At 46.5% G+C, this 141,798-nt stretch overlaps 6 protein-coding genes across 7 annotated transcripts; 2 read left to right on the top strand and 4 right to left on the bottom strand.

Annotated features, from left to right (window-relative positions):
- Positions 1-35,714: 35,714 nt before the first annotated feature.
- On the bottom strand, positions 35,715-45,800 carry RGR (retinal G protein coupled receptor). 2 transcript variants are annotated; one of them, XM_047072605.1, is made up of 7 exons: positions 45,722-45,800; positions 43,976-44,132; positions 42,726-42,859; positions 39,895-40,048; positions 38,366-38,483; positions 36,296-36,409; positions 35,715-35,846 (listed from the first exon to the last, which is right to left on the bottom strand). In XM_047072605.1, exons 1-7 carry the CDS (start codon positions 45,798-45,800, stop codon positions 35,715-35,717), a joined length of 888 nt encoding a protein of 295 aa, XP_046928561.1. The 2 variants fall into 2 exon arrangements, with proteins under 2 accessions (XP_046928561.1, XP_046928562.1); XM_047072606.1 differs by having other exon boundaries at positions 42,726-42,847.
- Positions 45,801-48,329: 2,529 nt separating this feature from the next.
- LRIT1 (leucine rich repeat, Ig-like and transmembrane domains 1) lies at positions 48,330-59,210 on the top strand. Its single transcript, XM_047072604.1, has 4 exons — positions 48,330-48,451; positions 51,913-52,379; positions 56,722-57,027; positions 58,246-59,210. Exons 1-4 carry the CDS (start codon positions 48,330-48,332, stop codon positions 59,208-59,210), a joined length of 1,860 nt encoding a protein of 619 aa, XP_046928560.1.
- A 6,163-nt stretch (positions 59,211-65,373) lies between these two features.
- On the top strand, positions 65,374-69,011 carry LRIT2 (leucine rich repeat, Ig-like and transmembrane domains 2). The gene is made up of 3 exons (XM_047072778.1): positions 65,374-65,483; positions 65,760-66,541; positions 68,251-69,011. The coding sequence occupies exons 1-3, from the start codon at positions 65,374-65,376 to the stop codon at positions 69,009-69,011; spliced, it is 1,653 nt and encodes a 550-aa protein (XP_046928734.1).
- A 4,619-nt stretch (positions 69,012-73,630) lies between these two features.
- On the bottom strand, positions 73,631-95,414 carry CDHR1 (cadherin related family member 1). Its single transcript, XM_047072076.1, has 17 exons — positions 95,273-95,414; positions 95,112-95,207; positions 94,007-94,152; positions 92,969-93,019; positions 91,690-91,779; positions 90,407-90,493; positions 89,059-89,175; positions 87,829-87,972; positions 85,926-86,004; positions 84,494-84,594; positions 81,708-81,911; positions 81,058-81,210; positions 79,388-79,552; positions 78,827-78,894; positions 78,118-78,346; positions 76,734-76,991; positions 73,631-76,048 (listed from the first exon to the last, which is right to left on the bottom strand). Exons 1-17 carry the CDS (start codon positions 95,412-95,414, stop codon positions 75,512-75,514), a joined length of 2,667 nt encoding a protein of 888 aa, XP_046928032.1. The 3' UTR covers positions 73,631-75,511.
- A 9,187-nt stretch (positions 95,415-104,601) lies between these two features.
- GPR15LG (G protein-coupled receptor 15 ligand) lies at positions 104,602-112,172 on the bottom strand. Its single transcript, XM_047072781.1, has 3 exons — positions 112,103-112,172; positions 110,161-110,250; positions 104,602-104,687 (listed from the first exon to the last, which is right to left on the bottom strand). The coding sequence occupies exons 1-3, from the start codon at positions 112,170-112,172 to the stop codon at positions 104,602-104,604; spliced, it is 246 nt and encodes an 81-aa protein (XP_046928737.1).
- A 9,152-nt stretch (positions 112,173-121,324) lies between these two features.
- GHITM (growth hormone inducible transmembrane protein) lies at positions 121,325-140,030 on the bottom strand. The gene is made up of 9 exons (XM_047073062.1): positions 139,920-140,030; positions 138,354-138,518; positions 137,035-137,134; positions 135,673-135,784; positions 134,891-135,032; positions 131,600-131,708; positions 125,118-125,306; positions 124,043-124,214; positions 121,325-122,763 (listed from the first exon to the last, which is right to left on the bottom strand). Exons 2-9 carry the CDS (start codon positions 138,480-138,482, stop codon positions 122,679-122,681), a joined length of 1,038 nt encoding a protein of 345 aa, XP_046929018.1. The 5' UTR covers positions 138,483-138,518; positions 139,920-140,030; the 3' UTR covers positions 121,325-122,678.
- Positions 140,031-141,798: the final 1,768 nt, after the last annotated feature.

The following is a 141,798-nucleotide window of genomic DNA, read 5'->3' as shown; positions in this document are numbered from 1 at the left end:
AGGCAAAGCTTCTCAAAAAGGAGTTCTGTTAGCAATGCAGAAGTGTCTGCTAAATTAAGGAGAGCCTATCAAGCCTTAGAAACACAATGGTCCCTCTGCTCCTGCAGTGGGGAGAGGAAATGACTTAATTCTTTCTGGATGAATCATTGTTCCAGACAGTGGGTACAAAGCTACCTATGCTTAAGTACCAAAGATCACAATACAGGTTTAATTTTTATACCCTGGAATAAAACACAGAAATCCACAGGGCGCTAAAAACAAATGAGGTAAGTATATATGTACTGATACAGAAAACTACTGGGAAATAAGTTTAAGTGAAAAACCAAGTTTCCCTGTGCTGATGGAGTGTGTGTCTCCAGAGCCTGAACACCTGGCTCTGAATTCTGACTTTGTCACTTGTCATTTATGCTTTGTGAGGCTTTGGGCGAGTTACTTTCTCTGTCCCTCAGTGTTCATACCGGTAAGTGGGGATTAAATGAGATTGTTATAAAAATAAAATGAGTTGACACATGTAAGCCCTAAGAACAATGCCTGGCATATAGGAAGTGTTAAATAACTAGATATTATAATAATATCTAGATGTTATAATAATAACATGCCCCAATGTATGTAGAAGAAGATGGAAATGAAGATGAAAGAGAAGAGGAAAGGGAGAGGAAGAGGAGGAGAGGAAGAAGGACAAGAAGAACAAGAAGAAAAACAAGAAGGAGTAATGAAGTTGTAAATTTATTTAAACCATTATTCAGGTATGCAGATATATTAGTTTGCTATGGCTGCCATAAGCACCACAGACTGTGCAGCTTATACAACAGAATGTGTTTTCCCACAGTTCTGGGGGCCGAAAGCCCAACATCAAGGTGTCGGCAGTGTTGGTTTCTTCCGAAACCTCTCTCCTTGGCTTGTACAGGGCGGTCTTCTCCCTGTGTCTTCACATGGTCATCCTCTGTGTCTGTGTCCTAATTTCCTCTTTTTATAAGCACCCACATTATATTGGATTAGGGCCCACAGTAATGGTTCCATGTTAACTTAATCACCACTTGAAATACCCTGTCTCCAAATACAGTCACGTTCTGAGGTCTTGAGGGTTAGGAATTCGACATATGAATTTTAAGGGGACACAATTCGGCCCATAATAGAAGAGAAATTTAAATTCCTTTATTTGACTATAACTACACTGCCTTTTTTTCCTGAGTCCTTACCTGATGATTTTGGGGGGGGGGGGGTGGAGTGCTAAAATATCAATCTGTTTAAAACATAGACAAGGCTGATCTCTTAAACAATACCTTTGAAGAAGTCTGATAATTTCTGGGTAAAAAGTCCTAATATCTCTCAATCGCTTTCTCCATTCCCTGCTTGTCTCTCTAAGAAGATACCTTAGAAGGTATGGGGAGCAGGGAGAGGGCTATAGCTTTCAAGACTTCTTGGTGGTAGGGGAGAGTTGGAGTCCTCAAACATGATGTCTCCTGCCTATTCTGCCCCCTGTCTATTCTTCCCCACAGAAGACTCTAGGGGAGGTAGCAGGATAGAATGTTCTCTTGACTTATATAGGGCTCCCTAGTTCTCTCTGAATGACTTAGCCTCACTTTAGCTCCTGCAAACACAGTAGACCCTCTGAAGTCTGTCTGTGATCCTGGGCAGTTGGTTAAACAATGGGCCAGGGAAAAAAAGGATGGTGGGTGATTCGTGTCACTGAAGACATTGTAGAGAGGACTTCTAATAGAAGAGGCAAGGATTCTAAATTAGCATGCAGATCACATAGCAAATATGAGTTACATAATGAGCAGGCTTGCACTTTAGTCTGGTGTGGTGGATGGAGCCCAGTAGCAGCTTCTCCAAGCAATATGGACACTCCAAGTCAGTTGGCAGCAGCTGAGCACTTCCAAGTGACCCATCCAATTGAGAGATGGGCGAGATGCAGGCAGCCAGGCATCAGCAACCCAGAGAGGCTTCTCTCAGAAACTACGCACGTTGCCCTAGACTTCTAAGCTGGATAAATACGTCCATGCACCACCAGCCAACGGTGTTGTCAGTGATAGGAAACCATCTGCTTAATGATCCACAGGATGCTTTTCTCACTTTTTCCCAACTGGCTCCCATGCCAGATCTTTGCTTCCAGTTTCCCTGGTTCTCGAGATCAGTTAGGGAGAGGATATCCATCCCAGACCATTGACCAGTAGCCAGTTCTTCTGACAAAGGATGTGTGCCCTTGAGAAGAAAGTGACCCACTCATGTCAGAGAGGCAAGAAGTCTGTTTCTGACACTATGGGTCAGGCAGGTGTTGAGCTGATGGTCTATGGGTAGGTAGGTGTCCAGGGTGTCACCTCAGTAAAAGCAGGCATGTTGGAATCCAACCTCCCAAAAGAATAATTTGAAGCTGCTCTGTAACCCTCTGCCCTGCTCCACATACACACTACATGAGCGTAGTTGGCTTACCCACCGACTACGGCTGAGATTTCAAGCTAGGATTTACTATATAGGCAGGAAAGGCAGGGGCTAAGAATGGCTGATAGCTTTTAAATCAACATCCACAAATTAACCGTTGCCATTATGAGCAGCAAAAATTTAAAAACAAACACTGAAATCTATTTCTTGAAAATTCTTTTGCTTGAAATTTTTTTGAGAGAGAGTGAGTGAGCACAAGTAAGGGAGGGGTAGAAAGAGAGGGAGAAGGAGAATCCCAAGCAGGCTCTGGCTGTCAGCCTCAGCACAGAGCCAGATGCAGGGCTCTAACTTACAAACCGTGGGATCACGACCTGAGCTGAAATCAAGAGTCAGATGCATAAATAACTGAGCCTCCCAGTGTCCCCTCTTGACAATGCTGAGAGGATGGTAGTTTATTAGTGAGGGTAGAGATGAAAAAAATAAATGTCCACAAAATCCAACCTGAAGAGGTTACAAGTGGACTAAAACATATTCCTTCCTCATGGAAAAGTCCCAGGTGTATGTAGTCCCAGGTATATGGGGGTGGGGTGGGGGTGTGGCTCCATCAGGTCTCTTGGAAGTCTCTCTACCATCCCTACATCCCTAGGGTATGGCCTTCATCGCCAAGATCTAAGTCAGCACCTCTGTTCTAGAGAGCAGGATGAAGAAAGAAATGAAGAAAGGGCACAAAGCATAGTCCAGCAGGCTCTTAAGGAGGGTTCCTGAAGGTGGCCAAGGGACACTTCCTTTTTCCTCAGCCAAACTTTAGATCACAATCACAACTAGTTATAGGGAGGCTGGCAAACGTGCTCTTTCTTCTCTGCAGCTCTGTGCTCAGATACAAAATCTACAGCTACTGAAGGAAAGGAGTGTGTACTGGGGACAGTTTCTGCTACAGATGACTTCAGTCCAGTGTCTGGTTCCTTTCCCCCTCATTTTCCTCCTTTGCATTATCTTGAGCACGAGGGCACAAAGTCAGGGGAGACAGGAGACTCTGTTTCCCCTGTTCTATGGAAATCACTAGCGGAAGGAACAGGAACCGAAAGCAAGCAGGAAAATTGAACACTTTCCCATCTTTCCGATCAAGTTTCTTTCCAATGGAAACATTATACAAGGCAGGTTTTAGAGCATATAGGAAGAAAGATTAGAGAAGGTAAAACCATAAGCTAGATTGAGGACCGGGACCACGCTTTCCTGTATAATTTTATTCTTGGTGCCTAGAATACAGCTTGTAATGAATGCAGTAAGCATTCAGAAATATTAGTTGAATTAGGGAGGGAAAAGCTCACTTTTTAGGAAGTGACGATGCAAAAAACATGCATGATCAAGGAGTAGGGAAATTGAGATATCTTGCAGCCTGGCCCAGCCCTGAGAAGGATGTTGTTTCTCGTGGAAAGTGACCCCTTGTTTATCTTACAGGATAAACACTCCGATAAAGCAGAAAGGATTGCTGATTTGATATTGCTGAGCCTTGCCCTCACTGTATAAATGCCATTTGTCTGCTATGGCTGGGGAGGTTTTGTGTCTCTGGGCTCCTTGCCAGGCGTCAGCATGTCATTGTTGAAGGTCCACAGACTCCCTTCCAGAAAAAGCCATTTCCCTTTTCAGCTCAGCTGATCTGGGAGAAATTAAAGTGCTGCGGCTAGAACTGCTTCATTCCTGTCCACCACTGGCAGGGAAGCAGGGAGAGCTACAGGGAGGATGCCAGCTGCTGAGTGGGGGTATGGCAGGTTTGTGGGGGTGGGGGGGTGGAGCAACTGCAGCGGGTACCTCTTACTAGAAGCTACAATGTGGGGAGCAGAGGGCAGGGTGGTGGGGGGTTCCTCAGGATGACCACAGATATTTTTCCAGAAGTCAAAGTCAAAGAAATGTAATGGCATGAACAGGAATGAGCAGCTCTCTATGTGCTAAAACAGAGCTCTCTCCAAGTCATGAACTAAGGAGGGAGAAGCCAGGCATAGAATAGTATGTATAGTATGCTACAACTTGCATAGGGAAAAAGAAATACATGTATATACACAAATATGTGTAAATTCAAAGGCCATCTCTCAGAAGATACTAAAGAAACTGTTAACAGTGGTTGCTTTCATAAAGGGGGATTCCATTACTAAGAGATGTGGAATGAAAGATTTTATTTCTCCTATACCCTTATGTAGTTTTTCAAAGTTGTATCATGTACCCAAAAAAATCACACAAAATAGTAAATAAATAAAAATTATATAATAATAATAATAATAATAATAATAATACACAATGGAAAAAGAAATGATGAGAATCACTTGTCGAAGCAAGGAAGATTGAAGGAGGAAATGGCAGACAGGATTAGGAGTCAGAGCTATGAAATGCAGAAAAGCCAGGAGCCAGGATAGTGTGATGTGAGCAACCCAGCCAGAAGGAGAGCAGGAGCAGGAGAACATCAGAGATGGGGAGCCACTCTCAGGGGCTGGGCATTCATGGTGTAGGGGGGTAGGAGCAGACTCAGGTATATTATATCCCACAGTAAAACCACCATAATTCACTTAGAAGGGTCCAAAATATTCGATTTGATAAAATGCACAGGGGTATGTTACTGCAAGTTTAATGAGAGGACAGGAAGAGGGACAAGTCTTTTTAGCTGGTGCTTTATCATGTCTCTACCCAGGTCCTGGCTGCATTTGGTGCTACTTGCTAACAGATGGTGTCCCAACCTATATACTCACAGGAGTGATTTTGGGTTCTGTGGCTTATTCAGACATCCAAGAAAGAAGGGGCAACCCCAGGAACTCTTAGCTGGTTGGTATCCAGTTGACCTGGGGTGAACGAGCCAGGGAAATTCCAGGAAGTTGGAGGCCATATTCTCTTAACTTCACTGCCCAATCTGATATTTTCTTTTTTTTTTTTTAATGTTTATTTATTTTTGACAGAGAGAGAGAGAGACAGAGCATGAGCAGGGGAGGGGCAGAGAGAGAGGGAGACACAGAGAGAGGGAGAGGGAGACACAGGCTCCAGGCTTCAAGCTGTCAGCACAGAGCCCGACATGGGGCTCGAACTCACAGACCGCGAGATCATGACCTAAGCCAAAGTCAGACACTCAACCAACTGAGCCACCCAGGGGCCCCACCAATCTGACATTTTCTAACATCCCCCTTCCCTTGAGGAAGATCAGAATTTTAGCTTGTCCCTTTGAAAAGGAAGAGGAGGGCTGAGAGAAGGTAGAAAGGAAGTACCAATCTCCATAGATCAAAACAGGCATTATGTCCAAATTTACATCATCTATGGCAGAATTTTAATGTCTATAGAAATTAAAGACAGTGAGAATACTCCATGTTGAACCAATGGAATCCAGCCAAATGATATAAAAAGATAAACTGCTCAGGTGCCTAGGTGGGCCAGTCAGTTGAGCATCTCTTGATTTTGGCTCAGGTTATGATCTCATGGTTGTAAGATCAAGCCCTGTGTCAGCCGCGGGCTTGCAAAGGTGTCTGCAATAAAAACAGTACATATGACGCGATTCCATTTATGTAAAGTTACAGACTTATATGTGATTGTGAAATATACCTTTAATGTTGATGAAAACAAACTAAGCTTTCTGTCTGAGATGTTAGGAAAAAATAACAAAGAAATCTAAAAATGAAGAGCATCATAAAGGTAACAAAATTATTCAATCTGAAAATAGGAAAGAGTAGAATTAATACATAAACCCAAATCAAGAAGCATAAACAAATAGAAAACTGTCCAGCAAATGTAATAAAGAAAAAAGATAACATAATTACTACATGTTCTGGGGACAATATTTTGAAAACATTGAACTATGTATTTTTTTTCAGTTTTTTCATTTATTTTAAGAGAGAGAGAGAGAGGAAAAGCAGGGGAGGGGCAGAGAGAAAGGGAGAAAGAATCCCAAGCAGGCTCCACACTGTCAGCACAGAGTTCAACGTGGGGAGTTCAAACTGTGAGATCATGACCTGAGCCGAAATCAAGAGTCAGACACTTAACCAACTGAGCCACCCAGGTGCCCCTGAACTATGTATTTCTTAACATTCTCTAAATCATGTTCCCCAGAAGACACCCTGCCATTATGGCCCAGGGGAAGGTGGCCAAATGTTCACCACAGGAAGAAGGAGGCATTAAATGGAGAAGCAACGTTCAGACAAAAGAGGATATCAAAGAAAGCCTTTCTGGTTCTGGGGGGAGAAAAGAGAGGACATAAAGAGATACATATAATATCATATGCCACTGTCCTTGTGTTTTACCAGTCTCCACATTTGGATTCCAATGTCAAAGTGGGGGAAGTTGGTAGGGTAAAATTACCCCTTCACCCAGAAAGCCTAAAGCAAAGGGAGCTTGTATTTCTCTTCCCCTGGGTACTTTACAAGGATACCTCTCACAGGAAGCTCCCACGTCCTTTTAGGGGACAGGAGGAGGCATGGAATGCTCACCAGAGGGACAGCTAGAGTAAGTGCTCCCCCGCCCTGACCCTTGTTTCTCTTGTGGAATACAAGGATTCCAGAAGTTCTCTTGAGCTCCCTGTAATGTGTGAGGTAGGCAATTGAGTTGAGAACCAGTGAGCCAGCCATAGGACCACCACAGTGACAACAAAGTGACCCCAAAGTAGAGGCAGCAGGAGAGATGTGGACTAGGGCTCCACAAAGTACAGCCTTTGGACCTGCCTCACCTGGTAGTCTGTTAGAATTGCAAAGTCTCAGCTCCACCCCAGAACCTACTAATCAGAGCCTACTAATCAGAGTCTCTGGGTGTGGTGCGCAGGAATCTGTTTTGATGAGCTTTCCAGGTCATTCGTCTGCACGCAGAAATTTGAAAAGCGCTGGTGAGGACATCCTGGCCAGGAGGTTGATGGAGAAAGGTCTAGACGAGTTGGAGGTAGGAGAGAGACTCAGTTGGCAGAGAGGGGCTCGCAGAGACTTCAAGTGCCTGCTAGACCCCACGGCCAGATGTGACAAAGTACGCAGACAGACCTGTCTGAGGACCCGCCCCTCCACATCCCTAGTGCAGGCTGTGCTCTGTCAATCCGCATACCTAATCAGGGGTAGAAGGCCGACTATTGATGGATATTTTATCTCCAATAAGAAACATAAGCCAGGGGCCACCTGGTTGGCTCAGTCGGTTAAGCGTCCGACTTCGGCTCAGGTCATGATCTCACCGTTCTCATGGTTCGTGAATTCGAGCCAAACATAGGGCACTGTGCTGGTAGCTTGGAGCCTGGAGCCTGCTTCAGATTCTGTGTCTCCCTCTCTCTGTCTCTCCCCGGCTTGCGCTCTGTCTCTCTCTCTCTCTCAAAAATAAATAAACATTTAAAAATTAAAAAAAGAAAGAAAAAGAAAAAGAAAAAGGAGAAAGAAAAAGAAACATAAGCCAGAAGAGATAGCTAAACCTTTAAATGGCAGGTCTAACTTGCTGCCAGGTCACCTGGGTCCTGGCTGCTGCTTGTCATCCAGGACAGCACAGAGATGGTGGGGTCTTTTGGAGGCCCCTCTCCTACACACCTAGAGTCCCCAGGACCTCCTGTCCCAACACCAGCCATACAAGCAGACACACTTCCATTTTCTAAATAACTTCCTAGATTTAACAGCTTTTATACAAGTCATCCACAAACATGGCTAAGAATGCTAAGAGGATGATAATGATAGTAATAAAGCAACACGTTCTTCGGACCATGCCCCAGCTCTCCCCGGACAGCCACTTCTAATAACAACATTAGTTTTAGACATTCTCTCTTTACTTCCTATAGATTTTAGCTCTTACGTCACTTTCTCTTCCCTCCATTCTCCCAATATAGCTCTGCTACTATTTTTGGTTAAATCAATACACAGAGGCTACATTATTATATCTACGTTGACAATGTCCTTTGTAGAGCTAGGGAGTGTGTTACAACTACATATCCTTTCTTGTATAGCTTTGTGTCTTTCTCTCCTGGAGTCCTAACATGATTTCTTTCATTAAATAATAACCACAAAAACAAGGCCTCGTGGTACCAGGTATGGAGTTATCTCCTTTTATTCCAGGAGACAGAGCCCCCTGCCAGTGCATCTGTCTGCCTACTCTGACCTAGGCGTGCTGTCCTGGTGTTGTTCAGAGGCTTTGATTAGGCAGTGGAGGAAGAAAATTTGTCTTGTAGAAGGTGGTAATTAGCACTTCTCCCCAGAATCCATTTATTACCCCTCAGGGCACAACCCATGTGCTAATCTTGCTGTGGGCCAACTGCCTGCACCTGCCTCACGGTGCCTTTCTTGAAACCTCTACCCACCTTTTGAGCAACAAGATCTGAGGAACAAGATCTCATTTCCCACACCCATCATTTTATACTCCTTTTACATGGCTCTAGTACCTTTCCCCAAGCCTGGGTCTTTCAACCCAAACAGTCCCTTGGGCTTCGGGAAGATGATGGAGAACTCCTACCCCATAACTGAGTCCCCTAGTCCTGAGCAGGGAAGGGCTTTGGCCTTCAGACACCAGTGGTGGAGCTGCGTGCTGCCACCAGGTCAGCTTTCCTTTGCTGTGTTCCCACTGATGTGACCTTGGGCTCCTTGCTTCCTCAAATGATGCACCTATTAAATCCAGCACCAACACCCACACGTTCCATGGACAAACACCAATGCTAATTGTCAGGGACAGTGCCCAAAACCTACAATGAGGAAAGAGCTCTTCCCTGACTGGTCTTGTAATTAGTAGCACACCTATCTTTTTCCTGGATGTCAGTACGCTGCCTTATTATGGGATGTTCTATTTGGTTCATTTCCTGCCTCTCCTTGGGTCTAGCCTAAAAAAATAAAGAAGCCATGGTAAGCATTGGAGGAGGCCTCCTTGGTCACCCCTAGAGGGGCAGTGAAATGACCCTTCCAACTATGCCTTCATTTCATTCTCAGCCAAGAGCCTTTGGTTCCCCCAAGTCCTTCTGAAGGAAAGGGACATAATGGTCAGTTCTTCCCATTACAGGGATGTGTACTATGTTTCCAATTTTACATATCCTGGGAGAAAAGAAAGTGGAAGGAAATGTACCTGTATGTTAGCAACTGTTATCTCTGGGTATGGACATAGAAGAGACTATTTTTCTTTTCTATACTTTTCCGCATTTTCTTATTTTAAAAACAATATCTGCCATGAGATGCTATTTAACAAATGCTTATAAAATATTACAAATTATCTATCTACCTGCCTATCTACAAAGTAGCAGGGGTAAAAGAGCCTATCTTGAGTCTGAATTGGGAGTAGGTCTATTTGAACACATCTGACCATTGGGTTGATGGAAGCAGAGGTCACTTTGCAAGAATGGGCACTCCAGGTGTCCTGGGTGGCTCAGTCGGTTAAGCGTCCGACTTCGGCTCAGGTCATGATCTCACGGTTCGAGCCCCTGCATTGGGCTCTATGCTGAGAGCTCAGAGCCAGGAGTCTGATTCAGATTCTGTGTCTCCCTGTCTCTCTCCCCCTCCCCTGCTCATGCTCTGTCTCTCTCTCTCTCTCTCTCAAAAGTAAATAAACATTAAAAAAAAAAAAAAAAAAAGAATGAGCACTCCAGGATGGCAGATAGTGTGGTTACTGTAGAACCCCCGGCACCTAAAGCAGTGCCTGGTGCATAATGGGCACTCAAAATATGTTTTCAAAATGCACTGGTGAGTGAATGAGAGGGGAGGGATTCCCACAGGTGGAGGCTGATCCAATCAGGAACTTGGTCATCAGGGAGGAGGCCAAACTGGGCATCTCTCAGCTTTGTCTCTCAGCCTAGTTTTTATGTCCAAGTGCCAGGAGAACAGGATGTTGTAAGTAAAACTAAGAGACTTCTAGAGACAAACACCTTGCCTTAAGACTCCAGCAAGAGAATGCATTACAGAAGGTAGGAAAAGGATATTCCTCCCCTGCTTCTCCAAAGACCACATACAATCTCTGGCAAGAGGGAGTTTCCTGTGAAACCCAGGCAAAGCCCTTGCCAGTGGAGCTGGGTGCTTGGTGAAGCAGCCAGAGGTATGAATGATTCTGAGCTGCATAGCTTTCACTGCATGGGATACTGTTATGCAAATTCAGCAGAATAGCAGGATGCTCTCTTAAAATTTCCTATGTGGGGGCAGGATAGTGGCAGTTTTTATCCACCTTGCTGAGTCCTATGTGGGGGCAGGATAGTGGCAGTTTTCTCCACCTTGCTGAGTCTAATAGTGCATTCTTGAGGGTCAGAAGACACAAACATAATGATAAGTGGAATTTCCCACTTCAGGCATCCCTGATTATTAGGTATGTGGCCTAATTTGTCCTTGTTCTTACCTCCAAATAGCTTCGTGATACCTCTACAGGTATTCTTATCATTTTTGCCAAACATCATTTCTCAATAGTCAGTGTGATGGCTGCAGATGTTCCTGGACCAGTGGGTCTCTGGATAAGATGTTCATTTGAGGTCAAGAAGAAAATACTTTCTACCTCATTTTTATCTCTAGGTTATAAAAAGAGGTGTTATAGAGGGAAGGAGCCCTCTGAATTGTTTTCTCTTAAAAATGGGATCCGGAGGGGACACCTGGGTGGCTCGGTCAGTAAAGTGTCTGACTTCAGCTCAGGTCATGATCTCCCACTTCTTGAGTTCAAGCCCCACGTCGGGCTCTGTGATGACAGCTCAGAACCTGGAGCCTGCTTTGGGTTCTGTGTCTCCCTCTCTCTCTGTCCCTCCCCCATTCATAGTCTGTCTCTCTCTCAAAAATGAACATTAAACATTTTTTTTAAAATGGGATCAGGAGACTGGTGAGCACCCCTCAGAAGTCAAAGTGGACTGAACATGTCAGCTGGGCTTCCACATACTTTCTTGGGGCCCTGTGATGGTTAATTTTATGTCAACATGGCTAAGCAATGGTTCCAGTTGTCTGGTTGAATGTTAGTCTAGATGTGAAGGTATTTGGTCGGTGTGATTGACATTTACAGACAGTTGACTTCAAGTAAAGTAGATTACCCTCCAAAATGTGAGTAGGCCTCATCCCATCCATTGAAGGCCTTAAGATATCAAATATCTGAGGTTTCCAGAGAAGACATTCTGCCTTGGGACTGTAACATAGAAATTCAGCCGGGTTTCCAGCCAGCTGGCCTGCCCTATGGATTTATGACTGGCCAGACTTCACAATTATATGAGTTGATTCCTTAAAATAAATCTTTCTCTCTCTTTCTTTCCTTCTTCCTTCCCACCTTTCCTTTCTCTTTCTACCCCCTCCACATCCATCCTCCTTTCTCTCTCTCCACATACATACATCCTATTGGTCTGTTTCTCTGGAGAGTTCTGATACTGGCAAAGACTCCCTCCTTCACCAACTGTAGTCAATCTTCTTTGAGTCCTCTCCTTGACTAGCTCTCATCCTTCACCTGCTGAGCCCAGTTTTGCCAAAGAATCCACGCACCACCCCCATATCCAATTGCATTCTTCTTCCTCCACCCTTGATATCTAATCAACCTCCTCTTCCTCCACTCTTGATACCTAACCAAGTTTCTCTTAGTAAGTTTCTTAGTAAATCCTCACTTGTTCCTGTTTGTATTTGGAATTGAGTTTAGTCTCTCGTATTGCAATGGTCTCTCTCCTGTTCCCATAGTCTTGAATAAACTCTGTCTTTCATTAAAATTTTATTTATTTATTTATTTATTTATTTATTTATTTATTTATTGAGAGAGAGAGACAGAGAGAGACAGAGAGACAGAGAGAACAAGTGGGGAAAAGGCAGAGACAGAGAGGGAGAGAGAGAATCTCAAGCAGGTTCTGTTGTTGCCAGTGCAGAGCCCAAGGCAGGACTTAAACTCACAAACTGTGAGATCATGACCTGAGCCAAAACTAAGAGTTAGGCACTTAACCAGCTGAGCCACCCAGGCTCTCCTCTGCACGGTCATTTTTTTTTTTTAATTTTTTTTTTAACGTTTATTTACTTTTGAGACACAGAGAGACAGAGCATGAACGGGGGAGGGTCAGAGAGAGGGAGACACAGAATCGGAAGCAGGCTCCAGGCTCTGAGCAGTCAGCACAGAGCCCGACGCGGGGCTCGAACCCACGGACCATGAGATCGTGACCTGAGCCGAAGTCGGCCACTTAACCGACTGAGCCACCCAGGCGCCCTGCATGGTCATTTTTAACAAGCATCCACTGAGTAATTTCTCTGTAATAGTACAGACCCCCAAATCTAATGCTGGTTATAGAAATTTTATAATATTGGAAAATCAAACTTAGTTTCTCATATGGCTGCTATTTCCTGTGTTCCTACAGCAATCAGAAGTGCTAAAATCAAGAACAGCACATAGGCTTGCCTGAGGTGCAGCAAGCAGGGGGAGGGGAGAGACTACATTTTACTGCCTCCACTCTGGTATGGTACAGAATGGAAGGTGGTAGCTCTAACAGATGGGAACACTTCTGAATCCTTCTGGCTCATGTGGGTAAATCAGACAGCTGGCTGTGATCTGGTGTGAGGTAGGGCCCAGGAACTGAAGAGCAGTACTGTCTACTTACAACAAGCTTCTTTTGTGTCTAGATGTCCTTTGTGAGGACATATACAAGACCCACAGGGACTTCAGCAATATCAAATTGTGAGGAAGATTAGGAAGCCAGATTAGGTTATCACAAGACTGGAGAGCCTCTCTAGAAAGCAGCTGCTGATCCACAGTGGTGGGTAGCAAGTGCTCATCTGGCTGAGAGAGGCACAGTGACAGCTGACACATTAAACAGATAATGCCATCCTTCTGACAGTCAGTACCCACATAGGAGTGAGCTCAGCTGTCATCTCAGGGTATAAGAGCCTCTTCCCCTAACCGATAGACAAAGACCACAAGATCCAGGTGGGGATCCAGCCCCAGACAACTGCCAGCAGAAAAAGTGAGTTGGGAACCAGGTCAGATAGACAAGGACAAGAGGAGGGGTGGCCTGGGATTCGGTGGGCACCTGACAAGAGGCTCAACTGTGGCACAGCTGGTGGTTGAGGACATGATGTCCTTCTGTGCTAGCTGGAAATATTGCAGGATGTGGGTGGGGCTGCCTCTGCAGAGGAGTGTCACTGACACTTCAACGGGGAGGATGTGGGGCAGGGAAGCCCAATCCATCCTGTCTTTCCAGCTCTACTTTGGGGAATATGGAGACATGCTCGGGAGTGTCTCCTTTTTATTATCAAAACTTTGCAACTTTGCCTTCAGTGACCTGCATCACTGCACAGTAATGATAATAATAATGCTACTAATAGCCAGATTTTATTGAATACTTTCCATAGGCCAAGCATATAACATTCATGATTGTATACAATCAGCCCTATTATTCCCATTTTACAGATGGGAAAGGTGAGGCTTATAAAATTAAGTAAATGCCCCCAAATTACACAGCTCGTGGAAACAATGTGAACGCAAACAATCTAAGCTGACACTTAACCACCATGCTATTATCTTATCACAAAAGGATCTTCTCTAAGTCTGTGTATTGCTGAACGACCGTATCTCAGGCTTCAAGGTGAGCTCCTATTCTTAGTTTGTGAAGCCCATTCTATTCACTAGGGACCTAACCACATGCCAGAAGATCGATAGGTTGCTGTTAAGCACTGGCACTCTTAGGTCACTGTCCTTGGGGTGCCTACGTCGGTTATGCGTTCAACTTGGCTCAGATCATGATCTCATGGGTCGTGGGTTCAAGCCCCGCGTTGGGCTCTGTGCTGACAGCTCAGAGCCTGGAGCCTGCTTCCGATTCTGTATCTCCCTCTCTCTCTACTCCTCCCCCCTCTCTCCCTCTCTCTCTCTCTCTCAAAAAATAATAAACATTTAAAAAAAAAAGATGTTTAGGTCACTGTCCTAGGACATTGTCAATCCACGTCTTCAGGGATGACGTTTCTCCCACTGAATAGGCACGTAGTTACTTGCTGGCTCCCTCTAGCATGAAGAGGAGCTCCCCTGAAGGCTGAGGAAGTGCGTATGGGGGGACCAGCATCCCCTGGCTTCAATCAGAGCACTATAATAATAAATAATCATTGAAAAAAAAATTAAAAAAAAATAATCAAAACTATGACCTAATCAAATACTCTTTAGTTCTTCACAGGTAGACCAAGGGTCTGCAGTACTACTGAATTTTTGGAATAGCAGCATCCACACCATAAGGAGCTGGAGCTTTGGACTGAAAGAGACCTGGAAATAAATTCTTTCTCTACTGCTGGAGCTGACTCACAGGGGCTTGAGAGAGCCAACTGTGTACAACCGTTCCCAACGGTGGTGGTAGCATGAGCTTAACCATGATGGGAATATTTACCCCATAGAACTAGGTAAATACTAAAAATCAGGGCTTTCAAAATTGTTCTCGAAATAAGGCTTATGAGCACACCACCTGCCCAGGCTGTCAGAACAAGACATAGGCAATGTCAAAGGCTCTCATTTCCGTGTCTGGTTTTTAGTCTGTGGTTCTCTGGCTACCTCTATACCATCCAGGGGAAATGGGAATTAACATGATTGGTATGTCAGTTATCTATGACTGCATAACCAATTGCCCTGAAATTTATTGGCTTAATGCAATAGTATCTCTCATAGTTTCTTTGGGCCAGCAATTTGGGAGAGACTTGTCTGCATGGTGCTGGCTTGGGGTCTCTAATAAAAGTGCAGGCAAGACGTCAGCTGGACTTCCAGCTGTCTGCAGCCAGAGCTGGAGGATCTGGGCAAAGTTTATTCACTCACATGGCCAGTAATTTCATTCTGGCTATTGGCGGGAGGACTCAGTTCCTCGTCCCATGGACTTTATCATAGGATTGCTTGAATGTTTTCACTGTATGAGAGCTGGATTCCTTCTGAATGAATCCAAGAAGGCAAGATAAAAGCTACGATGTGTTTTAATAACTTAGTTTTGAAAGACTCAAATTCTGCACTTCCACAATATCCCGTTGGTCACACCGCAGCCCTATTCAGTGCAAAAGAGGACTACGCTCTTTTGGGTGTAAATATCAGTAGGCAAGAATCATTTAAGGATCTTGAAGGCTGCCTCCCAAAATTTGTATAGAGAAATTGCAATTTTCTCATGCAGGAGGACTGATAGCACATAATGTTCTCCTAAATCTCACAGCCACCTGTCTGATATCTGCAGCAAATAGGGTTTTATTCTGCACAATAAAAAAGGGCGAGGGCCGTTGGATGGGCAAACAAATGACAGTGTCTGCCACACTATACACTCTCCAGACAAGAAACCCTTCTTGTGCCCACCATACAATTGGCCTCTGCATGTTTTCTCTCAGCTTATTAACCAGAATAAATTGCTCTTCTGTCTTTTACACTTGGTTTGCACAAGCCAACTTTGTGTCTCTCTGATCAAATAGACAGCCTTTTCATGGGGTGGGGCTGGACCTCTGAACAGAGAGCAAAGGAAAAAAAAAAGGCTGATGTGCAAAACAGAGTTTCTTTGCCTCTGAGGAGACAAGGGTAAATGCTTCTGCCACATTTGGCCTGATCACAGGTGTATAATTCCAAAGCTGCTGCTTGCTCGGTTAATATCCAGGTTGAAGGAAAATGTTCTGTGACTGATCCCTAGACAGTTGTCTTTGGAAGTATTGGAAACATTTTCAGGGCAGTGTACAAGGAAGGCAGGAGAGGTATTTTCTATAGCAAAGTATCTGTGATTATTAACATTTGATTCCTTTATAGTATAAATGGCATAAATGAGTTCCAAGGTAAGAAGGTATTGTACCCTTCACATCACATCTGTGCTTTTCACTCAAAACTTTAATATGAAGAGCTCAAAACAATATGTGTTTAATAAATCTTCACCTTGTAGAAAGATTTGGATAAAGCAGGTGCCACGATTCCTCTCCTTATTCCCTCCAACGCCCAAACTGAAGACTTAGATCCCAAGATTCTCAAATAGAAAATGTGATGTGTTTTCCCCCTAACAGAGATATAGCTGGGTCTGGGACAGAATGTGTTGAAAGTAGCTGTCTTTGTTAATTAGATCATTTGTCCTATCCACCTATAATGAGTGTACTGTGTAGAAAATCACACCATCCACAAGATGTGCCAGACTCCATTGAGCCATTTGTGATGGGATCACTAGATAGGCAGATTAAAGGACTGCTTTGTCTGGACTTCAGCAAGGCATGAGGTGAGTACCTCCTAATTACCACGAAGACAGAAGTGAGGGATGGGGGTCGGATGGCAATGTCATAGAGATAGTCATAATTGGTTGTTTTGAAAGGGTCCCAAATGACAATCTCTATTGACTTGAACGTGAAGCTCCCTTTCTCTTCGTAGAAACTGTTAAATATGTTCTTGTCAAAATCCCTTTTAACAGGGGCTTTTGCAGAGCAAATGCTTTTATTTTGATGTAGTCAAACTTATAAGATTTTCCTTTTATAAATTGCCCTTTTTATGTCGAGTCTAAGAACATTTTGCCTGGCTCTACATCCTATAGACTTTTTCCTAAGTTTTTTTTTTCCCTAAGATATTTACAGTTTTACATTGTATCTTCATGTCCATGATCCATTTTAGGCTAATTTTTGTATGAAAGTGACACTTAGGTTAAGCGTTATTTTTTTTTTTTTTTTTAATTTTTTTTTTCAACGTTTATTTATTTTTGGGACAGAGAGAGACAGAGCATGAACGGGGGAGGGGCAGAGAGAGAGGGAGACACAGGACCGGAAACAGGCTCCAGGCTCTGAGCCATCAGCCCAGAGCCCGACGCGGGGCTCGAACTCACGGACCGCGAGATCGTGACCTGGCTGAAGTCGGACGCTTAACCGACTGCGCCACCCAGGCGCCCCATGCGTTATTTTTATTTATTGTTTGTTTGTGCCTAGGGCGTCTGATTGCACCATTAATTTATGCTTCTGCATCCTCATCAAAAATCAGCTGGGCAGGGGCGCCTGGGTGGCTCAGTGGGTTAGCATCCAACTTTGGCTCAGGTCATGCTCTCACGGTTCTTGAGTTCAAGCTTTCTGCTGTCAGCGCCTAGCCTGCTTCAGATCCTCCGTCCCCCTCTCGGTCTGCCTCTCCTCCGCTTTCTTTCTCACTCTCTCTCAAAAATAAATAAACATTTAAAATAAAAGTCAGTTGGGCATATCAGCGTGGGTATTTTCTTGGGTTCTCTGTTCCGTTCCACTGGTCTATGTGACTATACTTTGGCCAATACTACACAGACTTGATTTCCATAGCTCTATAATAAGCCTTGAAATTGGGTAAATGGATTTCTTCCAGTTTATTCTTTCCTTTCAAAAATGTTAAGGCCTTTCCACATAAAATTTTAAAAAAAAAATTTTTTTTTTTAATGTTTATTTATTTTGGGGACAGAGAGAGACACAGCATGAATGGGGGAGGGGCAGAGAGAGAGGGAGACACAGAATCGGAAGCAGGCTCCAGGCTCTGAGCCATCAGCCCAGAGCCTGACGCGGGGCTCGAACTCACGGACCGCGAGATCGTGACCTGGCTGAAGTCGGACGCTTAACTGACTGCGCCACCCAGGCGCCCCTCCACATAAAATTTTTAAAAATCTATATCTAGAAGCAATTTTGCTAGGATTTTAATAAGAATTGCATTATACCTATGTATCAGTTTGGGGAGAATGAACATCTTTACTGTGTTGAGTCTTCCAATTCATGAACAAGATGTGTTTCTCCTTTTAGATCTTTTTTTTTTTTCCATTTCTTTCATCATCATTGCACAATTTTCAGCATGTAAGTCCTATATATGTTTTGTTAGATTTACACCTAGGTATTTCATTGTCTTTGAGCAATTGTAAATGGTATTGTATTTTAATTTCACAGGCTAGTTGTTGATATATAGAAATAAAATTTATTTTTGTATGTTTTCCTTTTATCCTCTAGTCTTGCTTGAACTTACTTGTTAGTTCTAAGAGTATATTCGTACATTTGCTGGAATTTTCTATGTAGAAAATTTATCATCTGCAAATAGAGGCCGTTTTACTTCTTCCTTTCCAACCTGTATGCTGTTTATTTCCTTCTCTTGCCCTTATTATACTGGCTAGAACTTCTTTTTTTTTCTGGCTAGAACTTCTAGCATTATATTGAATAAGGGTTATGAAAGCAGACATCCTTGCTTTGCTCATGATCTTGAGGAGAAAGCATTTGTGTTTTTGCCTTTAAGTACGTTAGCTGTAAGTTTTTTAGATGCTCTTTATCAAGTTAAGGAAGATCTCCTTTATTCTTATTTTTCTGAGAGTTTTTATTATGAATGGGGGCTGAATTTTATCAAATGTTTTTTGTCTACATCTGCTAATAAGATTGCATGATATTTATCCTTTAATAGTCTAATCTGGTGGATTACAATGACAGATTTCCCCATATTTTTTTTTTAATTTTTTTTTTCAACGTTTATTTATTTTTGGGACAGAGAGAGACAGAGCATGAACGGGGGAGGGGCAGAGAGAGAGGGAGACACAGAATCAGAAACAGGCTCCAGGCTCTGAGCCATCAGCCCAGAGCCCGACGCGGGGCTCGAACTCACGGACCACGAGATCGTGACCTGGCTGAAGTCGGACGCTTAACCGACTGCGCCACCCAGGCGCCCCTAGATTTCCCCATATTGAACAAGCCTTGTATCTCTGGATCCCTCTTGGATCATGATGTAAAATTGTTTTCATGTATAGTTGATTTCTATTTGCTGATATTCTAAGGGCTTTCACATCTGTATTAATGAGATACATTGGTCTACAGTTTTCTTGTTTTTTCTTTCTCTGGTTTTGGTATCACGGTAATGATAGTTTCATAAAATGAACAGAGAAGTCTTCCCTTCTCTTCTATTGTCTAAAATAGATTGCATAGAATTGGTGTTAATTCTTCTTTAAACATTTGGTAGAATTCTCTGGGTCTGAAGATGTTGTTTCTGGGAGACTTTAAATTCTAAATTCAATTCCCTTAATAGTTGTAGGGCTATTATCTGTCTCATATTTGATGAGTTGTGGTAGTTGGCGTGCTTTTTAAGGAATTGGTCCATTCCATCTATGTTGTGAAATTTATGTTTATATAGAGTTGTGTGTAGTGTTCACATATTACTGCTGCTATCTGCAGTCTGTAGGGATATCCTTGTTTCATCCCTGATATTGATAATTTGTGCCTTATTTTTTTTATTCTTGTCACTCTTATTAGAGTTTTGTTAATTTTATTGATATAAAAAATCTGTTTTAGGGGCACCTGGGTGGCACAGTCGGCTAAGCGACTGACTTCGGCTCAGGTCATGATCTCACTGTTCATGAGTTTGAGCCCTGTGTTGGGCTCTGTGCTGACTGCTCAGAGTCTGGAGCCTGCTTCAGATTCTGTGTCTCCCTCTCTCTCTGCCCCTCCCACACTCATGCTCTGTCTGTCTCTCTCTCAAAATTAAACATTAAAAATTTTTAAAACTGTTCTATTGATTTTTTATATTATTTTTCTCTTTCAGTTCATTGATTTGGTTCTTATCTTTATTATTTCCTTCCTTCTGCTTATTTGGGGATTATTTTGCTCTTCTATTTGTAGATTCTTGAAGTGAGAGCTTAGATAAGTGAGCTAACACCTTTCCTCTCTCTTTAAATTGAGATATAATTGACATGTAATATTACACTCATTTCAGATATACAACGTAATGACTTGATATATGTATATACAATGAAATGATCACCACAATAAATCTAGTTAACATCCATCACCACACACAATTACAGACCTTTTTCTTCTGCCTAGAACTTTTAAAATCTATTCTCTTAGCAACTTTCAAATATACAATACAATACTTTTAACTATAGTCACCATGCTGTACATTAATTTCCTGTAACTTACTCATTTTATAACTGGAAGTTTGTACCTTTTGACCACCTTCACTCATTTTGCCCACCCCTCTCCCCTGCCTCTGGTACACCCCAGTCTGTTTTCAGTATCTGCAAGCTTGGTTTGTTTTCTTTTAGAATTTGTTTTTTAAGATTCCACATATAAGGGGAGGCATCTGAGTGGCTCAGTTAGTTGAGCATTTGTCTTTTGATTTTGGCTCAGGTCATGATCCCAGGGTTGTGGGATAGAGCCCTGCATGGGACTCTACACTGAGCTTGGAGCCTCTTTAAGATTCTCTATCTCTCCCTCTGCTCCCCTCCTCCAATGGTATGCTCTCTCGCTCACACGCTCTCTCTCTCTCTAAAAAAAAAAAAAAAAAAAGTTAAGATTCCACATATAAATGAGATTGAGATTGGTACTTCTCTTTATGTCTGACTTGTTTTGCTTAGCATAATACCCTCAAGATTTCTCCATGGAGTTGCAAATGGCGAGATTTCCTTCTTTTTGTGGTTAGGTAATATTCCATTGTACATATACCACATTTTCTTCATGCATCCATGATGGACACCTAGATTGTTTCCATGCTTTGGCTATTGTAAATAATGCTACAATGAACATAGGGGTGCAGATATGTTTTTGAGTTAGTGTTTTAGTGCCCTTTAAATAAATACTCAGAAGTAGAATTTCTGGATGATATGCTAGTTCTATTTTTAATTTTTTGAGGAATCTCCATACTTCTTCTTTTCTAATAAATGCATTTAATATTCTCAATTCCACTCTCAGCACTGCTTTAGCTGTGTCTCACACATTTTCATATGTTGTATTGGGTTACATGCCTTTTTAAAATTTCCCGTAAGACTGGGTGTTGTATGGAAACCAATTTGACAATAAATTTCATATTTAAAAAATAATTAATTAATTAATTAAAAATTAAAAAATTAAAAAAGACTTCCTTTTTGGTTCATGGATCATTTAGAAGTGTTCTGTTTAGTTTCGAAGTGTTTGGAGATTTTCCTGTTATCTTTCTGTTACTGATTTTTAATTTGATTCCATTGTAGTCAGAGGACATACTGTATATGATTTTAATTACTTTAAATTTGTTAAGGCTTCCTTTATGGCCCAAGATATGGTCTACTTTGGTATATGTTCTGTGGACACTTGAAAAGAATATGTATTCTGCCATTGGTGGATGGGATATTCTATACGTGTTGACCAGATACGTTGTTTGACGGTGGTCTTGAGTTCTTCTATATACTGGCTAATACTCTATTTCATTGTTTTCTCAATTATTGACAGGGAGGCATTGACGTTTCCAGCTGTAATTGTGTATTTTTTTAGCTTTCTTGTCAGTTTAATCAGTTTTTGTTTGCCATATTTTATAGCTCTGTTGTTTGGTGCACAAGTGTAGGAATGCTGTGTCTTCTTGGGGAATTTATACTTTTCTTATGAAATAAAATTCTTTTAACTCTGGTAATTTTCTTTGCTCTGAAATCTATATTATCTGACATTAATGTAGCCACTCCTGAACTCCTTTGATTAATTTTTCCTCTGTTCCCTCCACTCTGCTGTTGAGCCGATCCACTGAACTTTTCATTTTAGTTATTGTATTTTTCAGTTCTAAAATTTCCATTTGGTTTTTCTTTATATCTTCTGTTTCTTTGATGAAGTTTCCTAATTTTTTATTGTTTCAAGCATGTTCATCATTGCTTCTTGAAACATTTTTATCATTGGTGCTTTAAAATCTTTGTCTAATAGTCCCAACTTCCTTCTCGTCTTAGTATCAGCATCTATTGATTATCTTTTTAAATTCAATTTGAGATCTTCCCAGTTCTTTGTATGATGAGCAATTTTCAACTGAAACTTGGACGTTTTTATATTATGTTTTATATTATATTTTATATTATGTTAGGAGTCTCTGGATCTTACTTAAATCTGTTTTATCTGGCTTTCTTTAGCAGAGGATGGTGACACCTCCTCATTATTCATAGGTTGGAGTACAGGTTTTCTTTTTGGTCTCTGTTGATGTCCAAAGTGAGGAGAAGGCTCTACATTGCTGCTGTGTAGAGACTGGCGTTTAGTCTCCTAACATGTTCTCCACTGATACTCTGGGGTTGATTTATTTGAGGAAGAAAGTCCTCGTTCCCTACCCAATCTTCCCTGACACCATCTTGGCGGGGGGTAATAAAGTACATTGTTACAGCCTCACAAGAGTGAAAGTATAGCCTCACTTCTCAGTTTTTCCTGGTGTGGGTGGGGAAGGGGCCCATAAATTTTTCCATGGTGTTTGACTGAAGGGGTGCAGTTTGTCTAAAGGTTTTCTGTTTTGCTAGGCTATGCCTTTCCTATAAATTTGGCTAGAAAGTATTGCAATAATTTTGGCAACTAGACTTATAATGGTGATCATTCATAACGTATGTAAATGTCAAATCACTGTGTCGTACACCTGAAACCAACATAATATTGTATGTCAACTATACTTCAACTAAAAAAAAAGACACTGAAAGGTCAAAAAATAAAAATGACTGTGAAAAAAATGTGTTCACTTGTAGAACAAACTTGCACTGAAAAATGGATGGACGAATGGGGCTTGGATTGTGTGAACATGATGTGAAGCCTTTGTAGAGGAAAGGAAGACACTAGGAAGGAGTATAAGAGTATAAAGTGGCACGTCCCTGCTCTGGAGAGGCATTGCTTTGGGACATGATTGTGAACCAGTTATGTTCAGGGACTGGAGAGCTAGGAAAAGGACAACTTGTGTCCCTTCCCCAGGGAAGCCTTCCTGGATCCCCCCTTTAACTTGTAACTCTCCTTTAAGCTCCCAACCACTTTGAATTCACATACCATAAAACTAGGATGTATGGTAAGATATATATTGAGATATAATTCACACACCATAAAATTCACCCTTTTAAAGTGTAGGAGTCAGTGGGTTTTAGCATATTCACACAGCTGTGCAATCAATAACACTATCTAATTCCAGAGCAGTTACAATATCCCCAGAAGAGCCCTGTATCCATTAGCAGTCACCCACCATTCCATGCTTCCCCCCAGGTCAGGCAACCACTAATCTACTTTCTGTGTCTCTGTGTTCGCCTATTCGGGACATTTCCTATATGTGAAGTAATACATAACATGGTCTTTTGTGTCTGGCTTTTTCTACTTAGCATAATGTTCTCAAGATTCATCCATGTTGTAGCATATATCAGTACTTCATTCCTTTTTATGGCTGAAGCATATTTCATTGTATGAATACACTACATTATTCATTCATCAATTGATTGACATTTGGGTTGTTTTCACATTTTGGCTATTATGAATAATGTTGCTGTGAACATTAACGTACAAGATTTTATGTAGAAATATGTTTAAATTCTCTTGGGTATACACTTAGGAGTAGAATTGCTGGGTCACATGATAACTATATGTTTAATATTTTAAGGAACTTCTAAACTACTTGTCAACATGCTGCACCATTTAGCATTCTCACCAGGAATGTATGAAAGTTCCAATTTCTGCACATCTCTGTCAACACTTGCTATAGTCAGTCTTTTTTATTATAGTCATCCTAGTAGGTGTGGAATGATATTTCATTATGGTTTTGGTTTTAACTTATCTAATAATTAAGAGGTGGAGCATTTTTTTCATGGAATAATTTGCCACTTGTATATCTTCTTTGGAGAAATGTCTATAAAAATTCTTTGCTGTTTTAAAAAATTGGGTTTTTCTGTCCTTCTATTGTTGAATTCTGAGAGTTCTTTATATATTCTGGATACCAATCTCTTATAAGATATATGGTTTGCAGATGTTTATCCTAGTCTGCAAGACGACTTTACTTTCTTGAGAGTATACTTTGAAGCACAAAAGTTCTTAATTATGAAGTCCAATTTGTCAATTTTTTGTCGTTTTTGCTTATGCTTTTGGTATCCTATCTAAAAAAACAGTACTTAATCCAAGGTCACAAAGATTTATGTCTATGTTTTCTTCTAGGATTTTAATAGTTTTAGCTATTACATTAGGTCAATGGCCTCTTTTGAGTTGATTTTTGTAGATGGAGTATGGTAGAAGTCCATCTTCATTCTTTTGCACATCCTGTTGTCCCAGAACCATTTATTGACTATTCTTTCCTTTTTGAATTACCCTGACATCATTATTGAAAATTAGTTGATCAAAAATGTAGATTCAAATGGCCACTTGACACTGACAGCGGAATTCATGACCTTTGCAGAAGTCATTAGGTGCACCAACCTTTGCCCAAGGGCCCATGACCATGCTCACTTGGCTTCAGACTCGGTGCCCAGGACTACCTGTGGTGGCTGCATGACCAAATGAACACCTTAATCTGCTCAGGTTTTTCAACCTAGAGGTTTTCTAAGCTGAGGTCGACCTATCACTAAACAGGACAGCATACTTCAATCACATGACCTAAGTTCGACACTTCCCAGATGTAAAAATATAAATAAATAAAAGCTAGTTGATCATACATAAATGTAAAAATCTCTTTCTGGACTTGATCGTATTTATTGATCTATATGTCTGCCCTTATGATAGTAGCACACTGTTTTGATTGCTGTCACTTTAGAGTAAGGTTTTTTTTTCAATGTTTTATTTATTTTTGAGAGAGAGAGAGAAAGAGAGAGAGAGGTTGAGTGGGAGAGGGGCAGAGGGGGAAGGGGGACAGGGGATCCAAATGGGGACTTAGTGCTGACAGAAGCAAGCCTGATGAGGGGCTCAAATTCATGAGCCATGAGATCATGACCTGAGTCACCTAGGCACCCTAGAGTAAGTTTTGAAGTCAGGTAATGTGAGTCCTCCAACATTGTTTTTTGTTTGTTTTTTTTTCTTAAGTTTATTTATTTACTTTGAAAGACAGAGAGAGTGGCAGAGGGGCAGAAAGGGGGAAAGAGAGAATCCCAAGCAGGCTCTGTGCTGTCAGAGCAGAGCTTGATGCAGGGCTCAGTCTCACAAACCCTGAGATCATGACCTGAGACCAAACCAAGAGTCAGTCATTTAACCGAATGAGTCTTTCTATTGTTTACAGGGGCTCTTTGCCCCTCCCCTGCTCCCCTGCTCCTCTGCTCCCCTGCTCCCCTGCTCGTGCTCTGTTTCTCTCTCTCTCAAAAAAAGAAAACTAAAAAAAATTAAAAAAAAAATAAAGTCTGTCTAGTAAGTCCAACATACGAACTTTCTCAGTTTCTATTGATCACTTGCTTGCCTAGGTATGGGACATACTTTCTTGTTTCTTTGCATGCCTTATAATTTCCCACTGAAAATGAGATTCAGGGAAGTTTCCTTAATAAACACTTTGTGGATTGTTGGACGATTTTAGTTAATCCAGGGTTATGAAAACACTGATTTTCTAATTTTTTGCCAGTGTTCTCATTGCTTTTGTGGAGGAGAAGATTTTCAGTGGCCCTTAATTCCATCATTCCTGCTGACACACCATGGCATTTTGAATTAACCTCTATTGTAGCACTTGTAACAAGTGGTGTGTATGAACTACTTTGTTTCCCTGCTAGGCTGTGAGCATCTAGAGGGAAAGGACTGTGTCTTATTCACCTCCTTAGCTTTCCCTTCCAGAGTAAATCTGGATGCTTGATAAATAGCAGGCTATTGTTGAAGGACGAGTGATTGAACCCCCAAAGAAGGTAGCCACTGAGAAAAACTTTATGTTGACTTGCGATGCTATGGCTTTATTTCTTAATCCTAGAGTATCCTGGAAAAACCATTTTGCGTTTGTATTTAGACAGTTCTGGGAATTTCTATCCAAATTGTGTCACATTCTAATAGTGCCCTGAAGCAGTTTTCATAATCATTTAGAGCCTTAGTTTTCATATATGCAATGAGGATAATAATACTTAAGATCATAACATTGTGATCCTAGTATGGTTCAGGGGATTAGATGGGATGACACACGTAAAGCCCATAGTATAGTATAGTATCGTATAGTATCAGGCAGTGCTGCTCATGATTATGAGCGTTTATGATTCTTGCTTGTCCCAACTCCAGGAAACTTTAATCATTTCCTGTTTAACTTGAGCAAGGGTTTGGCAAATCCACCTGCTATCAACAACTGATGAACAATGCTTTCTTCAGCTCCCTCATGCCGGAGCTTCCACAAAAGCCTCTTTTGAAACACAGGCAGGCAGAACAACCAGGACGCTTCTTCCATGGAGCTCAAGCACTAACAGAGCTATGAACAGAAAACATCTGCTGCTTATAGTGCTGGCCAGTTGTGGAGACAGACTGTGACGCAGCTTTCTTGGGGGACTGGAGGCTTTAAAGCTGGGGAAGGTAGGAAAACCCAGGACTTACCTAGAAAGGGAGGCAACCCACAGATTCCTGAAAACCAAAACAGAGCGGTCGCTAGAACTTTCAGGATGACGGTCCTGGGGGAAGCGGTTAGGGGACGAGTTATGCTAGGATCTCTCTAATTTACTTACACTTCCTAGTATGGCTTTTCTTTAAAAAGAATAAAAAAGACACTATTTTTAAAGTTTGAAAACAACTAACCTAACTCAAACCAGTTATTAGACAGATAAAAATGCAGACCAGTAAAATTCAATGACTCACCCAAGGTCAGACAAGAGGGAGCAGCAGAGCTCCAAGGTGAATGTTGGTCTGACTGGGAGCCCAGGGTTCTTTCCATCTTATCTGCTGTGACCCTGTTAAGTCACCTTACAGAGAACTCATTGAAAAAGACACCTAAGCATGTGCTGTCTGAAGTCATGTACATCTCTTATCTCCAAGAATAATTTATCTGATCATAGATACTTGGATCTATAGAGTTTAGAGGCTAAATTTAGAATCAAGAGGGTGGGATTCAAACATAAGATCTGGTGTCATCAGTTAACCTGTGTGAATGTCATTGTTTTCATCTAAAAATTGGGCTCCAATCCCCTTCCTATCTCCCTCCTCTGGCTGTTTGAAGTATTACAGAAATAAAAGATGTGAAAAAGATTTTTCATTCTAAATTTTTTCATTCACCTGTTCACTGAGGTCCTCCATCTATCCCCTTAGTAGCAGAATACTGGTGTTCCATGGCTTTATTTGGTTTGGAGAATCACTAGCCCTAAACCTCTCATCAGAATCGTAGGCCACCCATCTCTTCATGCTAATCTTTGGACTAGGAGTTAGGGAGAGACTATAACACTGACTTGAAGTTTGTCACTCTGTCCCACACCTAGGGGATGTCATGTGATGTGAGTGACTCCACCCAGGACAACTCCCTTTAGTTCCTGCTCATGTTTACAAATGTTCACCGGACTCAGATACTTGAGTATCTAAGAGGCATCTGGTTTTTTTTCCCCCTCCAAGTCTGTTGGTTTTCCCCATCTTAGCATGACACATCCAAAAACTTGGGTGTCATCCGCATGTTCTTCCATGCCTTCAAACCCAATATGGTTTACAATAACAGAAGTTATAAATTGCTCCTCAAAATCCATGTGGTTCTTCCTTACTATGTAGCACCTACGCCATTTGGGTAGGATTGATCACACCCATACCTTCATTGGTCCAAGACAACTAAGATAATTTCATCCCTTATCCATGCTGATTGTTTCCAGTAACTCCCATCTAAGCTAATCAGTCCACTGGCAGTGGAGGTACAGTGGGGGTATTAAGCTGACGCTCTGATCTCCCAATCAGTCAATCCCAAGATCAAGATTTTTGTTTTACAGTTGTTGGAAATGATGCCTGCCCCTGCTCCATGCAAATAAAACCATCTTACAACCATGTATGTGACTTGCTCTTGCAAACATGTATGGAGTCAGCATAAGGATAAATGGACACACAAAGGGTGGGGGACAGATGAAACAGGACTGAGAATCCGAAAAATAAGGCTAGAGCCCTGATCAAAGCTTGCCTTAAGCCCACCTGCATCATAGTTTTCATTTTTATAAGTCTGTAAATTGGTCCTATTTTCTGAAGAAAATTAAGATTGGGTTTGATTGTTACCTAAAATCAAAAGAATTCAAACTAATAGACTTATTCAAGCCACTAGCAAATTGTTATATTTGCTTCCAAAACCATACATCATATCTGTTCACTTCTTAACATTACCACCATCACTTTCCTACTTTTCAAGGATTAAAACCTTTCAAAGACTTTAAATTGTTCTTAAACAAAACCCTAAGCCATCCTTTCTATCAACCACCTTCCACCCATCCTACCTTGGGCCCCTCCCTGCATTCCTATGCACGGTCCCTGCATTCCTATTGCTTCTCCTTGATTCCATCTGCTTTAGCCTCACAAATCTTTCTGTTTCTTGAACAGCCAAGCCCTATCCCACTTGCTGTTCCCTTTGCCTGGAATGCTCCCCCCCCACCCCCTCCACCTGAGTGCCTTATTCTCATCCTTTAAGTCTTTGTTCAAATACCCCTCCTCAGAGGTGTCTTTCCTGACCACTCCCCCAGTACCTTCCTATCTTATCCCTTGTTTATTTCCTACAGAGTGCCTATCACAATTTGTAATGATCTATCTTACACACTTACTTGTTTATTGTTGCTAGAATGTAAGCTGCTCATGAGGACCCTGTCTTGTTTAAACTGTGTCCCGGCTTATAATTAGGCTCAATAAACATTTGTCAATCAACACCCAAGAGCTGCTCAGCAACCTGAAACCCTTAGGAAGGTATTGCCAGAGCGCCACCCAGTGGTGGGCTGAGGTCTGGCATGGAGGTCAGTGGATCTCCACAGTCACTGGCATGCCTTTCAACATGGGTCTCAATCATCCACCCCAGTCAGCTGCTGGGAAGGGAAGGCCAGGCAGTTGGGATCACGTTATCATGCTCTGCTCTGGCCGAACACAGCACAGCTTCAGTAGCAACAGCTTCACTTGAGAGCTTGTTAGAAATGCAGAATCTTGGCCCCACCCCAGACCTCCTCAACCAGTCTTCACTTAACAAGATCCCAGGTGGTGGTTTGCACCTTATGGTTTCAGAAACCAGGCTCTCTACCACCTTGACATGCACTGCCAGCACTGAAATCTGAAAGTCTCTGATCCAGGAAGCTTCCTCATGCACTGTATGAACTGAAGCAGTTTGTTTAACCTTTTTATGCCTTAGTTTCTCAATTACTTATAAGACCTGACCCTATTATCTTATAAACGATATCATGGTAATAAAACAAAAAGCCTTGGGCTGAGGATCTCCTGCTGAGGTCTATGATCTTTGGCATTTGGGGAATTAGTAACAGAAAGATGAGAGCAAGCTATAGGACAAGATGGAGGTGAATGAAAAAAAATGTGTGTGAATGTGTGTATATATTAATATACATATGTGCACATATATCAATATGCATGTGTATATATTACATATGCACAAGCGTGGTAATGTGCATATGTCATGTACATGTGTGTATATATTATATGCATATTTGTATATATATTACGTGTGTATATATACTAATATGCCTATGTGTGTGGTATGTTATATGTGCACATAAAACAGGAGAGAATGGCCTCAGAGATGACTCAGAGTAAATCTCAGCTAAATCACTCTTTGTAAAATGGGATATCCATAACACCCTCCCCCCATCAGTGGTTCTTAATCCTGGTTGCACATTAGGATCACCTGGGAGCTTTTAAAAGTCTCAAGACCAGCCAGTTCTTCAGACCGATTACATCATTGTCTCTGTGGGAGAGACCCAGACATCCGCAGTCTGTAAAGCTCCACCATGCTTCCCAAGCTCTAAGTGCACACCAATTACACTTGGTGGGGGGGTTGTTGAAAAGCATATTTGGATTCAGGAGGTCTGGGGTGGGGCCTGAGAGTCTACATTTCTAACAAGCACTTGGGTAAAACTGATGTCTCTGTTCCAGGGACCACACTTTGATGAATCACCAAGCCCCAGATGATTCAGATGTGCAGACAAGTGTGAGACCTATGTTTCTGAGGATGTGTGGGAAATTAAATGAGGTAGTAGGTTTGATTCATGTTGCATATAATCGTCACACAGTCATCATAATTTTCCTGAGTGTACCCCTTTGTTGAGTGACTAATAAGAAAAATCAGGGGCTAGCAGGGAATAGCTGAAAGGTCCCTGACAGAGGGAATCTAATATTTGTTGACCATCCACTGCGTGCCATGTGCTTTAAATTATGCCACCCTGGTGAGTCCATTTTGGTGGAAGTGGAACAATTTAGCGATAAGAACCTTGCTCCAACTTGGTCACACACTGAATAAAAGGCAAATCCTGGATTCATGCCTAGGTCTCTCCAATACTCAAACTTCACTGCTTTTCAAGCTGCCTTGCTGCCTCGCACCTAGAAGAGCAAAGGACTTGCATGCGTTTCAACAGCTGCAGAGGGAAGGGCAGCTGGGCTGAGAAGCCCTTGCAGGGAGACAATGGAGGCCATTGTAGGAGCAGCTGGATGGAGGAGGAAAGAACAGGTGGACAGTGTTGGGGCCAGGGAACAGCTTAAGGGGGAAGCAGCAAATTACCTCAACCCAGAGGAGAGAGAACATTTAGGGATTGTGGTTTTGGCCTTCACGCAAGGCTTTTCCAGCACTCGTTACCTTAGAAACATTACCATCACCAATTGCCATTTACAGCACATTTGCTGAGGCTTGAGCTGCTTCTCTGGGCATAGAAATTGTGAGTTATTGTGAGAAATTATGATAAGACAGAGGCAAAACCTCGAGCCAGACCTCTTAACCAAATCCTATGTGCAGGAAGACTTTGGAGGTCTACATTTGCTAGACTCCCAGTCACTGCTCTGTAAGCAAAGAAAAGGGGATTTCTGCTAGGGCCATCTGGGCGCGCGCGCTCTGGCCAACGGGCATGAAATTTCTTTTCCTTCAAGGAGAGATGTGGAATCATATCATCATTTGAGGTAGAAAACAGCTACACATTAGGCTTCTGTACCAAGAGCAGAAAAGGAAGCTTGCCTGAGATCCTGCAGGAATCAAGAATTCACCCACGTGGCCTCACCAGGAAACTCCCAGGCTCTTCAGAAAGGCACCTCCAGGGCTGCGCGCAGGATCAATTTATCATTGAGTTAGCACTGCCACCTTGTGGTAGAAGCTAAGCACTGCGCTGTCCTAACCTGCCCAGGATTTATGCATATCAGATCTTTGCTTTTTTCCCGCCCTCCTTTTCCTTTCATTTAGCTTATATGACAGGACAGATAGTAATGATATTTACAGAGATAGGGAAAATAATACTGGAGGCAGTTTGGTGGGAGGGAGAGTAAGCTTGTATTTGAGCAAATTGAACCAGGAGTGTCTCTAACAGGGAAAACAACAGAAATCCTATCGATTCCATGGCAAGGAGAAAGATACACATAAATTAGGCCTGTTACCTTGCTATTGAATTTATTTCTCTTTGTAGAAAATTTGCAAAAATCCCCTTACTTTTGAGCAAAAATATAGACCATAGTTTAGGCTATAGTCATATTTCCTTTTTTGTAATCAAATCGGGCACACAGTCCCTCTCCTCCCCAGAAAAAAAAAATGGTCCCAGTGGGGACTTTGAGGGAGGAGACCAGAGACTGTACATTCCTATGCCTCAGAGATAACTGGCTATTTTGTTTGTGACTTTAATGTAAGTCCATTTGTCAGGAGGCAGAGCCATCTTTCCCAGATGGGGTGGGTTGGGGGATATTATTCTACTGTACTTATATTCCTTTGCAAAAATCAACTCTGAAATAAAGGGATCTGAGAATGGTAGATGGTCTTAGAAAACAAATTTTGTGCCTTATAAATTGAGTTTCATACAATTCCAGGTTCTGCAGAAGTGAGACTGGGTGAGTACTCTGGGTGTTAGGGAGCAGTGGCACCAGCCAGGCACTCCATCCCCTCTGCTGTCATCTGTTTCCAACAATGAGCTTTGGTGCAACATTGTATTAGTCTGCTATGGCTGCTGTAACAAAATACCACTGGCCGAGAGGCTTAAGCAACAGCAATTTATTGTCTCATAGTTCTGGAGGTAGAGGTCCAAGGTCAAAGTGTCATCAGGGCTGGTGTCTGGTGAGAGCTCCCCCCTAGCCATGCGGACATCCATCTTCTCACTGTGTCCTCACACGGCCTCTCCTTGATGCATATGCTCAGGGGAGAGAGGAGAGAGAAAAATCTCTGGTATCTCTTCTTACAAAGACACTAGTCCTGTTAGATCAGGGCCCCACCCTTATGACCTCAGTTAATCATGTCTGTGAAGACTATCTCCAGATATAGTCACGTTGGGGGCAAGGGGGGGCTTCAACATATGAATTTTAGGGAGGACCAAAAACATAGGATCCATAACACGATCTTGTTTGAAAAAGAGACTTTGGATAGTGTCTGAAAATCTTCTGCCCTTGTCAGAGCCTGCTCAAATTGAGAAGATTGGAACGGATAGGCCCGAGAGGGCTCGTGATTGACCCAGGGCCACCCAGGGAGGGGATGGCAGGGCTGGAGCCTTGTCACCACACACGAGGGCATGCATGTGGCTCTCCTCCCCTGTAGGTTACATTTTAAAAATAATGGTGGCACGTGGGTTACCAAGTCAAGCCACAGAAACTTGGAAAATACGGAATGGGGCTGAAATGCTCCCCGTTTCAATTCTGTTGAAACACATGATTAAACCACGTGTACAGTGACACTCAGAGGACATGTTTGATTTGTCTAGAATGAGGGAAAAGAGTTTAGTTTTGACATAGAGACTTGCAGAGATTCTGAGAAAAACTTCTGGGTGTTGTTGGGAATGCTTATTACTGTGTCTGATTCCACTTACTTGGACACAGCGGGGCCCTAATCTCTGCTTTTGACATCTTAGCCACATTAGCACAGGTTTTACTCACAAAGGCCAGGAAGAGATATGAGGGCTGAGGTGACTGGAAAGGATCTCAGGCCCAAATCACTCCATCAGCACAGTGACTCAGACACAATGTCTCCTTGCCCTTGGTTCCCTGCCACCATGGGGTCCGGTTCCCCTGGCATGCAGGAACTTGGGGACAGCATGATGGCACCAGTGGTGGATGGTGTGGGTTGGGGGACCAGGCTGGCATGTCCCGCAAAGCCCATGGTGTCTGTGTGGGGGGAGCAGGGCACTGTCCCTACTAGTGGCAACAGGGGCCACATAAGTGACAGAGGAAAGAGACCTGGGGCAGACACTGCTCAACGGGAGCCTGAGGGGGCAGGAGAGCGAAGGGGGTGGGGAAGGACTCTCACCAAAATCAACGACAGGAAGGGGCCAGGAAACAAACACTTCAAGGAGACAAAAGTAACTGCTTTCTTCCTATGTTTTCCTGATAGTAAAAGTGACACATGGTCACCCTAGAAAATCAGCAGACAGTCTGGGGGCTGTGAATGGGCCTGGGTGGGGGCCAGGCAGAGTGAAAGGAGCCTCAGGAGGTTCCAGGGCGTTAGGGGCTGTGCTCTAACATTTTTAAGGCGCTGACCACCTTCTGGGCCTGGCTCTGATTCCTCCCCCAGTGACAGTGCCACAGGCTTGCAGGGAAATGGGTGTGAGGCAGGACTCACCTCCCCTGTCCTTCTGGTCCCTGAGGGCAGGATGCTGGAGGGTGGTGGCAAGGAGGGCAGAGGACAGCCTCTGCACACAGGGTCCACCAGGACTCGAGACCCTGAAAGTGCTCTGGGACATGGGCAAAAAAGCTCAAAGGTGACAAAGCTCCCTAAACCCATTCCGTGAGTGAGAGGCTGGGGTGTGGGTGGACTTGGGACTTTGGTCATTCCCCATGGGGTGCTGCTTCAGCCCTGCCATCTCCCACCAGCCCAGTGCAGGGTGGAGAGGCCCTGAGCCCACGTTCCCCCCTCTACACAGGCTCGGGATGCAGGGTTTGAGCTACAGGTGTCCTTGACTGTGCCCATCCAACCTGCATTCCTCCCCTGCTCTTTGAGCACAGGTGGGACAGGATCTGTTTGTGGCGACACTGGCCAGTCTTGCTGGGCACCCTCAGCCTCTTTGTCTTCCTTCTCTCTCTGAGTCTGGGAGTCACCTCCCTTTTCTTCTGTGCTCCCCTGTCCCACCTTACAAGGTTAGAGTCTATAATTGTGGAGTGAAGAGGGGGTCCCCAGTAAAGACAATTTAAGGATCTATGGGCTGTGGGGGCAGGGTCAGAATCTCTGGGCTCTGGACACGATCACTTTTGCGGCCACCCGCTCAGCCTGTGTGTGAGCACAGCTCAGGCCCCAGGATTTCCCCTGTCAGTCCCCACTCCGGGGCCGATGACAGGGACCCCGACTGGTCGCTGGAATGAGGCTGAGTGGCATCTTGTCTCTACAGCACTGGGCACAGGGCGTGGTCTAGGAAACAGTGCTGTGGGCGGGCTGCTTCCCTCCCCACTCCACCTGGTTTCACAACAGACCGAACTGGCCTCTGTTTGGAGCAGACTTCTTGTGAGTTATGTTTATGTGGTCTGATCTCCTGCATCTGCAGAGCTGAGAGGCACGTCCTGGTGCACAGGGACCCCAGATGTTGTTCTCATGACCACTCTATCCCCCACCCCTCCACCCCCACCCCGGGAACCTGTCCCTTCCCTGCTCAGCATCCGGAGGTGGAGCTTTCGTCCTTCCTGCATCTGAGGCGCCTGGGGCAGCTGGCTCTCCATCATCAGACCTTCTGTAGAGCCCACCGTCTCCCTGCCAACCTTCTCTACTTCCCTCTAAGACAACGGGTTCCACCCGGGTCTGCGCACCTGCCACACCTTGTCCCTGAAATGCTGACTCTGCTAGAGGTGCAGATGTACATCCACGGAGGGGGCCCCGGCATCACTGTCACAGGCCCAGATGCCTGCAGGCTCTGCAGGGAATATAAAGCTACAGTTGGTGGAAGGGAACGAACCCTGGGCACCGGGACAGAGCTGCCCTGAGCTCTACAAACTGTCACCATGGAGCCTCCTCCAGGTTGGTGGGGCCTCATCTTCGGACATCTGGACTTTTAAATGGATTGTCTTGAATTGTAATGTTGGCAACTAAGTAACCTGCAGCTAGCTGTCTCTGACTGGCAGGTGCTGGTGGCTAACTCTCAGCGAGCCCTGAATGTGCCAGGTAACGTTCCGGTGCTTTCTGCATGGTGAAGTCACCATTTCTGTCATCACATCTTACAAGTTGGGAAGCAGATGCACAGACAGACTCAGTCACTGGCACCAGATCTCAATTTAATAAGCGGCATTTGAACGCGGACAGCCTGGGTTGCCCTCCCACAAGCGACTTGGCACTCTCACCCCTTTCTATGTAACACTCTGAGCCCCGACAGCTGTTTCAATGAGCTTCTGTGTGCATGGTGCGTATACATTATCTTGCTTAAGCCTCACAGCAGCCCCATGGAGGCCTTATGTTCTAGGTCAGGAAGCTCGGTTCAGAGGGAGTGACTTTCCCAAGGTCTCTCGGCCTCTGTCTCAAGGGCTGTGACGGAAACTCGGGTCTGGCTGGCTCCGAAGTCCCAGCTCCTCCCACGCGGCCTGGTTGCTCTCTGAATCCCTCGTGTCCGACCTAGGGCCAGGCCCAACAGAGCCGTGGGGGCAGTCAGCGGGCAAGTGTGTGGAGCTTAGCTTCTGAGGCTGCCGGGCAGGATCCCAGGGCAGCCTCGTCACACCAGGCTCAGTCCGGGGTGTCAGGGGTGGGCCTGGGTCTGAGCAGCTCCACGGAGAACCTCACCGGGCTCGGTCCAGCCCGCTTCCCTGAGGTGAGAGGCACTGCCAAATCCCCCTGTGGACCATCTCGCCGCCCAGGGCATAGTTGATAGCATTGATCGTGGGCACCGTTTTGGCAACAAGGGCCGGCACCTGCGTGACAGAAAAGTTCAGGGAAGAAGCTTCACAGCCTCGGCTCCTCTCCCTGGTCCCACGTGGCGACCCTGGCCCTGCCCCGCCCTTCCCCCCACCCCCACTCCACTGCAGCCACCAGTCCTCTGTCCATGGCTTGATTCTGCAACTCCTAAGGCTTCCTTGACCAGAGGGCGGGTGGTGCATGCAAACGCCCTCCTTCCCGAGCACCGGTCTCAGCCTTGGTCCCAGAGTCTGGCTGCCCCCGTCATCTCACATGAGGCCTAAGCAATGTCAAGCAGCAGCCCCGTGTGACCCAGGAGACAAGCAAATTCCCGATGCATTATGAGTGTTCAAAGGAAGAGAGAAAGAGACTAGCGGAAGGCCATAAAGCAGGAGGGAGAGATCGGGCATGACAGAGACACAGACATGGAGAGAGTTCTAACTTGGGGTGCGGGAGGTGTCTGTACCATTTGCAGCTTGGGGGAGACGGAGCTCACATCCGCGATGGTGGCATATAGGTACAGGAGGGCATAGGGGCCCCAACCGAACAGCAGTGTCCTGGCGGGCAGAGTGGTGTTCACCTGGGGAGAGAGTGTCATGGGAGGGAGGCATTGACTTGCTTCAGGCGACTGCAGCCCCACATGCCTAGGGACCAGGCGGGCACTCAGCAGGGCGGGGCCGTGTGATCGTGCAAGCTGTGGGACCCTAAGCCTGTCATCTAAGCTTACTTGACCTCATTTGCCTTGTCTGTAAAATGGCTTGATCATGCTTGACTTACCTGGAGGCAGGGGACTAGGGGACAGATAATGAGTTTCCTTTCTGGTCTGCACTGCTTCTGAGGAACCCCGGGCTCTGGGAGTGTGGATGTGTGAAGGAGGCTCCCCATATGAGCTGCCCTCATACCTCAGTCCCAGAACCAGCTCCCATCAGCCATCAGCAGCTGCAGCCACCTGGTGTGCCAACCTGTCCTGGGTTCAAAGCGGCTTTCCAAGGTGTGAGACACAACCAGGGAGCAGGGCCTGTGTTGCCACCTCTGGCCACAGGGAGGCGCACGACTTGCGATCGAACTTCAGGAGGAAAGTTGCCTGCTTCCCACATACACTCAGATGTTAAAAAGCTGAAGCTCAAAATCAGTGCCTATTTTCTTTTTGACCGCGTCTCCCTTTAAGAAAGGAGGTGACTTCAGTTGAAAGAGGACACTTTTTTTCATGGAATAAAAATATGTTAGTTGGGAGACATTTTTTCTCTTGAATTGCCCCCCCCATTAAAAAAAGGGGGGGGGGAAGGGAAGGAAAGGAAACGAAAGGAAACGAAAGGAAAGGAAAGGAACGAAAGGAAAGGAAAGGAACGAAAGGAAAGGAAAGGAAAGGAAAAAAGAAAAGAGAAACAGTCCTCCTGGGGCGGGGCCGAGGCGGAGACAGTGTCACTTGGAAACCGCTCTGCTCTTGGCTGAAGTCCCTGGGCCCATGCACAGAGACCTCTGCTGATGCTTCCTGAACTGATGGTTTCAAGTCAAGCCAGAAAAAAGAAAATCGGTGTGGCAGCCCTGTCTCTTGGCCCATTGAACCTCGGATAAACGTGGCAACTTTGAGCACCCAGGCAGGGCTTGGGCGGGCAGTGTGAAGGACAGCCTGGAGGAGGTGAGGGCAGGGGAGCAACAGCCCAGAGCCAGAATCCTGGTCCCCCCCTCAGTCCTCCTCCTCCTCCTGCTGACTGGGGGCAACTTAGATCTCTGGCTAAAATCGATTTGTACAGTCCTTTTCCAATTCACAGGGGAAAAAAAAAAATCAGGGCAGATTGAGTGTCTCAACAAAGATTGAGTGTTTCTTGTGCACTCTATGACCACTTGGGTCATGGAGTCCCAGACCCGGGTTTGATCCAACTCTGTTATTACTAGTTACGGAGCTTGTGGCTACTTACTTAACAGACTCTCACAGCCTCAATTTTCCACCCTGTGACATAGTGATAACAAAACCTTCCTTTGAGAGGAATCAGATTTTTTTTCTGAAATTTCAGTGCTTGTTAAGGCTCATCTCTAGAGGTTGTCCAGGTGACAAAAGAAAATTGTGGAAAGGGAATATTAATGCAGAGATTCAGAAATGGCCAGGAGAGCTTATTTTGAAGAATTATTTTTCTTGGAAAAATGTGCTTGCGGGTGTGATTTTATGTTGTGGGTAAATTAGACATCTTGGGAGCAATTTAAAAGAAGCTTTTGAAAAACATGTAACTTTGTGCCAACCCTCAAATCCTTGGAAAGAACGAAAGGTGACAGCATGGATGGTGTCCAACAGGGTGACCCGGTTCAAGGTTATGGGGTCTGGTGAGTCCAAGCAGTTCTGACCCTTCCTCCCAGGTTTTGACGATGCCCAGCAATGGGGAGGATGCATTCCTGCTCTAACCCCCGCAAAGCTCTGAGAAAGCTGGATTTTCTCCTGATCACTGAAAACACAGAAAACCCCTCACTACTGTCTCTCACATCACTCATGTTCCCTGAGAGAGACAAAGAGATTTCTTTTGCTCTGGGAATTGGTCCTTACCTGGAGGTGGCCAGTCTTCCTGAGTTTCTGTTCCATGAGCCGATAGGATATGAATGTGATGAAGAGAGGCATGAAGAAGTTGAAAAAGGCCATGGTAAAGAGGAAGCTGGTGAAGTTTCTGCAGGCAGAGTAGGTAGAGGAGTCAGGACCATCTCTCAGGGAAGGCTCATCAGTGGTTGTGCTAGACAGTCACAGGTAGGGAACTGTTCTCATCAGACAAGTGCTCAGAGTATGGTTGTTCCCGGGTCCCAGGTTGACTCCCCTTAGAGACAGGGAGCCACTGGGCCCTCCTTGAACTTGCCTCTAGGAGCCAGAGAGCTGAAATGAGGGAGAGTCCTCCTTCAACTTGCTGTTGGGCAGTTCAAGTGCTCAGTCTTGTTCACATTATGTGCCCCAAGCATGGAAAATGGAAAATGTGTTTACCAAATGGAAGATACGTCAATGGACCAAGAGGAAGGATCATTCAAAGAGTGTTCCTGGCAGAGGGATTTGAAAGGGGTCTACAAATAAGAAAGAGACTGGATGCTGTGTCATTGAAGAAAACATTGAAGGATTGCCAGGAGAGCCTGGTGTCCTATGTAGGGTCATGGGGAGGTGGGAGGGCTGACCAGGAACAGGTGGGAGTCACAAGGAGGTAGATTCCCATTCTGTGAAGGGGAGAAATGTTACCCATTCTGGGTGCTGCCCACTAAGGAGGGGTAGGAGGAAAGGCTGCCAGAGGACTGGACCCTGGCTGGGGAGATATCTGTAGGGAGCACCCTGGAGAGACACTTGGGCCAGACCTAGGGTCCTCAAGTACATTTCACCTGGAAAGACTGTCATCAGGGGCAGATGCTTCATGAGTAAACATAGTAAACATGGAAAGCAGATGAATGCGACATGACCCTAGTAGAAGCAAGAGGGGGGCTGGAGCCCATTGGACCCTTCCCCAAGGTGTCCCCTAAAGGGTGTAAGCCCTGGTGTCCCCAGAGCCTTGTGGATGGGGCAGTACTAGACATATGCTCCATGATGGTGGAGGCCATCGTGCATCAATTTTGTCGACTAGGACTAGGTCCAAGGGTTGGTTCACAGTAGATGCTCAGGAAATTCCGAGAACTGAACTCTATGCCAAGGAGGTCCCTCCCAATGCAAAGACATTTTTGAATCTATTGAACAAAGGACATGGCTCACCCTAGAAACTGATCAGGTCAGAGCTGGGACAACTAACCATGAAGAAGATGGCAAAGAGGTCACGGGCTCAGTTGCTGTTGTAACTGACACAGGTCAACAGCTCACTGGGTAATGCCCCTTCTTGGGACAACTCTACACCCCAGCTTGTATAACATGCCCATCACTTGGTCAGTCTTCAGAATGCACTTTCCCCAGTCCCATTGTCCACTTGCAAGTGGATGTCATAACTAAGGAGTTGAGATTGACTGGCAAATGTTGACATTTCCCCACTTGGATTTTCAGCTGTGACACTGTTGTTGAAAGGACTCACAGAAAGGTTCCCAAGGAAGGGAGATTTGTAGCTGCTCCTCCCACCTCACCTGTCCCCCCTGGAGTAGTCCAGGGTGCAGCACGTCCCCAGCGGCTCATAGTCATAGTGGCCCCAGCCCAGGAGGGGCAGTGCTGCCCAGAAGGCAGAAGACAGCCACACACAGATCACCAAGGAGATGGCCGTATTCCAGGCCAGTTGGCTGCCTGAATGGGAGAGAGGAGGAGGGTTGAGAGGAGGTAATAGCTAGGCAAAATGAAAAACAATGGACTTCATGATCACACAGAATATTCCTAAATCCTGGCTCTGAAGGTCGATAGCTTAGTGCCTCGGGCAAGTTAAAAGTTTCTCTGAGCCTCCATTTGCTCCTCCACAAAATGGGAATGATAATCCCTACCTCAGAGGATTGTTATGGAGAATAAAAGAGATAATGGGTGGTGAAGATCTCCTGGCAGACTCTCTTTTCCATCTTTTTTGGGGACAGAAAAGGAGGGAGTAGCAAAGAAATAGGTGTGTTTTCCAAAACCAACTTAGTAAAGAAGCATAGGTAGTGGTTCAGATGAGGGTTATGAGGGAGGGAGGCAGAAGGCTGGATGTATCACCATGCTTAGCTGTTACTCAGAAGCAGGCCACTCTCTCTGCTTCCAAGATACCCTAAGAGGGCTCTTGACCTGGGGCTTAGGGTCCTATCTCAGTGCCAATAACTGCACTTGGTCCTGGCAGCATATTTTGCCATGACCAGTCCCACTGACCTGACCTCCTCCATGTCCCTTCTCTGTGGCAGCCTGATCCAGCCCTTCCCGTCCAGTGCTTCCTCCTGGACCTAGCTTCAGAATGCCTTCCCCAGGTGCCTCCTTATATGGCTTATTTGTCATGTTCTTTTGTAGACAAGACCCCAGGGCAGAAGGCAGGACTCCAGGTGGGGTTTGATCAGCAAAGAACAGATCTACAACCACCCTCATCTTGACACTTCACTTCCATTGATACAGCCCCAGATGCAATTTGCTTGAGTGTCATCCCCTGCTGTGGACTGAATGTTCCCACCAAATTCATATGGGGAAGCCCTCATCCCCGAGAGATGGTATTTGGAGGTGGAGCCTTTGGAAGGTAATTAGGTCATGAGGGTGGAGCCCCCATGATAGGATTATTTCCCTTAAGAGAGAAGACAAAGAGAGATGATCTCTCTTCTCCATGTGATGACTCAGCAAGAAGGCAACTGTCTGCAAGCCAGGAAGATGGCTCTCACTGGAACCCAACTGTGCTGGTGCCCTGATCTCTGACTCCCAGCATCCAGAAATGGGAGAAATATACTTCTGTTGTTTAAGCATCCAGTATATGGTATTTTGTCATGGCAGCCTGAGCTAAGACGCCCCTCCCCCTAACTGTGGACATAATAATTCATATCTACCATGTCCCATGTGTCGCTTTTTTGGCTTTGGAAACAGATGACCAAGGTGACATGCCCAGGGTCACCCAGTATGGAGTAGGTAAGTTCCAACACCCTCCTTTCGCCTTCCCTGTTTCCATAGTGCTCCAGGGTGCCTTCCAGCACAGGAAAGGCTTTGCTCTAGGGACCCCTGGATAGGGACTAACTGCTCTATGTTGAGGTGGAGAAGCCTGTTGCTGTCTGAGAAGGTACGCATTGTGTATGTGCACATGTGTGAGTGCATGTATGTGTATGCATGTGCACACACGATGGCCCGAGGGAGCTTTGGGGGCTGGGCTGGGATAGGAGTGGCCTGGGAGGAGCTCCATGGTCAGCTGGGGCAGGTGGGGCTAACCTGCCACTAGAAATGATAAGAACAAAGGCAGTTTTTTGGCCTGGAGAGAGGTGTGTGACTTTGCCAAGGGCAGGGGGCTATGTGTGTGTGGCGAGAGCAGATCTGCAGATTCCAAAGGGGCCATGCCCCATGCTTCAGGCCATGCTGGCCATGGACACCACAGTAGCCCCCATGCCAGGCAGAGCTACAGCTCAGAACTTGGGGCCCAGGAGACAAAGGGAGTTACCCCCCATGGGAGGCATCCAGGCCATACCCAATCCCAGCTCGGCCTCTACTAGCTGTGTGACTTTGAGAAAGCTACTTAACTTCCCTGAGCCTCCGCTTCCCAGTCTGCAAGTTGGGGGTTTACAATGAGGGTTAGCTGAGTCACAGCTCCCCAAAGTATGTTCACATATCCCTGGAGGTGAGTGGGATTCTAGATGGACTGTGGGTGAACATGTTTTTTGTGTGCTAAAATTATAAGAACATCAAAGTTGTCATTTCACAGATATTGTTGAGGATGAAACTAAAGCAGGTGTTTAAATTTTTCAAAGGGAATCACTTTTAAGAAAAAAAAAATTGAGCAAATAACAGAGCAGGTGGTACATGGATGTGGCCAATTATGAAGGTGATATTTGACAATACAGCTTGGGAAATCCAGAGCCAGACTAGGCTTCATGACGCCCTGGCATGGCAGAGGCCCTAGGGAAGTGTGAGGTGCAGGGACACATGCCCAGCTACACACACACACACACACACACTGCCTCTCTGCCCCCCAACAGGGCCTGTCTGCAAGAGTATTTTCTGTATCCATGATCTCATCTGATGTTCAAAAACTGGGAGGTTGGTTACAAAAATCTGCTCTTAGAGGAGACTAAGGTTCAGAGAGGACTCCTGACTTGCCTGAGGCTGCATTGAGGGCACAGGCAGCTTTTCCGGCAGGTGCCTCAGCTCCTTTCAAGTCCACTCTCCCAGCCTCCCTCCTTTCCTGAATGCCCACACCACACACTCACAGACAGACACCCACCCACACTCCCCTGGACTGGGTAACACAGTGTAGACCTTTGTCCTGACCACCCTCACTGTGTAGATGTCCCTTCAGTCCAGGAACCCAAAGACTTACGTGAGCAGTAGTGGTGATAGCGCCCCCAGGCGATGGCTGCGCTGCTGCAGATGCTGGCCAACGCCGTCACGAAGCCCTGGAAGCCATGAGCCTGGCAGCCGTTGGAGCCATAGGGCCAGCGCCTGTGGGAGACACTGGGACCAGTGACCCCTTCCCTCTGTCCCTGCCCTTCTCCCACACCTGCCCCTCAGAAGCTTGGAGGGCACCTTCCTGAATGTTGGCTCAGCTCCCCAGAAGAGGGCTTCATGATCTGTTTTTCCTAGAGGAAACAGCAGCCTCAGAGGTCAAGTCCCCAAGGTGAATGGGTGGAGCCCAGTGCAAATACCCTGGGCTCAGTGTCTTTTGCTGCACCTCAGTAGGACCCAAGGGTCTCTCTGTGTGGCCAGAAGCCTCCAGCATGGGAAATGGAACATCGTAGTCAGGAGGAAAGCCCATGCCTTTATTCTATAGATAGGAAAACTGAGGCTCAGAGAGGAAAAGGTACTGAACCAAGGTCAGACAGCAGATGAAGACTAAGCCAGAGGGTAGAGCTGAGGGCTCCAGCTCTTAGCTCCATGGGCCAACCAACCAAAACAGCTTCTGTTGCTCTCCTCCCTAAGCCTGGGAAGGAGCAGGCAGAGATCAGGATAAGGAATTGTCACTGATTCAGACCCCACAGACTGGTCAGCCCTGAGCGTCACACTCAGGTGTGCTCCAGCCTCTATTTGAATGCCTGAAACCAGAGCAGGAATGTTCAGTTCGCTTAAGAAAACAATCTTGGAAACACCTGACACCATACTGAAAGATCATGGTTTGAACATAAGGTTTTAGACACTTGTCAAAATCCTGTTTGCTTTTACGAACACTTAGGTAGGGCTTCCTAGGTGCCATGCATCATTTAAGTTACTTCCACATAATAACAAGTTAATACTTCCAGCTGCTGTACGAGTTAGGCAATAATATTCAGCTTCTAGAAGAAGCCAAGAGATAGAAATACTGAAGCCAGGACTCAAATCTGGGCAGCCTGGTTATAGGGTCCATGCTCTTAATCCCTACAGTCATCCAGCTCTGTTGGTGGGGTTTGAGCAACTCTAGAAATCAGCCCTGGTTCTTCAGGGATAGTCTAGAACTCGGATTTAGCCTTATGCTGCCTGCCCACCCTTTCCCCTGCAGTGTTCTATAGGTGGGAAGAATGCCTCTGTCCTGGCTGTCCGACACCCAGCTCAGGCTGGGCCCCCGAACTCAGGGACTGGGGCAGGGGGGGCTGGTACCGGAGGAGGCTGGATGTGGCTGCCACGAGAGCATTCAGGCTGATCCCACTGTCCGCCAGAGCCAGGCTCAGCACCAGCAGGTGGGTTGGGGTCCGCAGCTCCGGGGTCTTGCAGAAAGAGAGGATGGTGAGGCTATTGAGGCAGAGGCCGGTGAGAGCTGAAAAGAAGGGATGGCTGACGTCAGGGCTGGAGAGGCTGCCTGGGGTCAGAACAGGGGGCCTGGGGTGGATGGAGCCTCAGCAACCTTACTGGTGCAGCTCGTCAGACATCGCTGGCTCTCGGACCCTAAAGGCCATAAGATGTACATCCTGCCCCACCCCAACTCAAAGATAAGGAAGAAACCAATAAGGTACAGCATGATTCATGCTGGAACAGTCACAGTTACCAACAGCTGCTGACACTTGTAGGCTGGGCATGAGGCCGAGCACTTTCTGTGGATCCTCCCATTCAGTCTTCACCTGGATGCTGTCCTCCCCGTGTACAGCTGGGAAGCAGGCTTGGGGACACTAACTAACCTGCCCTAAGCACACAGCTGGTGAGTGGCAGAGCCGGACTCAGACTCAGGTCTGTTTAATTCCAAAATGCCACTCTGAGGCTGTTCAAACAGCAATGTCAGGGAGAGCCTGGGAAAGGTGGGTTGAGGGGAGATCTGGGAGCTTCCTGGAGGAGCAGGCAATGAGGTAAGTCTGAGAGGGTGACCTCAGGCAGACCAGATCTCTAGTTTTAGCCTGGTCACCCACTTGCTGCTCTCTGAACCCTGCCTCCCCACTGAAAGGGAGGAGTTGGGAGAATCCTGTCTTCAAAATTGCGAGTGTTTACTAGGAGAGCAGGGTGTGGAAGAACATTCTAGAAAAAGGGAACAGCATGTGCAAAGATTTAATGTGGTAAAATTTCCAGGTCCATTTAAGGACTGAGAGGGATGCTAGATTGTAGGGTTCCCAGAAGAGAGGAAAAAGGGCAGGGTCCCCAGCCAATGGTGTCCCAAACTTCCAGGACCAGCCTGGTGGCTGCCCCTCCCTCTCCATCATCAGCTCTCAGAGGAAATGGGCTGATTATTTCTCTGGATCTGCTGTGAAAAGGGCCGCATTCCCTAATAACTTAGTCGTGGACTGACCCAGCACTATGATCTCCAGTCCTAACTCTGGCCTCAGGGAGCATCTCAGGGATTCTGGGCTGAGGCAGGCACCTTGTGGCCCCTGGAATGGAAATGCGTAGGGCTGGGAACAGAGATGGTGGGAGTAATGTGGAGCTGGAGAGGATGGGGGCAAATGAACTTAAATCCTGAGTGTCTATCTAGGCCAGCGCTTCACACCCATGACCCCATCTAACCTTCACCACCACCCACTTGGGGTCAGAGAACCCAGCTGAACTGGGTTATAGTCACACAAAGAGGAGGTGACAGAGCTGTTTGCCTCCAGAGCCTACCAGAGGCCTGAGCTTATACGAGATTCTTAGCAGGATTTCTGGGGAGTGGATTAAATTTTTTCCCGGCCGGTGGGACATGAAAGGGCCTGAATTCTGGTTCTTGGTCATGTTCTGGGCAGATGTCCCTCACTCCCTGGGCCTTGCTCTCGCTCGTCTCCCAGACCGCGGCCTGCATCCTACAGGTGCACCCATCAGAAACCCCATGGATGGAGGCACAGAGGAGCAGGGTTTGGGGACCTCTCCTTGTCAGCTCCATGGCTGTGACCTGAGTTCTGGGAGCCCACTGGGTGCCCGCTCCACCCCAGGTCCGTCCTGGCTCACCTTCTACCAGCAGCACCATCCCCACAGCCAGCACCTCCAGCTCCCCGAAGCCGGTGGGCAAGGACCCAGATTCTGCCATGCTCGGCCCTTCTCCCTGCCAGCCTGGCTCTTCTCTGGCGCACCAAAACCAAGCTCCACCTTTTAAAGGGCCATTTCACGTGCTGGCACAAGCAGGTGATTATGCTAGACCTCGGGCTCCTTCTTGCTGCCCCCTGCTCTAAACTGTGCTTTTGGCCCCAAAAGAAGGAACCCATTCACCAGTTGGACAGTGCAGCCTTTGTGAAGTGGGAATGGAAGCCTGTCTCATTCATTTCAGCCCAATCAGGCAGGATTAAAGTCCCGGAATCCAAATGGTGTGTGGCTGAGAGCCAAATTAGAAAAGAGTTGCATAACCAAGGGAAGGGTGGGGAGCAGAAAAAGGGATTTGAGTGGCAGCTGTGCTTGAGACTGGGTCAGGAGCCAGGTCCTTCCATGCGTGTGCTCACAAGCGACTGGGAAAAGGATGATGCTTGGCAGGTCAGCCGTTGTCACAGAAAGAATCCCAACTGGGACTAGAGACTGAGGTCGTGTTTCAGAACCTGACATTAACCAGCTATCAGGACTGGGGTGGGACCATTGGGGTCTTCTCAGTTTCCTTCTTTGCAATGGAAATATCCTTTCTAAGTCTCAGAAAAATACATCATGGATATGGCCTCCAGGCTGCACTGCCCAACTCCCACAGGGCATTTAACCTATAGGAGCATACAAATCTCCCAAAGACATTAGCTTGGGACAGAGGGACTGCTCTCTTAGTGGCCCAGGACCCCGCTAAGAGCTTTGGCTTCTACAATGAGGTCCTGTTATCAAGTTACACTGGCCAATGGTGTAACATTTGGAAACACTAGTCTAGAGTGATTTAACTCCTTTTCTGATAAAGAAACCAAGGCCCAGAGCTCTATCAGCAATATAGTTAATGTTGAGACCCCACTAAGAGCCAGGCACCATGCTAACTGACCTTATGATGACTCCTACAGCAATTCCATGAACTAGATACCATCATCCTTTGCATTTCATGTGAGGGAACAGGCTCAAAGCAGTTTAGAACTGACCTGAGGTCATGTAGTAATTTGTGAGTTCAGCTGAAACAGAAGCCTAGTCTCCTGTCCCCTGGGATCCGGGTCAAGCGGCTCATTCTATTCCCATGCCTTTCCTCCGTTGGACCCCACCCCCATCTAATCAAGCCTAACCACCTCACAGTGCTTGCCCACATCCTCTTGGAAAACTTTCTTGATAAATGGTTACCCCTTTTCCTAATTTCTACCTTGCATTACTGGTTCATACATGTGTCAAGTTTTTTTTCATGCCTGCAAGACTGCAGAAGACTTCAAGGGAGACGGGAAAGCAGGATAGGGCCAGGAATCAAGACCAGAGCTCGGTTAGGCCAAACAGAGATGAGAAGCCATCTCCAACAGAAGGAGGAAAAGGCAGAGATGTGGGAATGGTCCCCCTTTTTGGCTTGGGGAGGAGGAGGGACAGGTGGCAAGCATTGAGAAAACCAATGGATTGGAAGAGAGGAAGAGATGGGAACCAAGATTTCCTAGAAGCCAAGATTGTCAAAACTGGCCTGGCACAGAGCTAGGCATTTCATGTGTGCGCTGGGGTCCTAGGTATCTGCCTTGGTCACACCTCACTGGTCTAGGTCTGCCTACATCTATATGCACCAGGCACTAGGGAACCTTCTGGAAAAGCTGAAGGAGCTAGGTAGGGCATGCTGGACCAGAGAGCAGAGCCTGGAGGTCAAACGTATCAAGTATCCGAATCTTTCCAATTCCTTTAAGAGCATGTGACTTTAAGTGCCAGTGAAATTGTGGGCTTACTACTTAGGAGGGAGCTTCTATTACCACAGGCCATCAAAATCTGGGAAACTTGGGTGGTTTAATTTTCATAAACACCCTGATTAGAGTAACATTACTTCCCTTTTTCAAATGAGGAGGATACACAGTCCAAGAGAGACCGTGTAACTTATCCAGGGTCACGGCCTATAAATGGAAGAGCTGGGATTTGAACCCAGGCTGGCCTGGTCCTTGAGCTTGGTCTCTTTCTAGTGTCTTTATCACCTTCATCTCATTGATTTCCCCCTATAAAACAGTGTCACAGGAGACAATTTCCAATGACTTTCATCAGAGGCCAGGTCTGTCTTCATCCTCTCTGAGCCCAGGCACCCCGGCAGGGTCCATGTAGCCCACAGCCTAGCTGGCATGAGGCGACTTCGCAGGTGGACAGCCAAGCTGGCCAGTACAGGAGCCACTTGCCCTTGGGTGGCTGCCCACTTGCCTCACCTTGCCACACCCTGGCCTCTGTGGGTCTGGGGCTGTTGCCACGGAAGAGGATCCTCCACCTTCTCCCTTAGGACTGGTGATTCCAGGAGTAATAAGCGGCTGAGTGCTGTGGCCAGGGCTCCCCTCCCTAATCCCCAGTCTGTCTGTGTTTATCCCATGGCCTCAGGCGGGGGCAGGGGGGGGGGTTGGGTAGCTGATGAGCCAGTGGGCAGCTGCTGGGCTTCCTGGGCTGGGACGACAGAGCAGTCCAGGGACAGGCCCCTGCCTGGGCTACAGAGGAGCCAGGAGCCATGAGGGTGGCAGTGGGCATGCTCTGGCTCCTGGCCCTCTGGGGGCACCCCCCAGCCCACGGCTCCTGCCCCTCTCAATGCAGCTGCAGCCTCCACGTCCTGGGTGATGGCAGCAAGGCCAGGTATGTCACCAGGTGTGTGGGATGGGTAGCCCGCCGCTTCCCTCTATCAGCTTGGCTGGGTTGGGAGGGCTGTATGCAGGGCCCTCAGAACATGGCTGGGTGAGACCTCTATCTTCCAGGCCCTTGAGGCCCAAGTGTCCTAGGGGGCTGGTCTGCTTTGCATTGTCTTCCAGCCAGCAGGGCATGGGAAGTACCAAGTCCCTTTCTTTACACGTGGGGGCAGGGGTGGGACAGTGTGCCCACTCCAGGAGATCCATCCTGAGTCCTCCTCCAGGATCCTGGTGGAGGGAAACCCTCCAAAGGGCATGAGAAGTCTCTCTGTTACCTCTTTCTTTTCCTCTCCTTCTTTCCTTCCTTGCTTCCTTTCTTCCTTCCATTCTATTCCACCATTCTCTCTATATCTCCCTAGCCCCTTTTCTCCCAGGCCTCTTCCATTCTCTTGCCTTAGCTTCTGGGGTTACCCAGTACAGCCCAGGTATTTCTTACCACCCCACCCAGAATGTGACCACCTGCCTCCTCATGTTTTTCCCACTTTGGGGCACCTCTGGCCCATCCCCCAGGAGCCTCGGCCTCAACATATTTCTACGGGCTTTCCAAAAGCCCAGGAGTGCCCATTCCATTGCAAGCAAGCACCCCTATATCCTCAGCCTTTTCTTTGACTTTCCCCAAGCCCTACCTGAGCTCTGAGAGCACCTCCATCCTCTCCTCCTCCCTTCCATGGGATGTTCCAAAGCCACTGTGATTTGTGGACCCTTGCTCTCCCACCATGGCCCCCTCTCCTTTTCTCTTTGGCAGTCTTTAGACTATCTTTTCTCTGACATCTTCAACTTATCCACTAGTGACCATCGCATTTCCCAACTTGCTTAGGAATTTCAGTCCTTGGCTCAGGGCCTTTCCTACCATCTTTTTAACATTTTAGAATTCCATTCTCCCTTTCTCTCTTGTCTTAGATGGGTGCTGGGAGCCACTGATGATTTCTGATCAGGGCAGCAGTGTTATCAGTGTGACACTTACAATGATCCTGGCAATGGGTGTTGGGTTGATCGGGTGTGAGGGGATGGAAAGAATGGAGAGTCACCCCCCCCCCCATGAAAGGATACCCTGTGTGGTCTGAAAAACAAGAACTCAGTTTTTGACCCAAGTCTCTGATGGTCCAATTCATATGGATCATCAGAGGTAAGGATTCTCTCCTCAAAAAAAGCCAGGGCTAAGCCCTGAGCCAGCCAGGAAATAGCCTCTGGCCAAGGACAGTGTGACTAGGGTGATGAAGAGCCTCTCCTGCTACTTACAGAAAGCACAGGGCTGAGAATCACACAGCATCAGTGACAGACCTGGTCCCAGAACCCACGGCTTTGGTTCCATTTCCAGATCTCTTCTCAACTGGTAATTCTGTCATGGGCAGGGACCAGGGGAGGGCTTGTGATACCAGGTTAGCCTTAAGATAGAAAATAAAATTCCAAGGTCAGTTTCCAGGGCTCTAATGTCAGCCAGTAGCCATCTTTCCTCTGAAGCCAGAGCTCTTACCATCAGTTCCACCTGCCTGACAGTCCCATGACTGATAGGCACCAGCCCATCTGCATGGAGCGTCCTATGAGGGCAACGATGCCAGGAAAGGCTATAGGAGGCCCTGAGGTCCCCAATGGCCACAAGCACAGATAGCAAAGTCAGACGGAGGCTTCCTCCTCGTCCCAGATGCCTTCCTCAGCCCACCTCCAACCAGGGACTGTCAGAGGGTTCCATCCTTACATCAGGATAGCCTGGGTGACCTGCCTATGCTCCACGCTCCCACGATCATGAACTTGTGGGTACTTGTGGATACTGGGGTTTCCTTGGGGGGCCCAGTCTGGGCCCCTGGACAGAAGTGTTCCCATGTTCTTTATGCCCAGTTTGCCCCACCAGATGTGCTGTTGGCTCCTGCTGGCTTCTTAGTGGTTTCTTTGATCCCTCCCTTGATAAATTTCAGGGCATGTTTCCGGTCAACTGCCTTCCTCCCTCCTACATCCAGACCTTCCTCTTTGCAACAGTCAAACTTCCATTATCATTGAAATTATCACTGCCGCCAGTGATATCTTCCTTAGCTGGATTCTAAGCTATTGTATAGGGACAAGGGCTATGAGTCTGATATTCTTCTGAATCTCCACAGCACCCATCCCTCAGTAGGGGCGTCCATGTATACCTGAAGAATGTGAGTGGGTGGGAGCCCCTGTGCCACTGACAAGGAAAAGCAAGTCAAGTTCAGCCAGTCAACTCCGAGTAGAGTATTCAGGCTGAACTGATGGATGCTGGCAGAGTGTGTGTTACATCAGGAAGGCCTGATGTGAGCAGTACAAAAAGAACAAGGTCCCCTAGCAAAGCAAAACGTGACCACTGCCCCCACCTGCTCCAGTGTGAGCGGAGAAGCCCTCTAGATGAAATAGGCTGCACAAGGGCTGGGTCCCTCTGGTCTAGCCTCCAAGTTTTATCTCCTTGAGAATCTTTTCCTTTTTACCTTATGTGAGTGTGCTGCTCTCTCCGAGATGGCACGTAACACAGCCTTGAACTGTAGGTTCTTGGACAGCAAGGCCTGCTTCTTTTTATCTCTCTATCCTCTATTTTAGTGCCAAACTTAATAGAACAAAGTTTAGGAGGTCACTGTCTGGGCAGAGGGATCACTGCAAGGAGCTTTGCAGTGCTGGGATGCAGGAATTTTTGATAGTGGTCAATAAATAGCATTGCACTCCTCCAGATGACAGGTCTGCAGAACTGGTACACAGCAGGACCTCACTTAAACCCTGAAACCACCCCGGGGAGGTGGAGTCTGTTGTGGGAAACTGAGGAAAATAGAAGTTATATAATATACTCAAGGACACACAGCCAGCAAGCAGAGAGCCCAGATATGAATCCAACTGCAGGGGCCAAGTCCTAGCTCTTAAACACCTTAATCACCTCGTGGTCCCTCCGGGTCAGGGGAGGCTTGAGGCACCCAGTGAGTGTATGGCTTCGTTTCTGATGCCCAAGTTATATATATAATTGTATGATATGATATTACATATATTATATGTCATATAAATAATATCACAAAAACTGAGGTATAATTTAACAAAGGAACACTTTTAACACATATATGCAGTGCTGCATTGCTCAAAATGATCTCAAGATTTATGAATACCATTCATTCTTAATGCACTGTAGGTGGTGTGAGTTGTAAGGGGACACAGAGGTCCTTCAGCCAGGGACAGGACCAAATGGCCCTCTGGGACCCCTGCGAAAGGCTCTCAAAGCAAGAACCCCTCAAAGGGAAATCTGGAGTCTGCTCGTCCGCGGCGCCACTCCAGGGCCCACCTCAGCCTGGAGCCTGGGTTTGGCGGTCCAGGTTCCCGTGCAGACCGGGAGGCCTCCTGAAGGAAGGTCCGGGAGGGAGCGGGGTAGGATCGCGGACCCGACAGGACCCTCGCTCAAATGTCCCCCATTTCTGTGACCAGGACGGTGGTGTGCAGCGACCCCGACATGACCCTGCCCCCCGCGTCCGTCCCTCCGGACACCTCCAGACTGCGCCTGGAGCGGACGGCCATTCGCAAGGTGCCCGGAGAGGCCTTCAGGCCGCTGGGCCGCCTGGAGCAGCTGTGGCTGCCCTACAACGCCCTCAGCGAGCTCAGCGGCCTCATGCTGAGGGGCCTGCGCCGCCTGCGCGAGCTGCGCCTGCCCGGGAACCGCTTGGCCGCCTTCCCCTGGGCGGCGCTCAGGGACGCCCCCCAGCTGCGGCTGCTGGACCTGCAGGCCAACCGCCTTTCGGCCGTGCCGCCCGAGGCCGCGCGCTTCCTGGGGAACCTCACCTTCCTCGACCTCTCCAGCAACCAGCTGCTGAGGCTCCCGCAGGAGCTGCTGGCCACCTGGGCTCACCTGCAGACCGGGCCCTTCCTTCCCGGCCACCACACCAGGCTGGTGCTAGGTAAGGGGCGGTATCCTTCACTTGGAGCCAGCTTGGGGAGCCTGGGGGTCTTAAGCAAGTTATTACGCCTCTGTGAGTCTTGATTCTTTACCCGAAAAATAGAAATCACGCCTGCCTTCTGGATCTGAGTGAAGACTGAGTGAGAGGCACACACTGGCTGGTTTGGAGCTCAAGCTGCTGCCAGTTCAAATCCCAGCGCTGCTTCTTACTAGCTGTGTGTCCCCGGGGTAAATTGCTTAGCTTCTCTGTGCCTTGGTTCCCCTTCTGTAAAGAGAGAATGGCAATAACATCTATCTCAAAAGGTTGGAGTTGCAAGTAAAAGAGTGTTCTTAGCACACAGTAGGTACACGTGGCAGGCACAGTGGTGTGCCACCTGGGTCCCTGTCAAGGTAGAGCTGGCTGCCCAGGTTTTGAGGGCACTGTCAGCAGTGGCCTTCAGCTGCCAGCCCTGTCAGGGACAGCCTTAGCTGCAGAGCAGCCTTGCCCAAAGCCACCCATCCTTTCCGGACACAGCCCCTATCCAAAGACCTGTCAGGTGGGAGTCTAAGGACCCAGCCGCTTGGCATGACTCTGATGGGTTATTTCAGCTCCCGAGTCCCCCAGGGATTCACCAGGCCCACTTCTCAGCTCCGTGTCTCTTCCTTCCTTCCTTCCTTCCTTCCTTCCTTCCTTCCTTCCTTCCTTCCTTTCCTCCTTAATGAACATGCTGCACATGTTCATCTCAGAGTCTGCTTCCAGGAAACCCAACTTCCAACAATCTTCAAAACATGTGAACACCCCCACCCCCTTGACAGTCTCCTCTAAGCACTAGGTACACATACATGGATGGAAGGTGGTCCTAACTCTTTGCTAACTGGTCAGTCCTTACTGGCCATCTGCATTAGTGTGGCACTGAAGCTTCCCTAAATTTCTTGCTCCCTCACAGAACTTGACCCTCACCATATCCCAGGGGGTAGATAGTGCAAGTATAATGTCCTTTGTTTTACACATGAACAAACACAACCTGAGGTTTAGTAAGTAGCGGTTTGGGCCCAAGGCTCATGTCAGATAGACTGATTCTCTTTCCTCTGTCCTGTGAGGGGATGGGGAGTTGTGGCAGAGGGTGGGTGGTGGGGAGTGGGTGGATAGTATCAGAAGAGAGCCCTCCTAGCAGCATGTGCCTGGAACATACCTTGGCTCATATAGGGTCCAGCACCAGGGGCTGGAGCAGTCTCAGAATGGTTTGGGGCAGCTCCTGCCCCAAGGCCCAGGAGAGTCTCTCAACGAGGGAATATTTAGAAGCCTCACTGCCTGCAAACAGGGCAGGGAACAGCAAGCCCCATTCCAGCTCTCTGCAGACTTTCTCATCTGATAAAGGATAATATATAGGATAGTACTCACAGGGAAAAAATTGTTTATTTGAAAATAACACTTAACTGAATGCCCTTTTCAATATATGTATGCTATATAAATTTCATATATATATATATATATATATATATATATATATATATATGAAATATCTGATAACTTTACTGCAATGACCATGTCAAGCAGCCAGGGCAAGGGGTATTCACCCAGTATTACAAATAAGGAAAATGAAGTACAAGTGATCTTCCAGGTCGTGCAGCCAGGAAAAGGCCCCCTGCGACTCAGTTTCCCAAAGCAGAGTTGAATGGTTATACTAGCTGACCCCCTCTCTTTGATTCCTTCTTGTTTGTAATGAACCAATGTCTTAACAGGTGAGCCATCTCTTTTCCTGCCTAAAGCTCATACCTAGCCATGAGGGTGACAGGTGGCATAATTCATTACAGAAAATTAATATTAATTTTAATTACATAACTCACACATGATTATATGTAAACATTTAAAATATTACAGAAAAAGCTGGGGTGCCTGGGTGGCTCAGTCGGTTAAGCGTCAAACTTCAGCTCAGGTCATGATCTCACAGTCCTGGAGCCTCAGAGCTTGGAGCCTGCTTCGGATTCTGTGTCTCCCTCTCTCTCTGCCCCTCCTCTGCTCATGCTCTGTCTCTTTCTGTCTCAAAAATAAATAAAAACATTACAAAAAATTAAAATATTATAGAAAAAGCTAAAGACCCTTTTGTTCCCTCTTCTGATCCCGAATCCTTCTCCCCCTTCTAACAGGTAGCCACTGTTACGTTCATTTGCATGTTCTCTTTTTGAATGCATTTGCAGGGGTGCCTGTGTGGCTCAGTCAGTTACGCGTCCAACTCTTGATCTCAACTCAGGTCTTGATCTCAGGGTTGTGAGTTCAAGCCCTGCGCCGGGCTCTGCACTGGGTGTGAAGCCTCCTTAAAAATAATACATTTATGGGGCTCCTGGGTGGCTCAGTCTGTTGAGCATCCGACTTCGGCTCAGGTCATGATCTCGCGGTTCGTGAGTTCAAGCCCCACGTCGGGCCCTGGTGCTGACAGCTCAGATCCTGGAACCTGCTTTGGATTCTGTGTCCCCCTTTCTCACCACCCCACCCCTGCTTGTGCTCTGTCTCTCTCTGTCTTTCAAAAATGAATAAACATTAAAAAAAATTTTTTAATAAAAAAATTAAAAATAAAATTAAAAAATAATGCATTTACATACACATACATATATAAATGTACATACACATAGAAATTTTATCTGTGTTTTACATAAAGTTTCAGATTGTATATGTCATATTGTTTATATCAACCAGCACTAACTTCTTCACTCAACAATAGGTCTTGGAAATCTTTGTAAGTTGCTACAAATGGATCAGCTTCATTATTTATAAACTACTGCATAATTTTTAATAGTATAGTTATACTACAGTTAATTTAGCCATTCTCCCTTTATTGGCCCCTTAGATCGTTTCCATTATTTTATTAACAGCTATGATGATACAGAGAACATTCTTGACAATGCATCCTTGTGCACGTAGACAAATGTTTCTCTAGGATAGGAACTGAAAAATGGAATAGGTCATGGAGTGTGCACATTAGACAGTTTAATATCAGTCTAATAGTCTCCAAGTGGCTGGGCCAATTCTCACCCCACACCTGTGCTGTGCGAGACCACAAATGCAGGTGTTCACTCTGCAAGTTTACTTGAGTGCCTATCGGTGTGGGAGCTTGGTTCTAGGTGCTGGGGACATAGCAGGGAAGAAGATAGATGAAAATCTATTCCCTCATGAGGCTAATAATTTAAATGGTTGGAAGATTTAACTTCTGCCAGTCTTAGGGGTAAAAGTTTCCCTGTCATTTAACTTTGCTATTTGCATTCATTCTTTGGGGGCTCAATTGTAAGAGGTGAAAGCCAGGTAGCTCACCACCAGAGCTGGGTGCTCATGATTCTTGGGGTGCAGATGTATCATTAAATGCATTTAACCAGTGACACAGGGTAGTGGTTACGAGAGGGATGGAGTGAGGATGGATGGAAGAAGGAACTGGTATCCTCCCAACTGGTGTTCAGAAGGACCTAAGAATCATGCGTGTACAAGCAGATGTATATTCAACCTCCTCAAACCTTACATTTCCCCTTCCAAATATATCAAATATATGCATGCAAATAAATAATCAAATATATGCATGCAAATAAATAATATGCCATTGATTATTAGACATACTATCAAATTTAATTACAATCTTTGGGGGTAAAAAGACACCACATAAAATGAATTCATTCCATATTTCAGAAATGCAAACATGTAAAAAGGAATCGTGCTTTAGGTATGAGGACACATGATACGCCTGTATCTGTAGAAGGCTCTTGGATGTAGAAGGGTGGGTGCAGTGACTTCCTGTCATCTTTATAAATAAGTCCAATTTTAAAGTAAAGAGGGCTGGGGATATGACATAGGATTTGATTTCCTGGCCTCCTCACTCCTCCCCTTTTGAGCTTGTATCAAAGGGACCAATGTCAGAGCCACCCTCCTTACTGGGGTGATGCTGAGAGTTCCACACTGAACTGAGAGGACAGGGATCAAGAGTCAGGGGTCACAAAGAATTTTGAGAAATTTATTTTGGCATATTGCAGGTATTGCTGAAATCCTCGCTGCCTGACCAGTAGCCTGAAAGGGTCAGTCCAGGGATGGCAGCAGTAATTGCCAATTTTGTCAGTATGCTGTATGGCTTACCCAAATGCTTAACAGGATTTGTTTTTATTTATGCCTATAGCAACCCTGAAAGGGAAGTACTGCTATCATTCAAGTTGAAGAACCAGCCTTAAGGTTGCACAGCTAGAGAGGCAAGGAGCTGGACCTGGAGGCCAGGTCTGCTGACTCTGAGCTCAGGATATGCCTTGTCCTCCCTGACGGGGCAGGGGGGCTGGGCATGGGGATATGAATATCGAGGGCTCACCTCTTACTTGCCCTCTCATCCCTGCAGGGCTGCAGGACAACCCCTGGGTATGTGACTGCCGCCTCTATGACCTAGCCCGTTTCCTGGAAGGCTGGGCCCCAAACCTGGCTTTCATAGAGGCCAGGCTGAAGTGTGCCAGCCCGCGCAGCCTGGCCGGAGTCGCCCTCAGCCAGCTGGAACTGAGGAAGTGCCAGAGTCCGGAGATCCGTCCAGGGGTAGCCAGCCTCAGGTCCCCTCTGGGCAGTGCAGTATTGCTACGTTGTGGGGCCACCGGGGTCCCTGGGCCGGAGATGAGCTGGAGGAGAGCCAACGGGTATCCGCTCAACGGCACAGGTTTGTGAGCTACAGGGACTGTGGTGCTGAGATTGCAGACTGAGTGTGGGGGCGGGGGGGGGGGGGTGCAGGGGAGGGTGGGGATGTCAGCATCTTTGGTGGGAGGTCAGGTCTGCCAAGGAGAGGGAGGTCAGCTGAGCGAGGCTGTTTACTCCTGTTGTGGCTGAGTGGAGGTAGACAGGCTCTGCCCAGACAGAACATGGGACAGTGGCTTCCATGATGACAATAGCTGTCAACCTGCCCTACATATTCCAGAAGACACTCTGATCAGGGCCCACCCTGGGAGGAACAAAATGCTGCCATTTTGGTGGAAGATACTCTTAGTGTATTTGATATTTATAGTAAGTTTCCAAGTTGTGAATGTTAAGCCAGTTTCACTAGGAGTGATTAATAATATGAGTTACCATCTATTGAGCTCCTTAGGTGTTGAGTACATTATGTGCATAATGTCACTGAACTTTAAAGAACAACCTGGTTATCCTTTTTGTTGTGTAAGTCAACAAACTCTGAGACGCTAAAAGCTTGGCCTACAGCACACAGCCTCCCATGTTATTTTTGCTGTGTAGACAGAGATGGTTCATCTCTGGTACAGGATGGTGGGGTTTACCAGAGTCACAGCCTACCTGCGTGCAGGCAAGGGGTTGAGGAGGGATCGTTTCTTAGTGCATGACCAGAAAACCGCATGTCCTCGCAGCTCCCTTCAGGGTCTCCTTCAACTAGGCTGGCGAGTGTTGCTCTGGGATTGTGGGTTTGAAATCAATTGACAAACAAACATTGTATAAGGAGCTTCATTATGTAAAACACAAAGTCGAAGACACTGATGGAGGTGGCAGTCTGTCTGGGCAGGGTGGCAATGTGCTTCCGGCTAGGGCTCTGTCTCGTGTTCACCCTGACTCACCTTCCCCCACAGAGCACAGCCTGCTTCCCTAAGGAGTCCGTTCTATAGGATTCCAGGGCCCTGAAGAATACAGATTTAGAAGGCAGATCATCCTGAGACTCAGCCTGAGCCTAGGTCTCCCGAAATTTGAGCCCAGGTGATCTTGATCCCCTTGGCTAGTCTAAGAAAAGTTGAGTAACTCCCAGTGGTTTCTCAGGATGACAAGGTCTCCTATGTATACAAGAGCATGCACAGTCCAGGGGCCGTGAACTTGACCCTAGGAGGAAGCTTGGGGCAGATGGGCCCACTCATTTTCCTGCTTTATGCCTCTTTCCCCTCAGTGCACCAGGAAGTTGCCAGCGATGGCACGAGTTGGACGTTACTGGGCCTGCCTGCTGTGTCCCACCTTGACTCAGGAGACTACATCTGCCAGGCCAAGAACTTCCTGGGAGTCTCTGAGACTGTCATCTCCCTGGCCGTCACTGAGCCCCAGGCTTCCACAGAACACGGTGGGAGCCCAGGGGCACTGTGGGCAAGGACAGGTGAGGGGGCGGAAGCTGCCGCGTACAACAAGATGGTGGCCAGGCATGTCCCTGACATTCCTGGACCTGCTGTCCTGGCCACTGGGCCCCCTGTGTCCAACATGAAGGAGGAGCTGACCCTCCAGCACTTCCAGATGGGGATCCCAGGAGAACGCTCGAACGGGCAGGCGGGACGCCAGGAGACCCAGATGGTGAGGTCTCTCAAGGTGGTGGGAGACACTTACCAGAGTGTGACCTTGGTGTGGAAGGCCCCCCAGGCTGGGAGCATAACTACCTTCAGTGTCCTCTATGCTGTCTTTGGGCAGCGCAGCATGCGGAGGGTGGTTGTGCCGCCTGGAAAGACCAGCATCACCATCCGTGGGCTGGTGCCCAAGACCAAGTACGTGGCGTGTGTCTGTGTGCGGGACCTGGTGCCCCAGAAGGAGCAGTGTGTCATCTTCTCCACGGACGAGGTGGTAGACGCCGAGGCCACCCAGCGGCTCATCAATGTGGTGGTGATCAGCGTGGCTGTTGTCATCGCCCTGCCCCTCACCCTGCTTGTCTGCTGCGGTGCTCTGCGAAGGCGCTGCCGGAAGTGCCGTTCTGGGGGCTCCACCGAGGCCTACGTCAACCTGGAGAGGCTGGGCCACAGCGAGGATGGCTCTGAGGAGCTGTCCCAGCACAGCCTCAGTGAGGCCGACAGGCTCCTCTCGGCCCGTTCCAGCCTGGACTCTCAGGTCTTGGTGGGCAGGGGGGGCAGACGGATCAATGAGTACTTCTGCTGACGGGGGTGCTCCCCTCCAGGTGCCCACACACCTGCCACGTCCACTTTCTGTCTTCCACTCTCACCTGCTCACTCTGACACCTGAGCCCACACTCACCCACTCTTGCCCACTTGGGTTCCTGCTTACTCATACGTGTGCACACAGTGACAGCAGCTAACACTTATTAAGCACTTATTATGTGCCAGGAAGTGTTCTAAGTGCTTTACATACACTGACTTGTTTAATTCTTATAACAACCCTTTGCAGAAGGCCCTCCCATTTTCCTGGAGAAGAAACGGGGATTAACCGACTTGCTTCTATCAGTCAGTTTTTCCCATATAACAAATAAAAGCAAAATCTCAGGGGTATGCAGCAACAGGCACTATTTTCACCCAACCTACAGGTCTGTGGGTTGACCAGGGTGTCTCTGCTTCATGAGTTCTATTTGGGGCCCAGGATGAAGGGTCAATGGCTACTTGGGGCAGTCTTTCTCAGAGAGGTCAGATGATATCAGAGGAATGAACAAAAATAGGCAATGTCTCTTAAGTGCTTGGCTGTAGAGCTGGCACATTGCCATTTCTGCCCATATTCTCTCTGCCAAAGCCAAGTCCCATGGCCAAACCCAACTTTCATGTGGCATCAAAGGACAGCTCTGCCAGGGAGGTGATGGGGGGCAGGAAATAGTTTGCCGAGCAGTGATCTAATCCACTATATTGCCCACAATGTACACACAACTAGAAGGTGGCAGTTCTGGAGTCAGGATCAGGCAGTTGGTTCCAGGGTTGACAGTCCTTACCATGCCCCTCTTCTGCATCTTGATTACATTTATGCTAACTCATAGGCACTCACACACACAGTCCCTTGATGCATTAGCCAAATTGGTATAGTCACACACACACATACACACACAGACCCACGCTGTGCCCTCACTGTGTACACTTAGGGATTCTAACATTTTTTTTCTGGGTGCCATTCTGCCTAGAGATAATCATTCGATTTCAATAAATTCAGTGAATTGCAATAAATTTGATTTGGATGATGCCCAAGAGACCACTGCTCATTTACTCTCAGATGTCAGGCTGGAGGAATCTGAGAGACCCTCCGTGGTGGGCGACACAGTACACCCAATGCTGTCTGGCACACAGCTCACCTCTGTTCCCGTGTAGCAGTCTTTGTTAGGATTACTGACATTACCTGCATTCCTGAGGGTGTCTCAGGGCTTTCCCAGTTACTCAGTAGGCCACTTCAAGGTGGGATTCCTGTTCAGTTTGCTTCAAGTTGGGAAGCCTCTGAGACACCTCTGTGAACAGGTGAAGATGAATGTTTCCAGCAGAAGGGTCAATGTTGTGTCTTGTCTACAAGTCCAGGCTTTCATAAGGGGAGCATTCAGGGTGTTTGGTGCCAAGGCCTTTAGACAACAACGGAGAAAATTTGGGTACAGCAAGCAATCCCAGGGAACTATCCTGCTGGTATCGCCTAAAGTTACTGTACTCCCTCTCACATTTACAAAAGACCTTACAACATCTGACCTTACAATATATTTCCTTGCCTTCTCTTATTTGATTTTTACAACAACCCATTATGGAGGATGAGCTGCTTGATTTTACAGATGAAAAAACTGAAGCCCAAAGAGTTGACTGATTTGTAGGGGGTAGTGATCAATTTTCTTGGAGGATCTAAGTCTTTGATAACTTTCTGGCCAAGCTGAAAGTCACTATTCAGTGTTGATTTCTACAACATGATCTACAGCAAGTTCATTATGGGAATGGATTTTTTCAAGTCACTGAAAACTGTAGGAACCATAAGACCACCAGTACACATGAGTATGGAATTTCCATATGTGGATATTTTCTGCCCATCACTCGGAGGGTACATCTGACTATAACTTATGGGCCATAGCCATTGGTAAGAGAAATTATTTGGTTGGAAGATGACAAAACCATTGTCTACAGCATGGGTCAACAAACATATTCTGTAAAGAAAGCCAGATAGTAAATATTTTAGGCTCTGTCACTACTACTCAGCTCTTCTGATGGAGTGTGAAAGCAGCCACAGGCAATATGTAAGTTATGGGCATGGATGTGTTCCAATAAAATGTTATTTACAAAAACAAGTGGCAGGCTGGATTTGGCTCTCAGGCGGTAGCTTTCCAAACCCCAACGTAGATTCATTAAGACATTTCTGCTATTGAGACCCAAGACTCAATTCTGATTGTTTGATATATGAGATTGATAGGCACTTCCCAAATCAGAACAAATTAAGTGGATGAAAGCAGCCATCTATTGAAATGATTAAGATGTTTTCTCTAAATGATTGGCTGAGCCAATTAAGATTGAAAAATTAATGGCCCAAAGACAATAAACATCCAGTCAGTTTTATTAAACCTTGTTTGAAGAAAATTCAGGAACTTGAAAGCAAGAATTTGTTAGTATTTATTCAACATCATGTGAGTGTGTGTGTGTGTGTGTGTGTGTGTGTGTGTGCGTGTGTGTGTGTGTGTGTGTGTGAGAGAGAGAGAGAGAGAGAGAGAGAAAGAGAGAGAGAGAGAGAATTCAAACTTTCCAATAATTCATTAAGACCTGCTTTAGTGGGTCTGGATGGAATAACTCCAAAGATAGTCAGCCTCCCAATTTCCATGTTGTCAGTCTTCCTTTGTGTGTTCTGTCTTCCCTGGTTTGTTCTTGTAGAGGGGAAGCATCTTGGATTATGCTCATAAATATTCACGTAACTGGAAAAAAATTAATTCCCGCTCTAAAAAATAAAATGATGTCTGGTTTACATATTGATCTTTTGGTATATGAGTCTGATTAGTATAAGTTGGTCCCTGAAAACCTTTTAGAGGGCAGGGAAAATAATTTCTTGTCTCCCAGTGATGAAGACCAACCTACACCAGGGTGGTCCCACAGCATGGTGTCCTTGGAAACCTTGTTTGGAGGTTGAATGAGATTGTGGCATCTCCATCATGTCTTTTTCTAACTACAACATAATTATATTTCTTTTTTTTTTTTAATTTTTTTTTCAACGTTTTTATTTATTTTTGGGACAGAGAGAGACAGAGCATGAACGGGGGAGGGGCAGAGAGAGAGGGAGACACAGAATCGGAAGCAGGCTCCAGGCTCTGAGCCATCAGCCCAGAGCCTGACGCGGGGCTCGAACTCACGGACCGCGAGATCGTGACCTGGCTGAAGTCGGACGCTTAACCGACTGCGCCACCCAGGCGCCCCAATTATATTTCTTTTAACCTAAGCAGGGCGTATGTCCAATGCTACTTATCTCAAGCAGCATGTGTAAGTTGCAAGGTATAGAAGGCAAGTAACAGAAATTGTATCCTAGAAAGTTGATGTAGGGTATTGAAATTACTCAGTGACCAGTGCCTTTAAAGATCCTAGAGCTGGAAATGTTTGCTTTAACTATCATATAGTCCAGTGGAGACAAAAACAAACTTAAGAGTACTTGAACATGTTATTTGATTGCAAAGGTATTGTAGTCAGGATAGGTTAGGCTTATGCTATGCTAACAATTCCCAAATTTCAGTGGCTTAATATAGAAAGGTTTATCCCTGCCTTTACAGAGTCTCTTCAGTCTGTGGTAAATGTGGATAGAGGGTAGGCTCTGCTCCATTTATTCACTCAGGGGCCCAGGCTAATGAAGACTCCACCACCTGGAATGTTAACACTTGCTGTAACAAGGGAGAAGAGAACCTGGAGAATCATGTAGGGGCTTTTAAAACATTATTTCCTCTAAAATGCCATTAACCAGAATTTTAGTTGGAAAGCCCACCTATTCAAGGGAGCTTGGGAATGTAGTCATTTGTATGTCCATCACAGACATGCCATTAGCATGGGTAGCCAGGAAGACATCTCAGATGGGGTTGGCAGCAGATGGAAGACTGAGAGAGAGCACTAGCTTGAAAAGAGGGAAAACAGCATGTCTGCTTCTGGATATGTCACCTAGTTCTCTGTCTGAGCCATCCCAAAGTTCTACTAACATCAGGGTGCCATTTTCCAAATGAATAGATAGAAAACTCTCTTATTAAGGTTCTATTAAGACTAACCAGGGAGCTACCACACAGAGGCTATTTATATCTAATTATTTCATAAACAGAATGTCTCTTCTCTCATGACTATCTCTACTAATAATTCTAACAGCCAAGTTCCTGAACACATCCTACTGGAAGGGAGATGAGGGTGTCATATTCTCAAACTCCTTCCCTTTGTGGTTAATTCTCTTGAGTTTTAGGAACACCACTTAACCACTAGTTATTTAAGGTAGATGACATAACCCAGCTTTAATTGCCCCAGTCTCTTGCCTTAACTGAAAACATAGGTGTTCCCTGTGCCCATATGCCAAATAAGGAAACCAGGAGATGAAGGGGTCAGGAGAGGAGAAGGAGCAGTGCAGAAGTGGCCTGCATGAGTCCAGAAATGACATGCCAGGGGATAGTCTTCTCAAACTTTCATCAAACCACTGGAAAGTTAGGTTCAGCTGGATTCATTTGAAGAGGATAGCATGGGATGAACAGGGAAGAAATTGTGGGGGATGAAGATTTCTTTCGGCCCTTACATTTTGAGGTGAGAAAAGAATTCACTAGTGGGTTGTGATGCAGTGAATTGAATCACATTTTTTTTTTTTCAAAAAGCAAGCTTGAAAAAATCTTGGCCAACCTGGTACAAGTCCTCTGGAGTGAGAATCAGAATTGTCTGCCATCAGGCCAAACTGGCCAGGCCCTTGGGCACCCCACCCTCAGTTGCTATATGTGGTTTGCTTTGGGAAGGGCATGACCTCATGCAAGCAATCCTTGCAGCTGAGCATCGACTTATTCCTTGAAGGGGCTCTAGGCAGCACATCTCCATGTCTAGCACAAGTTTTGCACCCATTTCACTCTCTTTGTTTTGATTTCTACCTTGAGAGGAACTTCAGAGATCTATCCAGATTGTAGAGCTAGACAAAAAACTCAAGCAAATATATCTGGCTTGGATAGAAAGCCTGGAGTGTAATCAGCTTAGTTGGTGACCCATTTCCCCCCTCACTGGTTAACTGCTAAGCGGATTTTCTTCCTTGAGGCCTTTTGTAGGGTATGATGTATATCATGAGTCTTAAGGGAACTCATGGAATTTCAATATTCACCAGGAAATACCCCAGGTAATAGGGAAGTAGACCTTTCTGCTTTTCAAGAGTCTGTTGGTGTGGGAAGGGAATCAATATATCTACTGTATGTTAGGTACTTTATTCTATATAACCTCAAATTTTCCTAGAAATGTTATGACGTGTTTATTAATTTCCCTATTTTTCAGAGGAGAAACTGAGATTCATGGAGCTTAGTGACTTTCGAAAGATCTCAAGACAAGGAAGCATAAGCTAGAGAGAAGACCCCACAGGGTCTATGAAGTTTTGTCCACCAGTGAATTCCTGACACCTAGAAATTGTGTGGTTTAGAGCACATGGCCAATATTTGTTGAATGATTACAGAGTGACAAAGTACCCCAAACCACATATATCTCACCTTAAAATGTAAGCCTTTATCATGTGGCATACACAGCATTCAGGATCCAGGATAAGAAACACACTTTGGTTTAATCAGAAAACACAATCTTGTGGTTTAACCTCTGCATCATGATGCTTCTCTGACTCTGGTCGTCCAAGTGGCAAGAACAGCTGCCTTAATACAGTAGAGGAATGAATCCATCACGCCAGGTGTGGAGAGAAAGCCAGAGATGGGAGTGGTCACATCTTTGTTACCCAACATGCATTCACTTCTAGAGAGTTGTTGAAAATTCTAGCTTTCAGGAGCCAATTGTGATGAAGTATTGGATAGATTCTGGCCAAATAACTTGAACCATAGTGCTCAGGATAGTATTACTTGCTGGTTTCTTGGATCTTTTTGTAAGAAACTGAGGGAAGACAGTATCATTGCTGAATAGGACAACTGGCTTAGAGTTTGCTTTCTAGACTTGAGAACTAGAAAAAGGATAAATTTTGTGCCCTTAGTTAAGACACATAGCTCTCTCTTCATGAGTTCTTATTGAGCTTGTGATCTGGGCCATAACAGACCTCAGAGCATCCAGGGACTTTGCCACTGCTGTGCTGACCTACATCACCATGGATTACCAATAATAGGATTTGCCACTCGGAAGCTTGGACTATACTTACTCAAAACTTGCAAGGTAGTTTCTTACAGAGGAATATGGCTTCAGTTTCTCACTATTGCCTGCTAGTTCTGGTCTTTCTGGATTCACACGCAGCTCAGCCATCCTGTCTACCAGGATGTACCTGCTCAGAGGACAGTTTCGGCAGGTGCGCTGTGCTAACAAGATGCCAGAAGGTTGTAGGGGATGGGTTTTATTTGGGGAAGTTGTGGAGTGGGAACAGGCCTAGATTTGGCAGGAAGTCAGCAAATCTCTAGTTGGTGCTGAACTTTGGAGAATTGTGCACTTTTACCAAAATGGGTCTCTTTTATTTCAAGTGAATAGCATATATATTTTTTCTTCTAATTCATACATCTAATGCCAGAATAAACCTGATCTCACTTCCCTGATGTTCATCTTAAAGATTTTGTGGTTTCTTGTACAGGGCTCTGCAGTGCATGTCTACCTCTTTGGGAATGATCCCAAGGAAACTTCCTGAAGAGTTAAAGCGGTTGAGAATTGAAAATTCACCCTTATTCGAACTGCCCCAAGAGTCCTTCATCAACATGAGCACGTTGGAATACCTTTGGCTTAATTTTAACAACATCACTGTGATACACCTAGGAGCCCTGGAGCACCTGTCAGAACTGAAAGAGCTGAGACTGGAGGGGAACAAACTTCGTTCAGTGCCATGGACAGCATTCCAAGCCACCCCTCTTCTCAGGGTCTTGGATCTCAAACACAACAGGATTGACGTGCTCCCTGAGCTGGCTCTTCAGTTCTTGGTCAATCTGACCTACCTTGACCTATCCTCCAATAGGCTTACAGTTGTATCCAAGGGCGTCTTCTCGAACTGGCTGGCCTACCAGAAACCCCATCAGCCTGGCTGCGGAGCCAGGATTCACTCCAGTTTGGTGCTGGCACTGCACGACAACCCCTGGCTATGTGACTGTCGCCTGAGGGGACTTGTCCAATTTGTAAAGTCCAACAGCATTCCGGTCATCCTGGTGAATTCCTACCTGGTGTGCCAACACCCTCTCTCCAAAGCAGGGCAGCTTTTTCATGAAACTGAGCTCAGTGTTTGCATGAAGCCACAGATCTCAACCTCCAATGCCAGTGTCACCATCCAGATGGGACAGAATGTGACCCTGAGATGCCTGGCACAGGCCAGTCCCTCACCAACCATTGTATGGACTTATCCTCTGAGCATGTGGAGAGAATTTGATGGTAAGCCACATGGACCCTCTCAATGTGTCTTGGGAAAGACTGAGGTCTACAGCAACCCTATCCTCAGTAGAGAGGTTCTAAACTGGGTCAATCATGAAATAAAGGTGTGGGGAAGATTGGGATAGCCTTAAATTATACTCACCACAACAGGAAAGTTTCCAAGATATAGTTCCACTATTGGCATGATCCCTATAGGATATACATGTATATATGTAAATACATGTATTGGAGCTGGCTTAACATATTCTATAAATATTATAAAATTATACATGAACAAATATATTCTCTGAGAGTCTTCTAGATGCAAAATACGATACTATGTATTTTTAAATCATAGAATTTCTGACTAGGACTCATTCTAGAGACTATTACTTATTTCTTAAATTTGCTGGAGCAGACTTCTCTGGGGTATTTGTTTGAAATAAGATTTCCAGGCTCCTGCCCTGGAGATTCAGATTTACTGTGTCCAGGGGAGGACCTAAGAATAATGTAAATTAACAAGAGTTCCCTCTTCTCCCCTCTTTCTTTCCCCAACTAATTCTTACCATTGGGCAAGGTTGGAAATTCCTACACATAGACTGAATTTTACACTTGCCACCACTGTGTTGTTCAGACCTTATTGGCTTAAAGTTGTACTACTGGGACCCTGGATGAGGAAGTGACCTCCATGGGCCTCACAACTGGGATTCAAACCTGCCTCTCATTTTCTGAAATTCTATGGTCTGCTTTCATACATTAGATGGAATCACCTTTAATGCTACCCTGCAGCACTGGGACATATCACAGGCCAGAGGTGGCTTCCCTAGGGATATCCTGAAGTCTAGAAGACAACTAGAAATATCTGAGTAAAACTTGAGAAATATAGTCAGTTATCCAGATATTTGTTGTGCATAGTGAAAAACCACTGGAAGATTAAAAAATACCTAACTAACTGAACTGTTGATTTTTTCCCATCATTTTGATCACATCTTATTGGCTTGAGGTTAAATACCAATGAAGGAGAAATGTAGGATTTATTGTTGTAGCTTTTTTAAGAGCCGTGAGATGCATGCATGTCTTTTTTAATGCTTTGAAGTCAGTTTCTTTGGTACCATATTATATGTATCCTCTCAGTAATAACAACAGCTAGCACTAAGCACTTAGTATCAAACCTACATAAAGGATACTATTATCATCCCATTTTACTGATGAGAAAATTGAGGCCAAGAGAATCTTAGCAACTTGTCCAAGACCATATACTTATTAAGGGATAGAACCCAGGCATTTGGCTCCAGACTCTGAGCCTCTCTATACCTGGCAGGCAAAAAAGACCCTTCTTGAAGCTCACAGTATCACACGGTGGCGAGAGATCTCCCAGAAACCATGCTGTTGGCTCAGTGAGGCTTCTGGTAGTTTGGTGGGAGCAGCTAGTGAAGTTGACAATGTGGTCTCCGTAGGCAGAAGAGCAAGGTTCCAGATCAGTCACTGCCTCTGATCATTTCTCACAAGGGGCAAGTTGCTTAATCACTCCAATCCTCAACTTGTTATGTGTAAAAATGGGGTACTTACCTTACAGGGGTGCTGAGAGGCAAACACCTGGCACCAAACATATGCTTAATATATCGTCACCTTCAGCTCAGAAAAATAATAATAATTAGCATTGCTGAACGCTGTCCAGCTTTCTGTCAGAGAAATACCTATTGGAACTGTTTTGCTCTCTCCCCACCCAGTGTTGACCTCATCTACTGCAGAAGATACTGCTCTGTCGGAGCTGGTCATACCTGCTGCCCACCTGGTGGACAGGGGTAATTATACCTGTGTGGCCTCCAACTCCATTGGCAGGAGCACCCTTGTCATCTCCCTCCAAGTCCAGCCTGCCCAGACCCTGTCTGTGCCCCATTCTGCCTTTTTCCCCTCGGATGGCAATGCCTATGTTGACCTGAGGGTCGTCAAGCAGACAGTGCATGGGATTCTGCTGGAGTGGTTGGCGGTGGCTGACACCCCTGAGGAGAAATGGTTTACCCTCTACATTGCATCAGACGAAACACTCAAGAAGGAGGTGGTCCACATCGGCCCCGGGATCAACACGTACGCCGTGGATGACCTCCTTCCCAGCACAAAGTATGAGGCATGCCTCAGCCTGGGGGGCCAGCCCCCACGCAGGGGCCGGTGTGTGGTCTTTGTGACGGGCAGAGACCATGGCGAGCTGGAGGGACGGGAGCGCCTCCTGCACATCACAGTGGTCCTGTGCGCTGTGCTGCTGGCGGTGCCTGTGGGCGCCTACGTCTGGGCAGCTCAGGCCCCCTGCAGCTGCAGGGAGTGGGGGCTGCACTGCTGTCCTCACCGCAGGAAGGCTCCCAGGTGCCCCCGTGCTGTGCCACAGCACAGGGACTGCTCCTATAGAGAGCACATAGCTGTCTGTGAGGACCGCCTGGGGCACAGAGACGATGAAGGGGATGAAGAGAAAGATGGAGAGGAAGACAGGGGCTGAACAGCTCAGGCTAGGGGCAGGGGGTGGGGGGAAGCATGGTCCTTTAATCCCTAAACCCACCCTCTGTGGCAAGTCTACTTGGCTTGACCCATTCATTCAATAGTATTTATTGAGCACCTACTCTGTTCCAGGCACCAAACTTGACACAATGATCAGGTAGACACAATTCTTCACAGAAGGGATGGCAATGGAGCTTTGTCCTGTCCAAATAGTTATCTTATTATACATGGTAACTGGAAATCAATAAATGTTACTCTTTCCATATATATAGCTCTGTAACATTTACACATAACATTTCACATGTGTTATCCTACTGGAGAAAGGTAGAATTCTACCCCCCTTTTTTTTACAGGTGAAGAAGCTGAAGCCCAGAAAGTTACTTGTGTACCATCACCCATCTAGCTGCTGGTGGAGGCACCCCCTGACGGGAGCTCGAATGCCATTGTTTCCTCTAAATGTCTGTTTTGCAATATTCTTGTGTCTTCCATTGTTCAGAAAGTATTATTCTTCCTCTTACTGGAAAACTCCCAATGAGATCACATAGGTTTGATATTCCAAAGATCTGCCCTTTGGGGCAGTGAGAGCCCGGTGGGTGATGTGACTATTTGCGGGTGCCTGTGCTCCTGTGACCAGTCCTTTGGTGTTCATGAGAGCCTGGGGCCATCAGCACTGAGGAACAGGAAACTGGCTGTAGCCCAGGGCTCATGCTCCAGTGATTGTTAGAAAGTAGAGTTGTATTCCCAGAAGGAATAGAACCTATGTAAAAATTATATGACTATATAATTATTATTATTGTCATCATTTACAAAGGGAGGCTACAGAATCCCGATTTGTACCTAGTCTGTGACATCCTGAGTTTCAGGCTTGTTTTTTTAGCTCCGTGTCCCTAGCATCTCAGCGCTGAGCACAACAAATGTTTGCTACATGAGTGATGACATAACCCCCATTCCCTTCCCCTATTGTTTCAAGCTCTCCTGTTAAAGCCCTGAGAGCTGATTGTCTCCTCTTATCTGGGTGTACGTGGGGTAGAGGGTTCCCCGTGAACCCCAGAGATAGCTCATTGTCCCTCCGGGCAGCCCTGCTGTTGCTAATCTTTCCCAGGGTTTGAACCCACATCTGTCTTTTGCAGCTTTCCCACTAGCCACAGGAAAATCCCCTGGAGCCTGTTGAGTATAAACTGGCCTCCCTGTGACATCCCTAGAAATATTTCCTCCCTCCTTCCCACCTTCCCCACAAATTCTTACTCTTTCTTCCAGGTCCATTTCAAGTATCACTTCCTCCAAGCCTTCAAAAAACATAATTACAAAGACATTATCACACCTAACAACATATATTTTAAAATTATATATGTGCATATATAGTTATATATACATATGTGTATAAACAACACATTCATACATGTAATGCAGAAGAGAATTTGTTCATGAGAAATTTCCTGTGATAAATTTTGAAGAAAAGTGGTCAGAGCAAAAGGCAAGAGCTTGTACTTCTGTTGGCCTCTGTGTGTTTTCTTCCAATAGCATCAGAGGCTGTCCACAGGTCTTGGAGGGTACAGCAATTATGAAGGAGCCTGGGGCTACCATGAAGGCAGCAGTAGGTGTTCTGGCCTCCACTCCTAGCAAAGAAAGCTTCATGGCAGGCACGGGACAGAAGGGACAGGAAGGGGGAAGGGGCCATGGAGGACAAGTATAATACAGCAGTGAGAATCAGGAGTACCTCAGTGAGCAGGGCCAGTGTTCATCCAGCCACTCCTATGAACATGGAAATTTAGGCAGAGGGAACAAGGTCTAGAGAGGATTTCTGGGAATCTGATTAGTTTAACACCCTTAGCGAGACCTTTTAAAAATTCCTAGGGTAAAGATGCATATTATTCAGATCGATCAGGCGATGTGACAGTGGAAGGGGGACACGTTAAGGCACAGACCATGGAACTCAGTTTCCTGGGCTTAAATTCTTACCGGCTTTGTGATGTTACGCAAGTTACTCTCTTTTTCTGTGCATTACTGTCCTCATTTGTAAAATGGGAATAATAATACTACCTACCTCATAGGGGTAGTATTTCCCAATGATTAATGACTTTTCACATGGAAAGCTCTCAGAACAATGTCTGGCACACAATAAATGTCATCACAATAAACATTAACACCATTGAAAGCATCCGTGTCCGTCTGTGTTCTCTTTCAACGTGACTCAATATACAGACTGGGCCATTTGGAACATCAGATCTTACTAGGATTATGTGTGTGTGTATATGTATAGATATATATGTAATAATACGATATCTATGCTAATACCCTTCACATTCTGTTCAATTAATGTTAACTAGTGTTCTTTTCTGTTTAATGTTTAAAAGATGCTATCGTTTCAGATTCATTTGTTATGCTCTTGGGAATATTATCTATTTCGAGCTTAGGCCAAGTAATTTTAAGGTGAGTGCCTTTGGATCAGAAGTCATTTGTAACCAGGGTGACTTACTTTTAGAATGAAGCCTTTGCTGGCCCCAGGCATCTGCTATTGTCAACCTGAGGAAGGGATTTTGTCCTTTTTCTTTTTTCTTCCTTTCTTCTGGTATGTTGGAGCCTGTACACCTAATACCCGGCCTGGCACCGACAGTATGCTCAGAACATGTGTTATTAAAAGAGTGATTGAGTAAATTATTGGTAAATAAATAAATGGCTGGACCTCGTTCAGCTAAAAACATGCATTAGCACAATTTCATAATGTCACACAGATGGCCCCAACATCACCAGCCTGTCGCTACAAAATAAAGTCGCTTACTTTATTAATCAATTTATGGTTGGTGAAGTCATAACCGCTTTATTCTGGAAACTAGGCCCTTCACAGCACCACCCCCCACCCCACCCAGTTATTTCTGTGAATCTCCTAAGGGACCCTCCCTGTGTCCACATGGCAGCCTGGCAGCTTTACTCCTCGATGGCATCTTCCCCATGCTCCCCATCCATCCTCCCATGGCCAGGGCCCTTGAAGACTATCAGAAAAGCATTACCATTGCCAACAGATGCCAACATCCGTGCTAGGTGGGCTGACCCCGGCTTCTTTCAAAGCTTCCAGGCTTCAGAGTAGCAGAATTGCAGAAATCCTTATAGAAGCAGGAGACTCTGGCTGTGCCCCAGCTCTTGCCACATTTTACCAGCTGGGTTCTGTGGGACAGCTGTTCAGTACAGAGTCCCCCGGGTTCTCTTAGGGACAGTCTTATCAGTTCCTAACTCCTTCAGAACGCAGATGATCAGCTGCACAGGTCACAGAGCTATTGCGTCTGCCCTGCCATCCTCCACTTCTCTCCCAGTCCACTCTCCTCTCCTCTCCTAGTGTGGAGGAGAGGCTCCCACACCTAGCAGTGGGCAGAAGCAACCTGGGGGTAAGCATGCACAGGAGTCCTCGCCTCCAGGATATGGTGTTCTAGCATGTGGACATCCTCCAACGTCCTCTAGTACCTCTAGGACAGAGTCTATCTTCTGAGCTCGTATCAGCGCATACAAAGCTGGTGTGAGGTGCTTTACATAGATCAGCCCTTGTCAACTTCATAGCAATCACTTTTCACACCATGTATTGATGAGGGAAGTGAGGCCCAGGGAGGCTTGGTCTCTTGCCCAAAGTCACACTTAAGCGGCAGAGCCAGGATTCAGACTCAGGGCTGTCAGATTGTAAAGCGCCATGTTATTTCATACAATTAAAAAGTCTGACCTCAACCATAGGAAAAACACACACTGTTCTGAAGATTCCTTGGAGACACATCTGCTGAACGTGCACTCAGTTTTTTAGGACCCAGAAGTGGGAAGGCCTGCCTAATCTGTCACCCCTTGCCTCCCAGTTCGTTAGCTGGAGGCTTAAAATTGTGCCGGCTTGTAGTCCAGGTCTGTCCCCTGTGGCTGGGCAGGCAATCCCTCGGCCCCCATCACTCCCTAATGCAGTAGAACTTGGCCCAGCTCACTCCCACTGGCTGGGGGTCACTTCCAGTATCTCCACATTTGCTGGAACCTTAGGTTTAGCCACACCTTCCAATTCATTCTCAGTATGGCTCTTGCCAGCAACTAGGTACTTTCCCCATACTTCCCAGTGCAGGAGGTTGCCCACAGGTGCAGTTTCCAAGACTGTCTCTACCTTGGTTCAAGCTTTGGATTTGTCCAGGAGCCCATGGCCTCCCAGAGCCTGAATGCTGGCCTGACCTTCTAGCCCAGAGGCTTTTCTGACTGCTGTCCCAGAGACTACACTTCTTCCCAGGCCTTCACGTCCACACCGGGCCCAATCCCTGCCTTCTCTGGGCTGGAATGAGGGATAAATTAGTTCTAGCTCCAGAGCCCATTCCTTTCCAAGCAGCCCTGCTGGAGCTTTTGCTGCTCAGGACAAAAGCCCATTCCAGGCCCACGATGGGGCATGATTAGATAGACAAACCCTGTAAATGTATTACCACTAGAGGTATATGCATGGCCATTTGGACAAACTTTTGCAGCCCCCCAGAGAGTCAGATCTGAGGGTTAGAGGCTGGATGGATTCACCCACTGAAGGAGCCAGGAGGCAGGCTGAGCTTGGCTGCCAGGGAGACTGGTCTCTATGAGTCAGCTAATGTCTATGTAAGCAGGGAACAGGAGGTCAGCTGGGCCCTTGCTTAACAGACTTTATTCACCATTTACAAAAGAGGTTGATTGCATGCAAAATGTAAAGATGGTGTATTCCCTGTGGAGAGAAAACATAAGCCAGCACAGCCCTCTCCTGAAATACAGGCTGCAAAATGCCTATTGGTTCAGTCTGGGCTCCCAGCTTGTTAGAAATCACCTCTTAATACACTCTGGGTTGGGGACTGCAGAAAGCCCAGCAAGGAGCTTACACACCAGTGTAACTGAGCAACACCTCAAAACACAGACTCAGAAATCAGGAAAACCACATGTGCATATAGTCTGTTTAAATAAAATCACTGACGATACTCTAGAGCGGTTGTCAGTGAGGGGAGCAAGATGCAAAGAATCGCTCTACTTCCCTCTCCCTGCACACGTCTAGATTCCTCATAGAGCAGCTTTCCTTAAAGTTGGGCGGAACTTCTCTGCATTAAACATAGAGGCTTGCATGTCTTCTCTCCTGGGGGAGGTTGTCACAAGTTGACAAGGTGTGCCCGGCCAAAGGAAAATGTCAAGGAGTCAGGAGCCCTCAGACCAGGTCTCTGCTACCAACCAGCTGTGTGGCCTCCAGCACTGCTCCTGTCGTGGAAGCTCGTTTTTGTCATTTTGGCAAAATGGATGTACCGCCCGGCTTTGGTCCTTTCTGACTGGCTGGCCAGGGCTGCATGGGGTGTGGTGGGGCATAACTGGACGGGAGGAGCCTGAGTCAAGGGCAATGACATCATCCAGGTCTGGCTGCCACAGGTCAGGGGCTGTACTCAAACCCTGCACAAGACCTCCTGGGGGTGCTTGGCAGAATGGCGTGAAGGGCTCCTAATACTTTCTGGAGGAGCTGCAGCCCAGAGAACTGGCCTGCAGAAAAATACTCTGCATTTGTGCTGCTTTGCACTTGGTTAAAGCCCTTGTCACCACATATTTATTTCAGTCCTCACCTTGGACCTGTGAGTGAGTCAGCCAGGACTTAATTTCTTCATTTTACAAATGAGGAAGGAAGTGATCAGGGAATTTAAACAGCTTTTCCCAAGGTTATACCACATGAGCAAAAGAGCTGGATAAAAACAAAAGTCTCTCCAGATCTCAGCTCTGCACTGTCTTTTCAAGGGCTCCTGGGTGGTGGGGGGCAGGGGCAGCACCCTGGGGAAGGGTCTTGAGGCTCTTCCAGATGCCTCTAGGACTACCACCGTGGTGCTAGCTTGGACATTTCTGGGCCTGCCTGGGACAGCTCTGGCTGGGGCCATCCCATACCTTTGTGTCTCTGGTCCCACACATGTACAGCAGGGGCCCACGGTCTTTACTCAGACACCATCCTACATCTTTCCAATGACTTTGAGGAATAGCCCCACAGTCAGCATCAGTTTTCAGTGCATCACCACCCTGCCCTGATGCATTTGCTCTCCTACAGCCTGCAAGGGTCAACTGATCACAACCTTAGCCAGAACTGAACCTCCTTTTCTGGCTCCTGTTCTTAGCTGGAGGCTTCAGGATCCAGATTCTGGTTGGCCTTGTCACATGTGGCCAGGGCCCTCTTCCTCAACTGAGGATGCTAATGCCCCAGGAGGACCTGAGGGACTGTGAGGTCTGAGGTTGGTGAGTAGTAGACACCTTAGAGTTGGCTCTTTGTCTATTCCCAGTCTCTGTGGAACGGGGAGCATCACAGCTATGCCAACAATCTGGGTGATGAGGAAGTATTTGCCAGTTGCATCCCATAAACAGAGAAATCCCTTGTCCAAAGCATGTCCAGAGCCGTGGATATGGGGCTTACATCATTGTACAAAACACAGGTGACCCTAGGGAGCAGATAGTGGGGAGCATGGCCCAAGTAGTGGGATAGTTGGGGTTGGGAAATTAGGGCCCACAAGACACATGCTAGAAGTAAGCCTTATTACCCACACTCTTCTTCTCAAACTTTTGCCTGAGCTCAGAGACCAGAGCTGATTGGATGGGGCTTCCCACCTTGGGTTTTGGTGACCGTTGGGGTTGCTGAGGGGTGAGTGAGCCGGAGACTGTAGGCACAGTCCAGTGGGCTGTGCCCATGTTGGGCGCCATTGTGGGTGGTGGAGGGGGAGCTGGGGCTTTGGGGGGCAGTGTGTTTCCTAGGCTGTTGTTGTTGCAGTTCTCATTAGGAGGATCCTCTTTGAGCACAAACTTGGCAGCAGCCTTGGTCCTTCTGAACTTGAGCCATTCGATGCGGACGGCACGGGGTGCTGGGCTGGGCCGCTTACGGAGCACGCGCCGCACTGGCAGGACCTTGTTAGACTTCTTATTGCGCCAGAAGGTGGCAGTGGAGATGAGAACGGTTATGGCCACAATGATGGCCATGATGCCAGCCAGGACACCCACAGCCTTCATGGGGTTGTCTTTGGTCTGCATCAGGAAGGCGGCCATGGGGCTCCGGGACAGCATCTGGAAGAGAGAAGCCCCCCTAACTGCATTCTGCTGTTCCTTCCTGGTCCCTGAAGGACAGAGCAAGGGTCATGAGCTCCCTTAAGCCTGATGGTGTGTAAACTTTCTGGGGTCAAGCATCCCTTGAGAATCTGATGAACGCCAGGGGTTTCATTCCAGAAAAAATGCACCCAGAGAAAATGCGATGCATACAGCTCTCCAGAAAAATGCACAGAGAGAGAGCATGACGCAAACAACCTCTTTCAGATTTAAAACTCCTACATTAGCTGGACTCTCTACTTGAGAGATTAGGGTATGGCTTACCTTTAGTTATGGAGGGCTTCATCTGCCCAAATATATCAGGAACCCCTTAATGATGACTTTCTGCCAGATACTGAGCTGAGAACTACACATAATGATTTTACTTATGCCTTTTAACCCCTATGTGAAGGAACCATCACTCTTCCCATTTTGTAGGAAAGGAAGTGGAGGCTTGGCAAAGCCCAAAGTCACACTGTTAATAAGTGTTGAAACTAGGCTTTCAACTTGATTCCAAAGCTTATGTGTCTGATGGCACAGGCAGCCTTTGCTAGCATTGAGTGCCTTTTGGAGGAAGGCTGCAGATGGTCCCTTCTTCCTCTAACCGTGTTTCAGCAAGGCCTGAGCTGGTCTTCTGACCCTCTTCTGACCCAGACTTGGTACTCACCTCTGTGTCTGTGATGTCAATCTTGAGTAAGGCCGTGGTGCTGAAGGATGGGGAGCCACGGTCCTTGGCCTGCACCTCTAGGGACCACGTGAAGTCCCCACCAGGTGTAATGTTGTGCAGGGCATCAAGGGAGCGGATGGAGTTCTTGAGACGGATCTCCCCTGTGTGCGTGTCAATGTCGAACACGTTGGTTGGCTCCGCGTGGGTGATGGAATAGTCCACCAGGTTGTTGGGCTCGTCTGCATCCTGGTCCGTGGCCTGCATGTGAGGAGGGACAGACAGAGTTGGGACTCGAGAATGATACTTGTGCGCCATGGTTAACCCAGTGTGTCTTATTTGGCTTGCTGGGTTGACGGGAAATGGTCCTAACCCTACTGTGAGTGGACTGGAGTTGGGGGAAGTACTGAATGACCCAGGGTCTGTGCCGGGCCCTCTACATGCATTAGTACATTCCACTCTCAGATCAAGCCTGGGCAGTAGGTATTGTTAAAAAACAAAAGCTTGAATGATAGGTGACCTGTCTAAGGATGGATACATCAAAGGAGGGGAAGCTCAAAGTCAAGTATGTTGGGTTTCAGAGTTCAAGTTTTTTCCATACTGGGAAGACAGTACAGCATAGCACTGCTTTGAAAGCAGGCTGACCAGCTGTGTGAACAAAGGTAAGCCAAACAGTTAAGCTGCCTGAGCCTTGGGGCACCTGGGTGGCTCAGTTAGTTAAGTGCCTGACTCTGAATTTTGGCCCAGGTCATGATCTCACTGTATATGAGTGCAAGCCCCGTGTCTGGCTCTGAGCTGACAGTATGGAGCCTGCTTGGGATTCTCTCTCTCTCTCTCTCTCTCTCTCTGCCTCTCCCCTGATTATGCTCACATGCTCTCTCTCTTTCAAAATAAATAAATAAACTTAAAAAAAAACCTGCCTGAGCCTCAATTATTTCTTTTGTAAAGTGGCAATAATATCTTTTTTCTTAGAGGTTATTTCTGGATCGAGGTGGGGATGGGGATATATAAGGTACCTTAATATCCCCTGCTCACAGGGGGAAGCCAATAAAGTTTATTTTACTTTTTAAACTTTACTCTTGAGACAGTGAGAGAGAGAGAGAGAGAGAGAGAGAGAGCAAGGGAGGGGCAGAGACAGAGGGAGACACAGAATCCGAAGCAGGTTCCAGACTCTCAGCTGTCAGTGCAGAGCCCAATGCAGAGCTTGAACTCATGAACCATGAGATCATGACATGAGCCAAAGTCGGACACTTAACCAACTGAGCTACCCAGGTGCCCCTGAAGTTTATTTAAATTAAATAAATTAAAATAAATTCTTACACCACAGTGTCTCTTGCAACAGCTAAAACAAGGCTTTTAGGGAAGCTTAGTTGCCTTCAAAGCTCACCTCAATTTTCACTGGGGTCCCCAGCACCATGGTCTTCTCCTGGAAACTCTTTCCAAACTGAGGGTAGTGGTCATTGACATCCAGCAGAGTGACGAACACCTCGGCCAGACTGTATTTGCCCTCCATGTCCTCTGCCTTCACATAAAAGTTGTACCTGGCAGTGGCCTCAGCATCCAGGCTGGCCCAGGGCTGGGTGTAGATGATCCCGGTGGATGGGTGGATCAGGAAGCTGCAGGGCATGGGGAGTTCGGCGTGAGTGTGCATAAGCGCGCACACACACACACACACACACACACACACACACACACACACAGAGTGGACTGCAGGAATGAGCTGCCTTCGATGCACTATGCAGCTTCTGCAAGGTGGCCCACCTGCTCCTCTCCTCCACCTTGCCGTCTGACTGAGGGTGCTGACCCACCCATCTACTCATCCACCTATTAACCCTGAACTTAACCTGACTCACAGCCCTTCCCTCTCCTCCCAGGGCCTGCCCTCCCTAGCTCCAGGCCATCATGATGACCCTTTTTCTCTCAGATCCCAGAACTTCTGCCCCAGGCTCTCTACTGCTTCCCTTCACCCATGGCCCTCCTGCTCATTTCTCCAACCCAGGTCCTGTCCTTTCCTGCCTTCCGCACAGATCCCCTCTGCCCCCCTGCCTCCCAAATCCCTTGCCCGAGGCCCTGTTCAGCATTCTGGATGTACTTACGGGTCTGCCCCGGACCCATAGATGGAGTATTTGACTTCACCCCACGGACCTGTGTCTGGATCTACAGCCTGGAAGAGAGAGAGCTCCAAGTGGCACCTGCTCTTTGTCAGGGCATATTGGCAGCTCATATACCTGAGGGTTCCTTTCAATGGCAACACAAGGGAACTGGGGTTTATCCAACTGGGGAGAAACTGATCTGGAGGTCTTCTCTGGAGCCCTAGTTATCTGCCCATGAAACCAACTATTGAAGGAAACAAAAGGTTTAGATCTGGAAGACATGTATCCCTTCTTCGTAAATGAGGATAGAGAAGGAGATGAATCCTGTGCCCTGAGCTGAGGGTTTATGCCTATGTCCTCCTTACAATCCTGGGTATTGTAGTCCCCATTGTACAGGAGTGGAAACTGAGCCTCAGAGAGTTCAGGGAGCTTGTCCAAGGACACAGTTAATGAGTTTGGGCTTTGCAATTCAAACTGGAACCCCGGTTTGTCTGATTTCATCAGGCCCCCTTCAGTAGGGACTCCCCACCCCAGACCCAATCCCTGGGCCAGTCCCCAACCCACTGTGACAGCCACCACGTTGGAGCCCCCTGGGGCATTCTCAGGGATCCTGGCAATGTAGTAGTGGGAGGTAAACTTGGGGACATTGTCGTTGGTGTCCAGGAGCTGGATCACAACATCTGCTGTAGAGCTGAATTTCTCCGGAGTGTTCACTTCAATGGCCAGGAGCTGGGAAAGGAAGGAAAACAAGGACCTGTCTGGGTGGCAGTCAGTGGGCAGAAAGCCTTCCCCCTTCCTGTCTCAGCACTGGTCCTGCACCCACCTGCCTGGCCCTGCCTTACTCTCAGCCGCCAGACTGCGATGCCTGACATCACCTGTAGGGGCGCCTCTAAGGACCACTGTCTTGAAAGCCTGCTTTCTTGAAGTTCTTATAGTTGTATTTGGGCCAATTTCTTTTGTCCCATTGATTTGCATATTCCTTTTTAGTTCAAAAATTACTTTGTTTTATAATATAATTTAGTATTTGTTAGGGAAGTTCCTGCCTCATATTCTTTCCTTCTGTTTTCCTGACTATTCCTAGAAATTTATTCCTCCAGATAAAAACCCATGTAATTATATCAAACCTTCTCGCCACCTGAAAGGAAATTCCAGGTAAGACTTAGTTGGAACGACATTGGATTCTTTATTCACTTGATGAGAATTTGCATTTTTTAAACAGGGTGCACCTTTACATATCTTGCCTTCTTTATATCCCTTTGTTTAATTCTTGTGTTCATTATCATTTAGGTGCTGTGTATTTCCTGTTTGCCTAATTCCTAGGAATTTTATCTTTTAGTTGTTATTATAAAGGAGAAACTTTTATTCCATTATTCTCTTTGCTATTATTCATATGTAGGAACACTCTTCAATTTTGTGTATTAAGTTTGTAATCAATCACATTAGCAGCTTTGATGTGTTTCTGTTTTTCAAACATTTCTTAGATTTGTTTAAGCAAACAATAACACTACCTACAAATAATGATAATTTTGTCCCTTCCTTTCTAATACTCATACCTTTTATTTCCTTTCTTTATTCAGGAATAATGTTACTCCAGGAATAGTACTAAATAATGGTGGTGGTAGCAGGCATCCATGTTTTGTTTCTGACTTCACACACTGGTTTTAGAACACAAAGCATGATGTTGGCTATAGAGTTATGTGTTATAAATAATTATAACAGTTTAGATATCAAAGAGGTATCTGTTTTTCATTTTTATTAATATATATTATTTATATAGTTATATATAATATTCATTAGTTATATATGTGTATAATTTTAAATAATCACAGATACAAAGGAGTCTTTTTTTCATCTTCTGCTAAAATTTTTATCAGAGTTGGTGACAGATGTTAAATGCATATGAGGAATATGTTTATCTTGATAATCAAATAGTTTTTCTCTCTCAATCTATGAACAGGACACATTGAACACCTTTGCATTCCTGGGGACAGTCGTAATTTAGAACCAGGAACGCGGTGAGTCTGTGTGAGCAGTGGAGAGGTCTCTTGCACCTTCTTCTTCCCCCACACTCCTGCTCCCCCAGTCAGCAAGAAGGGCAGAGGGGCTGAGGGAAACTGGAGGGCCAGGAAGGGCAGAGGGTGACAAGGACCCCTCAGGAATGAATCCAGGAGCTGCTATGAGCTCCTAGGACCACCCCCTACCCCCCATTCAAGACAGTACAAAGTATCACCTACCTTGAAGGTTAGCACTTTGAACTTTTCATAGTCAATGGCAGCTGAGTTCTCCACAATGATAGTGACTTGGGCTTCATTCAGGACTGTCAGTGGGACCACTCGGAAGATGCCCCCAGGTCCCACCAGCCGCAGGTTGAATTTGGCATTGGCTCCCTGGGCAATAGTGTTTGGAGAGAGGAAACAGGGAAGATGAATAAGAATAGAAACTCATTAGATAGTCATGCTAAGCAAGAAACCTTCATATGCCCTTAGCCCTGGGAGGTGAGTATTATTATTTCTTTCTATAGGTCAGGCCATTAAGGATCAGAAGGATTTAGCAGACTATGATAACTAAGCAAGGTCCCAAACACTGACAGCCTGGCCCTCTGCTGGGCATAGGAGGTGACAGGATGCATTCACAAATGCCTTTCTACAAGATCAGATATAGAGGGGCTTTTATTTGACTGGTTTTACTTTTTAATTGATTGTAAATGTCTTTAGGCTAACCTAAAGGTCTTTGGTTAGCTACTCTCCCACGTCTCTCTCTTGGTTACACCATCATTTCATTCATTTTAACACCTGCAAGGCCCCTGGGACATAAGCGGTGAAGACTGGTGCACTCTCTCAGCTTTGGCTTCTTGGAAGACAGGGTGGAGGGCAGGACCACACACCTGGTCTGAGTCGTTGACAGTGATCTTAAGGCCCCGAAGGATCTCTCCCTGAGGTGGGTGTTCATACATAGACAGCTCAAATCTGTTCTGGGGTCCACTCTCTCCATAGAACGTAGGCGGATGGTTGTTGAGGTCCACGATCCTGATGGTGACTGGGACCATGGCCTGGGCAGCTGGGATCCCTGCAGAGCTGACCTCAGTCACCTGGGATAGGGACAGGTGGCTATTGCTGTGTGGCAGGCAACTCCAAATGCCCCCATGGATTCGCAGCTTGAGGTATTCATGCCTTTGTGTAATTCCCTCTCATTAAGTATGGCCTGCCCTAGCAACTTGCTTCTGATATCACATGGCAAAGGTGATGAGATATACTTGGTGATTAGACCACAAAGACTGTAACTTCTGTTTTCTAGCAGACTCTCTCCCTTGCTGGCTCTGATTAAACAAGCAGCTATGTTGTAGAGGCTCATGTTTCAAGGAGCTAATCGTCACCTCTAGCCAACAGCCCACTAGGAACTCCATCCTGCCAATAACCATGTAAGCCTGGAAGACAATCCTACCCCAGTCAAGCCTTCAGATGAGAATCCAGTCCCAGCTGACAGTTTGATGGCAGCTACAATAAGAGACCTTGAATCTGAGGACCCAACTACGCCGAGCCTGGAATCCTGACCCACAGCAATTGTGAGATATGAATGTGTGTTGTTTTAAGACACTAAGCTTGTGGTAATGTTACAACAGCCATAGGCAACAATATAGTGCTGTTACTAATCCTATTTCGCAGATGAGGCACAGAGGGGTGAAGCAGTCACCTGGGGCCACACACTAGTGAGTGGCAGAACTGGACTAGGAAGAACTCAGGTGTGTCTGATTTCTTAATCAGCAGTCTCTCCATCTCACCATAGTGGCCCTTCTTTATAGCCAGACAGATCTGGGTTCAAACCCCAGTTCTGCCACATTCTGTCCTGGTGTCCATTTGGCCAGGGGTGGAGGCTGCAGAGAGGGGAGGTTTGGAGATATAGCAGATAACTAATACAGGCTGCAAAGCCAGGGCTGAGAATCCACAGGCTCTGTGTGAACCACTCCATGTGACAGAGACAATCAAGAACCTCCCTTCCCTTGTTCTAGAAGCATGCTCTGGTCTCACTATGCTCCCCGGACACCACTCATCACACCCCAGCTGCTACCATGACTCCCTTCTCAGAAGCCTACACCTGCTGTCTCCATTTCCTAATTCCCACTCAGCTCTCAGCCCATCCCCAACTGAGACACTTCACACTAATTTCCATGCTGCGTGTAGCACTGCCACTTTCTTTTGCCTTCCTGAGGGTTCTAGCCCTCTGCTAATGGGACTCTGCTTTCTGCAGGCTCCCCTCCACCTCTCTGATCTCTCCTAGGTTTCTTTCACCTGCTCCTGCCTCACTCAGCCTCTGATGCTCCCAGAGCTATGTTCTTGGCCAGTGATTCCTCTGTCCCCACAGCCATCCTCTAGGTGATTCCATTCCCCAAACCCATTCTTCCACAGCCACCTGTATGCAGACACTGTCTCCCCAGGTTCCACACCTGTATACACAAGTTTGTGTGTTTCAATCTGAGCATCCCAGAGACAGCAGAATGCCCCATGTCTGTCCTACCCAACTTGCCTCCTTTCCTGCACCCCTGATAGCACGGTACCACCCAGATCCCTCATCCTTCTCCTTTCCCGACAGTCACTACAGTCGCTCCTTTTCCTTACAGTCACATTCTGTGGAGTCTGCCTCCTCCATATGTTGCAGTTTGTCTCCTTATGCCACTCTACCTCCCCTCATCTGCACAGGTCCCCCCCCCCCCATTTATCACCTTGACGAATGGCTCTGCCTCCCTGCCTCTCACCCAGTTCCCTCCAAACTCAAGTTGGGACCAGTGTTCTCAAACCCTCTCCTGGGACTGGACCAGAATCACCTGGGGGCTCACAACATGCAGAGTCTTGCATTTGTCAAGGACACACCAATTTCCCGTTGCCAGGACTAGGTCCTGGAAATCTTTGTTTGCCAGACTCTCTAAATCTGAGAATCATCCTGGTCTAAAGAAGCCAGAGTGAGCTTTTCCCTGATCCTGCTCAAAACCCTTCAATGGCTCTTTACTGCTCTTGGGCAGGACCAGCTACATAATGTGCAGTGAAAAATGAAAATATGGGGCCCCTTGTTAAAAAATTATTAAGAATTTCAAGACAGCAAGAGCAGAGCCTTACACCCAGCATGGGACTCTTCTAACAGTGGTCCCTGTGTAACTGCACAGGCCACATGCCCACAAAGCTGGCTCTGTTCTGGGGAAAAACCTATATTTCGTATCTGGGGCCTTTGCTCCTCCAGTTCCAGCCTGGGATCCAACCTTGTTCTCTGTCTACATGTGGTCTAAACACTTTGCTGCCGTCCCATGACTCCTTGCTGCTTCCCCAGTACATCATGTGCACATCACCTCCAGCCTCATCTCATGGGGCTTCCTAGTCCACAGTGCCTGCACTCCGCCCCCATTCCCACCAGCGATGCCCTCCACCAGTGTCCACCTGCTGGGTCTTACCCATACTCAAGGCATTGCTGCTTCAGTCCTACTTCCTTGTGAATTCATGTCTCCCCTTTCCAGAGACTTTGTGTGTGTCTGCTGCAGCCTTCACGCAGGCTATGTGACGTGGGTGCTCTTTGGAGCAACATCTAGCTCCCTCCCTGGGTGGAGGGTGGGCTGGTGGTGGGGATACTGGTTCGCATCACCATGGCTGGAGGGCAGGAGGAAAGGCCAAGCTAGAGGGAGGGTACCTGTACATGCAGCTCATACACCTCCCTCCTGAGCTGGGCAGGACTCTGCATGACGGAGATGACTCCAGACGTCTCATTAATTTCAAAGGCTCCGTCACTCCCTGTCAAGGAGGAAAGATGTGTCCTGCAGTTCCACACATGGCCAGGGAAGGCGCAGGGGAGCCATGCCAGGCAGCCGGCCCTGTGCTCCTCAGGTATTACCTCACTGAAGTCTCTATAGGACGTAATTCTATCATCTGTATTTTGCCAATGAGGAAACTGAATCTCAGAAGGGCTAAGTAACTTGTCTAAAATTACACAGCGAGTGTAGAGCTGGGACTTAAACTCACTTCTGAGTCTGGTTTCAGGTTCCATAGAACTTTCCTTCTCTTCTGTGCTGTGTGTATGCACATGTGTGTGTATGTGATAGAAAGAGAAAGGGAGAAACGGATACAGAGTAAGGGAAATAAGGAAGAGGAGACAGAGGAAAGAAAGGGAGGGATGGAAGAAAGAGGCCAGAGGCTACAGGAAGAAGAGCAGAAGAGGGAGAGAAGAGAAGAGATGGGGGTGGGGGTGGGGTGCTTGGTAATTGTGTAAAGGCTGCAGAAGTGGAGGGGAGGGGACAGGAGGCAGTCAAGGGTCCACGTGCCTGGGGAAAGGAGCCTGTGTGTGATGGTGGCATGTTCAGGCATGCTGGAGGGAGTGTGTGCACCAGCCATATCCTAGGGAAAGGGTTGGGAAGGCAATGATGTCTGAGTGAGAACAGAGAGACATATGCATGTCTGCAATCAGGCACCAGGCATGATGATCCCACCAAGGGGCCTGGTGCTGCAGGGACCAGCTACCAGGGGCTATAGAGCCCACCTGGGCTGGCTTGACCTGCTCCGTTGCTGCTCAGTTGTGCAAAGAGCACAGACTTGGAGCCAGAAGACTTATGTTCAAGTCCAGTGGGAATGTGGCATGGCCCTTTAGCTTCTCTGAGCCTCAGTCTGCTCATCCATATACAGAGCTAGTAGTAGGAGATACCATATCATCGTTGCATTTAATTCTTTTAATTCAACTATATGCTCTAGGCCAGAAGTTTTAAAGTATGACAATAAAAAACACAGTAACTTAAAAGTGTAAGAAATGTTGTCACTCCCTCTTGTTAATCAGCATGTGCTTAGGGTGAAGGGACATGAGTTGGTGCCTCACGTGTTGCTCTCAGTCCCCCAATCCAACCCCATGTTTCTCCTTGTTGCTGGACAGAGTGATAAGGCAGGGTCTGGAGCACATGCCCAAGGAGACTCATCACCTCCTAGATGGACCCAGCCCGTCTCATGCATCTTGTACTTCTGGTTCTATAGATGAGGAAACAGGGACCAGAGAGGTCTGGAAAGCTCACTCTGGTCGCCCAGGGAGTAGAAGCCACAGCCCAGTGATGGGCCTGTCCCCAAAGCTTCCCCAGACTCACCATTCAAGAGGCTGTAAAGAATTTGGTTGGGTTTGCCCCGATCTCCATCCATGGCAACCACCATCAGTACCTCCGAGCCCTTGAGGGAACAGAAGAAGCTGCCTGAGGTCGCTGGGTGATGATAGGGCTCCCCCCTCCCCAGATACTTGCCCCCATAAGAGAGGAGGCCCCACTGCCACCCAAGAAAAGGGCCAGGCCTCTGTGTGGCCACACACCTGCTCTGCAGAGAGATCATAGCACCCACTGACCTCCCCAGGCTGGAGGGAGAGACAGCCCAAGCCCTGTTTCTCCCCTCCACATAGGTTAGCACACGGCTGCCCAGGGACATTCAGGCCTCCTGAGTGGGCCTCCTCCTCTTACCCTTTCTTTCCTACATGCCACACTCAAGTCTGGCTTCTACTGTCCTACCCTCGAGCCTCACCCTCCCTGCCTCCTTCACCTTTTGCCTGCAGAGGTACATGGTGGGGAGAGGTCAGAGACAGGTGAGAGAGGAGCCGGGCACAGAGGGGTCCAATGCAAAGCCCAGAAACCAGGATGCTCTCCTGTGGCCCTGGCTGGTGTGCCATTTGACAGATTTGGGCAGCGATGCCACACCCAGCAAGCCTGTTCCATCTCAGCCAGCCGCCCCCTTCTAAGCCTCCTCCTCAGGCACTTCTCCTCGGCCTGTCCACACTCATGGCTGCTTCCTGACTGCCACATGCCGCCTGCTCTCCCTGAGCAACACTGTCCGGCCTTAGATTCCAGCAGGACAGCTGGCCTCCCCCTAGCCTGTCTTCAGCGCCCCCCTAGAGGAGCCCGGCATTTCTCCCACCACTCTGTGCTCATCTCTACTACTCGGCTGCCAGCTTCGGGAGCAGCGGTATCTTAGCTTGGGCCCAGCACGTGAGGGGTCCTCAGTGAGCATCTGCATTGTCTCATAGATCCTAGAATACTCAGAGCCTGGGGAGGAAAAATTCAGACTGCAATTCAGTTCCAGAGTCCTTGAGCTGCGGTTGTATGGGGTTTGGCCCCAACCTGGTCTCCGCCTACAGGTAGCTCATGGTCTGGCTGAGCTGAGGGGGCATGTAAATACATGCAGGTACCCCAAGGAGGGGTGTGCATCCCCCAGAGAAGGGGAGCTCCCATCTCGACCAAAGATGTCAGGGAAAGCAGCACCTGGGCTGACCTGAGAAAGGCGGGGTGTATTAGGTCTGCAGGCACATTTCAGGCAGAGGGCTAAGGGCACAGTGGGGAGATGGGCTGGGTGCTGGGGGGCTGGTGAGGGCTCAGGGGTGGAGGGGATGCCAGGCAGCAGGTGCCAGGCCCAGGGGGAGTGCCATTCCTAAGAGACCCAAAGACAAGCATAGTAGCCCAAACACCAGGGACAAAGACTGCACTGAGGGGGAGGAAGCTGACGCTGGCCTTGGAGCCTGGCTTGCGGGACAAGCCACATCTGTGGATGACATTTGACAAGGGTTGTGGGAGCTCGGCATCAAACTGTGGGAGAACTACTGGTCTGAGGAACCCGAAGCTATGGGCTTTGAGTTGGGGAGGCACAAAGGAATCTCACCCCCCCCCGCCCCCACAAGGTGTAGAAAAGGCTCCACCCAAACCACAGCCATGGGCCACCTGTCAGCCTCTCTTCTCAGCCTTTTTGAGGGGCTGAACCTTTGCAGCCGGGTTTGAGTAAGTTTGAATGAGTGAAGAAATGGCGTGGCACAGTCTTGGCTCCTGGCAGGTGCTCTACACACTGCCCCTGCTTTTTCCCCCCTACACTCCCACAGGCAAAAGGACATGTTCATGGGCTGAGCTTGAGTCAGTCCAGAGCCATCCATGTGAAGAGGGTGACCCAGGGCCAAGCCACAGGGGAACCAGGGGTAGTGGCATCTGGAGGGGACACTGGGATGAGGGGACAGCCACCCACCGGAAGGGTGTCCTCATACACATAGCCGTAGTAGGGTGTGCCCACGAAGACAGGGGCCATGTCCTGCACGTCCTCCACATTGACTGTGACTGTGGTGGTGGCTGAGAACACCACATCAGCCCCTCGAAGCCTCCCTCCACCATCCTGGGGAAGAAGCAGAGAGTGAAGAGAGGTTGGGCTCTGGACTCCTGGTACAATCTGGTTTCTGTCTCTTACTGGCCTCCGGGCCAGCTGCCCTCTCTGATTTCTGTTTGCTCCTGTATCACCTGGAGATAATTCCCCCTCATAAGGGTCATTTAAATCAGATGATGCATGGAGGTCTTTAGTCAGTGCCTGGTATGCACTAGGCACTCAAAAGTGTTCCTTTGGAAAGGAGAGTTCTTTCTCCAGGGAGATCATGTCCGACAAATGGCAGAAGAGGAGGGGGTCAGAGCCAAATTCCCCCTCCCACCAGGAACCAAGCCTCCAACACCTAAGGACCTACTAAGACATGATTTGGGCCCCTGCCTGAGTCTACATGATGAAGGTGTGTGCCCAGCAAGCCCAGCCCTCGGTGGAGTATTGGGCAGGTGGTGCAGGCTGCAGTGGGATGGCCTGTGGCCAATATGTGACCAGCAGGGGCCTTTCCTTTCCTGGAAAAGAAAATGCTGGGTCTAGAGGGACAGCTAGGGTTTCCTGCCCTCAGGGGACAGAGCAGCCACTTTGGCTGAGCACCTGCCGACTTGCAGGTCCCACACCATGCACTTTAGAAGTATGAGAAACTCAGTTAAGCCTCATGGGTGGGCAGATGAGGAAACCGAGGCTCATGAAGGGTCACTGATCACACAAAGAGGAACAGGTGAGGTGAGCAAGCCCAGGCAGAGAGAGGGAGGTGCCTAGAGGCCAGGTCATGGGAGATGTGAGGGAGCATGGGTGTCCAGGCCATGGCCACCTAGTCCTCCAGAGGGGACCCTGGCTCGTCAGTCCTGATGGGGCATACACCCTCTTCCAGGAGGGAATATGCCCTCTGCAACCCAAAGACTCTAGCCTCCCTGGAGACTATGTCCCTGTCTGGGCAGAGTCCACTCAACAGAGGCTTTGAGCAGCCGTACCCCTACCCCATCCCCATCCTACCTTCAGCCCTCCAAACCTCCCCCACTCCCTCATAGGACCCAACTCTTCCAATCCAAGGGCAGCTTCCTCTGACAAAGGTTGAAGAAAAACCAGATGCTCCCTAGTCCGCCCTGTTACCTTGGCAACCACGGTGACAAAATGGGCCTGGGCCTTCTCGTAGTCCAGGGTGGCCCCAGCCCGGAGGCGCAGCACACCGCTGTGGCGGTCCATGGCAAATTTGGTGGTGTGCATATTCTGTAAGAGTGAAGGGAAGGCTGGTCCTCGGAGAGGGACCCAGGCCGCCCCAGAAGTGCCTGTTTTGCTTTACCAAAAGGGTGTCTTCACTGGCCTTCATCACAGGAACTCTGGCCTTGGGGCTGAGGTTAACCTCCAGGGCACTCAGCCTTTCTGGCCCCTAGGGTCCCCCTCCTGCCCCTCAGCATGCTTCCAGCAGCGCCTTAGCACTTCTTGCTGCTCAGCTTCCAGCTAGGCTCTGGCCTGGAGGTTCCAGCAGGTAGAAATGGCCAGCAGAGCGCTGTAACCTAGAGGAAGTGGGGCTCAGAAGCCACTGTGATGGAGAGGGCCTTCAGGATCTTTCAACCCCAGCAAATAAGTGACAATGGGCCAGTTCCAGGAAGCTTGGGGTGGGGGTGGGGGTGGGGGTTGAAGGTGGATGGGGACAGGAGATGATCCTCAATCTAGAAAAGGGTTACTGTGTGTCACAGGCTATTTATCAGAGCTGTGCACGTATTTAGTCCTCACAAGAATCCATGAAAATGTGCTTTCATCTTTAGAATTCTACACGTGAGGAAAGTGAGCTCGGAGGGTTAGATAACAGGCTGAAGGGCCCATGAGGAGGCAGTGGGATCTCTCCAGTACATGTGGAGCCCAGGGGATTTCTCAAGTACCCGTGTTGTTAGCCACCAAGGTGTACTGCCTTGACAATTGTGACAGCAAGTGACTAAATGTGGAAAGAAGAGGAACAGTTACAGAAGCAGCGGCTGTGTGGAGGGCAGCTGGTTCCTGTGGAACCCAGGGAGAAGGAGGAGGTTCAGGAAGGGGTCTCTGCCTTTGGTGGGGTGGAGGGGTGATGGATAGAGGTGGGATGGGGGGGGGTCACAGCTCTGCTCCTCCTTAGACAGATCTCCACAGTTCTAGGCCCAGGCAGGTTTCTTCCACCCCGTGTGGGTGCAGTGTGCCCAGTGCCTCTCCTGGGGAAGAGGTTGAGGGTGGAGAGCTGAGGGTCCCGGAGGTCCAGGGACAGGGTGGCAGGGGAACTCAGAGGGAGCCAGCGTGGGCCGTTCAGGGGAAGATGGCTCCCACTCAGGCCCCTCTCATGTCCCTGTGAGTCTGATGTGACTTCTCTGACAATCTTTGGGGAATAGTGGAGACCCGGACCTAAGTGCTTTGGTGAGGGAGGCGGTGGCCATCCAGGTGTCCCCCTCTAGTCCAGGCCTCTGGTTATGACCAGTATGCCTCTCCTTACCTGCAAGAAGTAGGTGACACTCCCTCCAGAACCCGTGTCCTTGTCTACCGCATGGACCTTAATGATACTGCTCCCAGTAGGTATGTCCTGAGGGGTCACAGTGACGGGGGAGGGGGGGAGGGGAGGGAGGATCAGTTCCGAGGCAGTGACAGAATGCTCAGGGGACTGAGGGTAAAGGAGCCATGGAAAGGTGCAATTAGGGCACGAAGGGCTAAAAAGAGGTGAAAAGGTGATGATTAACCAGGGAGCACCCATGGAGAAGACAGGCCAAAGTCCAAGTGAGCGCAGGAAAGAAGGAAGGGGAGAAGAGAAGCAAACAAACATCGTCCAAAACTAAGACTCCAAACAGACAAAGGGCTTAAATACGAAATGGGGAAATGGTTAATAAATAGAGACATTCAGCATTACCAGGGATCACATATATATCATTTAGAGCCAAAATGAAATATCTTCCTCCTACTGAATTAGCAAACATTAAAAAAATTGGAGAATCCCCAGTGTTGGTGAGGGATGGGGAGACAAACCCTCTCCCACAGCCTAGGGGAGAGAGAGCAAATACATGCCATTCTGGAAAGAACTTCCCAGGTTCTCCTGCTTTCAACCTAGGTATTTCAAATCTTGGGCCATGTCTTAAGGAAATCATTCTAATTATCCATATGGACGTTTTATGTTCAGAATTTGATGTTTCTTACGACAACAAAACTTTAAAGCATCTTAAATATCCAAACATAAAGGAATACTTTGGTACACGATGGAATGTGCACTAAATGGAAACTATTAAAATGATAGTTACCTACACTTTACAATTACTGAGGAAAGGCTTATGTTGTAAATTAAGTGAGAAACAGTATACAGAAAGCGTATGTTTAATAGAGTCACAGCGATGTAAATAAAGCAAACAAAATAAATCCAATAAGCACAAAATGACTAGGAAGAACTACACCAAAATTTAACAATGTTGTCTCAAGCTAGAGGGATTGAGGGTGATTTCTGAGACTTTGTTTTCTACTTTTCTACATATTTCACATTCCGACAATAAATGTACGTTATGATTATAATGGAAAATGGTTAATGGACATTCCTTGGGATAAAAATAAATGTGGGAGGGATGGCAACAGAGGTGGGGGGACATGTAGAGGAAGGGTTCTCCAGAAGGTAGGGAGCAATGGGTGCTCTTCACTCGGGGGCCGGGTCCCCCTGGTCAGGTCACAGGGCAGCCCAAAGGGCAGGCCACGGATCTGGGGTGGGAGTGCATTGGCCTTGCCTCGGGGCCCCTTGCTTACCTCAGGAACCTGGACAACGTAGGGCTCCTGAATGAAACTGGGGGCCTCGTCATTGGCATCAGTCACCAGGATGGTGACTTTTTCTGCCACCTGAGAAGAGACAAAAGGGACAGGAACTGGGGCAGTTGAGACTTTCTGGGCAATAAAGGGACAGTGGTCTCTAATGCCCCAGGTGTATGTCTCTGCCCATTGTCTCTCCTTCTTCACCAACCCCTCTCTCCCTTCCTCCCCTTCTTCCTCCCCTCCTTCCTTCCTGCTTTTATTCATTCTTGTAACAAATATTATTAAGCAACCACATGGTCCCAAGCACTGTGTTCCATCCCAGAGGTAGAAGACACAGTCTGATGGTGTGTGTTTTGCAGGATGTGATGGCAGGGCAAAATTCATATTTAAAAGAAAGGTGGTGATCTTGTTCAGGGTGATAACAGTGGCATGCCAGGTACTGTAGGCAGGGCCCATGCGTTACGTGACTCTGGAGGCAACATGTACACCACGGCCTAGGAAAATGTCCCCCCCCCCTTTTTGTGGGGTTGTGGGTGCATGGTATAGGAGGGTGTCCCCAGAGGCCCTGAAAAGAGGGCATCTAGCTCAGCCTGTGGTAGGGGACAGCAGGGAGGCTTCACTTCACTTCAGCAGGAGTGAGATTTAAACTCTGCAACAGTTTGTCAGGTGAGAGGGAAAGAGGTGGAAAAGTATGTCAGGAAGAAGGAACAACACATGCAAAGGCAAAGAGTTCAGAGAATATAAGCAGATTTATGGCTAGATGGTTGGGATGGTGAATGTGGTAGAGAAGGTGGGCGAGGCAGACAGTGCCTGATGGAGAGACCCTGCATGCGAGACTGGGGCTTGGATTTCATCCTGAGGGTAGTGGCCTACTGTTAGTGCTTCCCGAGTGGGGCTGTGGCCAGGTCTAACATTTCACAGTGATAGCGCTGGCTGAAATTCAGACATGGACTGGGGTCAGGTAGCCTGGAAGCTGAGAAACCCCTGTGATCATCTTGGCAGGCACTGGTGAGGGCTGGGTGAAAGTGACAGCTGAGGAGAAGGAGGTGAGTGAGAAGCTAGAGTCTGGGTACCCAGGTGTTAATCCTGGGTGAATGGGCAGGAGCTGGTTGGAAGAGGCAGATGGGAAAGCCTCCCCACTGGCCTCACTCGGTGAAGCTCTGTCTTGTGGGCTTGGGATTGCCAGAGAGCCCCTAGGAGACTGGAGGGGGAACTGTGGTCAAGCCCAGGGTGCTAGTGCTGATGGGGGTGGGGGGGGCAGCTCGGGGGCACCTACCAGATTCAGGCCGTCAGAAATGCTGATGATGGCTTCAATCTCATCCTCTCTCTGTAAAGCATAAAGATTAAGTGAGTGTATGGGAATCTGATGTATCTGGGGACCCTGAGGCGGGGGGGAGCTCTCCCTGCCCCCACTGAGCCAACCAGAGCAGACCTGGGCATTTCAAGGGAGTTCTGGTGCAAGGCAGGGTGGCCAAAAGCTGCCTCTGGCCATGCTTGAGACCTTGTTTCAGGTCTTGGCACATCAGGGGTTCTCCTAAACCCTCAGTATTATTGAGGCACCAAGAGAGAATGCTCCCCTGCTAGACTGAGGACAGATGCTAACCTAGTGTGGTGGAAGTTCCAGGGAGCTGATGTTTCCCTTTTCTTTTCTTTCTTCCCCTTATCTTCCCACACCTCTCCATATTCTACAGCCCAGGTCTGCAGTGTCTCAAGCACTCCTGAGTCCATGGTGGGACCTGAGTGAGGAAGAATGTTGAGGTCACTAGGTCCCCAGGGATGCAAGGGAGGGGTGCACTGTCATACCTCCACCTCTGTGTCCCTGCAGAAGTCTCTGAGACCAACCTTTCTGTTCTCTACCCTGGCCTGTGGCTGGTGGAGTCTGCCATTGGACCGCAGCTGGCAGTAACCCCACGGCGGAGGTCCAGTTATGTTGTCAGCTAGGCCCACCAGCCAGGTGAGGGGTCTCAAAAGAGAAAGGGAACCCATGCCCTGGCACCTGTAGGTTCAGAACGATGCAGAGGGGTGGAGGGCTAGAGTTTTACCCAACTCAGACCCACTCTCTAAACCACTCTTTCCAGGCTGGCTCAGTCAGTAGTGCACGCGACTCTTGATTTCAGGGTCACGCCCATGTTGGGCATAAAGTTTACACTAAAAACCACACCAAACCAAACCAAAACACTCTTTCCAGTCCTGATCTGCTGTCAGTTTTCTGCGGCTTACAAGACCACTCCAGGAATGAGCTCAAGGGAACCTTCTAGCCCACCGAGGTTTGTCTGCACACCTGGCAGGCATCACTTCTCATGCCTCCCCATACCTCTCTGTCCAGCTCTTCAACCAAGGTGATATTTCCAAAATTGGGGTCAACAGAAAAGACGCTTCTAGCGCTGGGGTCAAAGCTGATGTGGTAGGAGATGGGGTCTCCCTCAGGGTCTGTCCCGTTTAGGGTGTATACATGAGAACCTGGAAAGAGACACAGAAGAGGAGACTAGAATCTGGGACCCAACTCTTCCTAAAAGCGGCATCTATTCAGGACCAAGGATTCAACTGTTTATAAAGTGGGTATTCAATTCAGTGCCAAAGGTACTGCCCTGAAGTGAGCATTTGCTGCAGGCCTCACCCCTGCTGGCTGCTTCCCACTCTTTATGATAATTCTTCATAACTGTCGGTGAGTATCAGCCACTGTGCAGGTTGTAATCTATAATACAGATGACACAGGAGCTTCAGGTCTGCTGTGCCTAACTCCAGGGCCTCTGCCTGGTAGTGATGACTGGGCCAGCAGCCAAGATTGGGGTTCCCTGGGTATGGCGAATGGGAGAAAAGGGAGAAGCCATTAAGGCAGGACTGTGCAGCACTGTGCCCCCACGCCTGGATTAGCTCCTCGGGGATTTCTGAATAGGTGCCTCATTCACACTGCTATCCTTTTGCTCAGAGTTCTCGGCCCTGACAGAGAGAGAGAGAGAGAAGGGAGAATCTCCTCTTTCCGCTTTTCCCCCTTTCCCATGAGTATCCCAGCAAGTTGGATGTTCTTAGGCCTCTTTAAAGCCTAAAGATCTGAGGCTCAGGGAGGTAAGTATATTTGCTCAAGGTCACACAGTGAGTCAGGGGCAGTGCTGTGGCCAACCCCAGGGGTTATCATCACGCTACCAACTACTGCCTGCTGTCTGGGGCAGCCCTGTCTCTGGACCTGCAGCCGGGCCTCTAGGACTGGACTGGCTTAGGTCTCCATGACAGCCGTGACCTCCTTTCCTGCAACTGCCCTGGGGAGTTCGGAGCGCAAACAGGGTGCCCCAGGAGGGCCCACAGCCTGGCACTGGGTGTCTCCATAGGCACAGAGGAATCACGGGTTCAGTCCTTGTGTCCAGGGGAACGCGGGCCACCCTCCGGGGGACCAACAGGGGGCTGGTGCCAGGGCTCCTCACCTACAGGGGTGTCCTCCGGGAGGCTGAACAGGGCCATGTTTCCGTTGGTGCTGCCCACCCCGTTGTCGAAGAAGTGCGGGGCAAAATTGGCCTGGGCTAGGAAGGCAACAGACAGGAGAACAGACACACGGAAGGGCCGGTTCGCACCAGTGTGGTCACACGTCTGGTCCCAGTCTGGCAGGCTGGTAGTCTCTTCCCCAATGGCAGCACGCCTACAGACTGGGGCTGGGGAGCTCCGGAGAGCGCCACCGCCACCTCCCTCACGCCCAGGGTTTGCTCTGGCTTGTCAGGGACGCGCACCATCGCGGGCACTTAGAACCCAGGCAGCGGCCAATCTCAACCCATCAAGGGACAGACGGGGAACCCGCGCCCAGAGAGGAACGGTGCCCTGGCCAAGGTCACACTGGGAGCTGGGACACCTTCCCCTGCCCCAGCAGCCTTCAGAGAAGCCGCCAAACCTCCCACCCTGCTCTGAAAAAGCCGAGGGCAGCGAGGGTCCTGGCCCCAAGTCTGCGTTCTCCAGAGGACCTGCCGAGCCCGGGCAGCTGGAAGGATCACCCCACCCCGCCGGATCCCCCAGCCCGAGTCCCACTGTGGAAGTGAGCTGCCCGGAGGTCGGTCTCGGCGCCCACCCGGGCAGTGCCAGTACCCACGCTTCGCCCCCCACCCCGGGCGCGGGGCCCCGCGCCCACTCACCCAGCCAGAGGCGCAGCAGCCCCAGCGCCAGGGCGGCCCGCGGGCTGCGCCTCATGTCTCCGCGGGCAGAGAGTGTCGCGAGCCGCAGCCGGGCCGGGCGCGGGAGCGCGGAGCATTCCCCGGGCCGCGCGGAGTGCAGAGACGACGGTGGGGGCGGCGGCGGGAGGGGCGCGGGGCGGGCGCGCTGGGTGGCGCGAGGGCGCTAAGCGGATGACACCGCTCGGCCCCGCGCAGCTGGAGCGCTCCCGCCGCCGCCAGAAGAGACCAATTAGTGCGCTAAGCTCAGGGTACCGGTTTCCAGCCGCGGGCGGGCCGGGAGGGGTCACTGCCAACTCCTCTTCCCACCACGCCCCCCTCGCCCAGGTCTGGAGCGCAGGCGCCAAGGGGTTCCCAGCTCTGTAGCTGGGGTAGGGGCCAGGTCTTTGCCCTGAGCACGGCACTGGAAGCTGGGGCTTCTCGCGGTCCCCAAGTTCTGGAGGGCCTGGGCTCTGTTGGAGTTATCCCTTTTCCTGAACTTGCACTGTGACTTTGAGGGGGTTTGCCACTCTCTGAACCTGAGCGTTCCAGGCTGTAGAACAGCGGCGGGCAAGGAACAGCCCAGCCTGAGACCAGAGGGTTCCCTCCCAAGAGGAGGAAGGAGCAGGGAAGAAAAGGTGGTGTATCGACTAGGGGGCGGGTTTGCCCTCCAGGGGCAAACGGATTCCTAGGATGGTGCCCCTGAAGACTTGGGGTGGGGGTGAGATGAAAAACAAAGAGGAGGGTTATCAGCCCCACCTCTCTGGGATCTCAAATCTTTCCTGCCCTCTCCCCCAGGCCAGGCCAGGCCAGCTGTCCCAGCGGGTGGGGTCACTAGTGTGAACACTAGTGGGGGTCCATATATGTGGTAAGCAGCACGGAGGGCATACAAGTCTCCACTAAGGTGGGAGGCAGAAGTTACCAGATAGCAGGCTGGCCTCACTCCCTGTCCCCATGGGTGACCATGGAGAAACAGCAGACCCATTCAAGCCTTGTAAGGAAGGGTGAACAGCTTGAAGACAGAATCAAGCCCCATCCTGGACAGACTTGCTAACACAGCTGGCCAGCACAGGTATGGACAGCCCCAGGAGTAGCGAGCCCTGTATCCCTGAAGGACATTTAGGCAAAGCAGGGCACTGCTATGAGGGCCCTGGATGCTGATAAGTAGGAAAAGCAGGGAAACTCAGGAGCCTTCTTGTTGTTGGGAGATTTCCCTAGGCTGGACCCTCATTCTCTTGCTCTGACATTGGACTTCAGTTAGAGAAGCCGCCTGTCCCCTTCTATTCATGGGGGGTACAGGGAGGTCACGTTTGGCCCAAGCTTCGTCACTCCCCAGGATGGCCTTGGAGGGGTATATCTACAGAAATAGGAGACCCCTTTGTGTGCTTCCTGGAGAGGCCTCCATGGCTGGGGTCTCAATATTTCTCCCCAGGGGCCTTCACAGGAGCAGAACATCCCCCACCCCCAAGGCCAGACCTCCTTGATCCACAGGTAGCAAGAGTTAGGGATTCAGGACAAGAAGATAAATCAGTAGTCCCAGAGTATTGGGCTATTTTCAGGCCCAGTTAACCAGAACTCCTCTTGTTGAATCCCCTCAGGCTTGGCCTTTGGCTGGAAAATGCACTTTAAATTGCACAGGTATTTCTGCATCTTTCTGTCTCAAAATGCTGGGACAAGGCCAAGGTGGGCCATTCCACAAGTCCTACATACAGATGAGGGGACTGGGGCTTTTTGTAGATCACCTAGTGTGCTGGAGGCAGAGCCAGGGTTTCCTGGGGCAAACATCTTGCCAGTGTGCTGAGAAAAACCAGCTTTCCGTGTCCTGTCTGCCTATCTCCTCATCACGTGGTTCTGGTGCCTTGACTTCTTTCTCCTCAGTTCACTCAGTCAACAGACTTGCATCGGAGAGGGATAGTGAAGGAATCCCCTCCTACGCTGCGTGTGTGTGTGTGTGTGTGTGTGTGTGTGGTCACCCATATTATCTTGTGTAACCAACACAACTTCTGGTGTGATTGTCCCTGCTTTAGAAAGGAAGAAGAGAGGGCAAGTCACTTGCCCAACCTCACACAGCCAGGAAAAGACAGGGCCTAGGGTCACATCCAGTTTCAGCTGCTCCAAAAAAAGTTGAAACATTCTGTAACAGAGGAAGATGACCTTGAAGCTACTGATGCTTCAGCTCCGGGCCCCTTGCTCACATGTCCCTTCCATAGCCTTAATTTTGTGTTTGTAGTTTACATATATATTGTTTTCCTTGACTAGCTGTCCTGGTTTGCCTGGGACTGAGGGGGTTTCCAGGGGTGTGGGACATTCAGTGGTAAAACTAAGAAGGTCTGGAATGAACTGGGACAAGCTGGTCACATTAGATCTGCCCTTGTCCTCAAAGCATTTGAGAACTTGGGAAAAGAACAGTTCCTCATGGAGGTTCTCACCATGGACCCTCATCTTGACCTTTAGTACGGAGGAATGGGAGGCTATGCGAAAGGCTCAGTTTATCAGAGCTGGGAAGGGCTCACCTGCTGTGAGACAGAGGGGTTGACCCTCACCTGCAGACCCTGGGAAGCCCCGGACACACGTCACCTTGTCTTCCACATGTCTATCACCCCTGCAGGGTGACGAGCTCCCTCTCTTCTAGAGCCTCCTCACCATGGAACCTGCTGTGAAATACCAAATCCATTTCATCTCAAGGTCAAGTCCTGACAGCATTTCCTCAGGTAGATGTACAGCAGCTGGTCCAGCTGTCAGTAAATGCGGATTCAGGTGTTAGCTGCCTGCCTGGGCATGCAAGTATGTTCTAGCTCTCTGCCAGCACACCAACCCAGGCTTTTGTAACCTCTTTGCCCCCAACTGATCTACCTGAATGGGCTAACCCATGGTGCCTTGTTTCCATGCACACGTGTTTACACGGATGCCCCACCCACCAAGTTCTGTTCCCATTTGCATATACATGCATGTATACCCTGTATGTGTGAATCCTTTCCCATTTCCTTGTATAAACACACATGCCCAGCACATGCACACCTACACCGAGAGAGGTTGGGCAAGCAGCTCTCCAGGCTCCTCCCAGGGCTGAGGGTGTGGTGAAGAGCAGTTGTCTGCTATTCGGGCTCACCTTCCTAAGGACCCTGAAGTAGGAGGGGCAAAGGACTGGTCCTAGCACCCTGCTTCCGCCCTAGCTGTCTGTGATAAGACCATCTTGCAGACTGACCTCTGCCCACCTACTGGGCATCCTGAGCTGTTCGGTCCTATTGCTGAATTCCAGAACAATGACTGTTCATGACAGGGAAGCCCTTGTCCAGGGAGGAATTTGGTACTGAGCATGAAGGCATAGGGCCCAGGGATCCTAGTAGGCCTGGATGTACTCTCTCTGGACATGACTGTGAGGCCCTATTTATCCTAGCCCGGGGGAGGTCCTGATGACTGTCCTCTGTGGTTGTGGGCCAGGGTGTACCCACCTGGCTGGAAGTCGGGAGTCCATTCCCACAGCAGTGGGCTCTGGGGTTAGCAGGCTTGGGGAGCCCGGGACACCACCTACTCTGAAATGTGTCCCCTTCACTTGTCCCCTTGCTGTGTCCAGGCCATGTGTAAGGTGGCTGTCTCTGTCTCCTCTGACATGGAGCTGGGATTCCTCCCCTGTCTGTCTAAGGCCCTGCCTGTCCCCCTAACTGAGGTTATTACTATGCAGGAGTCTGGGGCTGTCACCTGTTCCCCAGTACCCATCTAGTTGGTACTAGTACCCACTGAATCAACCTCCTGGGTTGCAATGCTGGCTCTTGGTCACTGTGGCACCCACACAGGTGGGCAGAAGCTCTAACCCTGATGTTGCCTGTTTTTCACCCTGCAGTGCTCTCCTTTGCTATCCGGCCTGCCTCATGGTTGAGTCTAGGTAGGTGACACAGCAATAATATCTTCTCCTCCGGAATGTTTTCCTTTTTTTTTTCTGGCATCTTCTGCCCCCAGGCAGAATTGGTCCCTACTTGAGACCTTGACAGGATCCTTAAAATACTTTAGTACTATAATCTGTCTGCTTTGGTGTCTCCCCAGAGTGCTGTGAACCACTTAAGGAAGAGACCATTTTATGCATAGGTTTCTTCAGTATTTACACAGGACCAGTCACATAGAAGGTCTTCAATGGGTAGTTGTTGACCAGCTGAATGGATGAATGAATGAATGAATGAAGAGGTACCTGACGATGACATAAGTCTTGGTTCCTGGTCATGGTCAACAACTGATCTTCTTCATGCCTTGACATGTGCTTCCGCACTCCATCCATCCTTAAGTTGATAGACTGGAGTAGCCCGGGGGTATAAGCTGAAATGCCCGCTGAGCCAGGCAGCAGGCTGAAATGTGTGAAGTGGCTGAGTGAAAGACAACAGGCAGCGGTGGAGACCGCTGCACATGTAGACGTGTTCACATCCACAATATATTTAAACCTTGATTTGAGCAAACAAAATGGCTGCATTTTGATGTGGAAGAGAACTTTTTTTTCTGTTTCGATATCTTGTAACTTGACACTTCCCCCCTTTTGGTTCACACTTTGCAAATCCTGAGGGGCAGTGCAGTTTGACAGATTAAACAGCAGATGAGTCAAAGACTATTTCCAGAGATGGGGCTGTTGATAACAAGTCTGCCGGTTGCCTCTGGACCTATCCGCCTGTTACAATGCTGCTAGTAAACAGGCAAGGTGCAGCCACTGCTTGGGAGACCAGGTCAGAGCCCTGGACACATTCACACCCTAGAAGTTTTACGATGCGTCCAAGGCAGGGAAAATGGCTGCGGAGCCAGTCAGGGGAGTCATGTGTGGGATCCTGTGTGAACTAACCAGTTAGGGCATGGCCCTGTAAGGCTCCAGAAAGTGGTCTACTCTGGACAGTTTACCCAAAAATAAGCTCAGAGACGAATCAGCAGAATGGGTGAGTACACGAGGCTGTAAAGTGCTTGTGGTGCCCAACTGGAGGTTCGATGATAGCTGGAGATGAAATGGGTCCAGGGGGACCTAATCTTGAGTGGGGTTGGGGACCTAATGTGCTGGAAACAGACCTGTGACCACCATTTGGCTTCTATTTCAGAGCCAGGCGCTTCTCATTGTCTCATTTAGTCTCCCTAACAGCCCTCTGTGACAGCCTCATTTTACGGGTGGGGAATCTGGGGCTCTGAGAGGTCACCTGACCTCCCTAATGTCACACAACAGGCATATGACAGAACCCTCATTTGAACCCAAATCTGTGAAGCTTGTGCACTGTCAACGATACCACACGTCCCACCTAGTCAGAGTGTGAGCCCCTTTAGTTGCCATGGGGACCGCACACTTTCTCTAATGACACTAGTGTAAACTGTCAATCAGTCTAGGTTCTTAAGGAGTCAAGTAAGGGCAAAATAAGAATTAAAGTTTTATAAATTGAAGTCCCTTGTGGATGTTTGGAATCCTCATGGGATCCCCAGTAGCCTTGAATCACCTTATTTGTCAGACTTTCCCTGAAGGCTCAGTCTACCCTTTGAGAGTGAAGTTCTTCCACCAAATTTAAAATCTCATGTTGCAACTTCTGGAGGTGACATCCCACAGGTGAGTGGGAAGGAAAGAGTTTGGCCTTTGGCCAGCCTCTAGCTCTGCACAGGAATCTCTGGGAACCAGTCTCAGGCTTTCCCTTACTTCCCCTTACTTTCCAGAGTCAGGGAGGGTGGGAACAGAGCCCTCAGCTCCCTTTTGTGCCTCCCACCTTTGGTCTGGGCTGCTCTGAGGGGCTGGCATCCCTGGAAGGTCCCATGGGGTCACTGCCCTTCCTACCCAAGGCTGGTCTCCTGCACGCCAGTGGCTCAGAGCCATGGGCACTGCATTCCTGCCCCACAGAGACAGCCTCCTCTTTCCCCCAACAGTCTGCTGTGTCCTTTTAATTGTGTACATTAAGTGACTGGTCTTTCCTACCTGAGAAAGAAGCTGAGGCTCCTGGGGTTTGTGCTTTCCTGAGCAGAAGGCTGGACTTGGTTCAGTGGCCGGACACATGGCCTCTGAATTGTTTTTCCTGTTGACTTTCAAGTACATGTGTTTAGTTATATGTCAGTTTTCTTTACCTTTTGTGTGTGTGTGTGTGTGTGTGTGTGTGTGTGTGTGTGTGTGTGTGTTAGGGGGCAGGAGTTTGGTGGTGATGGAGAGGGGTAGAATTGGGAACAAGGATGTTGAACGGTCAGCTGTCACAGTGCTAGTAGCTGAGTGGTTCACCTCGCCAAGGGCGTTCCCGGTGAGGGTCTGACACAGCACAGGAATGTTCACCGTGGACTTGTCTCCATAGCCCCAGCTACTGAGTCTATAAGGCCACACCACTGCTGCTCAGAAACCCCTCAAATTCCTCTTCTGTGCCTTCCTCGGCCCTGCCTTAGTTCCGGCTCATTCCACCTCCTCCTAATAGCCCTTCTTCCCTGCATTCCCTGCAGTTGCTGTGAATTCTCCTCAAACCCTCAAGTCTTCTGCCTGGCCTTTGCTGCTCCTCTTCTTCATCCCAGACACACACGCACGCATGCACGCACACATATGCTTGCACGCTCACACACATATCCCTTCTCCAGCTGGAATGCTCCCATAATTCAGCCCAAGCATCAGCTCATCTTTTTTCTCCTGTGCCCGGACCTCTGTTTATGCCCCGGGGCTCACACCCTGGTGCTTCTCAGCCCTCGAGGACTGCATTTGTTCATGTCTGAGCCTCAGAAGCTGGCATGATGGGACAACTGCCTACCCTGGGAACAGGTGAGTGAGTGAAGGGACCAGCCCATGAATGCAGCCTCTGTATGGAATTGAAAGGTCTGGCCTAGGACAAGGTAAGGACTCTGGCTTGCCCTGGGACCACTGTCCCCAGAGCCCTGTGCCAGAGAACTTCCACCCATCGATCCTCAAAGCTGTGGGCCTGGCACTTTCAGACACAGACTGTGGGGTGGCATGGGGAGGGCTTCTCACCTTCCTGGGAGAATCAGATTAGAAGGGAGCTTTACCGGAGAGATGAGCCTCTTAGACCTGGCCATCTGTTCCTTCTGAGTCACAACCCCGGCTCATTGTGGGTAGAAGCATAGTCCCCAGCGAGGGCAGGGAAGGCAGGGACTTCCCTGAACCATTTTCCTCTGTGTGTCATGCCCTCTGTGGGTACTTTCCATCACCCACCGTGCCCTTTCAGTCCTCTGGATGGGTGCTGGGGTCTCCATTTTACAGAAAAGGGAACCAACTTGCCCAGGTCACACAGACAATTCTGGGTAGGCCTGGGATTTGAGTCCTGGTGTTTCAGACCAAGAGCATTGTTATTGTCAGTAGTCCTCACCCCCCCTTCTCCTAGTTAGATTTTCTCATGATGAAGGAGTGGCCTTCAGGAGAAGCTTTGGGGCACGGGTTTCCTCTAGCAGAAAGCTGTGGCTCAGGCCCAATTACTGACTTTTTTTTTTTTTTAACTTTTATTTATTTATTTTGAGAAAGAGAGTGCATGTGAGCAGGGGAGGGGCAGAGAGAATGAGAATCCCAAGCAGGCTGCACACTGACAGAGCAGAGCCCGATTCTGGGCTCAATCTCATGAACCGTGAGATCATGATACGAGCTGAAACCAAGAGTTGGATGCTCAACCAACTGAGCCACCCGGGGACACCAATCACTGACTTTCCTTTTTGTCATTGTTGTTGCTTTAAATGTTTATTTACTTTTGAGAGAGAGAAAGAGAGAGAGGGAGAGGGGCAGAAGAGAGGGAGACAGAAGATTCGAAGCAGGCCCCGGTGCTGATAGCAGAGAGCTCAATGCGGGGCTCCAACTCACAAACATTGAGATCCTGACCTGAGCCCAAGTGGGACGCTTAACCGATTGAGCCACCCAGGTGTCTCCTAATCACTGACTTTCTTAAACATGGATGTTGCATGTGCATTTTGTGTATGTATGTATGTATGTATTTATTTATTTATTTATTTATTTATTTATTTATTTATTATTTGGGGTTTTTTGTTTGTTTTGTTTCAGTGTTCTTTCCAGCAGATTCACATCAGGAAGTTAGGAAGGGGTTCCTTCAGAGGCCATCGGATGTGGGACGGTTAAGGGCTGTGTGTACCTCAGGATGCAGTCTTGGTCACTGCTCTTGGGGACCTGTTACCTGCTCCCTAGAAGGATCAGAATTGTCTGAGTTTGTAGCTGTCAAAAGTCACAGTGGAATCTTGACTGTCAACACTGTAGAGGCCAGGAAGGGACTGAGACCAGGTGGGCTGAGCCTGAATAACTCGGAAAGTGGGGGGCATGAGTGGGACTAGCATCTAGAATTCCGGAACTTTCTCAGGGCCCTTGCTGACCAAGGTGAAGCCCCACAACATCCCAGCTCACTGCCGGGAAGGTTGAAAAGCATAGTGAAACCCATTGGTGCCAGTGACTGATGGTCTTCCTTAGAGGGTTTTTCGGTCTCTGAACTTTACATCTCTGAAGCCAACATGCACCCAGAGAGGATAAGTTACTTGTCCAAGGCCACACAGCAAGACAGGCATTCCAGCGTTTTGACCTTTGTATCCAGGTTGTGGTTTTCAGAAAATTCTGGTTCAGGCTTTTCTAAAAGGCAGCGTGAGCACATTCCAACATAGCAGGGAAGAAATGTTGTGTCTTTAAGAGAAGAGGCTTATGGTTCATGGGCAGAAGCTTCCATGGGCCAAGGCTCTTGGCATCTCTGCCCTCAGCCCCAGCTTCAAGAGGAGCATCCTGAGAGAACCTGAGACTTCTGGGTGCCTCAGGCACTGGGCATGAGGGTCTCAACCTGTGTGCCGACTTGTTTGGGCAGCACTACACTTGCGGGAGAGCCCCAGGTACTACCCAAGTGCGGGACCCTGGCTTGACTTTGCACTGTCTGCAGATCCTCACGTGGCGCCCTGGGAAGGAGCAATGGACAGGTGAGACAAGACAAGAGCCAGGCAGAGTGGGGGAGAAGAAAGGGGAGAACACAATTAACGTTCATTTCCAGGCTCAAAGTGTTTTTAAAAATCAAGGCAAGAATGAGATCTTATCTCCTTCCTGGAGACCCAGAAGGAAGGGCTTTCATGGCAAACATGACCAGCTCAGGTTATTTCAGTCCTGTCAGGGAGAAATCTGATTTACTGGCATCAGATGGAGAGAAGGAGGCTTATGAGTCAAACTGGCTTTGTCAACAAGAGTCCACTAAAGTTGAAGGGTCTGGTTTCTGATGGCCACAGTAGGAGGGTCTGCCCACGTCACTTGCAGGCCCTCAGACTCCTCGGGCTATTTCCTTCTGGACTGCGAGTTGCAGGCAATATGTGTCTCAAAGCTGTTTGCATCTTGACAAACCAGTCCCACTTATGGGAGGAATAGTCCACAAGAAAAAAGAACCGGCATGCATTAAACTGTTCTTCATAGTTTTGTTTTGAATACCAGAAAAACAATTTCTGGAAACAATCTGAATATTCTATGGTAGAGAAATGGTAAGTTAGGTATGGTATCTTATGGTATCTCATCATGATGGAAATGTTTAACGTGAGAAAATTCTGTGATTATGAAGACTGTAGCAAGAGGAAAAAAAAATACTCACAATGTAACATTAATTTTAAAAGTAAGAAAATGAGGTACAATAAAAATAAAACTGGAGGGGCGCCTGGGTGGCGCAGTCGGTTAAGCGTCCGACTTCAGCCAGGTCACGATCTCGCGGTCCGTGAATTCGAGCCCCGCGTCGGGCTCTGGGCTGATGGCTCAGAGCCTGGAGCCTGTTTCTGATTCTGTGTCTCCCTCTCTCTCTGCCCCTCCCCCGTTCATGCTCTGTCTCTCTCTGTCCCAAAAATAAATAAACGTTGAAAAAAAAAAAAACTGGATAAACATGGTTGCTTGAAAAAAAAATAAAAGAAACACAAATGAATGTGAAGATTACTAAATTGTTGTGATGAGACTATTCTTTTTTTCCCCCCCTTCTGTTTCCAGATTATTACTATATGCAAGGTGGTATGATAGTTAAGAACATAGAATCTGGGGGCACCTGGCTGGCTCAGTTGGATAAGTGTCCAACTGGCTCAGGTCACGATCTCACGGTTCGTGGGTTCGAGTCCCGCTCTGTGCTGTCAGCACTGGATCCCCTGGATCCTGCTTCCGATTCTGTATATCCCTCTCTCTCTCTCTCTCTCTGCCCCTCTCCCCCTCGTACTCTGTCTTTCTCTCTCAGAAATAAATAAGCATTAAAAAAATAAAATAAAATAAAAAAAGAACATAGAATCTGGAGCCAGAGTGTTCGGATTCAAAGCCCCAGCTGTACCACTTACTTACTAGCTGTGTGCCCTTCAACAAGTTACTTAACCTCTCTGTGCTTTGGTTCCTCATCTGTAAAAATGGGGGTAGTAATGTTATCTAACTCTTAAGATTGTGAGGATTAAATGAGTTAGCAGATGTAAGTGTTAGACAATAATTGCTATATAACCACCAGCTATAAAAATAAATTTAATTATAATTTATCCATAGCCTCATGTCTCAATCATAAATAAGTGCTAACATTGGTATTGTTGTCTTTGTATTTTGTCTTCCTATTTGAAAGTGCTTTCATCTTCCAACAGTGATAGTCATGGTACTATCATGGTACAGTGTAAAGTACTTTTTTCTATTAATAGAATGTCATGAGAATTTTCCACTAGAATTTCTGATGGGGGACCATGGTTTCCTGAACACTGCTTGCAACTTCTGTCCACCCTCCTCAGATCCCCAGGACTCTCTTCTCTGGCTCCTACAATAAATACTGTGGTTGACTTATTGCACACATAGTCACAATTCTCCACCCTGTTTTTGCAATGTGACTTTGTAGCTCCTCCCACCAAAATATGGGGTCTGCTTCTCCTTTCCTTCAATATGAGCTGCCCTGGTGAGTTCCTTTGGCCAGCTGAATGCAGAGGAGGTAAAGGTGGGCCAGCTCTAAGGTGCTTAGGTGCTTTCACTCACATAGGTGGAACCCTGCAGCTTCTGTGAAGAAGTTTTGGCTGGCCTGTTGGAGGATGAGAGACTATGTGGAAGAAGGTCCGGTTGCCTAACTGAGACCCTCCAAGACTTACAGACCACTGGCCCCCAAACATGTGAGAGAGCCCAGCCAAGGTCAGCAGAATGGTGTACCCAACCCTTGGAAGAATAAATGAGCCTGTTCAGCTGACCTGCAGATTCATGGAAAATGAGAATACTTGTAGTTTGGGCCACTGAAGTTGGGAGTGTTTAGTTACGCAGCTACGGCTAATGGATATAACCCCCGGAGGAGAAAGGCTACAGATATGAGACCCTCTGATTGGTCCACTGGATAGGATGGGTGGGGCACCCTCTTCACCTCTTCCCTTCCAGGGTCCATTGTACTGGCTCTTGTGTCAACCCAGCTGTCATGCAAAGTTGCCAAAACCCTCAAGTAATCACGCTGGTGGTCCTCAATGGGTAGTCTTTGTCTCTGTAGTCTGGGCCCCTTTCTGAAGACAAGGATACCCCATGGTGGGGGAGGTATCTCTCTGGGCCCCTTCTCCCCCATCTCCCACTGTGGGTCAAGTAATTTTGCTTGTCTTCAAAACAGGGAGGGTGGAACAGAGCTCTCAGGTCCCAGGCAGTCTGTGGGAGGGGCAGGCACACTCTCAGGCTCCAGGGGTCTTCAAACAAGACCTCCCCAGTCTTGCCCAGGAGCTTCCTCACCGACAACCTCAGGACACCTGGAAGGAGGATGGCCTGACAGAGGTCCTAGGTGGGGTCTGTCATTCTGCCCCCCGCCTAAGCTTGATGCCTGTCCAGCACTAAGAGTTAACGAACTGAACACTCCACGAAAAAAATGTTGCTATGACACGCTGCTACACAGATTGACACAAACTTTTCAAATACTTTGCAGAAAGCTTTGTTTAGCAAATCGGTAAACGTGGTAAATTCAGCCCACTGACTTTTGGAGATGGTTTTGTCGAACCGACCCAAGATCCTGTGCCTGCCATGTCCTGTCATCCCCATGGGCCTGGCACTGCACTTATGTGTGAACCAAGGCTCAGGAAAGACACTTTACATTGAGGAGTCCCACGCTGGCATGTGTATGTCTAACTGGTATTGTCAGCCCAGGGACATCCTCCAGACACCCTTGGTTATTTTCTCTTTGGACAGGTAGGCAGACACTCTTATACACCGGGGGGCCAGAGGACAGAGGCCACATTCCCAGAGTTTGGCACGCTCAGCAGCTCTGTTGTTGATGACCCGGCCCCAGGATCAGGCCCAGAAAACGGTGGGTGGAACCACAAAGCCCGGGCAAGAAGGCACAGGCCTTGGTTTTCAGTGTTGAAATTTCTGGCCTCCTGCTTCAGGCGCCCTGGCAGGGCTCTGACTTCCCCAGCAGGCATGTTTATGGGGGTAATGCCTGGCTATAGTCATGACTTCACTGTCTTCTTACCATAGCCTGGCAAGGTAGAGTCTGGGATCGTACCCTTTCACAGGTGAGGAGATTGAGGCTTAGCAGAGCTGGGCGACCTGCTCAAGGGCACACAGCTAGCAGGTGGTGGAGCTGGGATTCCAACCCAGATGGCGCTTTGCTTTGGGGAAGTCTGAGGTCTTGGGGATGCCGTGTCTTCACAAGCATGCTGCGGGACCTGCTCTCTATGGAGGAGCCAGTTTGTTGTAGTGGAAAGAGGTAGACACATCCGGGCTCCTGGCTCTGCCTCAGATTCTTTCTGAGCCTCGGTTTACCAAACTGTAAAATGGTGACAATGCTTCCCTGATGTGGTTCCAAAGATTTAAATGAGATTGTACAATAAGGACCCGATAAAAAGGTTTGCTTTTCTCTTTTTGTTCTAAGTTGTTTGCAATTTTCTGCAATGGAATTAAAAATATGTACGTACACTGAAAGAAATCCAGAGTCAACATGGAATCCGTGCACCTCAATTATTCTAAAGTGTTGAGTGAGTAACAAAACAGCTTCCCTGTACTGGGCACAAGGAGTTAACTGGCTGTGTTTCCTAGGATCTGTGTGTGCGTGTGTGCATGTGTGTGTATGTGCATGCACATCCCTAACGTCGTTTTACTTCCTGTGAGTGCATCCATCCTGGGGAAGGGTTTGGGGATGGACTCACTCAGTAGGGAGGGACTCTTACCTCTCCCTTCCCTTGGCTTTGCCTTATTTCTTTCATGGAAACCTCCTCCTTCACCAGGCTGGGGCCTCAGAGGAGAGCAGAGCTGCAGTCAGCCTGTCAGTGCACTTCCTCTCACCTTTCCTGGGCTGGTGCTTCACACTTGGGTGCAGGGTGTGAGAACGGGTTATTTTTACCGCAGCTGGATGTGATGCCAGTCTGGAGGGAGGGACTGTCAGCCTCTCTGGAGAGGTGGCCAGAGGCTAAGGAGTGCTGTCTCTCTCTCTCTCCCTGTCCTTCATACCCAAGCTCCCGCTTTGTGCATAGGACTCTTGGTAGTTGGTGGGATTGGGGGATGGGTGGGAGGACCTGGCTCTGGTCATGGGCTCCCTGGGCCATGGTCTCAGAGGTGCCAGCAGGACTGGGGCCTTCTCAGACCTTAGCTGCGGAGAATCGGGGGCAGGAGCCTTGGGTTAGTGTCAGGCCTGGCTGGCTCTAGGCTCTGCAGCTTTCCCTGGGGGGCTGCATGCACCAGGCTGTGGGGCCCTCCTACCCAAGGCCAGCAGAAGTCTCCTAGTGCTAACTTCACACCCAGGCAACTCCCATGCACCAGCTGGCCCTCAGCCTGGGCCGGTGCTGGGAGCTGGGTACCTGCAGCCTCCTTCGGGGCTGTCTCCCTCACCAGCCGGGGCCCCCGGGGGCCTCGTGGGAGAGGGCAGTCTTGCTCCTCCAGGCCTCACCCTGGCTCTGCACCTCCAGCCTGGTTCCTGGGATGCATGCTGCCTGCCCTCATCTCTGGGACGTTCTGAGCCTGGGAGTCCCATCCACCCACTGGTCACCTTTCCTCATGTGGCAGCTCACAAGGCCAGCCCTACCTTGGGTAGTAGCTTCCATGAACACCTTGCAACTCACCAACCTCTCTGTCTTCCGTGGCTCCCTCCTGCCCATCTCAGGCCTCCATGCCTGCTGCTTCCCCTGCCTGAACCCTCCCCTGTCTCCCTGCCGTTCTTCAGGTCTCAAATGCGGCCTCCTCTGATGCCTCCCACCCAGGCCGGGGGTGTTCCCAGTACCGTTTTCTAATTGCATGTTGTTCTTCTCTTGACAGAACGTATTCAGTTCAAAATGATTAATTTTGCATTTTTCCACACTAGAGCGGAAGCTCCATGAGGCCAAGATCACATCTGCTGTGGCCCCTCTGTGCCAGGCACAGGTGAGGGCTGATCCACATATATGGCCTGTCCCATGGCCTCCCCAGAGCCTCTTACCATCTGGACAGGGTGCTTACCTTTCTGGGCCGTCGGGACAGGACTAGGAACTCGGGAACAGCAAAGCTTGCCTTTCCGGGGCTTGGCAAGATGCCTAGAATGCCTTCTCCCTGAGGGTAGACACAGAGGGGCAGAGGCCCTTCCTTAGTGTGTTGGGGACACCATGAGGTTGGATCTGTGTACAAATGACTTGAGTCAGCCTCCACTCCCAAGGTACAAAGGTCAGGGATATTTATTGAAGGAAACTCAGGAAGAGCCAGGCTGTGGGAGGGCCTGGGGAAAGGGGGGGGCCTGGAGGTGATTTATTTTTCAGAAATAACAAAGTCATTGTGGGCAGATACTCTCTTCCTCATGTCCCTGTCCAAAACACAGCATCCTCACTCAAAGTATCTATGCCCTTTGACCTGATATTCTCCCTTTGGCAATCTAGCCTAAGAAAATAATCTTAAATACAAGGAATGTTTTACATACACATATGCTCTTACCACATACTTAAAATAGTGCAAAATTATGAACCATCTACATGTCGAAGCATGAAATTCATCATAGCACACTTGATGGCAAGTTATACCTAAAAATATTACTTAAATAATACTATTTGGAGAATATGCCAGAAATACTCCTAAATGTTTTAGAAACTTTATGGGGAAAGGTATTCATATTCATTGAATTGTCATTAAGGTAACAGTGGCAACGTCTAGCATGCCCCCAAATAAAGGTCTGATAAACTGCATTGCTTTGGACTGTGTTTATGAGGAATTCTAATCACCGTTTTCTGTATTACATATGCAGCAATGTTCACTGCAGAAAGTTCAGAAAACAAATACTTCCTATCATCCTACTGCTCAGAGATGACGACTGTTGACATTTTGGTGTAAATGCTTCCAGAATAATTTTAATAGTAAGTATTTTTGGTGATTATATAATAATATAGTGATTTTAAAAAGATACAATGTTTAACATATAGAGATATATCAATTACCAAAAATGCTTGTCTGCAATATTGAAAAGAAATAAAATGTTAAACATGGCTATATTCCTGAGTCATGAAGATATGGGTGTTTTTCAACCCTATCTATTTATTTGTCTATGCTCCCAAATCCAATAAATGTTAAAATAACCATAATTGCTTTTTTTTTTATAGGGATGGTACTTTTTTATTTTTTTATTTTTTTTATCATATAATTTATTGTCAAATTGGTTTCCATACAACACCCCGTGCTCATCCCAAGGGGTGCCCTCCTCAATTCCCATCTCCCACTTTCCCCTCTTCCCCACCCCCCCCCATCAACCCTCAGTTTGTTCTCAGTATTTAAGAGTCTCTTAACCATAATTGCCTTAAAAAAATAATAAAAGTAGGCAGTGTCTAGAGAGTTAGGCAAGAGAAAAAGCTCAAAATAGCTAACCTGAATGAAACAAAGGCAGGAGTGCTAAATATTCATATCCACCTAGGTACAGGGAACATCTCTCCCACTTCTAAACACATACAAACATGCCTCCCCCACCCCCCCCCCCCAACCACCACCACACCGTACTCATCTCATCTGTTGCAGCTGTTTGCTGGGATGCTCAGACTCACACAGTCTCCACAAAATTCACCGTACTACAGGCATGATACGAGTACAAGAGAGTGGCTCTAGAATTTCTAGCTAGGTAGGATTTAGGTGCAAGAATCTTGCCAGGAGGTTGCATGTTTGCATGGTAATCATCACCTTCACATAGCTGGTGTGTGGGTTTGGGGGAACTGGAGCTACAGATGGAGATCATGGGGTCTAAAGTTCCCAGGCCACCCCTTGGTGCTGCCACTGTATACAGAGGTGCTACAGATTCAGGAGTGAGAGCCTGTCTTCCCAGGCCCAGGACTGCCTGCTGGGGGCCTGCCCTCCAACATTTTCTGATTCCAACCTTCCCAGGCCCTGCATTCCCTGCTTGGGAACCAGCACTTTGGGGGGACAGCCCTACCTTCCACGGAGAAGATGGAGAAGCAGAGGAGCAAGATGCAGAGCAATCTGGAGAGGGCTAGAAACCTCATGGTGGGGTGGTGGGAACTTCACGTCCTGGGGAGACAGCGGTGCCGCACAAGTCCTCCCTTGGGGCCACCTCAGACATTTATAGAGTGACAGAGTGAGGTGTTTCCCAATGGGCAGGGCACCAGCAGGCTTGCAATTCTCATAAAGGGTAGAGTCAGCCGCTCCCAAGAGGAAAAAACCAGCTTTTCGAGAAGTTGAGAGTATTTAGTGAACTGTAACACACAGAGATATAAATGCCCAGCCACAGGAGCTCCCAGAGCTGGCTTCAGTGGTCAGAGTGGCAAACCCCTGCCAGGGAAGGGCCACTTCCCAGTGTTGAACGTTAACTTTTAGTGTCAGTAATAATTCCATCACACACAGATCTTCCTGTTCATTCCTAAGATGGGGCAGGAGGACCATAAAACTCTTTGCAAACCTCAGGGAGGACTTCTAAGCAATTGGTGAAATGTAGGGAGCAGAGAGCCTGGAATCAGATGACGTGGGTTTGAACTCTTGCTTTGCACAGGATTTATCAGCAGTGTGACCCTGGAACTTGCCACTGAATGCTTCTGAGTCTGCTTCCCATCTGTGAAATGGGCACAAGCATGAGCGAGGGCATGTGTGAGAGGCCATGTGCGACGTGGTGGATATCGATATAGCTGTTAAGGGGGTGGGGCTGCAGCTGGACCTTGATGGATGTTTATGATGAAGTGAAAGGGCACTTCAGGTAGAAGATCAGCCTGAGCAAATGTGTGGAGAAGCAAACATCTTACAAGGGTGGCCATAGGGAAGAGTCTGCCAGTGGGTGCAGAAGGCTGCTTGTCACCTATTCACCGAACGTATTCTGTGGGCTAGGCCATGCACTTGGCCCGGGAGACATGGAAGACGCTGGGCCTGACCTCAGGGAGCTTCTGTTGGTGGAGGCAAGCCATGCAGATACTCAGAATTTGTGTTTGCCCTTGTGGTATCATGGCCATCTGTCCTTTGCCTTAATGAGTGTGCCCTTCTAGCCAACTGGCTATCTGGTTTCCAGCTTTGAAGGGCACATGGGAAGATGCCAGTGTCTGGTTCAACTCCCCCAGGATCTTGCTGGTTCCTGGCAGCCAATCGAGACATTCCCTGCTGCCCGAGACTGGCTAACAGTTGCACTCCACTGGCCCTCCTCTCTTGCTAGAGATTAGAGATACAATTTAGACCATGTGTTGGGATAGTTTGGTGAGCAAATCAGTAGTTGGGGATATCTTTTTAAAGTCAGCTTTCATGCATTCACATCCACACAAAGAAACTGGTTGGGCTGCTGGGCTTAAGAACCACATGTCGTATCATGTTAGGCACCTGCCCAGTCCCTGCCTGATTCCCTTTCCAAGCTGTGCTCTGAATCCTGAAGGCTGTGCTGAGCATGCAGTGGCCATAGCAGAGGGTATGGTCAGGGAGACCCCGGGGAGCCTACCAGGGACAACTCCAGGTGCCTTAGGAGAGCCTTTGGAGCAGCCACTTTTGGAAAGGGCCAGGAAGAGGGTGGGACTTGTCCTCAGCCTGCATTTGACAGCCAGCACACTGTTCTCAAAGGGCATGGTACAGGTCCATAAAGTCAGCGGTTTCCCAACGATGCTTCCTGTAATTAGGATTGTATCCATGGTCTACATCAAGGACTAATGCCACTGTTTTATTTTTATGTGAGGTCATTTGAGGGGTCACCACCAAGTTGGTCAACAGCTTACATTTGGCTACCACTGACCTGTTACCTGTTGTAATAGGTAGTCTTTGCATTGGCATGGTTCCTGTTTGCTTTTGGCAAAGTGTCATCAGAGGAGAAAAGAGCAACCTATCTGCCAAAGGGGACAGGGATTAGGCCAAATCTGAACTCTAACTGCTTAGCAGTGGTGCAGAAATTAGACTCTCAGGCTAGTGAAGAGGGAGGTTTGTTTGGATTTCTCAGGACCCTCTGCCACTCGGCCGCGGAGTCAGAGAAAGACGTTAGGTTCTCAACACAGCTTTTTTCTCACCACAGATCAGAGCTGTAAGGGTACCTACCACACAGCTAAGGGCCAGCAAAACTGGCTGTCTCCAGGGCTCTGTTCCTTAGCCACTCACACATAGGATTCAGAGATTTGCAGCTATTCCTGGGAACATATGTTTAAACGGGAAGAATAGATTCAGATGTCAGAATTCCACCCTGATTTTTGAATGCTTATGAAAAATTGCCGAAGCAATCTATCTATGCCCACACTAATTTAGATAACACTGGGTATAAAGTATCAGTTTCCCCCAAAACCCCACTCCCCAGAGACCATCACTGTACGCAAATTTTCAGCTGCTTTTTTTTTTTTTTTTTTTTTTTTTTTTAACATTTCAAGGATAGTTGTCAACTTCTTACTTTAAAAAAGGAAGAAACACCTCTGGTTCTTTAGAATATTTGAAATCTCATGTTGGGTTGTGAGAAGTGAAAATGAGAAGCATTTTAACAGGAACACCTGTTAGTTTTAAGCATATGCAGTTTGGGTACAAAAAATAATATTTGAGGCTTTGAATAAATTATCTAAAGATGATTTTGAAACACTTGGAAGCCTTCCTGAGAAGTCTCCGGAGACACATCCGACACTCAGGGAAATTTACAAGGAAGAAAAAATTTTCAAGTCAAATTTGTGATTTCTAAGGTCAATTAGGAAAATGCCTGAAGCGTCCCCACCCTTTACAGGTAGAACATTTTTGGCCTGTGTCCCACACTTTATTCTTGGTTGCCACATTTTTTTCCAAATGTGTTTTATGAATCCTGTAATTGATCAGAAATGACTCTCCCTCCTTTATTTGCTTAGCAAATTGCAGATCAGTTTACAATAGAGGAAGGAGCCAGACACCGTTGTGATCCTCAGCTGTCTTATTTAATCCTCCCACCCACCAACCCCAGGGAGGCAGGCACTGAATTTTCATCTTGCAACAAGGGAAAGTGAGGTTTCCTTTCCCCTCACAAAAACACTCATGGCAACTTCTCACCTGGAACCAGCTTGGCCTGACTCCAAAGCTGAGGTTTTTTTCCTAATGTTGGTTCCGTGAGAGCTCACAAGTAGTCGAAAATAACCCACGTTACTATTTAGCTTACCTGCCGCCCCCAAATTGTACAAGAAACCAATAGCTCCCTCTATTTTTTACAATTAACCCGAACTTCCTCATAAGCCTCCAGCTCACTGCCTCTTGCTACTGGAATAAGACTGGTAAATGCAGGCAGTGTTCCTTCTACCTCTGCCCTCACTGGTCCCCTGGGTTCTCACCAATGCTGTGCATCCTCCCACCGTCCTTTCTCTGGGGGTGGACTATCTCCCTGTGGCCAGGACTGTGGGCTACCCTACCTCACCACAGTGGCTGTCAGCAGGCCTCGGGCTCTTCCGTGGGAGTCATTCTGGAATGTCACCTTTTCCACACCACAAAGGCACCTTGGGGAGACTAGAAGGCAAGGTCTTTTTTATCCTGTGGCCACTCATGTGGGTACAGGAATAACTGTGAGGCCACTACCTGACAGGAATAATCCCTTGGCTGCTTTCCTGTCTCTGTCTCTGTGTGTCTGGAGTTCTGGGCCCTTTGCCCCCATCACCTCACACCTGCCCCGTGGTTTCAGCCTGGAGCCGGGGACTCAGAACCCCTGTCCACAATTTCTGTCTTCCTACCTCCCCTATACTCTAGAGCCTTGGGGTCCAAGCTCTAACCAGAGCTCTGCCATGTCTTAGCCTGTGCGAACCTGGACAAATTGCTCAACTTCTCTGTTTCTCAGTAAAAGAGTAGCTGAAGCTGGAGAGAAACAGATTCTTTGGATGAGAGGGTAATGTTAAGTGTCGTGCTACATGAAAATAATTGTTAGATTAGGTGGACCATTACCAGAAGACAGGTACGTAGCTTTCCTTCCCTTTGTCAACAGCATCCGGTCTCCAAAACAATACCAGCCTCCCACTTGTGTTCAAGGATGTATGACGCTTTTTTAACGCGGAACAATGGTTGTCTTTTCTTGCCTCGATTCAGGTAAAATTTAAAAAAAAAAAAGAAAAAGACACTGAAATTCAGGTCTAAATGACTGAGAGCAGGCCCATTACAAACGTGAAGTTTGACCAAGAGGGTGAGGACCGGGAAAACAATGTGAGAGAATTGGGTGGCGGGAGGAAGGGCAATGCCAAGGTTGTCCACTTTTGCCAGTGCTTAAAGCCGAGAGAACCGCAGAGTTGGGATGAATCCTGTTTGTCAGCGTCTGTTCTGCGCCTTGCAGGTTTGGCAGCAGGCTTCCCAGAAGAGAGGTGTCACCTTTTTGTATTCTCACCCCCCCATCTAGCATCACCGGGACAGGGCGGGTGTTCGAGGTGCAGCCGGAGCTGTCATCCTGGCGTCAGCTTCAAGCCTGTTGTTGTGGACGCAGCGTGTCAGGGCTACAGGGACCTCGAAGGCTCTGGGTCCAGCTCTTCTGAAAGGAGACGTGCCAAAGGCCGCAGTGTGGAGACATGTTCTGCTTTCTGGGTCTTTCCACTAAGTTCCTAAAACCTGAGAAGCTTCTTTTAGGGTTTTCCAATGTACTTTCTTTCCAGAAGTACTTTCCTTTTGAAAAAAAATTGCTTAGGGACAGCTATAATATATTGGCAAAGATACACAACACCCCATTTTCCTACCAAATGCCATTTTTTTTCCTACTCAGAATTAACACCTGTGAAAATCTTGTCATGATTTCCCCATCTTCTTTGTACATGACTCTTCTACTTCAATGAAGTAGGTGACAATACTCCCATCTTTCCTGAGGCACCCAGTATGGTAAGGGTGACAATTTGTGAGCACACAAGCAGAGTCACAAGCACGTTTGGTTTGCAAGCAGAGAAGGCTGGGCTCCCAGCAAGTAGGGCAGGATACCTCCCATGATGCTGCATGTCGGGGCTGCCCAAACATCCCCCTTCCCTCAAGCAAGGAGCCTCCTCCAGGCACCAAGCTCTGTGCTGGTGTGTGTGGACACCTACATTCCTGTGGGCACGCACCCAACTGCCCCCTTTCTCCGAACTCCTGTAGCAATTAGTCTGGATAATGTTTTTGTAGTTTCTAGATGACTTTACAATTACCTTGGGTTATTTGTCGCTATTTCTCACTTTTGACCTACATGGTACCTAATAGAGGGCTCTGTTGACTTAAGCTCCTAGAAGAGTGACTTGTGTTTGGGCCCTAAATTTCCCACTGGAGACCTTCTGTCTCCAACATTCACTGCTCAAAGGTCAGCAGGGCCAGCGGCCTTCTTTCACTCGCAGATTTCTCCTGGCTACTACCCACTGCTTCTGCCCATCAGATGCTGTTTTACAGATTTTTCAAGCCCAGCTAGGACGCCAGGGCAGAAAGTTTCTCATTCATCTTTGTTCCCCACCCCCCCACCCCTACAGTTGGTAGAGTTAATTCCTTCAGAATAGCAAACTGAACCTATCAAATCCCTCACTCTCCTTTATGAAGTTAGATCACATCAAACCACTAACGCTTTCTCAACTCCCACTAGTCCTGCTTTGGAAGCATTTTTGCATTGCTGGGAAATCAGTCCATTCAACCTGCATGACTTACGTAACTGGGTGTGGGGCCAATTTGTATCCTCTTGTGGAAGATTTCCTCTAAATCATCAGTAAAAGTCGCTACAATTATGGAAAGATAATCCTTCAGTTCCCCGTTCTTATAGGACAATGAATTATTAGAAATGGGAAGATCAACTACTGGAATGTTTAATTCTAAAATGCCACTGATTTTAAGATCGTTTAGTTTTGCAAAAAATCCATATTAATTCAGAAATGAAGTATAAAAAACAAAGCTCTTGGTATTGAGGCAACATGACTAATGAGTAAATAAAAATTAAGACCTAGAACAAACACCCTTCCTATGAAATCATCACGTAAATCTTGTTTCACGAAGCTCGGTGATGCTATGTAAAACCACTCTGGGGCATACAGGTGAGCAGCCCAGGTGGTTCACACACAAGGAAAGACGTATGATGGTGGCTAGCTGACATATCCAGGTGATTAGGCAACTTTTACAAAGTACTTAGTGGAAAGCATTTGTCTTAAATTTTCAAAAATTGTTCCTAAACTTGTGTGCTCATGTGTGAGCATGAATGGCAATTTGGTCCTGCTAGAAAATATCAATTCTCTATTTCTAGATCCAGTGAGGCTGCAGTACCCCCACCACCTATGAGACTCGGTGGCCCCTTAGGAGAACACCCCACCAGTGAGGAAGCAATACAAATACAAGCCATGAGTGAGGCAGAATGAAATGCTGAGGCAGAGGGGGACAGACTGCACACCTGCCCTCAGGCTAACTGGCTAGAATCGCCCATATAATCCCTCTTCCCTAATTGATTTCATCTTTGCTTCTGGCACAATATGCTCCTTTTGCAATTTTCAAGTGTTATACTGGGGGAACTTTCTCCAGTTTCCTGAACTCCTTTACAAAAGGCCAAGTCTTCGGGGCGCCTGGGTGGCGCAGTCGGTTAAGCGTCCGACTTCAGCCAGGTCACGATCTCGCGGTCCGTGAGTTCGAGCCCCGCGTCAGGCTCTGGGCTGATGGCTCGGAGCCTGGAGCCTGTTTCCGATTCTGTGTCTCCCTCTCTCTCTGCCCCTCCCCCGTTCATGCTCTGTCTCTCTCTGTCCCAAAAATAAATAAAAAACGTTGAAAAAAAAAAATTAAAAAAAAAAGGCCAAGTCTTCAAGGTGATAGCTTTCATCTTTTTCTGAAAAATGGCTTCCATTCTGACTGCTAGCTAAATTGAGTGTATTTAGGGAGAACTCCATCTTACTGATTACATTGACCTTAAAAAAATCGTTTGACCAAGCAATTGAGTAAAGGAGTTTATGGTACTAGATATAACAAATAGGATCTGGGGAAGTAAAACATGATTACCATTTATTCTTCAGATACTGGAACCAATCCCTTTTGATAAACACTAACTTTTTTTTCATTTTTTTAAAATGTTTATTTTTGAGACAGAGATAGAGCATGAACGGGGGAGGGTCAGAGAGAGAGGGAGACACAGAATCTGAAACAGGGTCCAGGCTCTGAGCTGTCAGCACAGAGCCCGACGCGGGGCTCGAACCCACGGACCGCGAGATCATGACCTGAGCTGAAGTCGGCCGCTTAACCGACTGAGCCACCCAGGTGCCCCCCCCCTTTTTTTTTTATAAACACTAACATTCTAACACTCTAAGCATTTTTAGCAAAATCTCAACCCATTTAATTTGTACAGTGCTTTTGATTCTCAAACAGGATTTCAGCCCTGTGGCATCCATCAAACTTTCCAGCTTGATTGACTAAGATGTTCGACTCTACCCCTTCTTGCCAGCCATATGACCTTGTGCAAATATCAAACTTTTGTGGGCTTCAGCTTACTCCTTGGAAAATGGGGATATCAATACCTAGCCCAAAGTAATCTTATGATTTATGCAAAGGACTTAGCATACAATAAGTAAATAATACAATTGAATCATTGGCAATTAACAGCGTTATCTGTACCCTCCTGCCATACTAGAATGATACAAATCTTGGGTATCACTCAGTTTCAAGAACTTTAACATGGACACACACCCTCTGTCCAGATGAACAATTTTAAAGGAAACATGCCTGCCTTTCTTCCCACGTTCTAATATTTTCAAGTACGCAGAAAACATTCAAGGGTTCGAGGTCCTGGCACAGAACACACACACCTGTTGTGAGCAGGAAATCAGGCTTCCAGGGAACTGCCATTTCTTGCCATCCTTCCCTGCTTTCCTACTCTTCCTCCAACATACTCAGGCTGTGTCAAACACCCTCCCTTTACTATGTGCTGAAACAATTGTTTTCTCTTGGAAGACTTCCTCCTGGCACACCTTAGAAACAAAAAGCTTTGTTCACTAATGGACCATGTTTCCCCTGGGTTCAGGCACCATGGTACCTGACACACATGATTTTTCTTTTTTTTTTTTTTTAAGTTTTTATTTAAAATTTATTTTGAAAGAGAGTGAGTGTACGCGCAAGTGGGAGAGAGGCAGACAGAGAATTCCAAGCAGGCTCCATGCTGTCAGTAGAAAGCCCATGAACCGTGAGATTGTGACCTGAGCTGAAATCAAGAGTCGGATGCTCAACCAACTGAGCTAACCAGGTACCCCACCACACTCCTGTTTTCTGACTGAATGTTTAGGATACCATTCTAAAAAACCAAAAGGGCCTTTATTTTTTGATTTTTGAGAGAGGGCGCAAGTGACAACGGACAGAGAGAGACAGAGAGACACAGAAGCGGGGCTCATCCGAAGCAGGGCTCAAGTCCACCTGATGCGGGACTCGAATTCACAAACTGTGAGATCACGACCAGAGCTGAAGTCAGATGCCTAACATACTTGAGTCACCCAAGTGCCTTTCTTTTTTGCCTAAAGCCTATCCATGTGCAGGTCTTCACTCTTCCCTGTTAGGAATGTGAAGTAAAGACCTTGATGGCATGTTAATGGGAGTCTAGGAACTAGTGATCTTTTTTTTAAAATCATTTTAGATCTATTATTTTATTTTGTAAGTATTCACATTTTATATAACTCACTTTTTATACTGCAGTCTTCCTTGTCTTAGCAAAGTCAGAAAAAGTGCTGTGATAAACTAAACTGAAAAATAAACTAAAAACAAAAAAAAAGACATACCTTATTTTTCTAAATAAACTTCTGCCTGATACCCATTGTTGAAATTATAGCATTTTGTTTTATGTGATACCACCGTAACATAGGGATATAAACTTTGGACTCTAAAATGTGACTAAAGACAAGACCTTTAAGACCACACTGACATTGTATAGGGACTAAAGTAGAGAAGGGAAAAAACAGAATTTGGCACTTAAGATTTTTCTCAAGACAACACCCACCCTGACCCCCTAACCCGCAGCTGAAGCGTTTATAGAGCTAAATGCCCACACATTTCAGAATCTCAATCCTAGGAGGGAGGCTCTGTTACCATCTTCAAAAATGGGCACAGAGAGATTAATCTGCCCAAGGTCACATAAGAAATAAGTGGAAGAAGTGGGGTTCAATTAAAGGCAGTCTGGCTGTAAGTGTTGTGGTCATAATCACCCTGTACTCTACATACTAGGGTAAGACAGCACATGAAACAAATCCTCTATCCAAATAGTATGCGTATGGTTCAGCTGGAAAAATTACAGACCAATCACCACCTGGCTGGAACATTTATTAATTCAGAAATAAGCATTCTATGTAATTTGAGGTGGTTAGAATAGTTACTTCTGGATTACTGTAATAAATATTTGTCAAAAACACCAATCATCTCAATAATCATACACACTTATTTCATTCATTAAGAACTTCCAAAAATAACTCTTCTGTATCAAAAAAACTTACCAATATCACAACAGTCAAGTAATCGCCCATGCAGAAGAGAAGGAAAAGTCTGCTGGGGGAAACTCTAACAAAACACTTTGCCCATTATAGTTTTGATTGATATAGTTCATGAAGAAAGACTAGCTATGCTCTCCTGTGTTTTTAGTGCTTAGTCTGAGAGGAATGCAAGAAACCAAGTCCTGAGAGAAAAACTGCTTTCATAATCTTAAGTGTAAGCCACAAACAGGCTTTTCTAATAAAAGCTTCAAAGCCTGAAGAGATGAAGAAAGGCAAGCATATATTCTCTTAAACATTTCAATAAATATGCAAAAAAAATTCAGCAATTAGGAATACTGTGTTTGTATATTTGAAAATGCAACAGATTTCATGCTTTGAATGTTTCATCCTGAGAAGAATTTTAAGGATATTTTGCTCCATAAGGTTTAAAAGTAAAACTTAAACATATTTAACTACATGTCAGGAATTCTCCAGATGATTAACATTCTCAACTGTCCTAACAATGTCAAACAATGAAAAGCCAAACACGATCACTTCTACATTGTAAAGATAGCACTGAGAAAGAAAGGAACATTGGGAGAATGAATCACCTAGATCTTTGTTTATGCTCAATGCTTTTGATTAAGTTCAAAAGATGAATGTGAAAACAGCAATGATTAATTTGTCTCCAAAGAGCCAGACCCCTCTCACTGGCTCACCACCGACACAAGTGCTAAGTATTCAAAGAAAGACTGAAGGTGATCCTTTGCTTCTCTCTGGTCCCTTTACCAAACTTCTACGTCACTTATGACATTACTTAATATTTCTGCATTTCAAAAAATATGCAGCAAAACAAAATCTGCTAATTTTCACTTAAATAAATTTTAAAACAGAACAGTTAAATCCTCACAACACAAACCTTAGTTTTCACATTCATTAAAACATTTTAGAATTACTCACACTTGAGAAACTGGAAATGTGTGTGCTTATTTGGAAGAGAACAACTGAATTTATTCTTTAGAAGAGAAAGCAGACCTGAAGCATCAAATCACCAAACATCTGAAACCTGCTGACAAGTCTTATCTTCTACACATCAGTGAAAGCTGCTTATACAAACTATTCCGTGAACACCTGCCCCTATTAAACAAATAAGATATCCGAGGTACTGGAGAGGTCAGAAGCTGAGTTGCTTCACTTCTTTCTGTTGCTTCCAGTTGCTAGAATACTGGCAACTCGCATAAATATATTTAACGTATCCATGTAGATTCCCAGCATCCTGGAAAAGAAAATTACGGCCTATTATAGATGATGTAATTCTAATAACTCTAAAAGAACTATTTCTTAATCTAGAAAAGAAAAGCAATACTATTTGTCATAGGTACAGCATATGAAATGGAAATCAGAAAAAGAAAAGATGCCAACTAAGGAAGGCTCTGAAAACAGTCAAGATTTTCCTTGGCAGATTAATCTTTGAAATGTTAAAGGGCAGTTTTAAAAATCATTATTCTACCCTCTGACCCTCTCTTATGAGTGTAGTATCTTGCAGAAACACCCTGTAAGATAGGCCAAGAAATAATTAAAACAAAACTAAAGTAGCACCTTCATAAAAATGTGTTAGACACAAGTCTGGCATTTTTAAATATAATATCCCCTCAAGGAAACCCCCCACCACCAACCAAAACCTGTTATATATCTGTGTTACAGCAGCATTTTTTAAAAAAAACATTAAATTTTAGCTTCAAAGAAACAAAAAACAAATTACTTGTAAAAATGTGATAGAAAACATGAAACCCAACAAAATTGTTTAAATAAAATAACCTACTTTGGTGGAGAGGCCAAGAAAAGAGAAAAAAAGTGTTGTTATATAACAACTGTACCACAAAACTAATTAACAAAAGTAGGTAAATATTTGGACTTAACTGAATATCTAAATTAAACTTAGTTACAATATAATCAAATGTTCTGTGGATACATAGCTTACTAAAAAGATACAATAGATCAAACAACAACAGAGATCGTAAAATTTGACAAACCCATTACTGTGGGTTGAATTCAAGATATGTTGACATCCTAATCCCTGTACCTGTAAATGTGGCCTTATTTGGGAAGAGGGTCTTTGCAAATATAATCAAGATAGGAGGGAAGATGAGGTTAATACTGGAATGGGGTGGGCCTCCACCCAAAATGACTGGTGTCCTTATAAGAGGTGACAGAGAGAGACATACGGGAAGAATGCCATGTGAAGACAGAGGGAGAGATTGGAGTGATGTACCTATAAGACAAGGAATGTCAAGGACTGATGGCCAAAACAAGAAGCTAGAAGAGAGGCAGGGAGGATTCTCTTAGAGCCCTCAGAAGGTATCAACCCTGATGACACCTTGATTTCAGATTTCTAGCCTCTAGAACTGCAAGAGTGTAAATTTCCATGGTTTGAACCACTCGGTTTGTAATATTTGTTATGGTAGCCCTAGGAAACTAATACGACCATAAAACAAAACAGACCATAATAACACAAACGTCTTGTGTAACAGAGACAAGACATGAAGACTACTTACGAATTGATGGGATCATATTTTTGGACTCCATATGGTGGCACTATTTCTGCACGCTTGATTACTTTCTGTGTATCATACAGAAGAAACATGCTGAAAAGAACTAATCCACCATAAATTGCCACTGAGTACAGAGTGGCACCAGCCACAGTGGTGGGTGGAAGAAACATAGATCCTGGGAGGAAAAAAAGAAAAAAGGACTCTTCTCTAACTGGATTTATGATTAACATTTCTTTAAAAAAACCTTTTAGTGTACTGCACAGATAGGAAAAAGACTGACTATATGCACCGTGTAATTTTATGCATATTCAGTCCAAACCCATGATACTTATGCCTGTAATGGGTCACTTGCCCACATTACAGAAAGGCTCTTGCATGTTCTCCAGACGAACTTTCCCATTTTAGATGTATTGTGTGAAACCCAAAATAGTTTACCATGATGCCAAATAAGAAAATGCAATCTAATTAGTGTTTGTCTTTTAAACTTTTTCTTTTATTTAATTTTTTTTTTCAACGTTTATTTTTTTGGGGACAGAGAGAGACAGAGCATGAACGGGGGAGGGGCAGAGAGAGAGGGAGACGGGGGAGGGGCAGAGAGAGAGGGAGACACAGAATCGGAAACAGGCTCCAGGCTCTGAGCCATCAGCCCAGAGCCTGACGCGGGGCTCGAACTCACGGACCGCGAGATCGTGACCTGGCTGAAGTCGGACGCTTAACCGACTGCGCCACCCAGGCGCCCCGTCTTTTAAACTTTTTAAAATAACTCTTGGGGCACCTGTGTGGCTCAGTCAGTTGAGCATCTGACTTTGGCTCAGGTCATGATCTCACAGTTGACAAGTTCGAGCCCCATGTCAGGTTCTGTGATGATAGCTCAGAGCCTGGAGCCTGCTTCAAATACTGTGTTTCCCTCTCTCTCTCTGCCCCTCCCCTGTTCATGCTCTCTCTCTCTCTCTCAAAAATAAATAAACGTTAAAAAAATTTTTTTAATAACTCTTAATAAGTTCCCTCCATTAGGATAGCTGAGTACATCAATGGTTTTCGGATACCAAGAAGTGAATGTCAAAGCGCAGTAGCTCACCCAGTGATGACACAAAGACGACACCCAGGCCCACTCCCAGGGGCGCTCCCATGTTCAGAAACTTCTCACTAGGTGCGCACATGGCCACAGTGGAGAGGCCTCCCACGATGCCTGCCGTGTACCATGCAGCTCTGATGAGAAGAGGCCCCCCTAATATTGTCAGTGGAGCCACCACTGCACCCATTACACCTGGAGAAAGAGCAAGTAGTTAAGTATTGACTAAGTAAGAACCAAAAAGAAAACACCACTTGTAACTAACACACCATCTGAACATCACGTACCTTATGGTTAAACAACAGGACTACAACATCTCTCCCTTATTTAGGTGATACTACCCCCAAATTCCACACCCCAAACTTGTGGCTATCCAAATTCAAAATCACAACACTATACCTAGTTAAACAGTCTCAACTCAAAAACACAAACATTAATTTGGCGTTTTAATAACTTTATCAAATTCTACATGGTTCATTATCTGTGTGTGAGCCTACTGGTATTCTTCATAAAATTCATATATATGTAAGAATTGAGACAAAAAGGCTTAAAATGACTAACTCAAGGTCAAACCTGCTGCTGCCAAAAGGGAACAAAGTAAAATGAGAGAACGCATATATGATGTTAATCTTAAGATGCAGGAACTTCAAGGACAGACAGCGTTGTTTCCTTGGGTAGAAGGGAATGTCAGCTCGGTTTGTAAACAGTAATTTTAGTTGTCAGATATTTATCAACAAGTTCAGGAAAGTTAGTGAAAGGCACCAATAATTTAATCAGCAAAGGTTAAAAGAACACCTTAATTAAAAAAAATAAATCTCAGATAAGGCATTATTTCAGTGCTCAGAACAAGTTGCCCTCTTCTTACACATTAAATGTGCAGAGTTTAACTCAGAATAGGAGCTATCTTCATCCTATAATTTTAACAGTGTGTCTCTTTTGTGAAAGTAACATTTCTAGATCAAGTAATAAGATATTATCGCATGATAATGAACTAAAAATAGCTTTTGCTGTAAGAAAAATACTGAATAAAAATTCCTCTATGACATTTCTATTAGGATTCCCATCAGTTTTGCAACTGACAGCAAAATTTTTAGCAAATTTTGTGCAGAATCCACAAAAAAACCTTTATTCTCCATCATGCTCCCCACTTTACTTGCCCCAGGTAACTAACTCCCTGTCCCAAAATTTGCATTAAGCCACAGGCAGAGGATGAAAAAGTGTCCTTCCCCCCACCCCCCTCCCTATACTGGTGCCAGCTCTCTGCTCCAGGTTCTCCTGACCCCATTAGCCACCAATGGCCAGGAATAGGAGGGGGCCAGGAGCAGGAGGTAGAGCTGGTACCAGGGAGCAAGAATGAGGCCCTGCCTCCCTCATCATGCTTTCACAGCACCCCCTTGTGGAGCCCAATCCTCCCCTGGCTCCCTAGGGTCTAGCCTGGTGGTCCTGTTTTCCATGGCCTGCCCCTCAAATGGTCCTCTCCTGTGTGGGCTGACCCTGTCAAAGACAGTTTCTCGAGTGGCCTCAACGGCAATGATACACTTCTTTGGTTTTGTCATTCTGCATGGTTAGGTTCATTGGAGGTTCTTTTCTTTTCTTTTTTTTTTAATATGAAATTTACTGTCAAATTGGTTTCCATACAACACCCAGTGCTCATCTCAAAAGGTGCCCTCCTCAATACCCATCACCCACCCTCCCCTCCCTCCCACCCCCCATCAACCCTCAGTTTGTTCTCAGTTTTTAAGAGTCTCTTATGCTTTGGCTCTCTCCCTCTCCAACCTCTTTTCTTTTTTTTTCTTCCCCTCCCCCATAGACTTCTGTTAAGTTTCTCAGGATCCACATAAGAGTGAAACCATATGGTATCTGTCTTTCTCTGTATGGCTTATTTCACTTAGCATCACACTCTCCAGTTCCATCCACGTTGCTACCAAGGGCCGTATTTCATTCTTTCTCATTGCCACGTAGTATTCCATTGTGTATATAAACCACAATTTCTTTACCCATTTGTCAGCTGATGGACATTTAGGCTCTTTCCATAATTTGGCTATTGTTGAAAGTGCTGCTATAAACATTGGGGTACAAGTGCCCCTATGCATCAGCACTCCTGTATCCCTTGGGTAAATTCCTAGCAGTGCTATTGCTGGGTCATAGGGTAGATCTATTTTCAATTTTTTGAGGAACCTCCACACTGTTTTCTAGAGCGGCTGCACCAGTTTGCATTCCCACAAGTTCATTGGAGGTTCTATCTCTGGAGCTTTTATCCCTGGGGGGTCTGGCCCTTGGCGGCTTGGTCTTCCAGAGATCCTGGCCACCATGCCGTGCCAAGGTCTCATCCCAGATGCCACGGTCCTCTGAGAGATACAACTCTCGTGGCCTAGCTCTTTGGCAATCAGGCTCTTTGTGTTCTAGCCCTCTGGGAGACTTATCCTCAGTATCTGGGTCCTCATAGAGTGTGGGCACCTGATTCTTGGCCTTTTCAGAATAGTAGCCCCTAAGTTTGAGGCCTTTGGGGGTCTGGTCCTCCAGGACTTTTTGTCAGCTTTAGGGAGGTCCCTCCAAAGGTCTGTTCCCCACGGTCTGGCTCTTTGGTGAGCCTGTTCTCTAAGGGCTGGTTATCTGATGGTGTGGGGAGCTGTGGCCCAGCCTCCCTGTAGCTTTAGCAAAACTTTTAAGTTTATTCAGAGATTTTTCAATGATACTTTCTCATAAAAATCTTAATGGTAATAGATGTCTGCTGCTTAAGGACATTATTAATTACAAAACTAACAAAGATAGCTCACCATTATTATTGTGAACAAAAACTAACATTCACCAAACTGGTACAGCCAGTTGTATGGAGGTTCCTTAAAAAATTAAAACGATAATTACCATATGATTTAGCAATCCCACTTCGGGGTTTATAACCAAAAGATAGGAAACCAGGATCTTATACAGATGTCTGTACTCCCATGTTCACTGCAGCGTTACTTATAATCTCCAAGATACAAAAACCAAATTGTCCTTTGATGGGTGAATGGATAAAGATGACATGGTGTATATACACAATGGAGTAGTATTCAGCCATAAAAAAAATGAGATCTTGCCATTTTTGACAACACGAATGGACCCTGAGGGCATGATACTAAGTGAACTAAGAGAAAAACAAATACCATATGATGTCACTTCTATGTGCAATCTAAAAAAGTCAAACTCAGAGAAACAGCATAGAGTGGTGGTTACCAGGGGTAATGGGGTAGGGGAAATGGGGTGATACTGGTAAAAGTACAAACTTCCAGTTGTAAGATTAACAAATCTGAGGACCTAATACACACATGGTGATTACAGCTATCACTGTATCATCTACTTGAATGTTGCTAAGAGACCAGATCTTAAATGTACTCTCACCACAAAAAAGAAATGGTAAATACGGAATGGAGGTGTTAGCTAAAGCTATGGTGGTAGTCATTACGCAATATATAAATGTATAAATCAACCAGTTGTACATCTGAAAACTTACAGTATCACGTGGTAATTACATCCTGATAAAGCTGGGGGAAAAACACAATTAGAATAGTTTTCCAATGATCATTTCAGTAATTCCTGCATAGTATCACTTAGTCCTGATGAAGACCACAGCTGTATCTGCATAGTGCTAAACATCTGGATGAAAAATGAAAATGGAATGCACTGGGATGTTAATATTGGTCAAAAGCCAACTCTGATGTCCCTTTAATACTGTGAGGGGGTGCCCTTGGGTCACCTAAGCTTCCTTCAGTTCTCAGCTCAATCATTCCAGTGAATGAAAGAGTGGACACGGGTGCCTGAGTGGCTCAGTTGGTTAAGCATCTGACTTCAGCTCAGGTCAACATCTCATGGTTCATGAGTTCAAGCCCCACATTGGGCTCTCTGCTATCAGCACTGAGCCCGCTTCAGATCCTTTCTCTCTCCCCCTCTCTCTAGCCTTCCTCAGCTCATGCTCTCTCTTGCAAAAGAAATACACTTAAAAAAAAAAAAAAAAGTGGATACAGGGCTAGACTTGAAGAAATAATACAGCACTTCCTGGCATACTGACCTCACATAACTTAGCTTCCTCATCCACAAAACAGGAATACTAATGCCTGCCTGCATAGCTTAAAATAGGTAGGTATATATGAAGCATAAAGCAAAAATTGGCATTCATGCTGTGCAGGGAAGGTTTCGCATAGCAGGCCTAAGGTTATCTTTACAAAGACTTGCTTGCAGGGCTGGTCCTTGGCTGGGATTTAAGAACTTGGCACTTAAATCATTCTCTGGCAGGGTTAGACTACTTGTGCAAACAGTTAAGAGTTATGCTGAAAGTCTGTTTTCCTTCTGGAATCTGTATTTTGGTAGTTGTTAGGAAGGTGCCTACATGATTAGCCCTTATTAAAGCCTGTGGGTACCAAGTCTCTAACGGGCTTCCCTGGGCAGTAACACTGTATGTTACTGCGCTTTACACATCCTTACTATGTCCCCTCAAAGAAGGAGGGAGCGCACTGAAAGCCTGTGGATGGATTTCTCCAGATTCTGTCATGTGTCCTTTTGATGTCCTTAGCTCTGAGTACAACTATATGCTGAGTCCTATGACTCCTTCTAAAAAAATACTGAACAAATGGGTAGTGTTGGGGGTCCCCTCCAATACATTAAATACCTCAAGTAATTTATACACTACAGTATCAGATTAAAAGGAGTTTTCTAAGCAACCCAGATAGAAAGCCCTTAATTCTAAGCTCAAATTGAAACAACATGACTATTTTAATTCAATAAGTCACTAAATATTTACTACTTATCAGAGGTAAAAACACTGAACCAGTTTTCTCAAGGAACTCAAGTGTCTAAAATGGAAACAGGTGCAAAAGTCCATTCACTGGACAAGATACTATAATCCAGAGAATTATAACTGTAACATAAATGCTAAACTCAGATGGTGAGGATTTTGGTGTTTTAATGAAAGGATATACATTTCATACTTAAAAACAAAAAGCTCTGTATACTACTGTGATATGCAGTTGTCCCGAAGCTGAGTAATCCTTAAATATTTACAGATAGCACTCAAGAGATATTACATTTTTAGAAGTACACATATTATATTTTGGATAAAATTTTTTTTAAAGCAGGTTATTGGTACTAGAAAATACTGGACCACCTCCCTCCATCACAAGGACTTTGTCCTGTAAAACTCCATAGACAAAATCTATGGTTGAATAACCTCAGGCCTAATAGTAGAGAGTTGAAAACTGAGACTGTGAAGTCATGTGAAGTCTCATGTTTACCAAAACAAAAACAGCACATAATAATATGAATGACATAGTTCGCACTGGAAATCTGGCTCACTGGGTGCCAAAAACCTAATTTCCATTTACTAACCCACGTAAGAAACATTTCAGAGCCTGCTTCCAAGAAAGTTTCAAGGAAATGCTCATAAAACTTGTCTTAAGTGAATAAAAAAATAAAAAGGAGAAACAGATCCATAAAAACAGAGAACGGATTGTTGCCAGAGGGGAGGCGGGAGGATGGGCAAGATGGGTGAAAGGAGTGGGAGATACAGGCTTCCTGTAACAGAGTAAATCACAGGAGTAAAAGGCACAGCATAGGGAATATAGTCAGTGACACTGTAATAGTGCTATAAAGTGACAGATGGTAGCTGCACTGTGAGACGTATAGCATAATGTATACAGAACTGGAAACACTATGTTGTACACTTGCCGCTGTAACATTGTTTATCACCTATACTCAAAAAAATATATAGAAAAAAATCTGTCTTGTTTTGAGGTAGAGAACACGTATCTAAGACACACTTTTGCTTCTAGGTCTAGTTGGTTCTTTATTCAACCCACAGATAATGGCAACACTTTATCTAAACTTTAAAATATTTGTGTCTCCATAATTAAGGGAGATATCACAACATATACCTAAAAGGATATTAAAACTGTCCTGCAATACCAGGGAGTGGACAGCCTTTGCCCTGTCCATGGTAACTTTGCGCTAAGACCCATCTAAATAATGACCCAGTTAACTGTATCAGAGACAAAGTACACTTCCAAAGGTCTTTCTTATTGTTTTCTTTCTTCCAATGCTCCATTGCAAGATCCTGTACTCCTATTCTTTCTTGTGACTTACCTCCTCCTTTCCTTCTCCACCCTCATTTTAAAATTTTTCTAAAGATACACAAGAATAATTCTCAAGTAATGTGTATCAGGTTTGAAATGCTTCTAGTATTAGGCAAAATACATAAAGGAAATCTCTACGTGTATTAGACTGTCACAGGAGGCCAAGTATAATACTGGGATGTCCATGGTCTTAGTATCTGAATAATTATTTTTTCAGAGTAGAGATCTGGCTATAATACAACCACTATTAAGTACAAAAAACTGTAAGTGTTTTCTAAACATGAGTCTTTATTAAATTATGCACAAGTCATTCACAATTGTAAAGAACCACCAAAGAAGACAGTAATGAAGGTTATTTAATAAAAATTTAAAGTTAGAACATACCAGAATGTAGTAACCAAGCAAGATGCTTTGGGCCTGGGTTCTGGTCATATGGTATTGACTGTACCAGCATTCCAGCTCCAATCATGGCTGCAAAGGTGGCACCAATTGTCTGAAACACACGTTACTGAGAAAAATCAATCCTTATATACAACAACAAAGGAAAAACCCTCAAGTTCCAAGTTAAGCTAGTCCCTCCAATAAATTTTGTTTAAGAAGATTAAGGATAAGGGCGCCTGAGTGGCTCAGTCGGCTAACCATCCAACTTGGTCATGATCTTGCAGCTCAGGTCATGATCTTGCAGTTCGTGTGTTCGAGCCCCATGTCAGGCTCTGTGCTGACAGCTTAGAGACTAGAGCCTGCTTCAGATTCTGTGTCTCCCTTGCTCTCTGCCCCTCCCCCACTTGTGCTCTCTCTCACTCTCTCTCAAAAATAAATGAACATTAAAAAATTAAAAAAAAAAAATTAAGGATAATGAAAACTGATCTAGGAGGGGACAAGAGTGTCCCCTACTGTCACACAAAGTTTTGCAGACTCTTCAAGTGAGTATGTTGAGCTCTGATTGATAACATGACCTTTTAAAAATTGTATTCTTCCTAGACAGAGACCTAACAAAACCTCTTTAACAATCCCAAAATAATTAATTGTATTTATTTTTGCATAGCAAACTACATTAAAAAAAACTTGTCATGATACACCAATTAGAATATATACATAGCACACTGCCTTGAACTCCATCATTTGCTTAACAAAAACCTAAAAAACAGAAGCACATGGAAAAGAGAATAAGATTCTACTTCTCTATCCTCTTAGTTTTCTAGCTGATTTGGTCCTCCGTCCCTTTTATCTTACATTTCCATTGTTATGACACTTAAATACTTCTTGTGCATATAGAAAGAAATGTACATAATAGAGAAAGACTGTAATGAACCTTTAGGAAACCTGAAACAGAAACTGCAAATTTGCTACTCTTCGACAGAAAACAGCAGATATCTGGTAGCCCAACTACTCAAAAAACAACAGATTGTGAATGCTTTTGGTTAGATGTCACTAATCCCTTGTGTGACCTAAGGCCTGCCTCCCTCCTCTGCATTATCCATCTGAACACAGGCACGTGAATGTTCAACCTCAGATGCAAAGTACAGATAAAAACAAAACAGCTATTTTTGCTGAGAATGGGAAAGCCTTTACTCATTAACAGAAAAAAGCACAGAGTTCTACTAGATCACTTTCCAATGAAGAAATAATTACTAAAATCCACTTCATGCATTTCTTCATACAAATGCAAGGCACTTACAGGGTATTTATCACAACTGTATTTTTTTCTTTTAAGGTCCTTCATGTTCATGACCCAGTTCCATTCTTTGCCTTTCACCATTCCATACTCTACACTCCAGCTACAATGAAATAGTAGGGATGCGAATATGACCCCATTTCGTGCCTCTTTAATTCCGTTTATTTTGCCTAATTCATTTGAGTTATTCAAGGATTATCTCGTCCCCTGGAAAGTTATTCTGGGAGGTACCCTGACTGCCATGAGCAGTGTCAGAAGCCTCTCCTCTGTTCCAAAATCACTTGGTGTCAACTTTGACATTATTTGTGTGTATGTCTGTCCCCCCCCAAAAATCTTCATCTTCCTCTCTGTAGCACCTGCCTGGCTTTCCAAATTTTTTAATTTAAGTAGTTCTAACAGCAGGTAAGAGTAATCTTATGCCGAAAGTAAGTTGAGAATATGGCCCAAGCACAAACACTTCTTTGAAGTCTTATTTTAGGGGCTAAACTCTTTGTATACTTAAATTTTTCTCTTATAACCACGTTGCTTTGTTAAAAATCATTGTTTTAAATTATTTGCCTGATTAAAATGTACATTCCTGGTGAGAATGCACCGTGCTTATTCTGTGCTTTCATGAAGTTCTAGGCTAGGAGATTCAGGACACCCATCTGAGAAGTAAGATTCTAAGAATACTGAAGTGTCCAAATGGCCACACTACCCTAAATGGTTCTTCTTTGGAAAGTACAGATTTGGAAATCTGTATGATATAAACGGTCCCATCTCCCATTCCCTTCCAGTCTCAAACTCATAGCTCACATTCTTATAATCCTCCACTTCAGATCTTGAAAAGCCCCAGCTGGTACAGTTGCTTCTTGTCTCTTCCATTTGACTTCTTAGAACTCAAAGACAAATCGTATTTTCTGCTGTTCCAGTATCTGCAACCGCTTCTCACTGATTAGACCCGCTCCTCAGTGTGGCAACCAGACACTGTCTGATTGTGTCTTCTTTACACTCTAGACCTCAGATACTCGAACTCCACTCTGATGTTTTCTTCTAATGTTATTTGGAGGAGAGAGAGAGAGAGAGAGAGCGAGCACGCGCGCGTGCACGAGGGTGAGGGGCAGACAAAGAATTCCAAGAAGGGATTCTGACACGGGGGCTCAATCCCAAGATCAGGAGATCACGAGCTCAGCCAATACCAAGAGTCAGACACTTAACCGACTGAGCCATCCAGGCGTTGCCCTCCACCCCAATGTTTGTTTACTTGAGAGACAGAGTGAGTGAGCACTCTGCGGGTTTTAATGACTACCTCTTCTCCTTTGCTCAAGCTGTTCTGCAAACCTAGACTACCTTTGTTCTCTCCTAAAATAAAAAATGATAGCCTCCAACAGTTCTGGTGAAATAAACGTCTCTTTCATGGAACTTCCCTACTAGTCCAAGATAAAAACAGTCTTTCAACTGATTTTACACTTTCTACTTCTCCTTGCACATCCTTTACCACTTACTCAAGTTCATCTCTTCAACCAGACAGTAGAAAAATAGCTACCACTTTTGAAATCACTATTTTTTTTATCCAGAAAAATTAACAAATGCTCAAGAAACACTCACTGAATGTAAAACCCTACACAGGGTCAGGAAAGTTCAGAATGTTAGCAATACATATTTTCCACTGATTTCTAAGATGGCTTTGCATCTGCCCTTTTTTTTTTTTTTAATAAAATTGCTATAAAATACAAGCTATTTGATAGCTGCTTCTAGGTAAGTAGGATATTCCTGTATGTTTGGTTTTCAACCCCTTTACCAGTATTTAAATATACACTCAACTAAGAATGATAGCTGATTTATCTCAGAATGTACTTCCTACTTTGTCTCAGCTGCACTATTAATTCAGATTTGAACAACCTGTCAATATAGTAAGGGATTCTTTCCATTTAATCCACTTCCCCCCACTCCCGGCCAATATTTTTTGCCAAATCTTTTGGTATTTAGTGGAAAAGGAAAACAAAAACAAGCTGACTTACCACCCAAGAGCCTCTCATCATGAAGTTCATAAGCACAGGAGTTCTGCTCACTGCCAGGGCGGACAAAGCTGTTAAACCAATACTTCCTGCTAAGTACATATAGGTAGAATGAATTCTATCCTTCACATACTGAGGCCAAATTCTGTAAGAAACACAACATGGTTCATTTATGAAAGCATGGATATAAATTTTGGTTCAATTATTTATTTGCTGGGAAACTTTAGGAAATATCAATTTACTGCTATCGTATTCACTTCATTTATCATGGAAATAATGATGCATGCATTGGAGCTATCATAAAAACTAAATGATATAAAACATAAGAACTTTGGGGCACTGGGGTGGCTCAGTCAGTTAAAAGCATCTGACTTTTGATTTCGGCTCAGGTCATGATCTCACGGTTTGTGAGATAGAGCCCAGTACTGGGCTCTGTGATGACAGCGTAGAGCCTGGCTGGAATTCTCTGTCCCTCTCTTTCTGCCCTTTTCCAGCTTGTACTCTCTCCCTCTCTCAAAATAAAGTTTAAAAAATAAAAACATAAAACATAAGCACTTGGCACATCTACAAAAAAAACACATTTTCTCCTTGCCTAAACACATATAACCTTGGTAAAAGATTTTTACTTAAGTTTGAACAGATGCCAAAAGATTTCATTTTTATTCATGTATATTTCTATACAGTTGGAAGACTAGATATAAAATATTCCAAAAGTGGCAAAAGGGAAGGATGAAAACCAAACTGGAATCTTTAAGATTAGAAATGTTTGGGAACAATTTACTTACACAGCCTTTTCAATAGCTCCAATCTCATTAGACATTCCCAAGCCATAGTAGCACAATGCTCCAAGACCAACAGCAGCCCCTCCAGCAATAAACCATCTTCCCATCTGATCAACTGCAGAGCACAGAAGGAAATGCGCGTTAATACAGTCATATCTTCACTAAATTGAAAAGGGATGGTAAGCTCTCTCTAATATTTACACGAGGAAAATCAAACTATATACCATACTCCTTTGTAAAACCATACTTAGAATATATAGGGGTATAGCAATGGTCTTAAAATTAGGGCACCAGTAAAAAAGGACAATGTTAAACTAAGTGTAATAATACAGAAAGGATCAGACTTGACTGGCCTTTAATTTCACTCCAATGAACTTTAAGGAGGCAGTATATCTGTGGACATGGGAATACTTCTGTAATAGTGTTTTATTCCTAAGAATCGGGGGTACGTTCTCAAGATATTCTTAAAAAGATGAAAAAGAAATGTTAATAATCATATCACGCTGTGTCTAAAGTGCTATTAACAAAGATGATGCTTTACAAAGAGAAAGAAAAAGGAACCAAAAGTGTAATCAATATTTATGCAGCGGAATCAAGGGAGAGGATGCTCTAAAACAAGAGCAAGAGAAACAAACAGCTTATCAACTCTAATTGGCTGGAAGTATTCATAAACAGCGTCTTACCCCCTTTAGTATAAATTTGCTAAGATTATTACTGTGCTGTAGCTGTAGGATTCATACAATTTGGTTTTCAGGGCAAACTTACTTATCAGAAAGAAATGCCCTGAAGGACACTGATTACAACTCTTTCTCATTATAATATATTGACATTCTGTAAAGTTGTTAACAAGCAATAGTGTTGAGTATACGTGGCTAGATGAACAATCTGGTTAAACTTGCAAAGCTGAAATCCAAACTGACTTTGTTAGGTCTGGTTTCCAGGGAGGCCTTATATGAACAACCAGTTAAGAGGACTCTTCTTGAACATTTAGGTTTTTATTAGTATCTGTTTTAGTGATTTTCTCTTGACTTGAAACATACACAAACATGATATGCTTGAAGATTCTATGCAACTTCAAATGAACTTCCTTAACAGATTATATGTTTTTATATCATGTCATACTACTAATCCTTTTTAAAAAATGGTAAAAATAACATTTTCTCTGGAAGAAACATGAATGGAAACCAATGGACCCAGTGTGAAATATTAATCTTTTCTGGGCCACAAGATCCTGAAGAATGATGGATTGCCTTTCTTCCAAGGAAATGCTCATATACGTAAGTTTGTACGTATGTTTAGGAAGCTGTTCATGCATGTAAAATGTATTCACATATTCCAGCTCAAAAACTAAAGACTACTGCCTACTTTTGAATATTTTTTCCATTGATGGTTCCACTGCTGCCTCCTTAAGTTCTTGGACAGTTTTCCCACGCCGGATCCCAACTCTCGTCTTGGTGGCATATTCCTGATATACACGAAAACAAAGACACACAGCACACATACCAAAACAGAATGTTATCAGTAAAATAAAATTAAATCTCATTGCATTAGAAAACTCTATACTAATTTGGTCGTTTCTATGTATGTACTTTCACTACAAAGGTATGTTAGCCAATCTAAAAAATTCAATGTAGACCCTACCTATGGTCTATCTTTGAAGTGATTCACTTAACTCTTTAGTTCACAACTTTATTTCTTAAAGTTTCGGAATAATTGTTTATTTAAAAAACCACAGATTTATATCTCTAGAATTATATTTCAAGGACTAACTGCTAATAAATCTGCATTCAATATGTATTAGCTGCATTTTTTTTAAATCTGGGGAATGGGGCTCAGGAAAGTTATCTTTGCTGAACACAAAGCCAAAGAAAGGGCGGGATGACTACTACCTCTATTTTAGCTGTTTTCAACAGGGAACAGTTAACTCAAGAGGAAAACAGCTGTCTCTTTTAGCCTGTATATATTTCCTTATCTACCTCATATTTCAAAACTTATACTTCTAATGTAAACGATGAACGATAAATCTATTATAAAAGAAAACGGGTTTCTCTCTAACCTAACGGATTTTTTAAAATGTTTATTTATTATTGATAAACAGAGACAGAGCACGAGCAGGGGAGGGGCAGAGAGAGAGAGAGGGACACAGAATCTGAAGAGGTTCCAGGTTCTGAGCTGTCAGCACAGAGCTGGATGCAGGGCTCAAACTCACAAACCAGGAGATCAGGACCTGAGCCAAAGTTGGACACTTAACCCATGGAGCCACCCAGGCATCCCTAACCTAATGGATTTTACCACTCTCTAATCAAAAGCTGAAATGACATTTTTAGTAACATTTCTAGCTACTGGCCAACTGGTAATATTCCTGGGTTCTTCAGCTTTTTACTACAGGCTCCACAATCTCCTGAGCCGTAAGAGCTCTCAATCTCTCACAAATCACTGTAAATTCTCTGAATGAAATTCCAAAAGCTGTAAGAGAAAGTTATAAGAGCTCTTTCATACATGGTAAGGAGGAACAAAATGATACAAAACTAATGGGGAGAAAGAACTGATTTGGGGCATTATCAGGGCTGTTTCAGCGCATCACTAATGGTAAAATAGGGAACTTCATACTCTGTCCAAAAAAAAGAAAAAAAAAGGTCCTAGTGCACAGAGACACAACATGAAAACATTCAGATTATCTTTACCCTGCTGGGTGTTAAGAGCCATTGATGCTTCGTGATGGAACTCTTCACAACAGGCGAGGCCTTGGTGAAAGCTGGTTGGAAAACCCTGGAAGGTAGTGTCCGGAGACACACAAGTCTTGCGGCCAGCATGGTGGTGCACCAGGTTTACCAGGCAGATCTGAAATGCTAGTTACACACAGACAAAAAATAACCCACTAACTGAGGGAATTAACACAGAAGATACAGAGATACGAAAGGACCAATCCTATTTTAGGAGAAAAATGGAAGTGACCTTTTTAAATGATAAAGATGAATTCTCTGTTTATTCCCCGTTATTTCAAGAAATCTATCCCAGAATCCAGTATGGGATGGTTCACCAAAACAGAATTAAATCCCAGGTTGAACAATAAGGTGTATAACTCTGTAGAAGTTATGTATGTAATACAAAGTGAATGCTAATTTCTTAAGACAATTACAGGGTGTGTGATGGCTTTTATAGATACGGTTTTAAGATTTACACCAGAATTCGATGGGAAAATTTAAAACAAGACTCTGTACAACTTTTGAGCAGAACAAAAACGTCATCCAAGGAAGAGATGCATAACTCTTCAAGGTCAGACTGCACTGTAAGGCTTCAAGACCTCAACAGTAATGACGCATTATGAATTTTTTGCTAAACACGCCAAACAGTACTTTCAAAATGTGATAAAAATACCCAAGGTGCTGAAACCACCTAGGATGTGTCTTAAAACGTAGATCCTGGGTCTTAACTCCGGTCCTAATAATTCAATCTCTAGGAATGGGACCCAGGAATAGGTTTTACCTAGCACACCAATAGTTAAGAATCTTTGCTAAAACTTACTTAACCGAGTGTACTTCCAGCTCTACCACTGAGTCTATAAGAGGGTGTACAACACTGGGAAAATACCGAGTCCTTCTAATACTTTCACGTCGTTACATCATCTCAGTACGTTGCTGCTGTTTATCTCCTCAGTCATCGACACATGGACTGGGAAAGAGGCCCAACCGAGTGGCTACCACGTCGCGTAACAGAACAACGTAGAAATCTTGCTTCTGCCACATGCTAGAAATGGCCTCGAAACACTGTTTGCCCTCTGAGACGCCTGTGAGTTAGCTATAAAATGGGTAAGGTATCACCGACTCCAAACCCCAAACGTTCCCGTAAGCATTGATGCAATCAAGCGCCTGGTCCCCTGAGGAAGTTCAACCAGCTCTCTAGACTAGACTCGGCAGCAAGCCTCCAGTCTCCCAGAATCAATGTACAATCCTTATCAAGCACCCCCTTATCTGAGAGAGCGGTGGCTGTGCGGCGGCCCGGCTGCAGGGTGATTCAGCACCTCGCTGCCCCTGCAGAAGAGGGCAGAGGGGGGCGAGCCCCTGCCAGCCTATCTCAGGCCCTGCAGCCGTCGCCCCCATTCACCCGGTCACCCACAGGACGGTGACTCTAACGCGCCGCCAGGCTGTGACGCAGCCTTCAGCTCTCCTCGGATGCACCCAGCGGCGCCGCGAAGCTAGCCATCGTGACAGTGGATCTGCGGTGCCACAATCGGCCCGGAGTGGCCATACCTCAGTCCCCGGTCACCTCAACCGCGCAGTTACCCTTCCGGGCCGGCGATACGCAAACGCGCACACCTCCCTGGCCCTCCGCCCGCTCTTTACTGTCTGTGCGCGCGCAGTCTCCCCTACTCCCTGCGTGACGCAACATCCGGAGAATCGCCAAACACTAGGGACACCCAATCATGAGCAGATCTCTGACGGAAGGGCGGCACGGTAGGGAGGAGGGGTTCCGGGCTAGAGGGGCGGGGCCAGTAGAGAATTGCCGGGAGCGTCATAGTCAGCGTCCATTTTGGGTGTGGGCAGCGAAAGCATTTTGGTCATGTCAGCTGTGGGTAGCGGAGCTAGTCTACGTTTTTGTCTCAACACTTTCACTAGCGGCAGTCACAAGAATTACGTAAAAATTGAAAAAGAATAGTGTGAGGGGAGGGTGGGTGATGGGTATTGAGGAGGGCACCTTTTGGAATGAGCTCTGGGTGTTGTATGGAAACCAATTTGGCAATAAACTTCATATATTGAAAAAAAAGAAAAATAGTGTGAGAATTAAAAATTATTCCTTTGCCCGTCTTTCCTCATGTCGCCTTTTCGCCTTCTCAAGAATGTATTTCGAGATAAATAGTGTGCCAAACGTGGTAGTTTCGAAGGGGAGCAAATTGGTTTCTTGGGTCTGACACCTAAAATTGACTAATGAAATCGAGGAAAGGGTCTAAATCACCCAAGGTCATCGGGCCAGATTTTAGCAGATTTTGTACCACCACTGCTCTGTGACCTCCACACGGCACATTTTCAAGCTTCACTGTATACATACATGTACATGTAGAGTAGGGTGAATAACGACAGCCTCCACCTCTTACCTTGTCCTGAGAACTGTGAAGATGTTTTCATTACTCGTAATTTGTGAAGTGCAAAACCATTTCTCAGCTACACGACAGAGGTTTGGTTTTGTTTTTCGTTTACTTCCTTTTATCCATTACACAAATATTTGCTGAGGCTCACTTTGTACCAAGCACTAAACTAGGGATATTTACAAATGAATGAAACACAACTAATACCGTCGTTTGGGCAAAACAAACAAAATGCCTTTACAGCATTTACTTTCTGGTGGAGACAAAAAAATAGAGAAAATGTTTGGTGGTAAGTACTATGCAGAAAAATAAAGCTGACTGAAGCCCTGGATGGGTGCTGTTTTAGATAAAATGATTAACAACATGTAAAAGTCATGAGCCTTATCTCCTATGCTGTTGTTAATTGTGATTTATGATAATCCGCTAAGCATGTAAATCTTGACAAACATAAAGGTTTACATTTTATGTGGGCAATAAAACGGTTTGGCAGCACACAATTTGTCTTTACTCTGGAAATGGCAGGAAAATAACTGTAGAGAAATGTGTCACTTATGACAGTGAACAGGTCAGGCAAGATCAATTTAATCTTTAGATCTTCACCCAATTCGATTAGCTAGCAAATGGATTCTTTGTTTAGCTCCCTTAGTATGTATTTTTTCTCCCTACAGCTTCTGTTATCAGCAAAGAGAAGGGATTCACAGCATAGTACCTAAATAAACAACATGCCTTTTTTTAAGTGATTGATAAGATTCTTATTAATTAAAGCTTATGATCTTCATAAAGGAAAATAAATTTCTGATTGCATATTTTCTTCTCTCCAGTATGGGACTTGGATTGTTTCCACAGATGTCAAATGTTTTCAAAAAGGAGAGTTACTTTGTCACATCATTGGGAAGATATGCTCAGTGTAGGGTGGGGAGAGATTTCATTGACTGGAAACTAATTAGGAATTTATTGCAATTGTTTAAGCAAAAGGGGTTGAAGGCTGGAATTAAGGTAGTAGAGGGACAGAGAAGGGGTTTATGACAGAGATATATGACTAAGGA

This window comes from Lynx rufus, unplaced genomic scaffold (assembly GCF_022079265.1).
Source record: "Lynx rufus isolate CCGP_SWC_20201006 ecotype Redwood Valley unplaced genomic scaffold, mLynRuf1.p SCAF_11, whole genome shotgun sequence".
In the NCBI taxonomy this organism is placed as follows: Eukaryota; Metazoa; Chordata; class Mammalia; order Carnivora; family Felidae; genus Lynx; species Lynx rufus.
Note: the sequence above shows the minus strand (reverse complement) of the source record. Positions and strands in the feature narration are given on the sequence as shown.

Bases quoted from the DNA above. Each gene is read 5' to 3' on its own strand.
- LRIT1 (XM_047072604.1), top strand. From the start codon at position 48,330: ATGAGGGTGGCAGTGGGCATGCTCTGGCTCCTGGCCCTCTGGGGGCAC. The intron at 52,380-56,721 runs GTAAGGGGCGGT...TCATCCCTGCAG, and splicing joins CCACACCAGGCTGGTGCTAG to GGCTGCAGGACAACCCCTGG. The intron at 57,028-58,245 runs GTTTGTGAGCTA...CTTTCCCCTCAG, and splicing joins GTATCCGCTCAACGGCACAG to TGCACCAGGAAGTTGCCAGC.
- LRIT2 (XM_047072778.1), top strand. From the start codon at position 65,374: ATGGCTTCAGTTTCTCACTATTGCCTGCTAGTTCTGGTCTTTCTGGAT. The intron at 65,484-65,759 runs GTGCGCTGTGCT...TTTCTTGTACAG, and splicing joins TCAGAGGACAGTTTCGGCAG to GGCTCTGCAGTGCATGTCTA. The intron at 66,542-68,250 runs GTAAGCCACATG...CTCCCCACCCAG, and splicing joins CATGTGGAGAGAATTTGATG to TGTTGACCTCATCTACTGCA.
- GHITM (XM_047073062.1), bottom strand. From the start codon at position 138,482: ATGCTGGCCGCAAGACTTGTGTGTCTCCGGACACTACCTTCCAGGGTT. The intron at 135,033-135,672 runs GTAAGTAAATTG...TGTTTCTTACAG, and splicing joins GGAGCTATTGAAAAGGCTGT to AATTTGGCCTCAGTATGTGA. The intron at 131,709-134,890 runs GTAAGTCAGCTT...CGTGTGTTTCAG, and splicing joins TGATGAGAGGCTCTTGGGTG to ACAATTGGTGCCACCTTTGC.
- GPR15LG (XM_047072781.1), bottom strand. From the start codon at position 112,172: ATGAGGTTTCTAGCCCTCTCCAGATTGCTCTGCATCTTGCTCCTCTGC. The intron at 110,251-112,102 runs GTAGGGCTGTCC...GTCTACCCTCAG, and splicing joins CTCCATCTTCTCCGTGGAAG to GGAGAAGGCATTCTAGGCAT. The intron at 104,688-110,160 runs GTAAGCACCCTG...GCTCCTTCCCAG, and splicing joins TGTCCCGACGGCCCAGAAAG to GGCGCCACGTGAGGATCTGC.
- CDHR1 (XM_047072076.1), bottom strand. From the start codon at position 95,414: ATGGTGCGCGTCCCTGACAAGCCAGAGCAAACCCTGGGCGTGAGGGAG. The intron at 86,005-87,828 runs GTGGGTGGCTGT...TGTTCCCTCAAG, and splicing joins TGTATGAGGACACCCTTCCG to GGCTCGGAGGTACTGATGGT. The intron at 81,211-81,707 runs GTGTGTGGTCCT...ACTATTGCCCAG, and splicing joins CTGTCAACGACTCAGACCAG to GGAGCCAATGCCAAATTCAA.
- RGR (XM_047072605.1), bottom strand. From the start codon at position 45,800: ATGGCAGAATCTGGGTCCTTGCCCACCGGCTTCGGGGAGCTGGAGGTG. The intron at 42,860-43,975 runs GTACCAGCCCCC...CACTGGTCCCAG, and splicing joins GCCACATCCAGCCTCCTCCG to TGTCTCCCACAGGCGCTGGC. The intron at 40,049-42,725 runs GTAAGTCTTTGG...TCTCCCATTCAG, and splicing joins CTATCACCACTACTGCTCAC to GCAGCCAACTGGCCTGGAAT.